This window comes from Coffea arabica, chromosome 7c, assembly GCF_036785885.1.
Source record: "Coffea arabica cultivar ET-39 chromosome 7c, Coffea Arabica ET-39 HiFi, whole genome shotgun sequence".
NCBI classification, from domain to species: domain Eukaryota; kingdom Viridiplantae; phylum Streptophyta; class Magnoliopsida; order Gentianales; family Rubiaceae; genus Coffea; species Coffea arabica.
In genome coordinates this window covers 10,148,744-10,270,639 of record NC_092322.1, presented here as the reverse complement: position 1 = coordinate 10,270,639, position 121,896 = coordinate 10,148,744, and the positions used below count along the sequence as shown (strand labels likewise).

Here is a 121,896-nt window from a genome sequence, read left to right as displayed (position 1 = left end):
CTGAGGAAATACTAAGGGGGTGCTTGTTTCATGTTCTAGAATTGGAATTGGAGATGGAATGATATACAAAAAATCAGTATGGGTTCGAACCCCTCGTATCATTCTACAGACTGGTGCTTGGTATAAACATAGTTGGAATGGCATCAAAATTAATTTTTCATTTTTTAAATTATTGTTCTCTTTCCTGGATTGATAATCATGCCCACCATCAATTCGCAAGTTGAGGGAATTCAATTCGTGAAGAACAAGCCTCAGCTATTCAGCCATCTTCCATGCGTAAGAACAAACTAGCTAAAAGGCCAAAAAAAGGGTCAACAAAAGTTGCTAAGCTAAAGGCTACCCAAAATTCCTACGAGAAGAAAAGTCAAAATCCTAAGCTAAAACTAAAGAAACGGAAAAACTAAGAGGACCAGACAGCCCTCTGCTGTGCGGCGGTTCCCCCAGGGGGAAGAAGACTCTCCACTTCAACCCTGCGTTCCTCCTTTTAATGTTGCCCTCTGCGAATTACCAAAAAGGACTTGTATCTCCTTGTTCAAAAAATGTCCTCGATTGCTTGCTATGTGAACTCTTTCCCGATAACTATCAAATTGGCCTTTATTGTGATATTTTTGTTCTACTCCCTGAAATAAATATAAATTACGAAAAGTGAGTAGAATCTAACAATTAATTCACATCAGGTCAAGTACTAGGGAAATTAATAATAAAATAAATGATAAAATTGCAACCTATCACCCACCATCGGACCACCACTGAATTACTACCAATCCAAATCTTTTTTTGGTTCTTTGTTTAACAATTACCAACAAAAACTCATGACTAATCAATAAAAGATCTGGATGTTTGTCATTTTTTTCCCTTTTCTCAAAAAATTGCAACCAGAACTTTCAGACATTCGCAAAAAATTTTCCAAACAGAAACGGCAAATTTCGTTCTCTGCTAAAACCTGTTAGAATCACCATACAATGTAATCAAGTTGGAGCCCTTCACAAAGAGAAGAGAACTTAAGAGATCGATTGTGATGGGGAAGACGATTTGATAGCGAGGGAGGAGAGGAAAAGGTCTACTGGGGCGATGGGAAAGTGACGGACATTGGGAAAAAAGGAGGGATTTGTCAGATGCCATGGAAAAGGAGGAAAATTGGAAACAAAGTAGGATGGGGTGTTGTTAGATGTCGAGGAGGAGGGAAAAGTGGTCAGAAACAAAGGAAGAGGGAGGAGTTGTCAGATGCCATGGGAGAGAGAGGAGTGTTGAAGGCAAGTGACGAAGGGGAGGCTTGATGGTGGGAGAGGGAGAAAGGAAGTATTTTATCAAAATATTTTATCTTTTATTTATTCATTATTGGAAATGAATTGAGGATTTTGAGTGATTCCTCCCAATTTAGTCAGGAATCATGAATCCCCAAATTTTTGGATATGATTCCAATATTTCAATTCCTATTACAGTGTACCAAGCACTAAGGTTCCGTTTGATAAAATTAAATCTGAATTTTGAAATCTGAATATTGAAACAATTAATTTGCTGAATTTTAAGCACTGAAAAGAAATATGTGAATGTCTGAATTTTAAAGCTAAACTTGTTTATACTGTTTGATAAATATTTATAACTAAATGTTTAATAAATTTAATTTGACAATTTTGCCCTTATATCTTTTCATTCAAAAAATAAATAGAACCTATGATTTAATTAGTTTAAAATTGTTAAGTGTGAAAATGATAATATTTATTTTTAAATCAAATTAATATAAAATATGAAATATATTATATGAAAAATATGAAAAGATGTGAAAGTCATTAAAAAAGGAGAAAAGAGAAACATAAACCATTAGATAGAGAATATCAGATTGTTTAATTAGATAAGAATTTTGAATCTAATTAACAAACAAGGGTATATTTGGTAGATAAGATAAGGTAGTTGAAGTAATTCTACTGATTCTTATCAGAATTAAGCATTTAGGCTCCGTTTGATAACACTGAATCTGAATTCTGAATACTGAAATAATTAATTTGCTGAATTTTAAGTACTGAAAAGAGATATATGAATGTCTGAATATTAATGCTGAATCTATTTATACTGTTTGATAAATATTCATAACTTAATGCTTAATAAACTAAATTATACAATTTTGCCCTTCTATCTTTTAATCCAAAAAGGAAATAGAATCTATGATTTAATTAACTTAAAATTGTTAGGTATGAAAATGACAATGATTGTGAAGAGCAATGCATACAATGACAATGTTTCTTTGTGTGGGAAAAGAGTATGATTTCATCGTTTTGATAATGAAAAAACGAGCTTTTAATACTCCAAAAGCACGTTCAATTACATTTCTCAATCTTGCATGTACTTGGTTAAAGCGTTTTTCTTTTGATCTTAGACGAGAAGCATTTCGAAAATCAAACAACCAATATCTAATATTTCGATATGGTGTCATAAAGTCACGTGTGTATGGATAAGCTGCATCACATAAATAATATTTATCTGCACAAAAAAAATATCAAAATATAAATGTTTGTGGATGAAAATTACTGCAAAAAAATATTATTGTTAAAAAAATTTTTTGAATAGAGAATATCAGGTTGTTTTGTTTAATTAGATAAGAATTTTGAATAGGGAATATTAGGTTGTTTAATTAAATAAGGATTTTGAATGTAATTAACAAACAGGGATATATTTGGTAGATAAGATAAAGTAGTTGAAGTAAATCTCTTGACTCTTATCAAATTAAGCATTCAGCTACGATTCTTGTGCTGAAAAAATACATACAAATTCAGCACCACTTAATAAGTTCAGCAGGTGAATTTTTATTTATCAAATACCCGCAACATCTGAATGTCTGAATGAATTCAGTTTCAGCATTTTTTTATGTTATCAAACAGGCACTTAGTTAGGATTCTTGTGCTCAAAAAGATAAACACAAATTCAGCACTGCTTAATAAGTTCAGCAGATGGATTTTCATTTATCAAACACTCAAAATATGTGAATGTCTGAAAAGATTTAGTTTCAGCACTTTTGTATGTTATCAAACAGACCCTAAGTATTAGAATTATCGTCATTCCCGTGCCAAAACCCTTAGGGTGGGGCCCAAAAAAATGGGACTAGGAGTCACGCAGTAAGTTTTGACTTCTAAAGGACATTTTTGGTAATAAAATAAGATGTGGTGTGGCAGTATGATTATAGTTGTGGCAATATTAGCCGCCTCAGGGCTCAGACCATGGCACCAAACTCCATCCCCCTGCAGTTGCACGTGGTTTGTGCTAGCCTACATCATCCTCTGCATCCACTCTATAGTCTATTTTTAGACGTCTTTCCTTAAAATTGTTGTTGATCTCATCAAAATCAACGTCAAGTCACAGTGAACGCGTAGCTGTACAGCGGTGAAGGAAAGATAGAACCCACTGATTAGCAATCCAAACGAGTTTTTAATTAATTGCATCGAAAATATATTATTTATCTTTTTCAATCACTTTTTTATCTCACATAAATTATATCATAAAAAATATTACACAATTTTTTCAAAATATTATCTTATTAAAATAATCTCTTATCCAAATACTAGCATTGTCAATGAAATCCGATCAACTCGAGTTCGGCTCGAAAAAGTTCACTGAACCTAAGTTTTAATTCGATCAGACAAATTTCGAACTTAAATATTAGGGCCAAACTAAATTTGGGTTGAGTTTGAATCAAACTAGACTCAAATTCAATTAAAGTCCAATCCATATATGAGTATAATCGCATATGTAAAATATGTATAATAATATCTATAGTTAATAATTATACATACTACGACATAAAATGTTAATGACTTATATATGAATTTATATTAATTCATAATTATAAAATATATATTATATATAATTATGCATTTAATTATGAGTTTGTACCGAATTCGATTTGAGCTTGAAACTCATATAATAGCATGAGCTAAACTTGAGATTTTAATTTGAACTCAGAGCCCGAAAGTTCGAAACACAAAAATTTGTATAATTTATGAACCAAGTTTGGGCTTGCTGAACCTGACCCAAGAAATCTAATTAAAACCCCTGACAAATACTTATAAATCTGGATTTTGTAAAAAATTATTTGAAAAAATAATATATTATCGACTATTTGGAGAACAATAGACACAATCACAAGGATGGATTCTGCCATCTTGTCTTTGTTCTTGCTTTTGACTAAGTGAATGGTGGGAGTGGTTTATGTGGGGGCTAGGGACTTAAACGGTCATTAGAAAAATTGTTTGGATTGATTTTTTTTTCTATTTTACAGGACATAATTTTATTTGTTTAGAATGTAATTCACTTTTAATATATTGTAATCATAGAATAAAATTTTGTGGATGTCACATATGATATTAAAATCGATGTAGAAGATATGATATGAATCTTAACTTTTTTTTTGTCAAATCATGATCATAAACCTTTCTGGACGATTGTACAAGATGTAATGGACATTCTTAGTGAAGGAAATGATGTAATTTTAGTAACAATTAAATTAAAAATACAAAAGAAAATCCACAATGGATACATTTTTTTTAATCAAGCAAAGCAAAATATCTACCAACTAGATAAGAGAACAACTCAAGTTCTTCATTGATGCCAAGTGTCAAGGTGTCATTGTAAGAAGCAATTTTCGTTTCTTTATTTTGGCCATTAAAGAGTGAGAAATGTCTATTTGAGCCTTGGTGTCCAAATTCAAAGGCTTAATAGTTCCTTACTATTTAGGGGCTAATTGGTAAAAATGATTTAATTATTTTCATTTGTTCCTTTTGTTTGGTTTTTAATTGGTGGGAAAGGTCAATTGAATCCTTTTATGAAAACTAGCTCTTTAAATAGTTGTTAACTATTTAGGGTTATTTTTGTACATTTGAAATTATTTCTTTCATAATTTTCTGATCAAATACAAATAGTTGTAGACTATTTGTGGGCCCTTTTATCACATGGGCTGTTTTTGGATTAATTAAGATAATGGAGTCAGTCTTATTAGTATAACTCATGTTAGACCCGTTAGTTAGTGAAGCACCATAATTAACAAGTGGTTAGTTTAACACTTAGCCCTAATGATTCTCTATTAATCATCATTTTTGGTCGTTGTTTAGCTTTCAGAACCAGAATTTCCTTCCCCCGTCTTTCGGTGAGATAGGTACCTGTAAGTCTGCAAAATCTTCACTTTTCTATCAATTCCTCCAACAATTAATTGTACTTCCTTTTGATTGCAACCCAAAAAATCCTCCACATACACGTGAAGATTTCTTTTGCCCCCAAAATCAGTTCAGTGATACTTCTTTTCCCTCAAAATTAGCTCACTTTAGGGATGAATCCGGTACCAATTTATCAATCATTTTGGTACTTGGTTTGAATTTAGCACTGAAACTCTCATCTTTTCCCGGTATTTGATTTGAAGTGATGTTTACTTTCAAAAAAGAATTTTTAATCATGTATGGTACAAGTACAGAAAATATAGGTATGTTTCATTTTCCTCGCGTTAAAACCCTATCTTCGGGCGCTGCAGCCGATCAGCAATCAATCTCTCTATTCTTCTGGATTTCCACTGTATCTCAGAGATGAAGGTGGTCACCGCATATTTGTTGGCCTTGTTGGGAGGAAACACCTATCCCTCTGCCAAGGATATTAAGGCCATCCTTGCTTCCGTTGGAGCTGATGTTGATGATGAAAAAATCGATGTGCTTTTATCTCAAGTGGATGGTAAGGATATCACAAAGCTGATTGTAGCTGGTAGGGAGAAGTTGGCTTCAGTACCTGCTGGTGGTGGTGCTGGTGTTGCAGTTGCTGCCGCTGCAGCTGGAGGTGCTGCCGCTGCACCTGCTGCTGAGGATAAGAAAGAGGAGAAAGTAGAAGAGAAAGAGGAGTCCGATGACGATATGGGCTTCAGTCTTTTTGACTAACGAGTATCAAAGTGCTGGTCTTTTTCATTTAGAAGTTTCGTTATGTTTTTGTTTCTGTTTAGTATTAGTTGGTGTCCCTGATTTTGCTTAGGAAATGAGTGACAGAGATACGACATTCTTGTTCTGAAACAAGCTTTTTTTCCATCATATTGTTGCTTAAAAAAAAAGGTATGTTTCTATCTTCTTTCCTTCTATTCTGAACTGCAATTTTTCAGTTTGAATGTTGTTGCCTTCTATTAATTGCCTTCTGTTAATTAAAGACCGCCATGTGTTTGATGTTATGCATAAAAGAAACACTATGATGGTAATTTTGTGGATTAGCTTATGTTTGCTTTTCCTTTGTTTTTAATTTCAAATGTTGCATGATGATTTTAGTTGTTTGTTATGAATTGGAAGCTAGATTTACATATGTCTTTGCACAAATTAAATGAAGCGTTAATAATTCAGCAGACTCGCTAAATACTCCAAACGAGTCGGTCTTCTCAGGTACGGATAGCTTTATGCTCAAAACATTTGTTTTCAGACCAAATCAAACACGCTACTATTATCGACTATTCACATCACACTAGCACGTAGCGAGTTTTGGTTAACCATTTATCCAATTTTGCCGCTTTTAGTTTCCCGTTTCAAGTTATATGGCACAAACATCTTTTAAGGCTCGTATTGTATTCCGGCATTGGACACAAATGACAAACAAAAAATCTGCTAAGCAAAGGCTGTGATGTTTGAGCAGCTTCCATGTTTTATACTACTCAATTTCATTTTCTACACTAGGGAGGGACAGCCCGTGCGACTCGCGGGAATTTCGTGCTTGTGATTCAAGATAATTAATAATTATTGTTTAATATTTTGTAGTATAAGAACTGAAGTATGATGATTTTATCATGTGATTTTAATAGAAAAATCATAAGTTACATAGTGAGTCAATAAAAATAATGTGCAATAAGACATCTTTATCGTTATACTATATAAGAATTCGTTGTGATCAAAGGTTATGTTTGAATTTCAACTGCAAAGATAAGGGTAGTTTGAAAATGTAAGAATTTTTGAAGTGTAATTGAAAAGTATCCGAAGGTCTCTTCTAAAACTTATCCAAGATGATAAAACATTTTAAAGTATCAATTGGACCCTTCATTTCTCGAATCTATATATGTTCGTGAAAGATCCCTCGAGCAATACTTCTGATTTTTCCCTCGACTTAAGCTCAATCTGAATTATCAAGTCAAGTTTATCCATCAATCATTTTGCGTCCAATCTAATCTAAAATAATTTTATTTTTTACTAACTATTTATATAATTTGGTGGGTATAATACGACTTAATCACATGTTTCTTACAGAGATAATAATGCCCAAAAATGATAGATAGATAAGAAACTTAAGTGGTCTTTTTCAAAATTTTGTAGAAACTATTCAGATTTGGTATTTTTTGCTAGAGGCATTTCTTTATAATCTCATAAATAAATTCAAATCTGCATAATTGTTAAAGATCTGAATTGAAACTATCTTGATTATAAAAAATTGGTGCAAATAATAGTTTCTAAATTTGAAATTATAGAAAATGGTAAGTAAAATCAGAAGAAATTTCTTATATGAATTCGAATTGCAAACTATAGGTAGAAACTACTTAATGATATTTTTCAATGTTTACTTGTATAAGTATCCAATATAACATCTCTACTTAATTGACTTGTTTGAACTATGGATAATAGTTGTTTCAATCAAATCAAGAAACATTATTTATCATTGTACAACATACAATGATGAGTAAATGAATTAATACAATGCAATCAAAATGGTGCTGTAGTTAAAGTATTTAAACTCATCAAGTTCCACTACAAATTCTTTTACATAGCATAAAAAAACAAATTTTTTGTATTTAAAACTATATAAACAGTATAATACAAGAACGAGATCATAACATGGAAAGCAAATAGAGTGCAAATGACATCTTAGTACTATGTAGCATGATTAATTTTATTTTTTAGTTTCAATGAAGTACAAAATTCTAAATTAATAAATTTTACAATCATAAAATTCCCAATTAAAATAAACACAAGCTGAATTCCAAATCATATTACATGAAAAAATAATTACTTGAACCATAACTGCTGGAATGTAGTCAACAGATCCCTGGAGTCAAGAATAATATAAGAAAGTTCATGAGAAATAAGTTTATTTGACTTAAATAAATAGATAATACCTTGGCTCAGGAGGAGAATATGATAAAATTGCTTTTCTGATTATTTTAGAAAGTAACAACATTATCTCAAATTGTACTTTGACCAAAAACAGAATCTTTGGGACTACTAAGAAAAACAATACAATTAGTCAGTTTTTGGAATTAGAAGTATCAAAAGACAAACTATATGGAGTTCTTGAATAAACCAATCATCAGAAAAAAAAAACTACAATCGAAAAAGACAAACTCAAAGAACTCACCTCAATTTAAAGGAAAAGCTATGCATTTCACCAAATATTTAATAGCCATAATAAAATCAAAGAGGTGAAACCGAAAAAGAAGAAAGGGTATCGGCTAAACATGGGAATATAAATATGATAATAATTGTTCAGATAATAATTAAGTTAATTGATTGTAATTAAAATCCAATTATGTAAATATCCAATTAATTCCTTAACGGATGAGAAAGGTTTCAAGAAATTGGAAGGCTTGGATGTTAGTATAATAAATGATTAAAAGGATTTTTATGTAATTCTATCAAAATACAAGCTTTATTCAGTTGTACTTGATACTCAAATTGGCACCAAACATTGTAATATACCAAACCTGCCCCTAACCTTAAATGTCTGAAAGGTTATATAAGTAATTATAGTGAAATTAAAGCTATAATGACTTGTACTCAATGTTCAAATTACTCTTCAAACACTCTCATATTCCCAAAATAGCCTCACCCCTGCGGTTGAAATTTAGTTCTAAACTCGTTCTTATATAGTATAAGGATTCTTTTATAGACTTTTACTTTTTTCCATTTGGACAGCAATTTTCTACATTCTTTTTTAGACTTTTTACTTTTTTTCATGGTTAGTTTATGTAATTTATGGTTGTAATTTGCATATTATTTACCTCTTGAATCTATATATACATTATGACCTTTTAGCAAATTATCCTCGTTGTTACAGCAAATTCAAAAAATAAAAAAAAATCAATAAATAGTAATTTTTTAATCCATAATTAAATTGATCATATCAGTGGTAGGCCAGTACATAGCACGGCCAAACCCATGCTAGTATTAAAAGAAGCAAGAGTACAAACGTCTGGTACAAGTGGCCAGCTCATGTAATACAGATTATTCTAATCTATCAACTTTAATAAGGCTAATTTTCCTAAAGCTAGATGCTAAATAAAGTGTATCAGATAGGATGTATTTGACACTAATGGTGGTCTTGGCAGAATGGGCACAATGAATACTGATTAGTGTATCCACCGTGCAAAAGTTTCCAACACAGTTCTTATTTGGATTCATGTCTTTTATTTTCCAAGTAATCTACACACTTGTGCAGGTAACTGTCATGCAAATCCTGATCTCCAAATATTGCACTAATTTCTTTAGCTTTGTCCTTGAAGATTTTACCTTCGTTTTCCACCATAATCAACCTGACCGAGTTGGCCACCGAGTGGCTCGTATACGATCCATCTACATCATTTCTCGGTATTTCTATCCCCACCTGTTTTTCCTCCATTATCCTGGCAATCAACCCCGTATCTATGATAAAGGGCAGCATAATGAGCGGATGACCAAACATGAGCCCCTCTATACTCGAACTCCACCCGCAGTGAGTCAGGAATCCACCCACTGAGTCATGACTCAGTATGTTAAGCTGAGGTGCCCAATTCTTCCAAACGATACCCGTTCCCTTGACTCTATCGTCGAACCCCTCTGGCAGCCCAGATGGATTCCTTAGTGCCCAGAAAAATGGTACCCCGGATAACTCCAGCCCAAGAGCTAACTCACTGAGTTGGAGTTGATTCAGTGATACCTCACTCCCAAGTGCCACAAAAACCACCGAGCCTTTACCTTGACCATCAAGCCAATCCTTGATTGCAATCCAGGACTCGTTGTTCTCGACGATGCTTTTTTCCATCGGGGGTGGCATTAATCCCAGCGGTATTATATGCCGCTGTAGCAAATCTTCAAGCAACTTCAACCACTGGCCTTCAAACTCGGGGCAATATCTTATCAATGTAACATCAGCACCCTTTATGGCCGATCCGACCCGATACATATCCGATACACCCGATCCATCTAGGTTCTTGCTTCGCACAACAAATCTACTCTCGTGTAACTTGAAAGCCAATTTACTCTTGAATGGGATCCACTTCGGTGGAACCGTAAAATCCTCGAGCTTAGTTCTGGGATCAGTACCCGCGACCATCGCATCAAGAGAGGGTGCAGAGAATACCAGACTGGCAGCGCTGAAAATACAAAAGAATGATTTAGATATGTTGAGCTTAGCTGCGATGTGAGGTATCCAATATGGGGCAAAGTCGTAAATAATCCAGTCCGGAACTGAGGATTCCAAGAAACGAGTCAACTCGGGCTCAAGTCCGTCGTAGGCTTTCTTGAGAACGGCAACATCAAGACCGCCGAGGTCTACGGTGGCCTCCACATTTTCGGGAAGCCCATCGACTGGGGGGAGTGGGATTTTTACAAAGCTAATAGAAGATGCTAAATTTGGTGGGATTTTAGGGAGGCGATCGATGTTTTTAGGGGTGGAAACGAAGCTAACTTTGTGACCTCTCCGAGCTATGAATTTTGAGAGCTCTAGAAAAGGGATGAAATGGCCGAAGGCTAACCAAGGAAGCATGACAACATGTAAGCTGCTGGATTTGTCTGCCATGAAATAGTATTGGAATTTTAGCTCTATGATTTTTCTCCTCGCCTACAGCTTTTCTTGAGGTGTTGATGACATATTCGTTGTTGTTCTTCTGTTGGGTATTCATCCTAGACGCTTCATCCTGGAGCGCTACGTACCACAAATCAATGCACGAGTTGCTATCACGCCGCTGATATTTTTGGAGAAATTTGCAATGATGACTGGGGCCTCTCGGTTTTGTAATCACAGGTTCACTGTCACACTGCATTGAGTTTTTGGCAAAAATGTAACTGTCTGGTTTTTTGGATATGTAGTGAAATTTCACATTACTTCTTGTTGCAGCGGATACAAGAACTGTTTCTAGATAATTAGACGCTGTTTTCCTGTTATAATAAGCAAGTAAACAGGCTTCTTGTCGTGTTCATTTTCTATTCTTCTTACGTGTTAAACAACACTTTTCCTTAATAGAAATTCTATTCGTCAAAAATCAACCAGTTGCTGATTTCATGTTTCAAAAACTAATCGCCAATTCCCCGATCCAATAGCAATACAAAGTGGAAGGGAATTGAGTGTATTAAACTGTCCAACACAATTACGCGCATGCACCCAAGGGAATCGTTTGATCAATGAATGCCCATAGTTGCTCCCAAAAAAATTATAAAAAAAAAAAAAAGGCACAGTTGCTATAACAATAAAATTTTCATACCCCTCAAGTCATCGAACATGATTTGTTAACCATCATTCCCATAGCACAAGGGTCCTAGTGGCAGAATCCATCCATGGGATTGTGTCTATTGTTCTCCAAATAATCTATAAATTTTTGGATGTAACCGTCATGCAATTCTCTGTCTCCAAATATTCCACTCATTTCTTTAGCCTTCTCCCTGAAAATTTTCCCTTCATTTTCAACCATAATAAGCCTAACAGACTCAGCCACTGAGTCTCTCGTGTGCTCAGTCCTGGGTATTTCAATTCCAACCTTCCTATCCTCCATAACCCTGGCGTTCAACCCTTGGTCCACCAAAAATGGGAGCATAACCAGCGGATGACCAAACACAAGTCCCTCTATGCATGAACTCCAACCGCAGTGAGTCAAGAACCCACCCACTGAGTCATGACTCAGTATATTCAACTGTGGGGCCCAGCCTTTCCACACAATCCCTCTCCCCTTGACTCTCTCCTCAAGCCCATCTGGCACCTGAATTGACTCGGTTGATCCAGACGGCTTCCGTAGCGCCCCAGAAAAATGGCACCCCAGATAACTCCAACCCGAGTGCCAACTCAGTGACATCCGTTTGACTGAGTGGCACCTCACTCCCTAATGCGACGTACAAAACTGAGCCCTTGTTTCGAACACCAAGCCATTCCCTGATTGAATCCCAGGAATCATTCCCATCATTGCTAATCTTTTCCACCTGAGGTGGCATTAATCCCAAAGGAATCACTTTTCTTTGATGCAGCTCCTCAAGAAGCTTCAACCACTGCCCTTCAAACTCGTAGGATTGTCTTACGGCAATAACATCAGAACCCTTCATTAACATTCCCGAACGGGAGCTGTCAGACACTCCGGTTACATTCTCCTGACCTGCTCCTAGAATCCAGTTGATCTCGTACGGCTCGTACGCCACTTTTGTCTCAAAAGGAACCCACTTGGGAGGAACTATGAAATCCTCGACCGTCGATCTTGGATCTGCATCATTGATCATTACATCTGACGGTCCTAGAAATGCCAAAAACCATGAGTTGATAAATGAAAAGAATGCTTTAGAAATTCCCCGCTTGGCAGCAATTGTAGGCAACCAGTAAGGAGCAAAGTCGAAGATAATCCAATCCGGAAGCGAGCTCTCGAGAAAGCGAGTCAACTCGGGTTCGAGCCCATCATAGGCCTTCTTGAGATGGGGAATGTCCTCGTTACCGATGTCCATGGTGGCCTCCGCATTTTCCGGAAGTCCTTCAACTCTGGGCAGTGGAATTTTGACGAAGGTTATAGAAGAAGCAAAAATTGGTGGGATTTCTGGGAGGCGATCGATGTTTCTTGGGGTGAAAATGAAGGTGATCTCGTGACCCCTTTGAGCTATGAGTTTTGCGAGCTCCAAAAACGGGATAATGTGCCCAAAGGCCGACCATGGGAACATAACTACGTGTAATGGTCTGGTGCAGCGTCTGAATTATCTTTTTTTTTTTTTTTTTTTTTTTATCGATACAAGGATGTCTGAATTCACATGATTCATTTATGACATGAATCGTACTTCCAATAATTACCTGTGCATGAATGTGTGTGGATAATATTGGACCGATGTCATTTTTTTTGAGTGAGAGGATATATTATTTATTTATTATTTGGAAATAGTTTACTCTCATTCTCTCTAGTTGCTGAATATTTTTCTATCATACTCCTGTTATCGCTTTGCGCTGTAAAGAATTTGACTTGTAAAACTCGTCTGAGGAAGAGCAGAGCAGCTTGTTCGAGCAATATCATTACAATGTGTTGGATATTTTAATAAAAAATATCACATATTTATTTTGAATTCAAATAAAATAAATTACAAATTCTTTAAATAAATTTTCAGTTACAAATTGAAACATTTAAACGTGTAACTTATGGGATTTGTGTCTTGCATTTGTAACTTATGTAATGATTAGGTTTTATGAATCCATTTGGTAATTTTTTACCGTTATACAATGAATCTAGTCTTTTCAATTTGTAACTGAAATATGAGGTGTTAATTCCTATTAATGTTGGTATTTTAATATTCCTAAATTCTTAGCCTATATATAAGGCATCTATCAACCAAACCAAATATATACTTTGCTATCTCTATACTACCTTCTATTTTTCCTCCACTACTATAAGAGTTTATAGGGCAAAGAACAGTATTAGTGTGAGGTTTCTGTCTTGCTCCAATAGTGTAGATTGGAGTAGGGCTGCAAACGAGCCGAGCCGAGTCGAGCTTTGAGCTAATCGAGCCGAGTCTCGACTAAATTTTACCAAGCTCGAGCTCGAGCTCGAGCTCGACGAGCCGGCAAATTTCGAGCTCGAGCTCGAAAAAAAATAAAAAATAAATATTTTATTAAAAAATAAATAAATAAAATAATATTTTTTTCTTAATAAATAATAAAATATTAAGGACATATACGTAATTTTACTATGAAAATAAAAAATAAAAAAATATATATAATATACGTAATTTTATTATTAAATAAAAATAAATATATATATATATATATATATACTCAAGCTCGCGAGCTAACGAGCTTAATATTCTGAGCTCGAGCTCGAGCTCGAGTTTGACTCGAGCCGGCTCGAGCTCGACTCGAGTTCGATTAACATCGAGCTCGACTCGAGCTTGACTCGCGAGCGGCTCGATTCGTTTGCAGCCCTAGATTGGAGTAGACTACAGTGTGCAAAAGGTTAGGCTGTTGTAACCTGGAGGCGGCGTGCTAAGACCTACTACACTGGAAGATACTCCGTAGGGGCGCGAATCGTTTTAAAGAGAGCGACCTAGTCCGCGCCTCAACCCATGCCAAATCAACATTTTTATGGTACAATTTATTTGCATTTTTAATGCAAGATTAAGGTATGAATTTTTGTTAATTTATTTGTTAAATTTTATTAGAAAAATTATTGTGACTTATATGATTTATTTTGGTCTAGAACCAACAATTTTAAGACGATCAGCCTCTTCACATAAGATAAGATTATCATTGCATGTTTTGCTTCTAAATAATCTAATCATAAAACTAACATAATCCTGACGATAAGAATCTTACATGGTGTATAACACAATTCGGACAAACTTTAATAAACAAGATATTTCATGTGAATGGTCACAATTATAGACTGAGACTAGAAAGGATAATATCCATTGGTTTCATATGCTTTAGAGTCTGGTATCAATATTATGTAAGCGCATTAAATAATTCGCAATATATACCTTTGAATCCAAGTTGCCTATTATTAATAGAATATCATGTATTTGTTTGTTCAAGAAAAACATGGTACTTGCATGATGTCTTTGTATATTAGTTGACCAAATACAATAATTTTTTGCCATTTTTGAGTTTATAATATATGTTGTATGAAGCAACTATTTTCGCATGAGCTTGTTATGTTGCATAGTGAACTTTCAATGAGTTTGTTTGGACAAAGATAATTTGATTTGCAAAATTTATTCTCACAAATCCCAATCACCTTTTTATCTTCTCAATCACCCTTTTATCTCACATACATCATATCACAAAAAATGTTACAGTAAATATCTCAAATAAATCATCTAAATAAACTCTTATCCAAACAAACTCAATGTCTCTTATATTAACGGATTTATTCCGATTGAAAATTTTGGCATTGACATATAAATGATTAATTTGATGATAAAGATATGTACTCCATGAAATGCATGTATAACGTGGCCAGTTATTGTCTTAAGAATAGTGGTATCAAGGTGTATCAAAAAAAACTGCAATTATGAGGGTTCAAGTTATATTTAAATAATGGGGGTTTCAAATTCTCTAGTTTTGTCTTGAATTCATATGATCTTAGTCCAGCTTGAGGTTTGCATTTTCACAACCAATAAACGGTATTAATAATAAATGAAGAAACATTACATTGTCACCAAGGAAAAATTATATACATGGATAATAGCTTTAGTGGCTTGAAGTTGTGAAATATAAAGTTATTAGCCATATAATTCTCAACAATTCTATTCTCTTGACTTGTATTTTGTTAAAATTGTGAATATGAACTTTTGAGTTGAAAATGTGATATTGTACATTAAAAAATATGTATTCGAGTCAAAGGCCATCAATTTGCAGGCAACCAACAACTTTTGGATTTGTATTAAATTATTTCATGTTGTTTGTTATGTGGCTATCTTTGCATTTAATGCAAACTGGAATACTTAATTTCCTTGCCAAGCATGACTATAGAAAGACTATGCTTGGATGGAAACGCTTGGATGGAAACACGGACAGTGGATGTTGACTAAGCTGGTAGCTATGAATTTTGAAACTCTTGAGATTTTCATTATGAGGCTTGCATTACTTGCAGGTTGAATTTTGAAATTAAAACATAATAGTGCATTGACTATTATATTTTTTGAATTTTCTTAATCTCTAATTTGAGTTGTGCAGATTAAAAAGTGAGGCATGATTTGGATAGATTTGAATTACTTATGAAGTTTTCTTGCAAAAGAAAATTCATTGAGGACTATGAGAGTGGCGGGTTACTAGATTACTAGTCACTGAGAAGATTACAGAAATGATGGAAATTAATGTGGCTTTGCTTGATGTGAGCAAATATATGCCCATTCTATTTGCTCAATTTGTGAGTATAACATAATTATTGTTTTTTGAATCTATTCTAACTTTATTTTGAGTTGTGCAGACTAGTATTCACTGAAAAGTATGACCTAATGTGAAGGTACTTGAAATATTTTTTAATATTTTTGCAAAAGCAAAAATAACCATGGAGATTTTTTAGAATGGCTTCTAGTGCATCACGAGACTACTGGCCATGAAAAAAAAATTTTAAAATTACATATGAGTAAATATACGCCTACACTATTTGGAAAAAATATATGGATGAGAAATTTTCTCATCGAAGATTGGTTCCATGTATTTGGACCACTAAGAGATTATTTGAAAAAATTCAAGAATATCATATATTTGTTATTTTATTTGTGTTGAAAAAATAAATCTCAAACTTGAATCAAGGATATGATACACATCGAGGGGGATAAGACAAAAGTCTAATATATGTTAAAAATCACCTACAAGGATACAACCACCTAGGGATTGGAGATCCCAAGAACTAGGTCGGAGACAAATGAATCATAGAGTGATTTGGTTGATTAATATGCACTACTTTGATTATATTGTCCATCCTTATGATGTAAATGCATTCGTGATCCTATGACGATAAGCGAGGTTGGGATTTTTATTCCTTTAATGAGTTCTATAGCCCTTATGGGTGGGATGTCTAAGTCATAGGAGCATCTTTGATAGACTCACCTATATGAGTGTGGAAGTAGGGCCGCTTCCTATGAGAATTTGGGCTGGTTCTCTAGAGCACTTATGAAAACCGGGATAAAGCACAAGGCCATAAATGTTCTAGCTTATGAAATCTATTTTAGAACAATGAAAGGTTCATACATGTAATATGATTTCACGTGCCCTCAAGTAGTCATCGTTTAAAGGCTAAGTCCACTTTGACTCTAGCACGGGAATTGTTGAGCACTAAGTGAAGGTTTAAAGGCATTGCCACCTTCATTATGCATGAATTTTTAATCTTTGCCCTATTAAGTGTTAAGTTTTGAATATTATATTTTTTTATTAAAATAAGTGGGGGATTGTTGGATATTTTAATAAAAAATATCACATATTTATTTTGAATTCAAATAAAATAAATTACAAATTCTTTAAATAAATTTTTAGTTACAAATTGAAACATTTAAATGTGTAACTTATGGGATTTATGTCTTGCATTTGTAACTTATGTAATGATTAGGTTTTATGAATTCATTTGGTAATTTTTTACCGTTATACAATGAATCTAGACTTTTCAATTTGTAACTGAAATATGAGGTGTTAATTCCTATTAATGTTGGTATTTTAATATTCCTAATTTCTTAGCCTATATATAAGGCATCTATCAACCAAACCAAATATATACTTTGCTATCTCTATACTACCTTCTATTTTTCCTCTACTACTATAAGAGTTTATAGGGCAAAGAACAGTGTTAGTGTGAGGTTTCTGTCTTGCTCCAATAGTGTAGATTGGAGTAGACTACAGTGTGCAAAAGGCTGGGCTGTTGTATCCTGGAGGCGACGTGTTGAGACCTACTACACTGGAGGATACTCCGTAGGGGCGCGAATCGTCTTAAAGAGAGCGACCTAGTCCGCGCCTTAACGCATGCTAAATCAACATTTTTATGGTACAATTTATTTGCATTTTTAATGCAAGATTAAGGTATGAATTTTTGTTAATTTATTTGTTAAATTTTATTAGAGAAATTATTGTGACTTATATGATTTATTTTGGTCTAGAACCAACACAATGCACCGCGAAATCTATCCATCTGCATATGAGCTTTTAAACTTTTGTCTTAGAAAGAATATATTGTATAACATTTTCTGGATAAAGGTACGCATGCATATGCATTACAAAAAATTTCAGAATTTCTTTGTTTTCATGCAATTCAAACAGAGAGTTGGCCCGTTAATACTGAGGTTTATAAGAAGCTAAAGTTTATCAATGATTTAGTTTGCTGAATTACAGGCTATATAGTCTTCATTCTGGCTGAATTACAGGCTATATAGTCTTCATTCTAATGCTTACCATGCTCCGTTACGGTATTTGAATTAGAGGCGGCAAAATGGGCAGGATGCGCGGGATTTGCTTGGGTTCGAAAGGGAACCGAATCATATGGGTTTGGATCTAACTTTACCTATATGTGTTTTGGGACTAACTTGGGTGAGATCACTTTGGGATAGGTTTAGATTGATCTCGCCTAATACCCAAATTTATTTTCTAAATTTTTCCTTTAATTTAATTCTTTTTTATTTTTTTTATATAACTTTAATATTTTCATTTATTAAATTTCTTTTGATCTTATCGTGAATTTATATTTTCCTGAATTCATTTACACTCTAGAACGATCAACAGTTACTTTAAAAAGACATAACATTTTCGTAAGAATGAACATATCTTCTCCCTGGATTAAACCAAAAATTGGATTAACAAATAAAGGAAAAGATAGATATATAGTCATATTCCAACCTTACTCATAATGTTATCTGACACAATGACTAGAAATAAGATTTTTTAACATCAAATTCATTCTTACTGACATTTTTAAAATTTCCAAAATTTAATACAAAAGAAATTCACATTAAATGCTGAATAAAGCTAGCACAGAAATGAAGAAGTTGATTAAAAATTGATAACAAGGTTGCATATAGAAATCTATGTAGATAGTTCAACAATTAGCATAAAATCAACATAAAAGGTGCCAATAGTTGTTAGTAAAGCATTGATTATTGTAGACACCAAAATTTTACCAATTCATTTTATTTTTATTGTTATATTTATTTTTTTAAAGTTGTTTAAATGAAATCATTTTAAAAAAAATAGAGAATTTTTGGATAAATAAAATTTTTTGGGAAGATATTTGGGCCCAATGGGTACCCAAGTATTTTCCAACATTTCCCATTAAATAATGGGTACAATTGGGATGTATCCCATTTTAAATCCAATATCAAATTACAATACCCATTTTGCCCAAAGTCTTTTTGGGCATGGATAGCCCATTGGGATTTGGGACAAATTGCTATCTCTAATCTGAATTACCACATGATTCAAGTTCTGTTCAATTGCATGTCATTTTCTTTTTAGGGGTAAACGACACGAATCATGCTTCCAATAACTGATGTTGGACCGTCATCATTTCTTATGATAGAGAAGAATTTGCTATTTTTTGGAAATAGCACGAAACTCAAATGTACTTTTCAGTGGCTCAAATTTTGCTACATTTTTTGCCATTATTTTGCCCTTAATGCTTCGGACTCCATAGATTTTGACTTTTGGGAGTCTGTTTAAGGAAAAGTAGAGCATCTTGTTGGAGCACTATCACTATACTGTACCACGAAATCTATCCATTTCCATATGTCTTGTAGAAGTACATTTCAAAGAATAAAAACAACTTTTAGATGAAAGTACACATGCAATAAAATGTTAATTGGCAAATATGTTTTAAAAATTTTAAAGCGTTTCAGAGTGAGTTAAAGCATCTTCCTTAATACTCCATTATATATGGTTATGTGTCTTGTTACTCTAAATGAAGCAAGCGAAAGAAAAGAGTCTTCTTTCTTGTCCGAATTTTGCTAATGGTCCCCTTGAAGGGATGAGAGATTGGACATGACAAGGTCTGTTACAGGTAAGGTTATGCTACTTCATGGACAAAAGTCCAGTATTCCTACTTTTTCTTTTTTATTTTTTTTTTCCTTTTTGGGTTCTCCATGGATGTTTTGGTCTTTACTTTTTTGAGATGTATCAGTTTTTCTAGCTATCAAAATCTTATGTTGAAAAGATTCTAATACAAATACTCCTACAAGACTTTCATTTATTTTAAGCACTTTTAGTGCAATATTGTGGCAAGTAATTTTGACATGGAGGTCAAGATTTGGATATATTGATCAAGTTCATCGGTCTCTTACCCCAAGAACATATGTCATGGCTTACAAACTTCGGATATTTTATTCTCTATCCATAGCTCATTTCCCCTTGAGAATGTGATATGTACCCCACTGGATACATTTTCGCAGGGGAATTGAAGAATTGGCACCATTATTACCAACACGACACTTTAATAACAATGAGAAACAACATACAAAATATATAGCAAAACAAAACACAAAAATTGATCATTATGGTTTCGATCATAATTCACAGTCCAATTTCCAGAGGCCTGTGGTTTTCCAGATACTCAATGAAGCTGTTCATGTACCTACTGTGCATATCTTTATCTCCAAATACATAACTCAGTTCCTTCGCTTTATCCCTGAAAATCTGACCATCTTCACAAACTGTTACTTTCTTAACTGACTCGGCCACAGAATTTCTAGTGAAAGAACCATCATTTTCATCTCTGGGAATTTCTACACCCACCTTTGAATCCACCAGGATCCTTGCATTCAAACCTTGGTCAACAGCTATTGGTAACATTATTAGTGCTCGACCAAACTCAAGTCCCTCAATTATAGAACTCCAGCCACAGTGGGTCAAGAAACTGCCGACCGAGTCATGACTTAGTATCTTGGATTGGGAGCCCAAGTTTCCCATACAATCCCTCGGTCCTTAACTCTCTCCAGAAACCCATTTGGTAGCTCCAACGAATCAGACCTCCTTAAAGCCCAGAAGAAGCTTAAACCTGACAGCTCCAATCCAAGAGCTAACTCAGTGAGTTCATCTTGACTCGGTCCCACCTCACTCCCCAAAGCTACATATACCGCAGACAACTTCTTCTGCACATCAAGCCACTCCTTGATTGAAACCCACGATTCATTTTTGTCAATGATTTCAATTTCTTGATCACCTGGTGGCATGAGACCCAGTGGAATGACTGGCTTGTGATGAAGTTCTTCGAGCAGGTTCAACCATAACGGTTCAAACTCGAAGCAGTGACGAATTATAATCATGTCACACCCCGATATGGCCGAGCCAAGCCGATGCGTATCAGTAACGCTCCCTCCAGGCTTGTTTGACGTCTCCAGAGTCCGTTTCCACTCGTACATCCTATATGCTAAATTCGTAGGAAATGGAATCCATTTCGGGGGGGCAGTGTAATCCTTAAGAGTCAAATCTTTCTTGGGGGAATCGATCATGACCGATGTTGGTCCAAAAAAATCCAAAAACCACGCATTAGTCACAAAGAAATGGGCACGAGAAATTCTAAGCTGAGCAGCAATGGGAGGTAACCAATAAGGAGCAAAATCGTAAATAATCCAATCAGGAGTTGAAGACTCAAGGAACTGAGTCAACTCATCTTCAAGACCATCAAATGCTTTCTTGAGAAAATGGATGTCTTCAGGGGGAACATCCATAGTGGCCTCTGCATTTTCGGGGAGGTTTTCTATCCTTGGTAACGTGAGATTAACGAAATCAAAACACGGGACTAAGTCTGGAGGCAAAGTTGGCAAGCGATTCATGTTCCTAGGGGTGGATAGGAAGGAAATTTTGTGGCCTTTTTGAGCTATGAATTTGGCCACCTCAAAAAATGGAATCAAGTGGCCAAATGCTAGCCATGGGAACACTGCTACGTGTAATTTCCTATTGTCAGCCATTAATCGCTCTATAATCAATCTCTCCCGGGCTAATTGCTACACTGGCTTTCTAATAAATTTTGAGGACAAGGCTATGCAGATGCAGAGAAGAACAATTGTTGCAGTGATATATCCAAACAACAATTGGATTATAAATAACAAAATAGAAAAACTGGAATTAAATAAGATTAAAGTACTTAATTAAGTGGCCGGTGTCGTATAACGTTGGAGTTGATAATTAAATATAAATGAATCTTAGCGTGTTTTGGACGGCATAGTTGTTTGTATAAACGTCCTTGCTGGACATAATTAGATTCTTAATTAATTAGTACCTTGGATTACGGATCTTATACTTATTGCACCAATCTTATTCAATTTGGATTTGGTCAATTCAAACTATTGCTTGTGAAGAGTTTTATTCAGATGAAGATTAGCCTGATACAAGTATTATGATGCTAGAGTTATTAAAAAAAAAAAAACAAAACAAAAAAACAGAACTAACCTTTCAATCTTTGATTTTCATTATTCATTTTTTTTCCAGCGAAAGAAATGACTATGTATACATTTGTGCGCTGTTTTTTTTTTTTTTGGATTTTTTGTAGTTGAAAACGTTAAAATTTATTCTTCATGGAAAATATTTTGAGTTTTTATGAGAATATTCCGTAACACATATTCAGCAATCTTTTTACCTCACATACATCATATGTTAAAAACAATGTTGCAAAAGTGTTTTTTTCTACAAAACTCCTACAAAATTTACAATCCAAATGGATTGCTAATGAATGAATGATTTTCATTTGAATTTATTTTTAAGAATTACACCTGTCTAATGTACAAAAACATTAATCATATCATTACTTTAACATTATTTAGGTCAGTGAAACATTTTATAATTTTGAAAATATTGGAAAAACTATCGTACTAGTTGTCTATACTTTTCTATGTTATTATTCATTATATATATATATATATATATATATATATTGCCTTTAATAATTAATGTATTCTATACTAAAACAGTTGTTCCCTTTAACCTTGACTACTAGCTCCCCCACTATTTCTGCTAATGATCAGCCTCCTATATGATGCCTAAAATCCTTATGAAGATGATCAACCCAGTCCTTCCATCTCCTGTAGATTTTTTTCTTTTAATAGATTCGTGAGATAGGTGGTTTTACTGGCCGGTTGTGCGTATGTCAAACTAATGCGGTAATGCCCCTCCCATGGATTTGAGCAATAGTGGGTGATTTTTGCAAATGTGGAGATTTAAATCCAATGATCCTTTTTATACGTTTGGTCAATTGCAACTTCTTTTCACTTAGGCTAGTCAGAGCCACCCAACCATTTTTGGCTTGCCATGCACAAATAACGTCCAGACAAACTTTGCAGAAGTTCAATGCAGCCTAATCAAACTTTGACACCTAAAGCTAGCATGTTGTCAACTGTCAAGGGCAGCTTTGCCTAGTGCTCTCTCCATTCCTAGCGATGGGTGTCGGATCTCGTACAATAATAAATATCTATTCAAATAAAATATAAATTTTTATATATAGCAGTGAGTAGGATCGAATTCAATGGACTGAAAAAAATTTGTTTATTCTAGAGCTTAGAATATGGGAGATTTTTATAAAAATGGAAATAATTTAAACAACTAAATTAAAATAAATATATAAAAACTAAATGACAATTTATTAAAATTGAAATAATAATAGATAAACTCTAACCAATAAATAATTTCGGAAATGGTTCACTCAATTGATCATTGATACAATGATAATTCCATTTACACACTGATAAACAAGTTATAATTGCTAAAAAATCGATGGTAATCAACTTCTCCTTAATGTATTGGTGATTAAGGTGCGACTATTAACCATTGTCCTAATAAAAAAATAACTCTAACTATGACTGTAGAGTTCAATTTCCTGTTCTAAGTTAATAACACGTTACGATGGTTATTTTAAATCAGCCTATATGTTCCTTAGCAATAAATCTAATCATGTCAGTTACCACTAGATTAAAACAATTAAACAATTATGAATTTAATTACTTTAATTGGTTTAGATTATTAGATTAATTAAAACACCAGGTCCTGGATATTCAAATAATATAATAACCACAAAAAATTAAATCATAGAGCATACGAATACCAGTAAATAAAAAATGGGTTAATAACAAAAATGCCCCATGTGGTATACCTAATACGCAGAAAAGTTTCCCGTGATTTCAAAACATACAAAATGACACCTTTTGTTTTGAAATCAATTGTAAACTAATAGAATTCGTTAAACTTAACGGAATCCGGTAAACTTAACGAAAAACTTAACGAAATTCGGTAAATTTAACGAAATCCGATATTTTTAACGGCCAAAACCGTCATTTTCGTTAAATTTAACGAATTCTGTTAGTTTTAAATTTAGTTTAAAACATGAGGTGTCGTTTTGTATGTTTTGAAATTACGGGGAGGTTTTCTGTGTATTAGGTATACTACAAGGGGCTTTTTTGTTTTTAATCCATAAAAAACAAATATAATCAATTTGATCTTATAATTTTAGTTGAACCAAATCCTCCATTGTCCCTTGACTAGAACGAGAAGTTTAGTTCATTTCTGTTGAAGAAATCACACGCAAAATAGTTGAATGAATTGTCGAAACCATTCTTCAATTATAGGATGAAACGCCAAAAAGAAAAGAAAAAGAAAAAGACGTCGTTCTTATATCCTGAGGAAAAGAAAAGAAGTCCCCGTGATGTCCTGACTTCGTGAGGAAAAAAAAAATAGAAGAAGAAGAAAAGACATACGACAATCCTCGTTTTTCTTGGTCTTCTATTCCGACTAAACTACTCTGTAAAAACAAAGTCCTAATCCTAATAATCCAACGAATAATTTTTTAAAGAGTCCTAAGTAAGAGACTGTTCATTCGGTGAAGAATCTTACTTTCATGACTTCAATTTAAGATCGGAGATCACGTGCTAAATCCCCAAACTTTCTGGACACGTAGGCTTGAGACCTTGACGCACCATGCTGAATCGCACAAAAATCCAGTTAAAAAATCACATCTTCAATTACTTTTTGCTCAGATTCCTGCAACCAACGCCAATTACCAAATGTAAGTAGAATCTACTAATTAATGAAATATTTGACCAAAATCAAGGGGAAACAATCATATAAATTTGATAACAAAAAATGTAACCTATCACCTAGTAAATTAAAGTCGGTTCTGCAAACTGTAAGTACCCGCCCTTGACTCTTTCCCATTTGAAGTAACAAGCAACGGCCTCTCTCACTCACTCTCAACCTTGCTAATTTAAGTATAGAAGATGATGAAACGGGGGACAGGTCCCGCCTCTGCTGCTCCTTGTTTACAAGCAAGATTCTCACCCCGCTGGATTTTGACTGCACAGATTCCATGCATCACGTTCCTACATAGAGAGTCGCGTGTTTTATGTGAATCAAGGCCAATGTCAAGTCAAATACAAATTTGGTAGCGTAAAACTGACAGCGGGGGAAATGAATTTAAGAATGATATCGTCTTGAAACAAAATTTCCGTGGGCCAGTAGTTTGGTTTGGGGCAAAATCATACTACCACAAGTCTAATGCTGTGTGCTGGAACACATAATTGCTTGCATGAAGCAGTTCTTATTAAACCCAAAAAAAAAATTGCTGGAACATATAATTGCGTGAAGCAGTTCTTATTATTAACAAAAGTACATATACTTGTTTGATATCAATTTCCACTTGGGCAAGTAATTCACCTTCTCAAATCTACCCAGTTTTTGAGAAGAAAAATTCCATTTGCCAACGTCTTTCCGCCAGTCCTCCCAGTTGTGACATTTTTTGAGTGGCTGGTAATTCAATGTTTTGGTCTGTACTTTTCAGTTTGGTTGTTTTGACAAGTAGTCCAAGGAAGAAACAAATGCTTGTCTGTCTCAAAAGTTAGGCAAAGTTGGAAAAGTAGTAATCAAATCTACATTTTTTTTTTTTAACGAAATCGAGAAAGCTGACTATATTAAACACACCAATCACAAATTCACGATAACCATTGATATGGTTTTTGGTCAAGTACGAAACATATACTCCTAAACTAATTTATGGGCAATAATACTCGCACGCACATCTCTATTTGAAATTCACGCACTCTCATCACCATAACATGCATTGCATCTTAACCGATTCAAGTTTAAGGCAGTGAGAATGTGTGAATATCAAATAGAGGTGCGTCAGTTTTATTCCCTTTCAAAAATCTTTTGCAAGTAGTCTAATATGAACAGCAATCTAGTTTGCAGGAAAAAAAGAAAAAAAAAAAAACTTCTGCTATCATTATTATAAATAGAATATACAAGTTCAAATTGGCTTGCAGGCATCGAACAAAGCAACATCTGAAAACGAACAGATACTCCCATTGGCTATCCTGCAATACTTTGCATAGCTCATCCCGGCCGACGTTAATCCATAATTTTAACTTCAAGAACCAAACAGAAGCCGTTAGCTCCACAACCATGGTTTCTGATTCTTGGAACCCCATGGCCAAAGCTCGAGGAGCTAAGCTACACATAGCTATGTTCCCATGGCTGGCCTTTGGTCACATAATTCCATTTTTAGAATATGCCAAATTCTTAGTCCAAAAGGGTCACAGAATTTCCTTCATTTCCACCCCGAAAAACATCGACCGCCTCCCGAAAATCCCACCAGAGCTAGCTACTTCTATCACCTTAGTTAAAATTCCACTACCCAAAGTTAAAGGGCTCCCTGAAAATGCGGAGGCCACCATGGATGTTCGAACCGAAGATGTTGAGCATCTCAAGAAAGCCTATGACGGGCTCCAACCCGAGTTGACTCGCTTCTTGGAGGACTCAGTTCCTGACATGATTATTTACGACTTCGCCCCTTATTGGCTGCCTGAAGCCGCTGCTAAGCTTGGGATTTCTCGTGTCTATTTTTGTATCTTCAACGCTTGGTTTTTTGCATTCTTTGGGCCGACCGACATGATGGTGGACGGGTCAGATCCCAGGAAAAAGGCGGAGGATTTCTTGGTCCCACCCAAGTGGGTCCCGTTTAAGGATAAAGTGGCTTACAAGCCGTTTGAGGTGAACTGGATGTTGAGCTCGGCTGAAAGGAATGCCTCCGGCGTTTCCGATATTCACCGCGCCGGCAAAGTCGTGGCCGGCTCTGACGCTATTCTAATAAGGCACTGCCACGAGTTCGAAGGCGCGTGGTTAAATTTGCTTGAAGAGCTTCATCAAAAGCCGTTTATTCCACTCGGCTTAATGCCGCCGCCGACTCACGTCAACGGCTCAGACGAGAAAAATGAAACATGGGATTTCATTAGCTCATGGCTTGAAGTTCAAGAAAGAGGCTCAGTAATTTACGTTGCATTGGGGAGCGAGGTGACACTGAATCAATCCCATGTGACTCAGTTGGCACTCGGATTGGAGTCATCGGGGTTGCCATTCTTTTGGGCTTCAAGGAAACCAGCCGGGTCAAACGAGCCCTTTGAGTTGCCAGACGGGTATGAAGAGCGAGTCAAGGGAAGGGGGCTCGTGTGGAAAGGATGGGCACCGCAGATGAGGATACTGAGTCATGAATCGGTGGGAGGGTTCTTGACTCACTGTGGTTGGAGTTCCTGCGTGGAGGGGATTCTGCTTGGGCTTCCTCTTGTTATGCTGCCCTTCTTGGTGGATCAAGGGCTTAATGCTAGGGTTCTAGAAGATAACGGAGTTGGGATTGAAGTTCCAAGAGATGAGGAAAACGGGTTGTACACGAGTGACTCTGTGGCCGAGTCAGTGAGGTTGATCATGGTTGAAAATGATGGGAAGAGACGCAGAGAAAAGGCAAAGGAATTAAGTTTGATTTTTGGGGACAGAGAATTACATAATTCATACTTGGAAAATTCTATTGTTTGAGTTTTTATGTCAGTACGAAAGCTAGAAAAAAAAAAAGAAAAAGAAAAAGAAAGCCATGCAACTACTTACATAGGAGTTGAAGCCTAGTTCAGAACAAATAAATGGAACTTTTCTTTTCCTTTTTTAGAAATAAATGGGATTTTGTTGGAGGATATGTGCTTATTGCCTTCTTTCGATATTGCTTGGCTCCTAGTTATTGATCTTCTTAGGAATGCTCTCCAAAGTCCAAATCATCTTCTGCATCCACTCTGTTGCCCATTTTTTAGATGCCTTTCCTTCGGAAAATTGTTTTGAGCTCGTCAAAATAAACGTCAAGTCACAGTGAACATGTAGCCGTACAGTGTTGAAGGAAAGATAGAACCCACTGATTATCAATCCAAACGAGTTTTTAATTAATTGCATCAAAAATATATCTTTTAATTATCTTTTTATCTCTTCAATCACTTTTTTATCTCATAGAAATTATATTATAAAAAGTATTACAATATTTTTTCAAAATATTATCTTATTAAAATAATCTCTTATCCAATACTAGCATTGTCAATGAAATCCGATCAGCTCAAGTTCGGCTCGAAAAAGTTCACTGAACCTAAGTTTTAATTCGGTCAGACAAATTTCGAACTTAAATATTAGGGCCAAACTAAATTTGGATTGAGTGTGAATCAAACTAGACTCAAATTCAATTAAAGTCCAATCCATATATGAGTATAATCGCATATGTAAAATATGTATAATAATATCTATAGTTTATAATTATACATACTACGACATAAAATGTTAATGACTTATATATGAATTTGTATTAATTCATAATTATAAAATATATATTATATATAATTATGCATTTAATTATGAGTTTGTACCGAATTCGATTTGAGCCTGAAACTCATATAATAGCATGAGCTAAACTTGAGATTTTAATTTGAACTCAGAGCCCGAAAGTTCGAAACCCAAAAACTTGTATAATTTATGAACCAAGTTTGGACTTGCTAAAATCCGACTCAAAAAACCTAATTAACACCCCTAACAAATACACATAAATCTGGATTTTATTGAAGAAATTTATATATATATATATATATATATATATTATCGACTATTTCGAGAACAATAGACACAATCATATGGATGGATTCTGCCATCTTGTCTTTGTTCTTGCTTTTGACTAAGCGAATGGTGGGGTGGTTTAAGTGGGGGTGGGGACTTAAACGGTCATCAGAAAAATTGTTTGGATTGATTTTTGTTCTATTTCACGGGACATAATTTTATTTGTTTAGAATGTAATTCACTTTCAATATATTGTAACTCTAGAAGAAAATTTTGTGAATTTCACGTATGATATTAAAATCGATGTAGAAGATATGATCTGAACCTTACATTTTTTTTGCCAAATTATGATGATGAACCTTTCTGGACGGTTTGTACAAGATGTAATGGGCATTCTCAGCCCAAGGAAATGATGTAATTTCAGTAACAACTCAATTAAAAATACAAAAGAAAATCCACAAAGGATACATTTTTTTAATCAAGCAAAGCAAAATATATTAAAAGAAGCAAGATTACAAACGTCTGGTACAAGTGGCCAGCTCATGTAACACAGATTATTCTAATCTATCAACTTTAATAAGGCTAATTTTCCTAAAGCTAGATGCTAAATAAAGTGTATCAGATAGGATGTACTTGACACTAATGGTGGCCTTGGCAGAATGGGCACAATGAATACTGATTAGTGTATCCACCGTGCAAAAGTTTCCAAGACAGTTCTTATTTGGATTCATGTCTTTTATTTTCCAAGTAATCTACACACTTGTGTAGGTAACTGTCATGCAAATCCTGATCTCCAAATATTGCACTAATTTCTTTAGCTTTGTCCTTGAAGATTTTACCTTCGTTTTCCACCATAATCAACCTTACCGAGTTGGCCACCGAGTGGCTCGTGTACGATCCATCTACATCATTTCTCGGTATTTCTATCCCCACCTGTTTTTCCTCCAGCACCCTAGCAATCAACCCCGTATCTGCGACAAACGGCAGCATAATGAGCGGATGACCAAACATGAGCCCCTCTATACTCGAACTCCACCCGCAGTGAGTCAGGAATCCACCCACTGAGTCATGACTCAGCACGTTAAGCTGAGGTGCCCAATTCCTCCAAACGATACCCGTTCCCTTGACTCTATCCTCGAACCCCTCTGGCAGCCCAGATGGATTCCTTAGTGCCCAGAAAAATGGTACCCCGGATAACTCCAGCCCAAGAGCTAACTCACTGAGTTGGAGTTGATTGAGTGATACCTCACTCCCAAGTGCCACATAAACCACCGAGCCTTTACCTTGACCATCAAGCCAATCCTTGATTGCAATCCAGGACTCGTTGTTCTCGACGATGCTTTTTTCCACCGGGGGTGGCATTAATCCCAGCGGTATTATATGCCGCTGTAGCAAATCTTCAAGCAACTTCAACCACTTGCCTTCAAACTCGGAGCAATATCTTATCAATGTAACATCTGCACCCTTTATAGCCGATCCGACCCGATACGAATCCGATACACCCGATCCATCTAGGTTCTGACCTTGCACAACCCATCTACTCTCGTATAACTTGAAAGCCAATTTACTCTCGAATGGGATCCACTTCGGTGGAACCGTAAAATCATCGACCTTAGTTCTGGGACCGGTTCCCGCGATCATCGCATCAAGAGAGGGTGCACCGAATGCCATACTGGCAGCGCTAAAAATACAAAAGAATGATTTAGATATGTTGAGCTTAGCTGCGATGGGAGGTATCCAATATGGGGCAAAGTCGTAAATAATCCAGTCCGGAGCTGAGTATTCCAAGAAACGAGTCAACTCGGGCTCAAGTCCGTCGTAGGCTTTCTTGAGAACGGCAACATCAAGACCGCCGAGGTCTACTGTGGCCTCCACATTTTCGGGAAGCCCATCGACTGGGGGGAGTGGGATTTTGACAAAGGTAATAGAAGAAGCAAACTCTGGAGGGATTCTAGGGAGGCGATCGATGTTTTTAGGGGTGGAAATGAAGCTAACTTTGTGACCCCTCTGAGCTATGAATTTGGAGAGCTCTAGAAAGGGGATGAAATGGCCGAAGGCTAACCATGGGAACATGACAACATGTAAGCTGCCGGATTTGTTTGCCATGAAATATTGTTGGAACTTTGTAACCCTATTATGGTTTTTTCCGCCTCGCCTGCAGAGTGCACAACGTGCTGATATACAGAAGCTGGGTGGTACGAATTGATTCGATTTACTGCCTTTCCAGCATCAAATGTTGTTGGCAGATCACGTGAAATGTGAGTTCATAGTACCGGGAAAATGATTGATGTGCTAGTCACTGTGTCAAAATTTAATAAGACAATTTTTATCTTTAATACGACAAATTCATCGGTATTGGAGCAAAAGGAGGAATTCTCCCGAGGAGGGGCTCACGCCTCGTTAGCCGAGGTATTCAAATATATCAGAATAAAATAGAGGTATTGATTAATTAATTATTACTAGTACCAATGACAAATAAAAAATAACCCTCTAGCTAGTGATTAGCACCGCTATATAGCTATATGTTCCCCATGATGTCCGTTGGTTTTGATGAGATCAACAAAAACCCCGCATGAAAGGGCTATAATAATATATTACACCAATCAATTCTATGTATGTGGTGCAATGTTTGCCAGATCTTCGTGTTAGTGTTCGACAAGCTTTGTAATGGTGATGACCCCTTTTGGCTTTGATTGGATAGACATTAGTTGAAACGATGATTTTCTATTCTTTTAGAATAAAAATAGTCATTATTATTAATATCCAACTAAAATCACCCTTTATTTTGGAAACTTACTTCCAAAAATAGGCTCGAGGTGAACTCAATTTCTGTCCTTGAACTATTTCTTTGATTTCTAACATTTCAAGCCGCTCTAGATTTGTTATTATAACTCAACTACATATGGCTGAAAAAGAAAGGGACAAAAAAAAATTACATATGCCTGACCAAAAAAAAAAAAAAAAAAGAGTAGAGAAAAAAAAGTACGTATGCTGAAGTGGTTAGATCTAACCGTTGTTATGTTATTCTCTAAAATTATATCTTGTGTTTCTAGTGTCAAAATAGATGGAATTTTTTTTTTTTTTTTTTTTGTTAACGAGAGAGAGAGAGAGCATGTTTCTAAAAATTTTTGTTATTATAACTCAACTACATATGGCTGAAAAAGAAAGGGACAAAAAAAATTACATATGGCTTAAATTTTAAAAATTACACCCACTGCCCTTGTTTTCACTATTTATGCTTCAAAATAGACCTAATAGCCTACATTTTCCTTCATATATCCTAAACTACCCTTCTTGCAAAAAAAAAAAAAAAAGGAAAAAGATTTTTGCTAATTGTCTTCACTAATTGCTGTCTTTGTTGATTGTCTTCTTCCAAAGCAAGACTATCAAAAGCCAAGAAATCCTCTCTACCAAAACTTTTTAAAAAATAAAATAAAATAAAAAGAATTTTGATGATTGCCTTTTCTTGGCAACACCATCAGAAAAGCCAAGTAAACATCCCAAGCTGGATCAAAAGCAATTCCAACAATTGTAGGCACGCAAAACATCGCAATCCAATTTACTTTCGGTAGCCTAGGCTAATTCTTACACTCTATCCAGCCCCAACACTTTCTCTACAAGGTAAATACGCCCGCGCTCTTATTATTAAATTCATAAAACTCAACCAATACTCCATCAAAGTTTACCAGAAATAAAAACCTCAAATTTTTATCCATAACCAACACTCCATCAACAACCAATCTCACATGTGAAATCCCCTTACTCTTCCTCCCATTGCAGCCTTTTGTTTTCTTTCAACAACCCATTTTGTGAAACCCAAGATCCATCTCTCAAACTCTTCATCTTTGACATCACCAAGTTTTATCACCCATAACCAACCAAAATTGGATAAAGAACATAGATACAAAAAAATCAAACCCACTACACCCTAAATAGGGAAAAAAAAAAAAAAAAAAGGGAGGAAGGGATGAATCTAATCAAATCAAGTTTGTAAAGAGAAGGGAATTGATGTAGGAAAAGTCAAAAAAGGAGAAGCCAAGAAGAGGGGACAAGCACGGGCAAGAGTTGATGGACAATAATTAGTGTCCTGAAGTAGAGCGAGCAGGAAAGTTGGGTAGACGAGAGTTAGAGAGGGGCACTGGGAAGTTGGGCAAAGGAGGAAGTGGGAAAAAAAGCAAGGTAAGGGACACCCAAGACAGAGAATCAATTGTTGTTGTTTTTGTTTTTGGTTTGGATTTTCGAATTTTTTCCAAAAAAATGTCTTTAAGTATTCTATGAGGGGTAGTAGAGTACTTTTGTACTGATATGAGAGGTATGTGTAATTTTAAAATATTGAGGGAAGCTTTCTAAAATTGTCAAAAACCTCAAGGATGGTTTCTGAAATTATCCCTAAAATTTACATAGTGTAAGAAGTCTAAGGATCTAGTTATTTTCGTCATTTACGTTTTTACTAAAGAGGCTGTAATCGCTAGAATGTGAAGAAATCGCCCTACAACGATATTATCAGTCTAACAATCCTTTATTTTTGTTGGATATTTTAATAAAAAATATCACATATTTATTTTGAATTCAAATGCAATGAGTTACAAATTTTGAAATGAATTTTCAGTTACAAGATCACTATTAAAAATGTAACTTATGAGATTTATATCTTGCATTTGTAACTTATGAAATGATTAGATTTTATGAATTCATTTAGTGATTTTTTTTTACCGTTATACAATGAATGTAGACTCTTCAATTTGTAACTGAAATATGAGGTGTTAATTCCTATTAATGTTGGTATTTTAATATTCCTAATTTCTTAGCCTATATATAAGGCATCTATCAACCAAACCAAAGATATACTTTGCTATATCTATACTACCTTCTATTTTTCCTCCACTACTACAAGAGTTTATAGGGCAAAGAACAGTGTTAGTGTGAGGTTTCTGTCTTGCTCCAATAGTGTAGATTGGAGTAGACTACAGTGTGCAAAAGGCTGGGTTGTTGTATCCTGGAGGCGACGTGCTGAGACCTACTACACCGGAAGATACTCCGTAGGGGCGCGAATCATCTTAAAGAGAGCGACCTAGTCCACGCCTCAACCCATGCCAAATCAACATTTTTATGGTACAATTTATTTGCATTTTTAATGCAAGATTAAGGTATGAATTTTTGTTAATTTATTTGTTAAATTTTATTAGGGAAATTATTGTGACTTATATGATTTATTTTGGTCTAGAACCAACAATTTTAAGACGAATCAGCCTCTGCACATAAGATAAGGTTATCATTGCATGTTTTGCTTCTAAATAAGCTAATCATAAAACTAACATAATTCCGACGATAAGAATCTTACATGGTGTATAACATAATCCGGACAAACTTTAATAAACATGATATTTCATGTGAATAGTCATAATTATGGACCAAGGTAAGAAAGGATAATCCATTGATTTCATGTGCTTTAGAGTCCGGTATTAATATTGTGTAATTGCATATAAATAATTTGGATCCAAGTTGTCTGTTATTAATAGAATATCACGTATTTGTTTGTTCAAGGTAAACATGATGACAACAAAAAAGTTACTTGCATGACATCTTTGAACATTAGTAGATCGCGTATAGAAACATTTTATCATCTTTGTGCTTCTAATATATGTTGCATAGAGCAACTATTTTCTCCTAAGCTTGTCATGTTATATAGTGAATTTTCAATGTCTCTTATACTAATGAATTATATCAGTTGAAAAATTGGCATTGACATAAATGATTAACTTGGTGGCAAAGATATATGTCAACATATATCATCAGTCACATTTAATTTGGAATGAAAATGTACTTCCAAGTTGTTAACCAAAATATATATCTAGGGATTTCAAGTTTTTGTGGATATACTAGTTTTGGCTATTTACGTACAAATACATTAGTAGGATGCTCATCAAATTTTAATTGCTATGCAATGATACTAGATTGTGAAATATAGTGGCAGCTGATGTTTATGAAAAAAATTAGTCTACACTTTTAGTAAACAAACTATCTTCTGACTTATTGTATGTAGATGTTAATACTGTGCGATACTAAACTTTTAACTAACTGGATACATTTCCTGTTTAGTTGTCTTCTATGAGAATTAAGTGGGGGCATATGCATTGACTAATAATACTTCATGACTTTGAAGGATAATTATTGATTTCTCTTATTTGAAATACCGTGCATAAAAAAAATAAATAAATAATATAAAGGAGGTTTTGCTAAGCTATTTCTCAAGATGATCTTTTTAAAATTATTTTTGAGTGGAAGAACTCTTGCTTTGGCATTGAATATGCTACAAGTTATATGTTTTGATTTGTTGAAAAATATGTTTCCATGTACTTATATTAGCTTTGGGAGATTGTCAATATTTTTTTTGTATTTGGTTATGACATTTAGATCCTAAATAACCAAGTTACTTATTACAGACTGCTAGTCATCTAAAATAAATGCCTTCCATACCATGATCCACTCAGTGTGAAATTTGCACTATATTCTATAAAAAATATGATAAATAGTGGGGGCCTATAATTTCTAAGGCTAACATAGAATTTGATTTACGTGATAGTATGCATCACTACATCTCTGTCTTGGAAGGAGAAGGATTTTAATGTATTTTAAAATTTGCTATCATTTTGGTGTCTCATGTGCAACTCTTGATAAATGTGTTTGAAATAAAACACAATGGTAGCAGAAGCGGTGAAAAATAGAGTGATATCATTCTATTTGCTCAATTTGTGAGTATAACACAATTATTGTTTTTGAATCTATTCTAACTTTATTTTGAGTAGTGTAGACGAGCATTCACTGAAAAATATGACATGAGGTGAAGGTACTTGAAATATTTTTTGATATTTTTGCAAAAGCAAAAATAATCGTGGAGTTTTTTGAGAATGGCTTCTAGTGCATCACTAGACTACTGGCCATAGAAAAGAATTAAAAAATTACTTATGAGTAAATATATGCCTACACTATTTGGCAAAAATATATGGATGAGAAATTTTCTCATCGAAGATTGGTTCCATGTATGTGGACCACTAAGAGATTATTTGATTCGAGAATATCATATCTTTGTTATTTTATTTGTGTTGAAAAAATAAATCTCAAACTTGATATATGTTAAAAATCACCTATGAGAATACAACCACCTAGGGACTGGAGATCCCAAGAACTAGGTTGGAGACAAACGAATCATAGAGTGATTTTGTTGATTAATATGCACTACTTTGATTATATTGTCTATCCCTATGATGTAAGTGCATTTGTGATCCTATGACGATAAGCGAGGTTGGGATTTTTATTCCCTTAATGAGTTCTATAGCCCTTATGGGTGGGATGTCTAAGTCATAGGAGCATCCTTGATAGACTCACCTATATGAGTGTGGAAGTAGGGCCGCTTCCTATGAGAATTTGGGCTGGTTCTCTAGAGCACTCATGAAATCCGGGATAAAGCATAATGCCATAAATGTGCTGGCTTATGAAACCTATTTGAGAACACTGAAAGGTTCATGTGTGTAATATGAATTCACGTGCCCTCAAGTAGTCATCGTTTAAAGGCTAAGTCCACTTTGACTCTAGCACAGGAATTGTTGAGTACTAAGTGAAGGTTTAAAGGCATTGCCACCTTCATTATGCATGAATTTTTAATCTTTGCCCTATTAAGTGTTAAGTTTTGAATATTATATTTTTTTATTAAAATAAGTGGGGGATTGTTCGATATTTTAATAAAAAATATCACATATTTATTTTGAATTCAAATGCAATGAGTTACAAATTTTGAAATGAATTTTCAATTACAAGATCACTATTAAAAATGTAACTTATGAGATTTATATTTTGCATTTGTAACTTATGAAATGATTAGGTTTTATGAATTCATTTAGTGATTTTTTTTACCGTTATACAATGAATGTAAACTCTTCAATTTGTAACTGAAATATGAGGTGTTAATTCCTATTAATGTTGGTATTTTAATATTCCTAATTTCTTAGCCTATATATAAGGCATCTATCAACCAAACCAAAGATATACTTTGCTATATCTATACTACCTTTTATTTTTCCTCCACTACTATAAGAGTTTATAGGGCAAAGAACAGTGTTAGTGTGAGGTTTCTGTCTTGCTCCAATAGTGTAGATTAGAGTAGACTACAGTGTGCAAAAGGCTGGGCTGTTGTATCCTGGAGGTGACGTGCTGAGACCTACTACACCGGAAGATACTCCGTAGGGGCGCGAATCATCTTAAAAAGAGCGACCTAGTTCACGCCTCAACCCATGCCAAATCAACATATTTATGGTACAAAGTATTTGCATTTTTAATGCAAGATTAAGGTATGAATTTTTGTTAATTTATTTGTTAAATTTTATTAGGGAAATTATTGTGACTTATATGATTTATTTTGGTCTAGAACCAACAATTTTGCCAATTAGTATGTCTAATATGAAGAAATTCTATGGTCATATATCACAATCTTTCCTTTTGGTAGACAGGGTGCAAGTCTTATTGCTACGCAAGTTAATTGTGTCATATTTCCAATGCTGTTAATAATTCAAAAAATGCCTTAGTATTTCCCAAATTTTTTGGAAGTACATTGTCAATAATTTGGAGATGTTTCAGTGAATTTACAGGTAGTCGTGCTACTACCAACATAATTCGATCAAATTTTCCCAAATAGATTGCATAAGATCTTTGCTGCAAATAAGAATAAAATGCATACAATCTTGTAATGGGATTGTTGCTTCGAAAACTCAAATAGTACATCAATCAATTGACAATTATTCATTAAAGAAAGGCCAACTTGTACAAATCTATGCAAATCATTACATTAAATAATTGTTGCATCGATCTAAATCTGATCTCTAATCTTTTCGAGATGCTCATCAACCAGGTAATTATTATTATTATTATTTTTTGGCAAGCCGTAATTTAATAAATCAATTTCATTTCCTTAGCCTTGTCCCTATGATTCTGTCCCTTTAGTTTTGATCTGTCATAATTATCAACCTGAGTGACCCAGCTACCCAGTCCCTACTCAGTGAGCCGTCATCTTCAAATCCCACCATTTCCTCTTCCAAGGTTCCAAGATTCTAGCATTCAACCTTTGATCTAAATGGAAAGGCAGCTTCACAATTGGTCAAATCAAGCTGATTCGAGCTAATACGTAAATCAGATGCGAAGACTCGATCAGGCAAATGCATGAAGCTTCTCTATTTCAGCAGCCAATTGGTTTTAGATTGGAGTGGTCGATGTAGTTGACTGAAGATAGTTTAACTATTTCTAATATGTGTTATGTGTAACAACATTAAATCCTCCTAGGTATGTGTAACATTAGAGCCGGCCAATGTCTTAAAAAGTCCATAATTAGAATGCCTATCTCTTTCTCAATGCCTCTAACTAGCATATACTACAATGTTCATTAATTTATCCTAATAGTCACAAAGTCGGACTTCAATTTATTGATTTCTAAGAAACCAATACAGTAATGAAAATCATAAAAGTCACAAGTAAAGTTGGACTGCGTTTTATTGCCTTTTATATCGATCGTAGGGCACTTGAAGCTGCTAAAAATGTAGAAGAGAAACTACAACGAAGCTGCCTTTTAATTGTTCATGCACTATTTGAAAAGCCATGCAGTAATAGCAATTAAAATTCATTCCCAGGCAATAGCATTCTAGCAAAATGGAAAGGGGACGTGATTGGATATTAAACTTTCTGAAAATTATGGGAAGATAAACTGCGTGTAGATTTGCCTTCATGATAAATTTGAATATTGTTCTTCATCATCCACTCTATGAGGGTTGGAAAATGCAAGAAAGGGCCGAATGTTGAACAACTACTTTCGTAGAGCAGTTGTTCATAATTTTCATAGAGTTCCATATTCATTCATGCCCCCTTTCCATCAGGTACTCATGCATGGTAGATGCAACATTCCTGAGCAAAATGAATTCAGCATATAGTTGTGTTTTTTCATGACGACCAACGAGACTATTTCATTTTTAAGGGTCGACGCAGATTGGAATCTAGTGATTCCAAGGACGCAGAGTTTTCAGCTATATATGTGTTGTGGGGTTGAATTTGCTCTGGAAAAAATTGTTGAAAATCATCAAAGGTTGACAGGCAATAGGTTGGCTATAGTTGGAGATTGCGAAGGCATTATAAACGCTAGGAGTGAAAAAATGCAAAGTAGGTGGTCATGATTTGGTTTGAAATGCTTAAACCCTTGAGAACTCTTGCAAGTTTTCGATTTATTACAATCTTTAGAGTAGCAAAAGTTTGGGCGCACAAGATTGCTACGCTGGTTTTAAAAGTGAGCATAACATCTGAGCAAGAAGGAATAAAAAGTTTACTCGAGGATATTAAATCTGCTGTCATGGCAAAAGGACAACTCATGGTTCAGGACAACTGGCTGTGTTACTGCAATTAACAAGTTGTCAAATGAATGGTTGCAGCAGAAACGATAAAACAAAACAAAACAAAACAAGCCGATCTATTAGAAAATTCAGAACCAGCGTGGCCAAAGGAGGGAAAAAGAATAAAATGCAAATGATTCCAAAGGCTGCATCTCAGACAGGTCAACAATCAACAAAATGCAAACCAAAGCATAATCCAGATATGCCATATATTAACAGTGCAAGACTGGAGGACCGCTGAGCAAATACGAGACTATGGCTGGTGCCCTGCAAACGAAGTTACCCCTTGTGGCTTAAACGCGCGAGTAAAACTACCATATAACTAACATAGCCTTGCACCTGCAACTTAAAGGTAGTAAAATCTACAAAATTGTAGAACTTCAAGAAACCAATAAGACTGATAAACTCGTTCATAAAAATCAATTTAGCAAAATATTGAATATTCTCAGAAACTCAGAATTAAAAGGAATGAGACACCAACAAATTAACACACTTGCAAGAAAAAGCAGAAACGAAACAGCACAAAGAGCAATTCAGTTGAAATTTTTAGTTGTATAGAAGAAGCAAGCTAGTGTGCTATCCTTCCATCTCAGAACATCTGTATATGCCGATACATCATAGCCAGGCCACCACTTAAGTGTGACGATACCTCATTAACAGACTAAATTGAGCTGAAAAGAAAGGAATGGCTGAAGGGAATGAAGAAGTTGTGTTAGGATGATAGGCAAATGTCACCTCATGAAAATCACTAGTAAGTTACATTTGAATGGCGTCAATTTTTCCAATTTCCAATAGCCCCCCTATTCAATGGTTTTATTTACCATTCATGTCTTTTGAGTGGTTGCTGTAAATTATTGCTGCAACCGTTGTTATCTACATGGTGTTCGTGAGAGAATCTTGCTGGGACAAAGGATGCTTAATTTGGTAATTATATTGGGCAAGTAATTAAAGGTGCAATCGACTCAAATTATCAAGAGTATGCATTTTTTTTTTTTTATCGTAAGGGAGTATACTAATCTGATAATAAAAGTAGATCAAATGCCAAAAACTTGCATTAATGGTAATAATTTAGAAGCTCCCTATAAAATTTACTCTTTTCGATTTTCTGCATCTCACATTTGTGGCAAAAAATCTTTACAGGGGAAAATTTGAAGTGTAATTTTCCTTTTTAGTTGATTGTCCTATTTGCAATGCCGGCATTATTAATCTAATAATCTCCAAATTATTTTGGCAAGTAAATCAACTTTCCGCCCCATAAAATGCATATAATTTTGTGATCAAGCCGTTCTTATTCTAGTCAATCAGAAAAACCAAACTAAGTACGAATTATTTGACAATCATTAACCAAAGAGATGCCAGGCAGCTCGTACCAAATCTCTGCAAATTATATTACATTATGCAATCGCTAAATCAGACCTCTAATCTTTTCCAGATACTCAATCAGGTTGTCTTCGTATTTTTCTTGCAAGTCCTTATCACCGAAAATCAATTTCATTTCCTTAGCCTTGTCTCTGTAAACCTGCCCCTTTTGATCTGCCATTACCAACCTGAGTGACTCAGCTACCGAGTCTCTACTCAGTGAGCCGTCGTCTTCATCTCTTGGCACTTCAATTCCCACCATTTTCTCTTCTAAGGCTCTAGCATTCAACCCTTGGTCCAGTTGGAAGGGCAGCATCACTAGTGGCCTCCCATTTTGAAGTCCCTCTATAACTGAACTCCATCCACAATGAGTTAAAAAGCCTCCCACTGAGTCATGGGCTAAGACCCTGAGTTGAGGTGTCCAACTCGTCCACACAATTCCTCTTTCTTTAACTCGTTCCTCGAACCCATCCGGCAACTCAAGCGATTCAAACTCACTTAGACCCTCCTTTTTCCTCAGAGCCCAGAAGAAGGGCAATCCGGAAAGCTCTAGCCCAGTAGCTAACTCGGTTAGTTCTTCTTGACTCGGTGCCACCTCGGTCCCCAGTGCTACGTAGATTACAGATTCTTTTCCATGCCGGTTTAGCCACCCACTAATCGTATGCCACGTGTCATCCCCGTCATCTTCTCTATCTCGTGCCGACGGCGGCATCAAGCCCACGGTTATCACAGGCTTTTCATGCATCTTTTCCGTTAGATCCAGCCAATCACTTTCGAGTTCTCGACAACTCCTGACCAGAATCGCGTCGCAACCGATCAGAGCCTCCGCCACACGGTCCCAGTCCGATACGCCGGAGGCGTTCTCTACGTTGCCAGCATCCATCCGCATTAACTCATGACGACGAAACGCCACCTTTGACGGGAATGGGACCCACTTGGGTGGGACCAAGAAATCTTCGGGCTTAGTTCGAGTGTGAAAGGTTTTTGCTGATCCAAAGAAAGCGGCGGACCATGCATTCATGGAAGAGAAGAAGGCAAGTGAAATACCAAGTTTACCAACCATCGATGGCAGCGAATGAGAGGCAAAATCGTAAATCAACCAATCAGGTAGAGTGGTCTCAAGAAATTGAGCTACCTCAATTTGGAGACCATCATAGGCTTTCTTAAGGCAATGGACCTTGGTTATAGGCAAATCAGTCGTAGCCTCGGCATTTTCAGGCAGATTTGCAATTTGAGGTAGAGGAAGTTTGAGGTAATTGAGTTGGGAGATTAAGGTTGATGGGATTTCTGGGAGGCGATCGACGTTTCGTGGGGTGGATACAAAGGTGACTCTATGCCCCTTTTGAGCAATTGATTTGGCTAGCTCAAGAAATGGAATCATGTGACCAAAGGCCAGCCATGGGAACACTACTACGTGAAGCTTCTTTGCTTCAGCAGCCATGTCGCCTGGTTTAGACGATAATGGCCGGAGGTACTATATATTGAGCTCCTCTTTGGCACTTTCTTTCTTCTTTATTTCTTTGTACTAGCACCATATATTGATATGTAGTACATCTCATTCATTTGTCTTTAACGTTATTTTCTCTTGATTCATCTGTTTAGCAACTTATCGTCTACTTAAAAAAGAGCATACCTCGCTCTCTCTAACCTACTGAAACAAATAAAAATTTGACTAGACTAATGAAGTGACAGAAAGACGAATAAGAAGATGGTAGAGACATCCGTTGGCTGCTGTTGTCTTGTCTGTCTGAAGTAGGTAACCATTGAAGGTCCGCTTGGTTAAGAGGGCTGGAATAACTGCCATACTTAGTTGCTTGGTAAGTAGGTATAAATATTGAAAAGTTGGAATGAATTTTAAAACGCAAACCAATTTGGTTATCAATGACAAAAGAAAAATGGGAGACAAGGCACATGAATTAGCCTTCCATTAATATCTTTGGTAGATATTATAGCAAGCATGGCATATATATTAACACACCCCGAAAAAAATTTGCTATTCGACAAGCATCTTTGCTCTGTCTTATTGATTGGAATTTAATTGATAAATGATAACACATACGAATTTGATGCATCTTCTGACTTGCCTTAGACTGTGTGATGACTTCCCCAAAAACCAAAATTAACTGGTTCCATATTTGAAACACCATCCATAATCACTCGTACTAGCGAGAAGCATAAAGAGCCCAAAGTAGTCTATAATGTAGTATCTAAAAGGATAATTTTACAAACCTCCCCTGAGGTTTATAACAATTTCAGGTTGTACCCTCCAAGTTTAAAAAATTGCACGTACCTCCCTTCATTGTCTAAAATGACAAAATTGGCCTTCATCCAATGTTGAATTTAAAGCCTCCATGAATAGAACTAATGTATTGTAAATTAAATTTAGTAAATCCTTTGGAAAAAAGTTTTTTTTTTTTAAAAAAAAAAACAAGAACAAGAACAAGAATGATAAATTTCCATCTTGTCATAGACACACACAAAACCTAAACCCAATCTTTCTCCATACAGTAGTGATTTTAGGGTAAATAAAAAATTTAATTTCCTCAATACTTTCATCAATTGTATGCCATTCTAAGACGTACGAGAATGCTCCTATTAGGCTGCTCTGTGGCTATGGGGCTCGAATTCCCTCTCCCAATTTGTACCATCTAAGAGCAACGGAATGTCAATTTCAAGTGAAAAAAAATGATGAAATATCTGTATGTCCCTTTTAATATGCACACACACCTAACCTTAACTTTTGTGGCACCCTAGGTCTATTTAAGATATCGAATGTGTGTGGATATTATTTCTATTTAAAGAACGAGAATATATTGTGAGAAGTAGCTGAGACTTAAATTTATTAAGCCAGATTATGTGCAGGAATGGCTTGTTATAATGTCTGCAAATTAAACACTACAAGCAGAGAAAACCACTCCTATGCAATGTTTTGAAAACCGGACCGGACCGGCCGGTTCGACCGGTTGAACCGCGAACCGGCCATGGCACCGGTCCGGTTTGGCATTGTTGACTTTGCTAGAAAACCGGTCAAAGACCGGTTGAACCGTGAAAACCGCCGAACCGGATTGAACCGGCGGTTTTCCGGTTTTCAGCTTTCCCTCTTTTTTTTTTTTTTTTTTTTTTAAGTTTTGCAAAATGCAGCAATCAAGATTCGAACCCAAGACCTTTGTAATAAAAGACCAATGTATTAACCATTGCACCATTACATCTTATTAGTTTTTTTTTGATAACTTATTTATATAAAGCAAACACTCATATTTCTTTTTTCCATTTTTCTTACAAAATCTCATCCCCTCATGGCTCTTTCTTTTTAATTTTCAACTCTCTCTCTCTCTATCCTCTTTTCTTTTGTCACTCTCTTTTTAATCAAAACTCTTTATTTTTAAATTATTGATGTTTTCTTCCATCTTTTAATTTTGTTTTTGTCCATTAAATTGAAAAAAGTTAAAAAAGAATTTTTTTTAACCCAAATTATTTAATGCCACAACCACTCACTTTTATCTTATTTTTTTTGTTTCTTATCAAGTTTACATTTCTATTTTCGATTTTCTTGATTTCCTTCGAACTCCAAATTTTCTTTTTTAAATTGCAATCTCTAAATCCCAAAACGTAAATTAAAATTTAAATTCATAATATCTAAATTCTCAGAGACATGAATTTTGTATAATTTCAAAATATTGTGATATTTTGGGATTGGATTTAGATGTAATTGAAATTGAGATGAAATTTATTTGTTTTAACTTATAATTTAAAAAATTTATTTTTAAAAATCCAAGTTATTAAAAAATAGTAAACTTTTCATCATATAAAATATTAAATTAGTCCATTACATGTCTTATTTTGTACATATATATATTTATATAAATTATTTTTTAAAAAATTCATTAAACCGAGGTTGAACCGGTCCGACCGGTTGAACCTCGACCCTTTCACTTCACCGGTTCAATTAACGGTCCGGTACCGGTTGAACCTCGACCCTTTCACTTCACCGGTTCAATTAACGGTCCGGTACCGGTTGAGCCGGTTTTTAAAACATTGCTCCTATGGAGGGAAAAACTACTCCCACCATGGAGGAAAACTTCATGATTAAGGTCATGACCAGTCAAATTTTCCAAGCATACACAAAAGCACGCCCAGTGGGACTCGAACCCACAATCGCCTGATTAGAAGTCAGACGCCTTATCCATTAGGCCATGGGCGCTTCCTTGTTTCGTGGCGGGAAAACAAAGAATTACACTACTATGATTAGATGTTGACAAATGCCAATTATTCACTTGCCCAGCCCAATCGACACTCCTACAATAAATTGGCCTATCATCCATAATTCCAAGATATTCCATATTTTGTACAGACTGCTAATTTCAATGCAGGTTTAGACTATAAAAACACCACCAGAAATCAAAGACATTTCAGCCACGAATCAGAGTTGAGACAACTTGACATCCATGGCTGAAGACGGCAAATTACACATAGTAATGTTTCCTTGGCTGGCCTTCGGCCACATGATCCCATACTTAGAGCTCTCCAAGCTCATAGCTAAAAAGGGTCACAAGGTTTCCTTCCTTTCCACCCCAAGAAACATCGATCGCCTCCCAAAACCACCTCCAAATCTAACCCGTCATCTGAAATTTGTCAAAATTCCCTTACCCCATATCGAAAATCTCCCTGAAAATGCAGAGGCCACTACTGATCTACCCTACAACAAAGTCAAGTACCTCAAACTAGCCTGTGACGGCCTTCAACAACCCATATCTGAATTTCTTCGACAAACTTGTCCTGATTGGGTCCTCTTCGATTTCGCTCCTTATTGGATACCATCTGTTGCATCTAAGCTGAACATCCGTACAGCTTTTTTCAGTATCTTTACTGCGCCATTTTTGGGCTTTTGCGGCCCCGTAGAAGTGATGAAGGGCAATGGAGAAGACAGGAAAACGCCCCAGGATTTCACTGTGAAACCCAAATGGGTTCCTTTTGAGACAAACGTTGCTTTTAAGCTGTTTGAGATTTTGCGACTCGTTGACAGTTTGATCGGGGATGAAGAGCCCATCTCCGACATATTCCGGGGCGGATCTTCCATTGAAAACTGCGATTTCTTGGCTGTAAGGAGCTGTTCTGAGTTTGAACCCGAATGGTTACAGCTTATGGAGGAGATTTATCAGAAGCCGGTGATTCCGGTCGGTCAACTGCCGACCACCGGGAACAATGATGCAGATGGGGGCAAAGATGAAGCATGGAGACCTATAAAAGAGTGGCTTGACAAACAAGAAAGAGGGTCAGTTGTTTATGTAGCATTCGGGAGCGAGGCGAAACCGAGTCAAGCTGAACTCAATGAAATTTCTCTAGGTTTGGAGCTGTCTGGTTTGCCATTTTTCTGGGTTTTGCGGACGAAACGGGGTGGTGAAGATACTGAGGTGATTGAGCTGCCTGAAGGATTTGAGGACCGGACCAAGGATCGTGGGGTGGTTTGTGCCAGTTGGGCGCCACAGTTGAAGATACTGAGTCACGACTCAGTGGGTGGGTTCTTGACTCACTCGGGTTGGAGTTCGGTTGTGGAGGCTATTCAGTTTGAGAAGGCTCTTATTTTGCTGACAATGTTGGCTGACCAAGGAATAAATGCGAGGGTGTTGGGGGAGAAAAAGATGGGGTATCCGATTCCTAGAGATGACTCGGACGGGTCATTTACGAGGGACTCGGTGGCCGAGTCACTCAGGCTGGTGATGATTGAGGATGAGGGAAAGATATACAGGGACAAAAGTAAGGAGATGAGGAGACTATTTTGTGATGAGAGGCGGCAAGATGGCTACGTTGAGAATTTGTTGAACTTTCTTCAAAGCTACAAAAGTGCAAAAGAAGAGAAATAAATTTGGTCTGTCTGTAAAATTTCTTTGCAGTACTATGATTGGAAGGGGAAAGAGTTGAATGAATTCTTGCAATTGTCCTATATCAAAGTGAATTTTAATTTCCAAAATGAAATGTTCACATTCTCATGTTTATTGGTATCCTTTTAGAATGGCTAATCATGTTAAAAATAAGAACGGTCCAATTTTAACTCAATTGCAACGCGAAATGAAATTGAATTATACAATTTGCTATAAAAGAGTACTACGAATAAATTTGATAGTGGTAAACTGTTAATGTCAATTCCTGGCTCTTTTTTTTTTTTTTTTTTTTTGGGGAGTGTTTATTCAATATGTGATGATCAGAATTACCATTCACATACGTTCATGTAAGTTTTCCAAAAGAAGACATGAGCTAACATGATGTCGATCATTGAGCAAAAGCAAAACAACTTAATTTGCTAGAACAATGTTGCCTTTTGTTTTTCGTGTTAAAAATTGCAATTTGATTGACCTTTGCAATAGTTGTGGAGATTCTCTTTTTTGGTCATAAGGAGGCCTAACGGCCATTACATATTTAATTGAACGATGATGATAGGATGCTCACATCAATTTTGCAACTAAAACAGATTTAACTGGATGAGGAGGATCAAGAAATAACGTAATCGTCGATTTTAAGTTTTTTTTTAAAGGAACTCTTTATTTTAAGAAATAATTGGTTGTGGAACTCTCTAATTTTTTCAAATACAAGTTGGTTGGTTCAGTTGATAAAGGCGGATCACTTTCTTTTTTTAAAAAAAAAAAAATCACGTGTTCGGATCTCACTAGTAATATGCAAGCTGTGTTGGTAGACGATGATCCGTAAAAATTTGACTTATGATTTTGAAAGCATGTCTTAATCCATGAATCCAACCCATCCAAACTTTTCAATTGCCAAAAAAAAAATCTCTAATCTTCCGTATATGTTGAAAAGCTTGTGTCTTCCATACAAAGTCGAACAGCTTGTGACAGGAAGAAGGCCCATCTTTCATCAGTGCAAGGAGTTCTGAATAGTATTTAGATAATCAGGCAGCCCGACCCAGTTACACAGCCCACACTAGGCCCACATGCAATAATAGCTGACCATGGCATGTACCTGAAACGATTGTGCATTTAAGGATTTTATGCACAGTAAAATTAGGACAAAAAGGTAAAAATGAAATTTCATGTCCATTGTACTGGGTGCCAAATTACCAAAAAATGCACTTAAAAAATACTACTATCAATGAATATACGTGCCTTAGAAGTATTCTTTAACCAATAGAATTTGTCTCGTGAATTATGGGTAAACCTTGAATCTATCTCAAATTGCGTTTTATCCTGTATCAAAGAACCAAAGTACAAAAACTACAATTCCGGAAGCTTTGTTTGGATAGAGTATTATTTCAAATAATTATTTGGAATAATTACTGTAGCACTTTTTGTGATGTAATATATGTGAGATAAAACATGGTTGGAAATATAAAAGATAAATTGAGAAATGTGTTTATGATGCAAGCAAAATTTTTTTTTTGGCTGTCCAAAATTTTTTCGTACTTTGGCTATATGTTAGGGAATAAGACAACTAGATGTCATGCATGGGATAAACTACTAGAAGTAATACCGCATTTGCATGGAAATCCCATTATTTAGTGACTGATTTGCAGTATTTCTAGACACATTTACTGGTGGACTATGTTCACGCTGAAGAAGCTACAAAGTTTGTTTGAACATATGGTCCGTTTATATTGCAGATTATCTGAAGAATTTTCTACTATTTACATTTTTCGATTTTTGCAGTATGATATATATGAGATAAAAAATATTAATTAAAAAACCTGTTTATAGTAGGAGTATAATTGATTCGAGTTGAGTTTTTGTCAAACTTTTAAAAGCTAAGTTTAAATTTGAGCTCCACTTTATTTTACCTAACTCAAATTCGAAAGCTCAATCGAGTTTAATCAAACTCAATCGAGTTCATGCAATGTAAATTAATATTTTATATAATTCTATAGAAGGGGTATACTCACCAAGGCTCATCCAACATCTAGTATCACTTATACTTCATGCTCGAATTCGGTTGGAATTACCCATTAATTAAGTAGTTCGAACGAACGCAACTCGGATTTGAATCTCTTGTTTACGTTCTCTTTTTCTGCATCATTCACCCATCTCTCCTTCACAAATTCGAACCTAAATTAAAATGTTGCTCTGGAAGCTCGTGTCTCGTGGCGCACTGGGCTTGCACCCCGAGTTTGGGGAATAACAAAACAAAATTATTCTGATTAATCAAATTTCCAAACGGAGGTGATCGTTGCCTTGTCAAATTGATCGCGTTTTTGTTTTATTCTCTGGCACCTCGAGTTTGAAAATTTGTCATTTCACTTATACTGGAAGCCTTGACAATGACATCAAAGAATGTAAATGATCTATGACCGCAAAATGAATTTTATTTCTGATAGAAAAAAAAAAAAAAAAGGTCCAATCTAACTTCTTACCAAATCAACCATTTATTTCCCCCACAAAACTCAATTGGATACAACAATTTTCTTTTCTAACTCCAAGGCATCCAATCATGGCTGGAGTGTTGATTCTGCAAAAGTTCAATGAAGTCGAATTTCCAAATGGCAAATACAAGAGCAAATCATCCACTCTTCTCACTTCGAACATTCCTTATTTGTCATCTTTTACACTTCTATTGCTTTGAAGAAAGGTCAACAAATTCTCCACATGCCTATCTTGTCTACCCTCATCACAAAACATGCCCTTCATTTCCTTAATTTTGTCTCTATAAACTTTCCCCCCTTCCTCAAACATCACCAACCTTAGTGACTCGGCTACCGAGTCTATCGTAAACGAGTCATCTCTAGGAATGGGATACCCCCATCTTCTTCTCCTCCAAAACCCTCGCATTTATCCCTTGATCAGCAAGAAATGTCAGCAAAATGAGGGGCTTCTCAAACTGTATAGCCTCCACAACAGGACTCCAACCTGAGTGAGTCAAGAACCCGCCCGCCGTCTCGTGACTCTATATCTTCAGCTGAGGTGCCCAACTTGTGCAAACCACCCCACGATCCTTAGTCCGATTCTCAAACCCTTCAGGCTGCAAAATCACTTCAGTATCTTCACCTCCACGTTTCTTCCTTGAAACCCAAGAATCCCAAAAACGCAGCCGTAAAGATACTGGAATATGCTGTATGGATACTCAGCATATATGCAATAGAGGGTATCCAATAAGGAGGAAAATCGTAGAGAATCCAATCAGGACAAGTTCGTTGAAGAAATTCGGTTATGGGCCGTTGGAGGGCGTCACAGGCTAGTTTGAGGTACTTGACTTTGTTGTAGGGTAGATCAATTGTGGCTTCTGCATTTTCAGGGAGACTTAGGTGATATATGTTTCTTTTATGATTGAAAGCAGAGATGTAGACATTGACCAGCATAAATGCATCAAGTCATGATATCATCGTACCAATCCTTTTCACAACGATAACAATGACATGTTGTGCAGCCAATAACAATAACAATAACACTACTATCTTGTACCAATCCGTTGCTCCACTGATTTTCTCCATAAAATTTATTATACTTTCTTGCGTGTGTCTTTGGTTTTGTGGCACGATAAATCCAATCTCATTAGGTGCTCATGCACTACATTCGCCACACGATAGTGTCACGATCTACGATTTATTGCCACAGCAAAGTTTGTTGAAATGATGGAACTATCTCTTTCTAAGCATAAATTGTACTTGAACTCGAGAAAGGCAAAATTAGTATTTTGTATAAAAATGTCTTTGAAATTTTTTTTAAAAAAAAAAACTTAAGAACAATAAATAAATAATAAATAAGTGCTAACTCAGTAGATAATATAGCTTTTCTTTAATGCTCGAGGTAAATACTTGTGTGTTTAACGAGTAGGATGCCCCTCGAATGTATATATGGCCTGCTATTTCACCAGGCATCGGTCAACGAAGTCTTCTTCTTCATTGTTTTTTTTTTTTTTTTTTTTTTTGGGTTTCAATTGAGCTCCACTGTTGGTTTTTCTTAAAGGAACGACTCATGCCGCAGATTTCTATTTGCCACTTTTTGATTGTGCAAATGATCAAATTATGGAACTGAAATATGAGGGGTTACATAAACCAAATTCTCCAATTAATGGAATGCATTTGATGACTGTACATTTAGAGTGTGTTTTGATTGTAATTTTTCAAAAAAAAAATTATTACGTTTTTTCGTATACATATTTTTTAATCACCTTTTTTACCTTATAACTATCAAATCGTTACAGTAATTTTTACACAAAAAATCTAGAAAAATGTAATGCAAACAAAGCCTCAGCGATTGCTACAAGCACTTGTGAATAATAAGATTAGGCAAGTCTCTTGTAAATGGCCTCAATATGAATATGATTTTTTTTAAAAAAAAAAAAAAAATCTTTTGCTAAACGTCTAGCAAACTTTTCCATCAAGTCGCATCATTTGATTGCCATAAACCAACTGAAACAGCTCCCAATGCTTCTATTGACAGTGCATAAAGAAGCTGCCAGTAGCAATTAGAATTTGAAGCACCCTAGTAATCTATGCAAGATTAGTCTGGATCTAACACTAAGAACTTTTTACTTTCCAACTAAAAAGACTTGTCCCTTATTCTATTGTACTCCCTCTGTCCCGTTCTATTAGTTTTGGTTTTTTTTTTTCACACAGATTAAAAATATATAATTAATTTGGTTGGAAACATAAATTTAGATTAATAATTTCCTAAAATACTCTTATGCTAATCACGAAGAGTGCCAATTAATATCAGTTACAGCTAATTGGTTAGTATTGGAAAAATTCAATGTATTCAATGTAGTGGGTTAGTATTTAATAACAATGTATTAATAATACGATATTTAATAAGGGTATTTTAGATAATTTGAAAGATTACTATATTTTTTAATAGAAAAATGGATTATAATTTGGGATAGACGAAAAAAGAAAATAAAATTATCAAATTGGACGGAGGGAATAGTATATTCTGTGATAAGATGTTTGTCTTGTGCACAAGAAATGTATACACGTTTAGGTCTGATCTTATTTATATGCACGCAGATTGATGGAGTCAGTATTCAAGGTTATTTAATGCCTTCTTCCACTTGTCACTTTTTCTCCCAAGTACCCACGACTCCAGAATCTAAAGAGCTTATAGAAAATTTCCCGTTTCAAATGCACTTGTTTTCGTGGACACAGAAATCTGCCACAGATTTTCTGCCCTGTTCGGCACGCTTCAGCACTCCCACAGGTCCATTCTGGAGTAGGCAGTTAAGATAACGAGTACAGATATACAACAGAGGTAGCCAGTAAAGAAGCAAATTCACACAGTATTCAATTGGATGTAGACCTTTTAAGAAAGACCATCATAGGCTAACTTGAGGTACATTCTTTTCTTATAAGAAGGCATGAAATTTTGCCTCTGCATTTTCAAGCTGATAATCAAGATTGGGCGAAAAAAGTTTCACAAAGTTCAAAAAAGAATCAGCCAGAGTTGGATGTGGTATAGGGAGGCATTTACTAGCTATTTCTAGCAGTGAAACAAGGAAAACTCTATGAACCTTCTTAGGGATGTGCTTTCGGCAAGCTCTAGAAAAGGGGATCATCATATGGCCCAATGCTAGCTATGGACACATTACTATATGTAAGTTACCTCTGGTATGGGAGTAAAAGTTGGTGGATAAATATCTAGAGCCCCTTGCTGTGTATATTAGTCAGTAGGGAGACTGAAAAATGAAAATCAACGGTATCAAAACCAGAAAATTCACTCCCATGAGAAATATTAGCCTTCTCCTTTTTGACTATTGCTATGCAGGCATTCAGACCATGCAACTTAAGAATCCGGATGACCAGAAGTCGTGCTCTAATGATATGAATGAAAACAAGCAACTAAATTTGAAGGGGTAAATGAAATGCAGTTATTTTGAGTGCATCCCCAGTACAAATATCAACGAAAAATCAAGAATAGCAAGAACATCGATAGCTCCTGTTCTGACTGCAGTTTACACTAGTGTAGGCAAACCCTTCTATAAGTCACCTCACCTTTAGCCTTCACAACTTTAGGCCATTGATTAGGTCTTGCTAACGAACCACTGGGCTTTGGCTCAGTGGCCACCACCTACTTGGTGGGGCCATAAAAAATGCCACATTTCAGTGGCTTATCTTAAAAAAATTCAGGCGGGTGTGCTGTGGCACCCGTCTGATCCGGTAGTGGTTCAGTCCCCTCTGGTTTATCCTTGGGCCTCCTTACGTCCGCCCCCTTCCCCTTAGTATAGAATAGATTAGGTTTATCGTCTTCGGCAAAAAAAAAAAAAAAGATTGGGTCTTGCTAACGTGCCTATACTTTTTTACTAGGAATTTCTGATTTCACCCGGCGTAAACATTCTGAGAAATAAATGGAAGGTAATTCTTCACTTTTGGGCCTTACAAAACAAATCTTCATTTTGTTGTTTAATAGATAAACCAACACATAGATAACTAAATATATGACACAACTTTCAAGTTTATTGCAAAGGGACCTTAATTTTCCACAATTAACTTTCAATATCAACATCAAATATTCGATGCTGTCTATTAATCGCCCTTGAAAAGAACCTAGCTCTGTACACTGATTTCATTTTGCACACAATGCATGAGTACATAATCATATACTAAGTGCGTCACTGTGAAACAACAGAAACTCATGAGGTCTTCCCTTCTCATATGCATGCAAAGCTTCACAAGCTCAAGATCCTATGATCTACCATCGGCAGATTCTATAAGCTAGCAGTTTTAGTTTGTCTTTCCATTCAGATGATGCAAAGCTCGGCAAACAAAAGGGTAAGAAACTTTTCCCATTGTACCTTCTTTCATGCAATTCGCTCGATGTATAATGAGTTAAGACAGCAGCACGCTCAGATGAAAGCCTTCTCGAAACTGTTCTGCTGGAAGAACACTCTGACAAACTATCAAAGAAAGATTAAATGCGTTTGTTTAAAACATGAATAACAAAATCATCAAGAATAAAGCGAAATGCAGCAATCAGACTTAATAAGCAGAAATAATTAGTGCTGAGATAAAATGTCCGGGCAACAAAATCAAGAACATAGTATTACATAGAAAGGAATAGATTTCAACATTGGAAACTTTTCAAGATATTTTCCAGTCTAAGAAGTTTACCAAATAAAAATTGCAGACAAAGAACTATCAGTCTCATTCAGCAAGTAATGTATACTGAAGGCAAGAGGTCATGTAGAAATTAATGTGCTCCATAAGTATTTTTCAAAAGTAGATCTCCAAAATCGGTTGCTTCTTTTCCGTGTTTCTGTATGGTAATTTTCAGAATGAAGCACTCTTATCTTTTCGAAATCCTGAGGGCCCTGCCTTTCAGTCTTTGAATAGTTCTTGGATTCATGGAGGCATGCGCATACAAAGCTTCCACAATGTGATAATCCATTTCTCACTCTCATCAAGCCTCGTTAAGAATGTATACCTAGTTAGTCACCCAAGCAAAAAGGATTGTGGAAAGCTCAATACACTGTATATCATACTATCAATTAATTGGAGGAATATAAAGCTGAAAATGGTTGTTGCCAACTAACTGAAATATACATCATTCATTCACCACATGATGGTTAATTTATACATTCATCTAGACAAATTTTACATAAACAGACGCTTATTGACAGAAAGATATAGCTTGTACCTTTTAAAATTTGCATTGAGTTGATACTTTAAAAGCAAGTCTTTGGATTCTGAAGCAAAATAAGCTCTTGTATCCCTGTTGACCTCTTTGCATATCATTACGAGGCATCCCTTCTGAGATTACCAATATAGTCTACTGTAACAATAAAAACCAACAGTCAGATGAGAGTGATAGCTTCAAATAATTCCCTAAATAATAGTTAGTTTCTAGCCCAGGCTGCTACTTTGAAGTCCTAGTCAATTCTTTACCTACTATTGATGCAAATTAGATCCACTTTCAGAACTTGCAAAATTTGCATTGAATCTCAAACAAATCTTCCAAATATATGTTTTAGATTCCTCTAGATACTAGAGACGTTACGTAGATAATACCGTATTTACTTCATCAATCACGACACATTTCCCATTGGTGCCAAACGATGATACTCAGATATATAAGATACAACGACATGCGCCCTGCTTGACTCTTAATAATCATGTTACCCCAAACTCAGATAATCATGGTTGACTAAATTGAGAATCTTTGTTTGCTCTTTTTCTATGACAAGTATTAAGTAGCCAAGATAATACAAATTTAGATGGTTGTGAGATTAAATGGCTCTAACACAGATCAATAAATAGTAAACTCACATTTGGCGAACCATTGCCAGAGCTCAAACACCAAAGCAACTATAACTTAATCCATAATTACACAAAGTAGGAATTCAGAACACGTTTGTTTGGTTACCATAATTTGCAAATAAAATTTTCAAATTTTATTCTATTTGTATCATAAACACAATTTTCAATCAATTTTTTATCTCGTGTACGTCATATTACAAAAAGTGTCACAGTGTTCTTCCAAATAAATTTTTTCCAAACAATCCCCTATCCTAGTCTTAAAAATTAGATTCTTCCTAGTCTTATCAAAGAGGAAGAACTACTACATTTTTCTTATTTCCTTCATTATCTCAGGAGGATGTATAGCTGACGACAGACCAAACAACTGAATTTTCAAAATACTATGCCGTGCAATATAAACGTCATAACTAATACAAAAATTAGCTGCAGGAATAAAGTTAGAAACGCTCTGGAAATTGTGAAGAGCATGTTGTCTTGTCAGATTTCCGTAGGAGTAGATAATATTGCAATTTCAAAGTGAGAAAGCAAATCAAAAAGAAGGACAAGCAGAAAGGAAATTTTGTAACGTCATTATGGTTTCTCCAACATCAAGAAGTTACCTTCTCAAACCAGACGCATAAGCTTGTAAGCTAGCATTTCTATATAAGTCATGTTTTACGGAATCTACCAAGGGAAGAAGCTTGTTTCTCATCCTAAACAAGAGGCGTCTGACAACACAGGTTGATAGAAAATTACTGCAGCAAAACTGAGGGAACAACAGAGCACATGCAAAATAAGACAACTAATACTAACTAAGAACAGAAGGCGATAAAGACATCAGGACAACAATGTTATGGTAAAACAATAAGTTTAGTTATCAAATAAACCTAATAGAAAAAGTACTTAACGTATTAATTTTCAATATTTAATGAGGTTATCAAACAGCCCCTAGAAATGTTGTAGCCTCGCAGTGAATTTAAATCAAATTACTTATATGAGAGTATACCTGTCAAGCAATAGACAGTTACGTATGATATTTAAGATGGATTGGCCGCTTCTAACATATATAAATAATTCCACTGTTGATCAACTTAATACTATATTAAGATGAATCAATTATAATTCCACTGATATTCCACTGTTGATCACATACATAAATAATTTAAGATGGATTGTTAAACTTAAAACTAGACATAAGAATAAAGCTTCTTGAATGGAGAACTAATAATTTGAAGGAGTAATTGGCCTAATTTTAAATGAAATTAAAATTGCCAAAGGCGTGAGTTGAATTATAATTGGAATATCAGTGGAGCAATGCGAAACTCTTTAACAAAGGGAAATGAATCAAGTCTAACTTGCAAACCAGCATATTCTTGAACCGTAAGGGAAAATAATACATTTATTTCCAAAAAAAAATTATCTATAATCTCCCATCCAAGTGATTTTTTGTTTTTTTTTTTTGGAAATCCTATCCAAATGATGTATCAGGCAGAACATCAGAAACTTAAAGGCTCATGTTTCTGTTATCTTTTGTTTCTTTTTCTTTGGGTGGGAATAACTGGACACAACTTTAGTCTTTCATGAATGGGCTGTATTCCGCATGAAATTAGTATACTATTCTATCTGTTCAATTTCTTTTTAATTTTATTTTGGCTAGAAAATGAAAAGGCAAGTAGGTTGTTCTACATTTTACAGAAAAAATCAGCATATTGCATACTATGACATTGTTATAAGAAAATTCTCAATTAATATAAGAGTTTCTGTTAGAAAAGTCGCTTACTTTCTTTTAGTCAGGTTCTTATTTTGTATGGAAATAATTAGTTTTCCTTTTATTTTAGTTACTTAAAATAGTAGCCAAGAAATTTCTTATTTGTATGAGTTTAGAAATTAGAAATTATTTCTATTCTGTATAAGATTAGAAATTAGGAATTAATTCTTGTTATTATTTCGGTGTGAATAAGTGATATTTATAAATAGGTGGGGATTTACAAACTACAAAGTGATAGACAAGAGGAGCCATATAATCTTTATATGAGGTGAGAGAGACTTCTTGACAGATGAGAGCAATAGTATATAAGGGTTGAAATTGGGTTCAAATTGAAATTTTGTACAGTTTTCCTCTCATAATAAAAAATGAGTTTCTCTCTGTAGATGTAGGCACAATAATGAAATCGAATCACATTAAATGTTGTGTGTTGTTTATTTTTCATTCTTGTGACATATTTTTCATTAAATTATTGTATTCTTGATGTTTCAATAATTGTTTGTTCCATAATTGGATCAAGTAAGATTCCTAACTTACATATTAGGAGGCTTTGGTAAATTCTTTCAAAGGTGTTTCTCCCTAACAAATGGTATTAGAGCTTTTGATCACATGTCTGAGTTATTCATTGGCAAGTGGATTATTCTCAAAGTAAGACCAATGAAAATTCTCTTTTTGGTGATAGATTAAAGTGCTAAGGGATTTGGTTGGTATTGGACAAGTGTGCCAAAAATTTGATAGGAGGTCCAATTGGTGTTAAACCAAATAGTCAAGGGTTGATAGGGGTTCAAGATCCAATTTAGATGTTGAAGAATAGTGCATTCATGAGTTGAGAAAAGATGATTTTGGATGTTAAGATAGACTTGTATTTAGTATTAAAAAATTTATTCGAAATAGAACCTGTAAACTTTGATTCAATGTGAGGAGTTACTCGTAAAGAGAGTGATTAAACAAAGTGTTTGTTCCCAATAGTTTCTACTAGAATGAGTATGATAATATATATGGGCATCGTTATGACAAACTTTAAATCCTCGACCTTATACAAGAGCATTTGGTACCACTTAAACGTTAGTAAGACAACATGCCTCTCGAATCCCTTTTTTTATTCTTTAAATCTTTTGTGCCTCTCCAATACAGTAATGTACAAGGAAAATCAGCTTTCCACAGTTAATGTTATTATGTTATTTTCCTGTAATTAAAAATGTATTTGATCATCTTTAGACAGAATATTTGTCCTCTAAATCAAAGAATAATTTGAAAATCAGAGGTGTATGGCGCAATTTGCAAGTAACGAGCTGCCGGCTTTACTCTTTTGACTTAGCGAAGAAAAGAATCACTTGTATAATAACATTTTGCCCCCCCGAAAGTGGGGTAATAACACTTTGCTCCCGTCAATGAAAACAATAGGTAGTTACCCATTTAAGAATATTTTATTTGGTATTTGTGACAAGTATATCATTTAAAAATGTAGAAAAATGGCTGCTTAAATATGTTAACAATTGTACCCTTATGTTATTGATAAATAATGTACTCTTAAACTATTTATAAATAATGGTAATTTATAACGGACATTTATTGCAGAATAGAAGCCGTATTTAGCACTAGAGGTTTTATTTGGAAGTAACACACATTTAAGGGTGTTCAAATTTGAAAAAAAATTGAAAAAGAGAAAGAAGTAATCTAAGTATAGATCAAATATTGGATGTCGGTCAAAAGGAAATTAATGAAATGGACTGACATCCAAACTTTAAAGTTTGGCAAAATAGTTTGGAAATAGACATTCAAATTCGACTACTAAATTCAAGATTAAAATTTGATAAAATAGTTTGAGAATGGATATTAAAATTCGATTATCGAATTCCTAATTACAAGTCAAATTATCCAATTGTATATGTTGATATAGATATTATGTATATAATTACCTACTAATACATTTATATATCATGGATTAAACTATTGTATAAATGGTGTTATAAGTTATAACCTATGCTTCCATAGAATAAATTTGACTAAAGATAAAATTACAAGATAATGGTAGAATTGTCAACATATTTAAACAATCCATTTTTCTACATTTTCCAATGAAATACTTGCCTCAGATACCAAATAAATGTTTTCAAATGGGTAAAGTGGCTATTGTTTTCATTGAGGAGGAGGCACGGGCGGAAGTGTTATTACCCCCACTTTTAGGGGGGCAAAGCCTCATTAACCCTTATTCTTATTGGTGGACAATGGCAAATGAATTCATTATTCCTTGGAGCTCACATGCTTCTTTTCTAGGCATTGGCATGCTTTAACCCTCCATGCTATAGGCTAGTATCAAGAACTCATACAAATGGATTCACCATAGAGTTATCACATTTTAATCCTCTAAAAATGTTAATCTGAAATGCTTATTTTCTTTTTTAGTTTCCCCAATATATCATTTTGCTTTATCATATGGTAGGAGTGAAAGATCTGCATATATTTCAGCCTAAAATTGGACATTTGGTGCATGTAATTTCGGATAACGCACAAGAAACCCCCAAACAACATTGTCAAAATCTACCAAATAATTCTGGGTGCTGCCCATGGAGCCTGCTGCCGACGTCTATAGATCATACGGTGACCCAGAAAAAGTGCTCAATTCATCGTACTTAGAATCAATTACACAATATATATATATGACAAATAGGAGATGAGATATTCTATACCATACATAACTCAACAAAAACAAAGTAAAAGACTACACAACTCTATGCCATAAAAAAAAAAAATGTAGACATTTGGTAGCTAAACTCGTAATTTTCCCATTACATAACCATCTCGTGCTTTCTCAAATATTTGTTCTTTTGATAGCTAAACTATTTGACCATATACACTTTCAACGCTTGTTTTGTACTATTTATTTTCTTATAAATCAATAATGATATCAGTAATTTTTTTTTTTTGGACCAGATACACTTCGAATGCTTGTTTTGTACTATTATATTTTCTAATAAATCAATAATGACATCAATATTAAGATTTTATGCCTTTGTACCATTTTAATCTTTAAAAACATATTCATGAAAAACTAGAATTTTGCCCGTGCCTTAACACAGTCTTTTTTTTTTATTTATTGTGAATTTATACAAATATGAATAATTTAAATATGAAAATTAACAACAATTCTACATGTCCATTCATATTAATTTTAAAAAATTAATGTATCCTAATTGTTCAATTATTTACTAATTTTTAAAAATTTGTTTACATACTTTCACTATAATATGATAATATACATCAAATAATTAAATGTATCCCATATCAAAAAATTGGTAGATATTCTTTTTTATAAATATTCTTTTAGATAATTTAAATTTTTATAATGACCATAAATCTAAAACTATATATTCACATTTAACTAAGTAGAAAAGATTCAGCAATCCATTTTTTTTCATCAATAAATATTTAGTTTTCAACAATATTAGTAATTCTGTCGGTGTAACAATTAATTCTCTTTGTTACACTAAGTTATTTCAAAATTAAGGAAAGAGATGCTGAACAATTTGAATACTAACTAGCGACATGGTGATAAAATAAAATAATTTATAAAATATGTAAGATTTTAATAATTATAATTTGAAATAGGCTTTGATATAGTTCTATGTACTAATTCGGTAGAAAGTAGATATCATTAAAATAGTATTAGTTATTTTTTAAAAGTTATTTTAGATATAATTAAGTTCAGTTTAGTTATTTTTTAAATTTATTTTAAAAATAGAAATAATTTTTAAATATATAATATAATATTTAATATGAATAAAATTCAAATAATTTATAATCTGTTAATTCTTCTCAATTAAGCATGCTACGTATGAATGTGAAACATTCTAATTAAAATAAATTAAAATAGTTAATTATATATATGTGTGTGTGTGTGTGTGTGTATGTATGGATTAGAAACATATTCACTATGTCACTAAAGTCAAGTCCTATCCTAAGTTCTAACAAGAAAAGACAAAGATCCCTAACACTCCGCAGTCAAATCCCTATACCTCGTTATTGTCCGAAGCAGCCTTTCCACCGCGTTACCATTACTATTTACTTATCTATCTCTGTCCGTCCCTTGTGGTTTAGATAGAAGTTAGAGCCTCCACTATCCGCCGGCCGCCGCCGCCTTGCCCACTGCTCAAATGATGTGACAGATAACTTATCCAACGGTCAGATTTCACATGGCGGAACCTCAACCTAGCAGACCCACAGCTCCAGAAACCAACAACCACCACCAGCACCAGCACCAGCGGCAGCGCCACCAGAACTACAATCGCAGCGGCACCATTCGCGGCGGAGATGGAAAGGTTACGCTGGAGCCGGGCTCAGTAGTATTCCGCATGCTCTGCCACGTGAATACAGCTGGAGGGGTTATAGGAAACTCCGGCAGCCTCGTCAAACAGCTCGAAAACCAGACGGGTTGCAAAATCCGGTTCGAGGAGTCGCTGCCCAAGTGCCACGAGCGCGTGATTAACATTACTGGGGAGGCAGCTATTGATAAGAAAATCACGCTGAAATTTGAAGAATTGGGGTCCGAAGAGGAGTTGGATTATGAGGTTGAGGTTTCTGCAGCGCAGGAAGGTTTAATGAGGGTTTTCGAGAGGGTTTTGGAAGTTGAAGGGAATGGAAATGGGGTGGTTGGGTGCAGATTGCTGGCTGCTAATGGCCAAATTGGAGGGGTTATGGGCAGAGGAGGCAGTATTGTTGATGGGATTCGGAGGAATTCCGGGGCCAGGATTCGGGTCTTGAAGAGGGAGCAGATTCCAGCTTGTGCCACACCTGAGGAGGAGTTGATTCAGGTCACTTTTTGGAATATATTTGTTCTGGTTTTTTTTTTCCCTTGAAATGAAGTAATTTTCTTGTTCGTCTAATTCTAGATTAATAGTCTGTTAAAAAGTTGAAGCTTTGTTCTAAAGTGAGGATCACAGACCCTTAACTATTAGGCGATACATTTAAGTAGCTAATTACTTTATTGTATGATGATGATGATGATATTTCTGCTGGAAGGCTAATGTCGGCAGTTAATTCATGTGATTTTGTTGACAAACTTCTGTATATACTTAAATAGGAGAAAAATGGAGATGCAAGTTAGACCTGATTTTACATGAACAATATAATAAATTTGTTCCAGGTTTCTTTTGGTTGTCTATGACCCATTTTGTCCTACCTTCTTCCCCTTCCCTGCCTCAAGAATATGGGATGCTAGTGGTTTGGAATTAATTTTTATCTGTAATGAGTATTATTTACTTTTGCTTTGTAATAGAAGGTGTCGTTGCTTCATTAATTTAAGTTGAACTTTAAGGATTGTGGACAGTTAATGGTGAGTAAGGTTGGAGCTGCTAAAAAAAAAAAATTGTTTGCTAATTAATGTAAGGTAGAGAACTGAGCCTGTGCACTGTTTCTTCGTTCAGCAAAAGATTCCAAAAACTGCTATACACATTAGGAACCACAGCCCCAACGCAACTGAAATGAGAATTGAGCATGGAGTGGAATCAAAACAGAAGCGGTTGTTCCACTGGTGTGCCATAGTCCCATAGCTGGGTTGTAAGTGGACTGATTTGCTTGCAGGCGCTGCCAACAATACTGTACATGTCCTACATATCATACTGAAACTCAAATGAGGCATTTGATTCGTTTGTGTGTGAACGGAAACCTAACAATGTCATATAAACAAGAGATGAAGTTAAACTCTTATTTATGTTTTTCTCTTTTGCTTTTTCTTTTTAGTTTTTGTGGATAAGTTGGAGATAAAAAAACCAAGAAATTCTTTTAGAATGAATTAGTCTTCATATGTCTTAGATTCCTTAAGGCAAAAAATCCATTTGTTATGCATCGTATAAAATGATTGTCTCTAGTTAAACTATCTTTATTAGTTACTTTATATTTAAGGATGTAATAATATCATGGCAGATAATGGGTGATGTTATGGCAGTAAAGAAAGCACTAGTTGCTGTTTCCCATTGTCTTCAAGCTTGCATAACTGGGGAAAGATCAAATTCATCTCCTCAAGGGGCATTACAAGATGCACATTCAGATATTCCTCCAAAAGATAATCATACTCCTCCATCTTTTCCTGGAAGTGATAATAATTCAGTTGGCCTTTCCTTGTCTGAGGACATTGACAAAATTATGAACCTTCATGAAGAAAATGCTGAAAGACGAGTGGTGTTTAGATTGCTTTGCTCTCATGGTTCTGCTGGGGGTATCATTGGGAAAGGTGCAATTATTGTGAAAGCATTGGAGAAAGAAACTGGTGCTTCCATCAAATTTTCATCTCCAGTAGCTGGATCAAGGGAGCGAGTTGTCACCATTTCTTCGTTTGAGGTTTGTTATGCTATACTTGAAATTCTTCCACTTTCTTATTGCTGCTTCAGTACCCGTCTTGCTCCTCTTTTTGACAAAGATGTGCTTGCCGATCCATTCTCTCATTTTCTTCGTGGTTGATGTTATGAATTTTCACAGAGCCAAAATCCTTTGTACTCATCTGCCCAACTTGCCATCGCTCGGGTTTTTGCTAGATCAGTGGAGGTTGGTGTTGACCAGGGTTTCATAGCTGGTTGGGGTGAGGGCCAAACTGTAACTGCCAAAATTCTAGTTGCTCCAGATCAAATGAATTGCCTGATTGACAGTGAAGGAAGAATTGCTTCAGATATAAGTGCCACATCCGGTGTTGAAATACAGCTATTGGGTACAAACTGTGTTCCAAATAGCGGTGCAGAAAACGATGAAGTAGTCCAGGTGTGACCATCACCGGTACTCATTTATGACTGAGTGTGTTGAACAAAAACTCACCAAATCATTGCAATCATTAGTGGTGCCGCTGTTCTTAATATCAATATTGTCTTTGCTTGGTGTGCCAATACGCTTTTTACATCATCTGACAAGCTATCATTTAGTTTTTGCTTCTGAAGCTTTTAGTAACAAAAACTCACCAAATCATTGCAATCATTAGTGCTGCTGCTGTTCTTAAGATCAATATTGTCTTTGCTTGGTGTGCTGATATGCTTTTTACGTCATCTGACAAGCTATCATTTAGTTTTTGCTTCTGAAGCTTCTAGTAACCATTTAACCAAAATTCCATAGTAGATGATGAGTCCCATTTATAAAAGGTGTAGAAAATTGGATGACAGAAAGCGGGTTTATGCATATTAGCTATTCTGTTGAAAATGTTTGATAGACTTTCTTCATATGAGCAAATTTTACTTTTGCACTTGTCTATATTTTAGACTTGATTGAAGCTCCTGTTTGTCAAGGTGCAGAATTTGCGGAACTTCATTTGCTAGAAATGTTTAAAGAATATGTTTTTCACTTTAATTCAATTTGGAACCAGAGTAGGCATAATTGTGTCACTTTTGGTCTGCAGCGCTAACTATCAAGCCTTAGACTTCTTTATGTGTGAAGAAACTAAAATCTTGCAACTTTCAGCTACTGTTGTCACTGCAGCAAAAGAATGACAGCAATGGTGGTGACATAAGAATAAGAATTGCAGTAACTTGTCAGTCTATTAGCTGTTATATACTGAAAACAAGAAGTTGCTGTTCACAGGTTGCTGGTGAGTATGAAAATGTGGAGAGAGCCCTCTTTCAAATTACTGGTAGACTGAGGGACCACTTCTTTTTTAGTACTACACCTGAAGAAGCAGACCCAAGAAATTCTTCAAACCCGTATTCTGCTGATGAATTTAATCGCCCTGGGTTTAGGCGTAAGGTCGGCGGTCCTCATAAACCTAGCTTGCAAGGCAAGCAGGTAATGCTTGTTCCATCTTTGTTTCTGCCCTCTGTTTTGTTCTTTCCTTTCATTTGTAGTAACTTTTTTTAAAATGTGTAATTTTGACACCATAGACTTGTGATATAAGTTTACATGTTGAATGCAGTTTAAGGACATGAGAAAAACAAGAACTCTGGGGGATAGTGAATGGGGTTTGTCTGGTGGGGCACCTGGACAGCAAAGGTTAGTTTTGACCCATGAACTGATTTTTGTCTTTGTTTTTGAAGGGTCTGAACATGTTAATAAGCTAAGATTGTTCAGTAGGAAAGCAGAACTATTTATGGTTTACTCGTTTGTTCTTGATCCAAGTTTTTCTTAAGTCCTTGCATTAGGCTGTTGGCTGTTGGTTTCCTTATGCACATTCTCTTAGATATGTGGTTGACAAAGGGTCCAAACTTTGCAAAAAGCGATTTCACTAGTAGACAGAAACCTCTTCCGTAGATGATAATCAGGCTTTCACATGATGTGAAATGAAGCATATGGATTTTTTTGCATGGAATGTTTTTTTTTAATTCTCGCATGTGGAAAAGTATGTGGTTTTTCAGTTTCTTCTATTTGTGTTGGATTTTGAGAGTATGAGATTATTGATTCCTTCCTTCTTCTTTGTACTTCAAATCTGTTTACATTATCTATTCCTTTTTTTTTGTGGATAAGGGTTATATTTCTTGTGATTGTTAACTCTAGTTAATTGTACTTAAGAAGTTTGTTCCTCCTAGGTTAAACAGAATGCTATAACTTGCTGATTCCAAATTTTGTGCCATTGGTTCTTCAAAATGATAATTGATCTCTTGGTATCTTGTGGTGATACTGGTATTCTGGGTGTGAGCATACTGCGTGTTAAGCAATTCAGTTGTATAGATATGCTTGTGGAGACATAAACTGACATAATATATTACATTGAGGGGGAGAGTTTCATACACTTAAAGTTTGGAGTTAAATGTAAAATTTTCTCAAAGTTCTTGTAGGGGTAAAAGTTTTGAGCTTATAGAGAGGGTTTTTGAAAACTTTCAATTTCTGGTGTCTCCTCCCCACCTCACCCCTAGTTCCTTCCTTGGGTGGAGATAAATGGAAAGCAGTAGAGATAAAAAATAGGGAACAAACTATCTTGGAAGTCCCAAGTTGCTCTCTTTCTCTCCCTCTAGCTCCAGATTCTACTGTCCCTGTGAGCAGAAGGGTAAATGACACAGACCTGATCTTGGTTTTTGTCATCGCCAAGGACCTTCTCTCAGTTTTCCAAGACTATGATGTTCAGAGATTTGGTTGTATCTGATGTGGTTTTAACTTCATACTGCTATACAATTCTAAAATTAACCTTGCGAGGACCATAGAGAGGACAGACTATTGTGATCAAAAGAAGGTGATGATTTTGTTAGAATTTTATCATAAAAGAAAATATAATTGTGTGAGATTAATGTAATTTCAAGGATCTTATTTATAGCTATGGAAAAACTCTTGAATGGTTTTTATCGTTCACATTCAAACAAAACTAAGAACTGCCAAAATTTACAAGTAATTGAAATTATGGTGTTGAATGTCTAATAAGCTAAAAATTATTTTTCCCAATCTTTTGCTCCATTCTGTGGGTAAACCTCGAGTCCTTCAAAGGTGTATTATTGTCATGTATGTTGAGAATCAGTTTACTTGCCTTGAGCTTTTAGACTATTTTCATGCAGTTTGGATGCGGAAGCTGTTACTTATAAGACTATTGAAGTTTTAGTTCCAGAAAAAGATTTTGGATCGGTCTATGGTGAGAATGGCAGCAACCTGGCTCGCCTCAAAGAGGTAAAAGCCCTGCTCTGATGCAGCTCACTTTGTTCCCCAGTTTATCCTCCCCTAGCAAACATAAAGAACTGAAGATCCAAAAATTGTTTAAGGAAAGAGTTAAAAGGACAGTAAGAGAATCACAAAATCATTCACTTCTTTTGCAACTGATGTCAATAAGATAAAAATGGAGAAATGCACGATCTGAGTTATTTAAATAGCGTAATCATATGCCACAATGTTAATGAACTTTTATAACTTAATTGTACTAATTTGATGAATTCAAATGCCCTAATTTGAGAGTTTCGGGAAGAAAAGAGTAAAAGATAATGGAAGAGAGAACTTGATTATAGTTCTCATTTGTCTGGCAGTTTAGCAAGAAATGAGCGAAGAATTGATCTGTTTTATTTTTAAACTGTTTATGGAGAAGAATTTCATATGCCTCCACATTTGGGAATGAGAACTTTTTTGTCTAATCAATCATCTAATTCATGGAACGAATTCTGTTTACCCATGACTACCCAAAAATATTAAAGCTCCCAATAGTATTTTGTTCTCTCCCAATCTCCCAATAGTATTTTCTATGCATGGTTTCTGTTCACATCATTCATTGCTTCATGGTGTGGATCAGATATCAGGTGCAACCATTTTACTGGAAGATCCTTCTCCTGGAAAATGTGATGGAAAGGTGATTATATCTGGCACACCTGAGCGAATTCAGATAGCACAAAGTTTACTTCAAGCATTTATGCTAGCTTGAGCATATTCTTTTGATCAGCATTTCCAGCTGTCAAAAGTGTCAAACTATTGAGATGGTAGCTCCTCCCGGGTATCAGTCAATCCAGTTCTTCAGCCCTATATGCCACTGTATATGCTCCTGTAGTCTTATTCAACTGAGCAGCCTCCAATTAGTCAAACATCTTTCCTTGATAACTCCCAATTTGTTGAAGATGAGCCAGTACACATCAACATGCATTTTCATTAGGCCTGCAGAAATTACCAATTTTGTAACTAATACCTGTTCTTCTTTCTCTTTTATTTTATTTACACTGACAATGTAGGATGATGAATGAATAAAAACATGTACAACTTTCTACTGTACATTTGGCGTGTAATCATTTATCACTTTGGCATTTTCAGTTTTAGAGAGTTAAATGTTGCAAACTGCTTTCTCAAGTCATCTATTTTTCCCAAATTATGATTTGGAGGACACAGCAGAGCTCTCTACTATGTTCTCAACTGAATATGACTCTTTTAAGTTTATCCTTAATACGCATCAGCATTAGCATTTGGAAAGTGGTGTTCGTTGGGAAAGATTTTGTCCTAAAGAAATTGTGTTGACATTATGGCCCAATTGCCTCAGAAATGAGGAAGACATTAGGGTCCGAATGAAATGAGATTCATATTATGGAGGTGATTAGTGTAACAAGATTTTGATAGGAAACCATAAAAATTGACAGACTTATAGATTTGTGTGTCTGAATAATTTTTGTATGTAAGATAAATTTTTTATTAAACTAAACGTATATACACTTTCATCATTGCAAACATAGAGACGACGAAAGGAGATTAAATCTGTGATTGTCTATTGGTATCCAGATGTCAGTCAGTCGTCCTGAAGGAGCAATCAAAACCCCGTTTGAGCTTTGGATTCCTTTCAAGTACTGACAATGAGGTAAAAGAACATTTAAATCAGTCACCTTAGCTGTTTACTTTCTTCTAACGAGAAAGAAACAACTGAGGATATTGCCGCACTTCCCAACAAAGAAAAGGTAAGATTCATCTCTGTCCAACTCTTTTGGAATTCGGCACTAAGAATATGTATAATAATGTGCATGATGATAATGTAATGAAAGGTATGATTTCTTTTGCAAGTTAGTTAATTTTGTGGTTCATGAGGCGGCAAGCATTCTCTATCAACATAAAGGACAAAACGCATCAACCAAAATGGAGAAGATGGAACCATAATTGATTAAAAAGGCATCATCTTAGGGTAGGAACAGGTGTCTTAAAAATGAGGAATGACAAGCTTAGTTATGGCTATTTTTTTCAAAAAAAAAAAAAAAAACAAAGTGGCCATTTATGGTGGTTTGCTAGGTATAGAATTATTCTTTAACCGAACCAGGAATGCCACAAATTTTTATTTTTTGTATTTTTCTTTCCCTGTTTGGGGAGTTTGTGTTTTTGGGAACGTGGGGATTTGTAGGGGCAGTATAACTGTTGATTATTTGCATTCTTTTCCCTAGTGTAGAAAAACCTGTGGAAAACACCCTTTTGCCTTTAGAGGAAGCAAATAGGAAAAGAAGTGAAAAAAACAATTGCATTATTTTTATATTCACAAAAGTTGAGGTCAGAATAGATTTCCAAACAAGGTAATGAATACATGCTCTAAACAACAAAGAAATTGTTATCCCTTTCATATTTGCATCAATACCCAAAAGCTCACGTGAGATCCTCAGTATTACTTCTTCGGTGAAAATTCAGTGTAACTTCTATGTTTACGCCAAATGTTTTATTTATTTAATCTGTCATGTATTGTTTATTTAATTTTTTTCTACCCTCACGTAATAAATGGAATTGACACTGAATTTGATCCATATGAGATCCTGAGTATCACTTTTTCAGGAACAACTCAATGCCAATTCTATATTTATATCACGTGTTCTATTTATTTAACTTGTGATGTGCTATTTATTTAAATTTTTTCTACCCTCACATAATAAATGAAATTGACACTGAACTTGACATCGAATAATGGCGCGGAGGATCCCAACTACCCAGAAGCCACCACCTCTCCTTGACCCAGCCACCGTCCAGAATTTGACTTTTACCATTGGTAGGCATAAAGTCCTCCCAACCCAAACAAATTTAAGTATTTGGTTACTGTGATGCTTCATTGGAGTTGAAGAGCTTCTTGAGGCCTCCCTAGTAGTGATAAAACTGTGCCACAAATATGCTTTGCAGAAAGACCAGCTTCTTCAAGTTGATCCTTTGGTGATCCATGGTCAATGTATCTGTCAGGCAGCACCATCGACCTCAACTGCAATTAATCAGTTCCCAAAATCGTCAGAATCAGTTCACAATTACTTGCAAAAGGAAGCTAAAAAAGCATTTAATAAATAAAGATGTTTAAAAAAAGGCAAAAATCATACTAGTAAAACTGTAAAAGATTTTGTTGGTGATGAATGAAGTTAACTACCTTGATGGGTCCGTCCAATATACCAGTTAAGCTTAGGAAATGAGCTACATGGGATCCAAAACCTCCGATTGAACCCTCCTCTACAGTGACCAAGATTTCATGCTCTTTTGCCAACCTTTTTATAAGATCACCATCCAATGGTTTACAGAATCTAGCATCAGCCACTGTTGGTAATATGTTATGGGATTTCAGAATTTCTGCTGCTCCCAGACATTCTTGGACTATAGAACCATATCCTAAAATTGCCACTCTATCGCCTTCTTTTAGAATCCTTCCCTTCCCAAGCTGCATATAATCACAGAATAAAAGGAATGAGCTCCCTTGTTTTTGTTATTTGATGGGACACTTTTACTGTATAACGATTTACAAAGATTTAAGGCTAACCTCAATGGGAGTTCCTTTATTGTTGGGAGGAAGAATTGCACCAACTCCGTTGCCCCTTGGAAACCTCAAGCAGGATGGTCTATCATCTATTGCTGCTGCTGTTGCAACCATATGCATTAGCTCTGCTTCATCAGAAGGAGCCATGACCACCATGTTAGGCAAGCAAGCCATGTATGCAACATCAAATGCACCACAGTGTGTAGGTCCATCTGCACCAACAAGGCCTGCTCGATCCATTGCAAATCTCACCGGCAACTTCTGAAGATCTACATCATGCACAACCTATACGTCCATTGCAAATCAACCAGAATCAGAAATCAAGATCATGACTTTCAATGGTTTAATAATTCAGATGCCAGTAAATCTGATTTAATGTAGCCAACCTGGTCATATCCTCTTTGCAGGAATGACGAATAAATAGCACAGAATGGCTTGAGGCCTTCAGTGGCTAAACCAGCTGCAAATGTAACGGCATGCTGCTCAGCAATGCCAACATCAAAACAGCGATCCGGAAATATCTTCTGGAAATAGTTAAGACCAGTTCCACCACCCATTGCCGCATGGATAGCTACAATCTTCTTGTCTAATTCAGCTTCCTTTATCAGGGATTCAGCGAAGTACTGTGTATATGTAAGAGTAGGGGATTTTGACTTAAACTGCTTCCCAGTTTCTGGATCAAACTTCACTACGCCTGAAAGAAATGGAATCATAAATACGAAAATTTAACTTTTAGCAGAATCTTCGATGAATAATTTCATTATTGCGTTTATGAGTTTCTGACTCACCATGCATTTTATCTGCTGCTGCCTCTGCTGGGGGATAGCCTTTTCCTTTTTCCGTCACAAGATGGATTAAAACTGGCCCAGGTGCTGGCATACGTTTCACTTTTTGGAAAATGGTGACTAAATCTTCAACGTTATGCCCATCCACTGGTCCAATATAGTACAATCCAAGCTCCTCGAAGAGGGTTGATCCAGGAGCATTTACCATACCTCTAGCATATTCATCCATTTTAGCAGCAACTTCATGTGCTTGTGGTCCAATTTGTTTTGTTATACTCTATTAAACAGATGAACTTTTCTTTAGTTCTCTTATAAATTGAAAAGACAGAATGAAAAGTCATTCAAGCAAGGACTAGCCATTTACTTTTGCTGCTTCTCGTAGTTGTCTGAATTTGGGGCTGGCTTGGAGCTTGCTTAAACAACTGCTAAGTGCTCCAACAGGTGTTGCAGGACCATCAAGTGTAGCAGTGGGTAGAGAAACTTGCTTATTATCGTTCAATATCACAATCAGGTTAGAATCAAGAAATCCTGCATTATTCAACGCCTCATATGCTTGTCCTGCCGTCATAGCACCATCTCCAATGACGGATATGACATTGTTGTTCTTTCCTAGAAGATCTCTTCCTACCGCCATACCTGTCAATGTTTTCGATACAATAAATTTATAGGCTTTGAAAAGTATCATTGTCTCTTCGAACGTGAAATGGACGTTCCAACAATGAGAAGAGGTACATAAAGTTATCACGTAAATCCAAGCATACCTAGACCAGCAGAAATGCTTGTTGAACTATGCCCTGCCCCAAAAGCATCATAGACACTCTCATCTCTTTTCGGAAAGCCTGCAAGTCCAGAAGTTTGCCTAATGGTATGCATTTTAGACCTTCTTCCTGTCAGAATCTTATGGGGGTACGCCTGAAATTTAGATGCTCTAATCAGAAAACATGGTCCTAAACAGATTCTAAAACAATAGTAAGTAAATGTTCTCCTGACGTCAATTGATAGAACCATTTGTAATTTCTCACCTGATGGCCTACATCCCATATGATTCTGTCCTCAGGAGTATTGAAAACATGATGCAGGGCCACAGTTAACTCTACAACTCCTAAGCTTGCACTCAGATGTCCTCCTATCTTGGCTACAGTATGCACAATCTCTGCTCTAAGTTCTGCAGCTAATTGTTCAAGATCCTGAAGAGAAAAGCGCGATCAAACTCCATCAATCATCTTCAGTGCAAGAGAAATATGTGAAAAGAGAAACACAACAGCTCTTTGAATGTCATTGCATAGAAATTCAGGATGATATACATGTATCGAGAGGTTTTTCATGTGGGCTGGATAGTTGACTGTGTCCAGCACTGGAGTAGCGGGCTTTTCTCCAGAGAAATCAATCTTCCAACCATCTTTGCCCTTCTTTATCGTCATCTTCCCATCCTCAGTACCATCTGATGTACCACTACTTGCAGATGCTTTCAAGAAGAACTGGAGGACAAACAACATCAAAAGAACAGGCATCAGAAAAAAAATGGGCTAATGTTGGTTACTACAACAAATGCAGTAGGGGATTGAAATTTGGCTTGCAGTTACCTGTTTTCTTCCACAGGGATGAAGTCTTGGAGCAGCCAAATATGGCGACATATGTTTGTTCAGTCCAATGGCAGCACCTGAAATCGCCATTTCTGATGATCAAATTTGTTCAGTCAAGAGAGAAGGCTAAGAAGTTTGGTTACAAAGGAGGAGGAGGAGGCTGTAGAAAGTGGCAACGAGGACAAAGATTTATACAACGCCTTGGTTTGAGCCGCTCGCCTCATCAAATTATTATATAGAAATCAATTTCCAATTGGAGCATGAGTGTATACTCAGTACACGACAAAATTTTCTTGCCACTTCATATCTGTTATTAACAATTTATGGGATATGTTATTTGCATTCTTATTTTTTTTTTTTTAGGGTCACTCTCATTTTTATTAACCACACTTCTATTATCACTTTAATTATATATAATTTTCATGTTGTAGACTCTATAATAAAACAAATAATGAATATATAAATAACACAAAATTAAGCTCAAATAACATTTTTGTAAATTTATATGTTGGATATTATTCATTTCCACTACCACGAACCAAAAAATATTAATCTGTTTGTTTGGATAGGGTATTATTTGAAATATTATTTGGAATAATTACTGTAGCATTTTTTGTGATGTGATGTATGTGAGATAAAAAGGTGATTGAAAATATAAAAAGATGAGTTGAAAAATGTATTTATGATGCAAGCAAAATATTATTTAGGATAAGTTTTGTATCCAAACACTCCCAATTATTCGTATGGCAAGTCAAAAATAAATAAGCACGTGACACTCCATCTATGGCTAATCATTGTGGTCTCCTTTTGGAAAATATATCTTTGGTCCCGTTTGGAAGGCATAGACCTCTTGCCATCATCAGACCACAAGATTGCCATATTAATTATATTAATTAATGCACTTTTGTCACTTCGGTGCAGGAATCAGACCAATAGTTACATTTCTTGTAGATTCTCTGTATCCAACCTTTGTGACCCGAGGAAAATTTACAGAAAAGGGGAACCGTTTCTACTGCTAATCATCCCTATTTACACTAAACTGCACCTGATTTACCTTAAACTGGATTTGATTTACACCGAAATCTTGCTAGTTTACACCCGAGCATGATGTCGACTTATACGAAATTGTACGAAACACAAATTGTGAGGGTCCGGGTCCAATAGCCAGTTGGCCCAAGTCATAATAAGTTGGCTGTACCAATCAAAGATACTTTTATTGCTGGGTTTCTATTTATTATTAAAAATATCTTTCAGGAGAATTGGTAAATATGGCAACCAAATCCAATTTGACAAGTCTAATTAGTGTACGTGGGCAGCAGCAGCATTAATCTTCCAATTTGACTAAGAGAATAAGGCAAGACTAATCATAGTTGAGATGGAATTTTCCAAGCAGGAAGATATTTTTTCAAATGTAACAAAACCGCCTGGAAAGGAATCATTTTATCTGGCAGAAGAAGTTGGAGAATTTTGATTCCCTTTTGTTCAAATTTCATAGGCCCCAAAATAATGCATGATTGGTTCGTAAATAAATAACACACCCATATAAGCTACAAGCATATCACCAATTTCTTTGAAATTAACTGATTCGACAGCATAGCCATCACATTATCATCTATTTGATGATTTCCCACCATATGAAAAGCTATATCTGAAGTCAAAAATAATTAAAACAAAAGGAAGAATGAATTCATAAATTAAAAAAAAAATGAGAATGAGAATTTTTTTTTTTTTTTTTTAAAAGAGAGCTGACAAAATCAGTGCTGAGCCTTCTACTATAGATCAAATTCCTTGCTCGCAGAAAAAAAAAAAAAAAATTTGTTCTCTTGTGAGAGATTAGAGATCAAAAGGAAAAAAGAGAAGATGAAGACAGATTAATATAAGATACATACGATTCTAATCGCGCAACTAAGCATCTATTTTCTAATTCGCAATTATAAACTACAATTAACTTGCGGATCAAAGAAAGTTCTTTGTTACATAGGCTGATGTTATGGAATACATTAAAACTGAAAATATTACTACTAATTTCCATCGCATTCTCATAGTGCAAAGCATCCAAAGAAGTTAAGGTAGAGGAAAGAGTCAGAAGTATTTTCTATTTCTGTAGGTGACACTCTTTCTTTCTTTCTTTTTTTTTTTTTTTTCCTTAATGCCAGAAGCACATGAATTCAGAAAAAATTGCAGTCTAAAAGTCAGAAACTAGTGGTTAGATATTAATGTTTTATGGTCATTGTCGTGATGCGTACATATACATATGTTTTGAAAATTCTCAAGCTTTGGATCTGGACAGAGACATTTCTAAATTATAGTTTTGATAGTCCAAGAATATACTCCATGTAGTTCGAATCATGGACTTATTAAGATGGGGAAAAAAATACTTTCAGTCGAGTAAAACACATGTTAACAAAGTAACACTAATCGTTTAAAACTTTAGAACTAGTTTTAATTTCTCCTTTTCAAACCGTAGGGCAGAACTCTTATGGTGACCATTTAGGTAAAATATATTTTATCCCTTTATGATTTAGTGATTTTTCATATAACCCCTCCCTGTAGTTTTAAAAATTATACATAATTTTCTTATAATTTGAACTAAAGTATCAAAGTCACTGGATTCGCATTCCACGACAGAGTCAACTAAAATGTCAAAAGTACTCCTTGATAAAGTTGAAAATTATTAGTCAATCATAGGGGAGTTATGTATATATTTTAGAAATCATAAAGGGTTATGTGATAAAATACTAAATTATAAGCGATTTATTTATATAGTAAAAAATAAAATTACAAGGGATTAAAGTATCATGCATATTAAAGTATAATATCGTGTATGGTTGTTGATTTTTTTTTTCTTTTTTTGCTTTTGTCACTTAATGTGTAAACTGCGAGGCCTTTTGTGTGTGTGCGCGCGCGCGCGCGTGTATTGTTTACATTTGCGTTGTCTTTATAAGAGAGGACAAATATAGAAGTGCATAAACCTTTTAAATAAAGAGAAACAAAAGCCGTCATCGTTGATTGGCACAAAATACTGAAATATATTAAACATCCCGAAGTTGCACTCATCAATTGGAAAATATCACCAATGGATGAGACTATTCTGAGCATGTGACAAACTTTCCGAGGACTTGAGCAACATCTTTATGAGTCTCACTCTAATGTGAAGAAAGAACTCAATTGGACTATATAATGGCATAAAGAAAGACAATTCATGCAGATTACACAAATTCTTTTAATTATATTTACACGTTGAAATACTGTTTACATTTAAAAGAATAAAGAATTCTGAATCTCCCATTCTGGCCAACTCGCTCACTACTAACTTTTTTTTTTTTGGTTGCCTGCCACGGTATCCAGGGCTTTGCCCTGACTAATCCGTTGGTCGACCCGGGTCGCACACCTGGCTGTGGTGGGTGAGTCTCCCAACAAGGGTAGTTGCATACGCCAGGTTTCGAACCCGAGACCTTGCTTAAGCGGAACCAAGCTGCTTACCACTTGGCCCAACCCCAGTTGGTGCTCACTACTAACTTTGAATCCCCAACATCGATGCACTGCACCATTGTATGGGACAAAAATTTCAATGATCTGTCCGGACACTGGATAAGAACTCATTTATGGACGGACACCTATGAAAGGCAAGAAAAAAGGTAAAACCATAGGAATTCACACGTCAGCAGGCTCAATATGGCGACTTGATATGGTACTTAATAAAACCAATGGTGGTGTCTTCGTCTGTTTTAGAAAATAGTACTAGTATAACATTCAATCTTCTCCCTCTAAATTAAAGCTGATGCTTGCGCTGTCTTAATACTTTGGAAAAATTAATGCATGGATTTTTCTCTGGTTGGACAGTCAAATTTATTGTGCCTAAGAAATTGAAGTATAATATTTATTTCTATCACACGGGGGTTAATTTTATAATGCTAAATTCTCTACTTTTTGTAAAAAGTGCTCTCTACATAGCCTCTCCCTTGATTCTCCCTCAACCTCCGTGAACCTATATGTTTGACTGGCATTAAGTACTAATTATTCCATTACCAAACGCCCATATTCAATTTAGTTGTCCTAACCGACCTTAAATCTTTTCTTTTCGCATTTTGTTTAGGGTAAAAAATAAAAAAGTCCCCTGTGATAAACCTAATACACAGAAAAGCCCCCCATGGTTTCAAAATATACAACACGACCCCTCATGCTTTGAACTAAATTGTAAAGGTGACGGAATCCGTTAAATTTAACGGAAATGAACAAAATGACCAAAATGCCCTGATATAATAAAGCAAAAGACAACTCAAAAAAATCATTTGTTTTATTCTCTAAATAGAGAGAATTGAGGGTTAAGGGGTAGAATAGGTATATTTGATAAAAATTAGGTATAAACATTTTTTTTAAGGTTCCAATAAGTCATTTCCGTTAAATTTAACGGATTCCGTCATTTTTACAATTTAGTTCAAAGTATGAGGTGTCGTGTTGTATATTTTGAAACCATAAGGGGCTTTTCTGTGTATTAGACTTACCACAAAGGGTTTTTTTGTTTTTTACCCTTTTTTTTAATAACCTTTCCCAATTTCAAACCCAAAACTCCTCTCCCTACTTCTTTTTTGTTATTTTTTTTCCACTCAAAAGAATCTTACCACATATTAATTACAAAGTGTGACATTAACAATACACGGTTCAAGTCAATTTAATTTTGATAAAAACAAAGAGTTTCCACTGCTCTTTTTTTTTTGTCAGCAACGATACATTTGTATAACATATTCTATCCTAATCTAAGGGGAGGGGGAGCCTAAGGAAGCTGTTATAGGGGCTAATGGGTATACAGACCCAATTAGACTAAGAAAATACTATGGCATAACTCTTAAATTTTTTTCACTGCTGGTGAGATTTGAACCCTCACCAACAGCCCAAGGAGATAAGTCAGCCCAAAGAGGTAAGTCCCTTCCTGGTGGCCACTGAGTGGTTGAGTTTCCACTGCTCGAAGAGGATGGTTTTCGTTTGTTAGATGATTATCAAACATTTGAATTCAATCATGTCATCCTAACAACACTTCTTCCTAAGCTAGCAAATCTTACCATATCGCAGCCGTAGTTTCCGTCAGGAAGGATAATGGTGATGCTGCTGGCTACATATTTTTATACATTATTGTGTGTCATGAAATTCATACATTTCTCTTACTTCATGGCACGGAGAAGTTGAAAACAGCATCCCCTGCCAAATGCTAATCGATGCGTTGGAAGACGAAATGGAACCTGACAACGAGAGACATTAAAATAGACACTACTGTTACACGAAACGAAACTAGTAGAGTATTATATATATTATTAGTTGATCAGATGAACGTGTCGCCAAGCAGAGCAGCATCAAAGTGCCGGCATCCGCCTATTCGATACCGATTACTTCCTGACAATACAAGTGTGTGAATTTGGTCCCTCATTGACACCTTTACTGTGTCAGTGTGGATTCTTTCATCATTTCGCCCGTATTTCACCGCTGCTCACATTTCTTGGTGAATTTTTTATGCCCTTGGATCTCGCTTTTACCCTTGAAGAAGTAATTGGTCAGGTCAGCAGAAGTAGGCTTGGCTTGGTAGGGGGTCTTTTGGTTCCATCCGAGATTTTCAGACACCTACTGTAGTATCACATGGCTGATGGCTCCGGTTCCGATTTAAACACTTAGCGGTGCGGTGGGCGGTTCGGTGGAGTCTTGTTCTTTCCCCATGCGTGTGGTGACGAATTGGAGCGGATCAGGAAACAGTCAGGTCAATGAGTGGAAAGTACATTCATGCTCAATGAGCCATGTTGTACTACCTAACGACATCCCTTTTGTTTTTTGAGGCCAAATGAGACTCGTAACTTTTGATAGCCTTCCAATGCGACTTAACGAAGGCCACATGTAAAGATCCTTGATGAATCAATGTAAATATTTATTATACAAGAACAGACTCGAAATATTGAATCTGGGCACCCTCGCGCTTCGCGCGAGACGGAAGCAAAATAGTAGTATCTCCAAAGTTCCAAGAATTGTCTTCTTCTGCATGGCCCCGTAAGTCCACTCATCATTTCACATGCAGTCAAACTTGGCCAGCAAACACCAAGTACATCTACCACCAACTCCAAGTCTAATTATTGATCGATATATTTCAATGGCAGCTCTTAACCGCTTCAGCCTCCTGCGACATTTAATTATTGCGGACAGATTGGAATCTTATGTTGAGTCCCACGAGGAAAAAAAAGTAATGAAAATCGTGCCATTCTAGGATTTTCACCAGATGTAGCTACAGGTGCCATCCAAGGATATGAGGATTTAATATTTGTTTTTCTTTTTTATGAAAGAAAATGCAATATTTTCACCCAAAGTAGCCGTGGGAATACTTTTGTCCATGTAGAAAATCGTGCCATCGAAGAATATGAGGATTTAATTTTGTTTTATTGAAGAAAGTGCAGCATCCTCATCCAAAGTAGTTGAGGAATAATTTTCTACGTGTAGAAAGTAGTGCCGTCAAAGACATTGTCCTACATTTTCAATGTGAGATGTTTTGGGTTTCTTCTTTTTTCTTTTTTGCCCTTTTTGGAGAATTTAGGTAGAGACTTTTCTTCAAGTTGAGGCATAGGTAGTCAACTTTTTTGTATTAGTTTTTTTTTTTTTTTTTTTTAACTTTGGTCAGTTTATGGAGTGCTAGCTTTTTACTCTATTAAGATTGAGTTGAATGAGCGGACCAGTAGGCAACTGCCCGAGTAGGCTAGCCGCCATTTTTGTATTTCATCTAGTTTGTATTGATTCTTGCTCAATATCAGTTCCTTTGACTAGAAGACGTTGGGGGTCAACTTCAATTTTTTTTCCAGCTCTTATCTTAAAGGAGATTTGAGGGCTCTTTGCTATATATGCACCTTCGAAGTATGCACTGTCATCCTGCAATTGTGAAATTAACATAATCTAAATCTTAACAAAAATTGTAAGCTCTGCCCAAAAAATATTTGTTTCAATGTTTGGAAAATACATACAAGATGGTTCGTAATTCTGAGAGGAATCACGGATTAATCATTACCGTCCAAAGTATTTTGAGCAAAATGAGTACCTGACGAACTAGTTAAATTTTCATTTTCATTTTCGATCCAAAGTAACTCAACTTTCTTTTACACCGGTCCTTGCTACTTCTACACCAATACTTTCTTTTACAATTCTCGGTATGCCTTTCCACCAATGCCACCACAAGTCCACAACCCAGCTGGATGTTCCATTAACTCCGTAGTCCAGGATCATGATTGTAATTTGGTGGTCTCAGGTTGATTTTTTTTTTTTCCATCTTTATTTTTGAAGGAACCAAATTGATAATCACACATGAACCCACAAGAACAATGTCAAGAATTTGATATATGAGGTAAAGGAAATTTTCTTCTACTATTGATTAAAGAGGCTGCCGCCTTTGTTTCGGTACAAATGACTTGCAAAACAAAACAACCCCAATGACGCAGAGGCTGCCAATTCACACTTCTTCTTTTTTTTTATCCAACGGACTTGCCCCAACTTATTAGCACTACGAATATGGGATTTTATCCGGCGTGATCACATCTACGATCTAACAATGAAATCAACATTACTAACAAATAAACTGACCACACGTGGCTAAATAAACTAACCAATTAATATTTGCTTGGTTTAATTTTCTACATTACCTCCCTTAAACCAAACTCCTCTAATCTAAACATGCCCAACATCTTTTTGAACTTGACAAGAGTCTCAGTTTTCAATACCTTGATAAAAATGCCAGTCACTTTCTCTTTAGTTCTGCAATAATCAACCTCAATCTCTTTTTCTCAAGCCATCTCTATTGTATGAATTTCTTTTTCCATTACTTTCATCCGACGATCATCACTGGCTGCTTCCTCATACACAACTAGATCACAATTTGCAAACAAAACAAAATTAATAATATCTTCGTCAGAAGGAACATCATCTAATATAATAACATAATCCTACAAACGAACTGGCATCTGTCGTTGACAGTGGGGACGTCTAGTTAACTCAATTTGTAGACCCTGAGCAATTGGTGATAATTGAATATCATAATTATCCTCCTCTTGTTGATAATTAAAAGTCACCTCTGCTGTTTCAAGATCTCCAATAAACCAATCTCAAACACATCTTTCGTCAAAAATCATATCTCTACTCACTATCAACATTTTTGTCATAAGATTATACAACCTATAAGCTCGAGAGATTTCACTGTAATCAATAAATACACACTTCTTCTCCTTATCATCAAGTTTCTTTCTTAATTGATTAGAAACATGGGAATAGATAACATAGCCAAAAACTCTGAGATGACCAACAAATAGTCTTCTATCACTCCAAATTTCTTTAGGATTTTTTGTTAAAACACTTTTGGTAGAATACCGGTTTAACAGGGAAATTCCACAAGAAACTGCTTCTGCCCAATGATTTTGACATATTTTTCACCTTCAATATACATTTCACCATACCTATAACTGTCATATTCTTCCTCTCTATCACTCCATTTCGTTGGGGAGTGTATCTGATTGTCAACTGATATTGTATTCTATTTTTTGCAAAAAAAATCATCACACGCTAAATATTTCTGACCTCTATCTGTTCTCAAAATTTTAATCTAATACCCACTTTGTCTCTCAATAAAAGTCTTAAAAATTTTAAAAGTGTCACGAGCATCAAATTTTTGTTTCAAACAATACACCCAAATTTTTCTACTAAAATCATCAATAAAGGTAATAAAATACCTACAACCATCATTAGAAGGAACCTCCACAGTGCATAAATCTGAATGAATAATTTCTAATGATCTTCTGGCTTTCCATGATTTGCCAGTCTGAAAAGCATCCCTATGTTGCTTTTCCAAAACACACATATCACAAAATCTACTAGAATTTTAATATTAAGCAGTCCACCAACCATTCTTTTACTGGTCAAAAATTTCAAACTATCAAAATTTAAGTGACCAAATCACATATGTCATAACCAATTATTGTCATTTATCACCGTACTCAACTATAAAAAATTGGCAAAACTGATTTGCAATTTTACTATTTATTTTATTATTAATTTTCCCTATTACCCGACTTGATGTGAATTAATTGCTGGAGTCTACTCACTTTTCATAATTTGCATTTATTTCAGGGAGTAGATCAAAACACCACAATCAATGCCACTTTGACAGTCAACGGGAAAGAAATTAAATAGAAGGCTTGCAAGGGCATTTTTGGAAAAAAGGGACACAAGCCCTTTTCGGTCATTTTGGCTAAAGTGTTCTTTTCCCTGGAGCCGCCGCACGGAGCATGAGGATATAGAGGAAAATTGCGTAGAAGAGGGGAGAGCTTCAAGATAGCATTAGACTTTTCCTTGTAGACTTTTGATAAGGATTTCTTTTTGGCTTCTCTTACGCATGGCAGAGGAGCACTAGCTTAGCTTTGGATTGTTGACTTTTCCATTAGAATGCTTTTTGCTTCCTTGTGACTCATAGCAGGCATTAGCAATTCTTAGCTTTTGACTTTTCTTCACGTTAAACGCTCAGAGCTTTTCTTTTCTTTCCTCGTATGTCGTCCGCAGTGAGACAGAGGATTACTTCGCGTGACTTTGCTATCGCCTCTTGATTGGAACGGATTAAATTCTCAAAAATCAATGACAATGGCCGCAGCTTTCTCCTCAATTTTATATGGGCTTGGTTCATCGAATATGAACTAATTTTACCACTCTAGTCAAGGAGCAACGAAGGCCCTGGTTCGCCTAAAAATTGTGAAATTGATTTAATTTAATCTTTTCCTTTTATTTATTGGTATTCGCATATTCCTTGATTGCTATACTTATGGTTATTTAATTAATTGATTGTCTTGGATCCGGATAATTAATTGATTTGGTAACCTATTATTAATTAAGGCATTAAATCCGTAATTGTTTAATTGTCCTGATATAGTGACAACTGGCACGATTAGATTCATGTCAGGGGGATACGCGGGCTAATATGAAATAACTCTGGTAGTGCGTTATTTGGTTAGAATAGGGCTCCTCTAATACGTAAGGCAGTTGGGAAATTAAATCTCACGGACGTACCTAGGATTATTTCCTAATTAGAGCCGTGATTAACGGGCGTACCTTAATCACCGACACAGTAAGGAGGGGTTGACTGCCATCGCCTGTTTGGTAGTTATAACCTATTTATTGATGAACAATTGGAATTGCCCTTGCTTCAATGATCAATTAGGTGAACCATTGCTGAAGTTATTCCTTGGCTAGATCTTTAATTAATATTACCTTGATTTTAGTAAATTGCCATTTGACTTTTAGTTGCCTACTTTATTTTATTTTCAATTGTTTTCTTGTTTTAATTGATTTAGGCCTTTACTTATTGTTACTCTAAGTTCAGTGAATTGTTGTTTAATTTCTAGTTAGTTATTTATTTTTATTTTCTTATTTGAATTTATTTGATTGTCGTCGTTCCTACAAAATCACCCCCTGTATTATTTGGATTTCTTAAGAAACAAATATACCCAATCCCTGAGGATACGACCCTACTTGCCCTGTTTACAAATTCATAATTATTTGTGAAAAAAATAACCATCTCATTCGGGTATATCGGATCAAGCAAACTCTTCGGGAACAGGGTGAATCAAATAACCCATTGCACACCTAGAGTCCCTGCTCTAGTACTTGGAATTGGGTTTTGATCATTTTAACTGGCAATTAGGTTTATTATTGTGCAGGTTTCGACAACCTGTCAAGAACTCAAATTCAGTGAAAATAAGCGATTTGAAATCATTGATACACTAGCAATCATTCTAATATTTTTATCAAAAATAGTACAAGTACCATTTCTGATATGAATATCATGTTTTTTTCTCAAACAACTGGCCCATATTCAACAAATTTTGATGCAACCCAGAAACATAGAAAACATCATGAATAAAATTAGTAGACCCATTTTTCAAACTAATAGAAATTTTTTCGGTATCAATCATTGGTAAAACAATCCTATTCTCAAATTTAACTTCACCACAGACAGATTCATCAAACTCAACAAATAATTCTTTCTTGCCAGACATATGGTTACTATAACCCATATCCAAGTACAATTTATTTTTATCAACCATATCAAAAGCATTACAAGCTAATAATAAAGTTTCAAATTTTTTATTATTATCCTGCACCTGATTGTCAGCAATATTGTCTGAAAATTTCTGTCTATATTTTCTCCAAATATATATTCAAATTGTCTATGACCCAATTTTTCACAATTATAACATTGAACTCATTGTCCAAAATCATTCTGAAAATTATTTTGATTAAAATTATTTTTTCTGCCAAAATTATCATTTCTGCCTCTACCAGGACCACATCTAAAATTAAAACTATTATCTCTACCACGTCCAGAATTTGATGTACCTTCTCTGCCTCTATTATTGTTGTCACGATTACTTCTGTTATTGTAACCACATATGTTCCTCTGACTGAATTCACCTTATTTCCTGACATCATTATTGTCTCTCAAATTTAACTGCATCTGCAGTGTCTTTTTTACTGTATCTTGCCTTTTCTATTGTATCCTTTTTTGGGATATCCTCTAACTTCCCATTAATTCTTTGTTCATACAGAATTAATGATACACGTAAATCTTCAATACTCAAATCCTCCAAATCTTTCGTTTCCTGGATTACAGCTACCACATGATCAAATTTCATGGGTAAGGTATTGAGAACTTGCTTAACAAATGTTCTATCAGGAAGGTTATACTGATTGAGTTTCATTTCATTTTTAATATCTGACAAACGAAAAAAATATGACTCAATAAATTCCGACTTCTCCATCGTCACAAGTTCAAATTTTCTCTTCAAAATCATCAAATTATTTTGTTGCACCATGTCAATTCCTTTGTATGTTTTCTTCAATATATCCCAAACCTCCTTTGCCATATCAGCCGTGACAATTTTTCCAAAAACTGAAATTGTTAATTACCTAATGAATCTGTGACAAAACTAAGTTATATTTTGCCTTATCATCATCACTAACATTTTGAGTAAGTGCAGATTCAATATATCTATGTAATTTACATGAGTTATCATCTGTTTCTGCCAAAAATTAAATTTTACATTTGTTTTGAATTTTTGGACAGAATAAATAATATTGAGATTAGGATTTGTCATACTTCAGTTTACCGTAACTCCGATACCACTTTGAATTACCCAAATTGATAATCACATATGAACCCACAGGAACAACGTTAAGAATTTGATACATGAGGCAAAAGAAATTTTCTCCTACTATTGATTAAAGAGACAGCCGGCTTGGTTTTCATACACATGACTTGCAAAACAAAAAAAAAAAAAAAAAACCCCAATGACGCATAGACTACCAATCCACATTTTTTTTTGTAACCCTACGGACTTGTCCCAACTTATTGGTACTACCAATATGAGATTTTATCCCAGGTGATCACATCTACGTCCTAACAATGAAACCAACATTACTAACAAAAAAACTATATAACCACACGTGGCTAACCAGGGACGGAGCCAGAAATTTATTTTTGGGGGGGCTGAAGTGTATTAAAATTTTTTTTTTGTGACGAAATAAATATATTTAATAAGTAAAATTTAGAATCAATAATTATAAAAATAATAAAAACATATAATTATACATACCCAAAAATTTGTTATTGATTAACACTTGAAGTATTGGTAGTTGATTTGGTCTTAACGCACCCGCACTAACTCTGTTGGATTTTGCTTCTTAGCTAGAACATAATTTGTTTCTCAATAGAAAAAGCTATTAGGCTTCTAATTATTTTGTAATTCAGATTCTGATATTGTTGAGCATTGAGCCTTTTCAACTTTGGTGGTGGCGCCATCAGTGAGTACCCCACATTATATTCTTTGCTTGTCTTAATACCTGTGGTGGATCAACTTTGGCAAAGAATAACTTGTTCGGCAATAGAGGCCTAAACAATTATTCAGCCTAAATGATTTAGAAAATTTATCTAAAAAAATCAACCACAGTGCGATGGTGATTTATAGATGGGTAAATTATATTTTACCCCCCTGTGGTTTACCCTTTTTTTACATAACCCCCCTATGGTTTCAAAAGCTATACATAACCCCCTCATGGTTTGGATTAAAGTGTCAAAGTAACGGAAATAGTCCCTCGTAACGGAACTTCTAAAAATGTCGAAATTACCCTTATAAATACATGACACATTAACCCCCTATGATTTTTATATTTTACCATATAACCCCCTTATGGTTTAATACTTTACCATATAACCCCCTTATGATTTTCAAAATATACACATAACCCCCCTTGGTTAATACATAAATTTCAGCCTTACATAAGGGTATTTTTGACATTTTAGATGACGCCGTTACGAGTGACTATTTTCGTTACTTTGACACTTTAATCCAAACCATAAGGGGGTTATGTATAGCTTTTGAAACCATAGAGGGGTTATGTGAAAAAACGCTAAACCACAGGGGGGTAAAGTGGAATTTGCCCTTTATAGATTGATTATCACATAAACAAACCAACTCATGCTTGTAATGCATATAAATGGTATTTAACCAAAACATTTGAATTGAAGATAAATAAATAAAAAATTTTGAACTTCATTAGAATCGGGAGGTAACATTTATGTTCTGCTCCATCTTATACTTATTTTCAAGTGACTTAATAAATTTTAACTTTTATTTGAAAAAAAAATTTAAGGAGTACAATTACCTTAATCAGTGAGAAATTTCAAGTAGTGGCATAGCATAGGTGTTAAAAACTCCATGTTCCACCTCAACTTCTGGTTGCCAGTAATAAGCATGTGATTGAAATGACCCAGAACACAACATCATTGATGTAAAAACTCCATGTTCTGACTATCTCTTTCAATATAAAGTAACCTGTAGGATTAAAAAAAAAATTTCGTGGGGGGGGGGGGGGGGCTTAAGCCCCCACCAGCCCCCCCTTAAATCCGTGGCTGTGGCTAACTAAACAAACCAATTAATATTTGCTTGGTTTAATTTTCTACAATTTTTCTTTAGGAAATTAATAATTTTTTTGACTATATCTGGACAACATAAAGAAAGGACGACGAAAGAAGAAGAAGAGAACAATAGGATGATGATTGTGAATTTTTGTTGACATGCATTAAGCTTGAGTGGGTAGGAGTGGTCTGATTATTTTTTGAAGTTGGGGTTTCACTGTTGGTAGATTCACAAGACCGAGTGAGTTTTCTTATGAACCCATTTTTTTTTAAAAAAAAAAAATACTTTTAAGCAACTCAATTACGAATTTCTGTTGTTCCTGCATGATTGAATGGAGAAATAGAGATTGCAGGATTGGAGAAAAAGAGGAAAGAGGGTTTAGGAAGAAGTAGGGGGTAATAGTTGCCTATGAGATTTGGATCACTTTATATTATTATATATGAAACTGCGATATACTTTTTCCAATATTTAAGCAGCAGTAGTACAGGCGGGCATGAGTTTTCAAACTCATCACGGTGTCTGTAATCTAAGCGGGACTCTTCCATGTTTAGTGTTCTAATTCCACCTTCCGTAATTTTTTTCTCATATGGAATCGGACAAGCAATGAGCACTCTCTTTCAGCTGTCTTTTTGGCCGTACTCGGGTTCGTCAAATCAACAAAATTCACCACTTTTAGTTGCTTAGGAAAAGATTAGGAATTAAGACTCCTTTCCATAAGGAAAACAAAAATACTTAGAAAAAAGAAACAAAAATTCATGTAATTGAAAGTTTTAGGGGTTAAAACTAGGAGAAATTAATGGTCAAATTCAACCCTGAACATTTTTTCTAAACCCGATTTAGTCCCTAAATTTTAATTTTGAACAATGTGGTCCTTAGACTTCATTTTCAGGTCTAATTAAATCCCTTCACGATAGCATCACCACCTGCACTCCTGAACTATTAAGAGAGCATTTTAGAAACATCGAGTGATCCGTACGAATCGGGGTATTATTTTAAAATTTATCCCCACCACCACATGACCGATGACACCCGCCATCCTCTTACTCCCCACTTCTTCTCCCCATCCGCCGCTCCTTCCCCTCTCTTCCCGTATTGATGAACACCAAGAAAACATGAGCACTCGGAGTGAAAGATCGACCAACTTTTGTACCAAAAATGTATTCCTGTTTATCCTATATATGATACCAATTGGCAGAGTGAAATTAAAAAATTAGTACTATTACGATGGATCCATTAAAAATTCAAGCGTATTCAAGAATTCTCTGGACCAACAAGAACGATCGAGTCCAAGCATGGGGAAAAAAAAATGGTCCTAGAGCTAAAACTCACAAATTTGAACTCATTGGAAATGATGTCGGAGACTAATAAAATCTGTTCACCTTGAAGATTGTTTGCTCATACGTTAAAAATGGAAACCCCAAGTCAAACTAGCGAATTTTGCATATCACCAGCTAAAATTTCAACTGATTAACTTCAATAAGCCGTGACAGCACATAACTTCCACTTTTTCATGTGAAATTTTCCTAAAGATGTCACCCTTTCCCTTATCCTTCAAAGACGAACCCACAGCCAACAACAATTCCACTCCAAGAACAATATATAATTCCTTCAATAAAGAGAGATTGGTGCTGATCCCATTATCCTAAATTTTTCAAAAATCGAAAAATTTGATAACGGAATGGCATGTTCAGAGGGTTATACGAGAGTTTCAAACAAAAACATAAACCCAGTTTGTTTAAATTTGACTGCACTCTTTGGCAAACTAATGCAAGAGAATGCCAAATTTTTTTGAACGTCACAAAATCTATGCCAAGGAGAGGTGGTGGTGGTGGTTGGTGGGGAAGAAGAAGGGAGAAGGGAGAGGACAGTGGCCCAGTGGTGTGAAAGGGACTAAGGAGGGTGGTAGGTTTTGTGTGCGGATGGGGACAGCAATATGGTTTTTTTTTTTTTTTTTTTGTCAGTAACATTTGTATAACCTACTCTATCTTAATCTAAGGGGAAGGGAAGCCTAAGAAGGCTGTGATAGGGGTTAGTTGGTATACAGACCCGACTAGTTCAAGAGAGTGATAGGCACTGAGCTATTGGCCCAGTGATTCAGTAATATGGTACTTTTTTTTTTTTTGTCGACTGGGGGTATCCAGTCATTTCTGACCAGACTAATCCCCCAGGCTGGAAGAGCCCGCCCCAAGGATTCCAGCACGTTACGGGGGAGAGTCGAACACTGGACCTTGCTCCTAAAGAGGAGACGACGGGACCGGCCGAGCTAACCCCCGGAGGCCAGCAATATGGTACTTGGGACTGAAGAATTTAGAAGAGGACAGCAGGTGCTGGAGATGGGACACGGGAGGAGGGTTCGTAGGGAGGATTCATTTATGGGAAGAGCCAAAACCAATTTAAAAAGTCTCGACAGTATGCCAACATTTTTAAGAAATATCCAATTCATATGGACCCGCTCAGAGATTTCCAAATTGGGAGTGCAGTCAATTTTAGGTGGCAGCGCTGTCATGGAGGGACTTAAACAGACCCAAAAAGTCAAGTTTAAGGACCACATTAGCCAAAATTAAAGTTTAGAGACTAAATCGAATTTCATAAAAAATGTTTAGACACAAATTTGTATTTGGCCATTTTCCCTTAAAATTATTATCATCCTCGCAACCTTTCCAAAACCTATAAATTTGAAAACCAACATGTTACATATACTATGAAGAGCGAGTATTGCACTGTTGACCTAGGCCAAGTGAAAAGTTTGCTAGCACTCCAGTAGTTTTATATGTATGTAGACTTTCTGTTAACATAATAATAGAAAAAAAAAATTCAATTTAGACTCTCAACAATTATGCTATCATATGTTATATTGATAGCACCTACAACTTTTTTTTCTTCCTTCTTCTTTTTCCTTCCTGTTTATTGGGTTTTGTCCTAAACAGTGGATTTGTTTCGTTGTACCTTTTTGCCATTTTTATACAGTAAGCGTGCTTCACGTGCGATCAAGAATGCGAAGCAAAATGAAAGCCATTATTGTTTCTGGTCGAAAATTTTCCGCATGCAGAACTTAGGCCACCCAATTTCTAAGGTACAGAAGCATAGTTGCATGCGTGGACATATGATTTTATATTGCATGCCACCCCCCTAAGGCTGCATATGAGACGAGCAACTCGCGAGCAATTTGTATCAAAACTATATTCCATCTTGGTGAACATCGATCTTGAGTTGGCCTAGTCAAGTTCAAACTTGACTTTAATGATACTCAATTCGTTCATTCATGAGTCGGTTCCATTATATATATATATATATATATATATATATATATATATATATAGTAAAATTAAATATATATTCAAAATATTTATTATTTGTTAAGAAAAATTATTATTTTATTTATATTTTAAAAAATAAAATAATTATTTTTTATTAATAAATCTCGAATTTAAGCTTGACTTAACTCGAATTTGAAATCAAACTCGAGTTTGAGTTTGAATTTTACATTAAGAGTTCGCCGAATTCGAATTCGAATTCAAATTTAATAAAATTAAAGTGAAACTCAATTTAATTAGATTAAAATTTAATTTGACTCGACTCTTTTACAGCTTTGACCCCCACGAGGTCACGGCACCCACTGATTAAAGAGTGAGTGAAACCAAGTTACTGCCGAAGAAATAAAAGACCGTAACTGAAACATTGGGGTGCTTATGTCTTTATCTGCAAAATTTTCGTAAATGGTGACTCAAATTCTTGCATGGTACTGTTACCGTTCAAAATGATGATTGGTGCTCCATGTGATCAACTGAATAACTTTGAAACCCAATTTTCTATTTTTTTTATTATAAAACTTTAATGTATTAATCTTTTGCTTTTTTTTTTTGGTCAAAATAATGAATTAATCTTTTGTAGGGTCGGTCGATATACGCTTCAATTCTGTGTCCCAAATTTCTCCACTGTCCCGACCGTCCCATTTATATCAATCTATCACGTGTATGATGTATCGACAATTAGTAATACATCTCTCCACTCAGCATTGTTAACAGTACGAGAAGTCACCATCATTTTCATCGGTATATGCTTCATGAAAATTTTACTTCTTCCGTTCCACTTTGATAATCTTACTTTGATAATTCTGTATTTCTTTTTCATCTGTCTTAAATTGTAGTCCACTTTTCAATTGAAAAATGTAGTTATATTTTAATTTTTCTAAAATACCCTTATTCAATGTAAGTAGTTGTTACTATAAACCTATCCCATTTAATGAGAGTTGATTCTTTTTTTTACCATCAATTCAAATTCCCATAAAGTTGTACCATATTTAATGTGAGGGTATTTTAGAAAAATAGCAATCTAAATTTACTTTTCCAACAAAATTAACTATTTTTTCTTAAACTGTATAAAAAAAAAACAGAACTATCAAAGTGGGACGAAGGAAGTAGTTAACTACTCGCAATGCGATAATGGAGTTGTGGGTTCCGTACCCGACCGACTCAGATCTTTTTCACTCCCTCTACTCATCATCTTCCTTTATTCAATTGCCAGTTCAATTGATCTGACATTAACTCCTCCGTCTTGGAGAAGGGGGTAGGGAATCGTCCCTGTCAGTTAATGGCCAAGATTTGGCCAACAAAATTTGTAAGGTCCAAATTTTAACATGTGTGGGACCCATAAAATGTTGTTCTAATGTTATTCGCTGTTGTTTTAGTGTTACATCGTGTACAAATGATGTTACACCATATACAAAATGCACACAAACTTCCGGAACGATTGCACTGACAATCGTTCCAGCCCCGGGTCCCTCCGTCTTTCCCAACAATCTTCACCACCTACACTAGAAGGCTCAAATTTTACATTGAAAAAGAGATTTAATTAAACAAATATAATTATAGACCGCAAAGTTTTCTAAACAAAAACCAAAACTTATTTGGAGAAGATTTGAGATTTCTTAAATCAATATGGAAACTAAACAAACAAAACATCAAACTAAGAAACTAAAAGGATTAGGATATTAGACTCCGTTTGGCAAATGAATTTTTTGAATGTTTGTTTAAAATTTTATTGTAACTTACTGTAGAAATTGTAAACAAAAAAAAATTTAATGAAAAACTTTTTTTTTCCTTTTCTTTCTTTCTTTCCTTCTTTTTTCCTCTCTTCTTCTTCTCCCCTCCCTCTCCCTTGCCCGACCTCAAGCAGCAACAACATTTCTTTTTCTTTTTTTTTTTTGCCTTTTTCCCTTCCCCCTCTCCATCTCCCTCTCTTCCTCCCCTGCCACCCTCAACCTTCCCCTCAATCGACTTCAAATATCCAATCTTCTACCCTATAAAATACGAAACCAACGTCCATAACTCACAGAGACTAAACATAACACACGTTTCACGATCTCTACTTCTGCGCTCGAACCTCACTCATTGAGTCCAATAACCAAGTTTCTGCCTTCAGCAGATTCCAAAAGTTCATCCCCTGTCCCAAAAATGCAGACATTCTCCGAGATGCAATATACGGCAACGAGCTTTTTCTCGTCCTACGCATTCCTTGGCAAGGACCATTATGCTCTTTTGATCACCGATTGATAACATTATTCCAACTTCCCTCCGATTCTATACCTAGTCATTTTTACCTTATCTTTTCACCTCTCCATTCACCCAAATCACCATCATCATAGATGAGCAAAACGGTATGACTCGGAACCAAGTTTATGACTTGGTCGAGATACATCTCAGCACCAAAATCTTCTACCAAAGGTGGTGGGGGAGAGGGGAGGAGAAGGAGGAGAAGGAGAGGGAGAGGGAGAAAAGAAAGGAAAAAAAAAAAAAAAGAGGTGGCAGACACCGGCGCCTGCCGATCTTGTTCGGTGGTGGAGGTGGTGGTGGGTTTAAGGTAGGAGAGGAAGTAGAAGAAAGGAAGAAGAGAAATTTTTTTTCTATGTATTGGGTATTTTAAATTGTGTACTTTAAAATTTTTGAAAAGTTTTTTTATGTTATTGTAGTTGAAGTTGTTAAAAAAAACTTATAAGAGAAAAACTTGACCAAAAACTCCTTTACCAAGCAGGCCCATAGTTTGGTTTAATTTCCTTCATTGCATCCCTTAAATCAAACTCTTGATATTGTCATTTTCAATGTCATTACAAGTTTGAATGTCCATGAAAAACTTGGTCGCAATATAAACGATGTAAAACACCAACTTACAATGGATCTTTAATTTCATCTTCACGGGCGATAGAGGACAAAACTTGTATTTCTTGAACAATTTTTTTGATTGATCACTCTTGTAAAAAAATTCAAACATATCCACCCATTCTTCATCCAATGCTTCATAATTCAATTCATCCATGTCAATAATAAATTCTTCCAAAATTAGAAAATTATAATTTCCACCACTAAGATTTTTAACATCGCCATGTTTTTCATTTAATTTTTTCACAATAACAACTGCACCAACTTTAGCAGTATCACAACTTTCAATTAATTGTCCACTCCATAATTGATTTCAACTAATTCCATTACTTGATTTTTCTCTTCAAAAAATTCACCAACTTTGATAAATTCAACAATTTCTGCATCATTACGATTTTCAATCACATCTTTACTTTGACCAATGATTTCACTTTCTTTCTCAACCACATATGGAATTTATTCTTGAGTCACAAATTCTTTTTCTTCAAGTGTACCTGCAATTTCTTCTTTCTTTGCCTCATTAAAAATTTTTGTTTCTTCTTTTTCGTCACAAATTTTTCTCCACCAAGACCATAAGAATTCATTAAAATTCAAATCTCCGTTGCCATCTTTGCATGTATGAATTTATTCGTTACATGTAACTGGACATGGATGCTGAGATAGTAAAATGCCTTGCAATGCAACTATCTATTTCTCTTTGATTCTTTAACTCCATCGCTTGATAATTTTGTGCCTATTATGGGTTCTGTGAATCCTTTTTAAACAATATTCCAAACTCCAATATCTTTAAAAAAAAATTCTTCATCATTATATGTCAAGTCTCAAATTTATTTTTACTATCAAAGATAAAAATAGGACAATGTTGTAAATAATGCGGATCTATATTTCAATTATTTAATCTCTACTCAATTAGGACCGATTATGCATCCAATTTGTCAAAAACAAATCTTCTAATCTTGTACCCCAATTTTGCAAACAAGTCTTAAACCCTAGGATCAAAATCTAGAGTTTTGATACCACTTGTTAGCATACAAAAAATTGCGCAAACAGTGAAAGTAATTTTAATGCATATAAAAATATGTGGGAAGAGGAGGAAAACAAACACACAACAAATACTCAATAATTTTATTTAACTCAAAACTCAATAATAACAATATCAAGTCATAACTTTTCGCTCATGACAACTCACAACTCTCAATTATGAAGTTTTTTTTTTTTTTATCAAATTCAATCTCAGGACTCAACTCAATTCTCTTTTCGAGACTTGACTCAACTTTTCAAATATCAACTTACTAGACTAGTAATATTTATAAATTGCATAGTTTTTTTAAACAAATACAATTATAAATCAAAACTTATTTGAAATAGATTTGGGATTTCGTAAACCAATATGGAAACTAAACAAATAGGACACCAAAATAAGAAACTAAATATTAATATAGTTTGGTTAAATTTCCTTCAAAGTTTAATCTGAAAAAGTAATTTAGTAGTTTTAAAAGATAACGACTCCAATATTGCCAAAGGACTTATCATAGGATTTTTTTTGACTTGTCACTATGTTAATTGCGCAGTGTGGAGAGGAATTTTAATTAGAGAGAATTATGTAAGTAAAATTTTAGTCCTCTAGAATGAAAACGAACAATTTTATCTCTTAACATATAAAATGTGCTCGTTTTTTGGGTGTCTGGCAATTTTTCAAGTCAATTTTGGCGGAACAAGCCACTCCATATTTAAACAGTAAATATGACAAATCACTTATTACATGAACCAGATCAATTTATTAAGTCACAACACATGAAAAATTATTCTCCTCCCAAGTCCAAAATGAAACCCTAGTAATTCAGTAAATGCAACACAAAAGAAGTGAAAAAAAATTTATGCTTCGACTTTGCCCGGTCTATTTTATACATATTTTGGAAAATCTCTGTTGAAATTTTTATCATTTGTTGGTGAAAATCAAGTAGGTTTTTGTAATTTTTATATTTTTTTGATTTTAGGATGTGGTTTTGTAATCTTTGTGGTTCCTCAATGCTTATCAATAAGTATTACTACTACTCCTTTTATATAGGATTAAGATTTTGGAAAAAAAAAAAGATGATGAAGATGTTATTCTAGTTGGTGCTATGGTGGTACCAATGATCTAAGTGCCTTTGGTTTTTTTTTTTTTTTTTTTTTTGGTGAACAAGTTTCAAATATTTTGTTATCTACTGCTATATCCTCTACGTAAGAGTAAGGTTTACTGTACTTGTATATGCTTTGTTTAGATGTTTTTGTTAAATTCATGAGTAAAGGATTATGTCCCACATTAATTTGAGAGATGGAGAAAGAGTAGTGAATATGTAAGTAAAGGTTCGAGATCTAATAGTTTAAACTTTTGGGTCATAGTTGAGTTCCTGACTTATATATTGGTCTCTTTGGTAAACTCTTTCTTGAGATGTTCCTCCTTATCAAATTGGTATCAGAGTTTCAAGTTGCGAAACTGAACTACTCATGGGCAAGTGGATTCTTTTAGAAGTTGGACCGGTGAAAGTTTTCTTCTTCACGATAGACCAAAGTGCCAAAATGTTAAGAAGTTTGGTTAGTATTGGGCCAGATGCACCATAGGTTTGGCAGGAAGGGTCCGGTTGGTGATGGACCAATGAGTCAAAGGTTGGTTGGAATCCAGAATGCAGTTTAGATGTTAAAGAAGAGTGGGTCCATGTTTGGGAGAAAATGTGACCTTACGTGATAAGGTGGATTTGCGTTAAGTATTAAAAATGTGTTCGAAAAAAGGTTTGTAAATTTGGGTTTAATACGAGGGATTACTTATAAAGGGAGAAATTTGTTAGATTCATGAGTAAAGAATTATATCCCATATTGGTTTGAGAGATAGAGAAAGAGTGGTTAATATATAAGTAAGGGTTCGAATCCTAATAGTTTAAGCGTTTGAATCAGAATTGGGTTCCTAACTTACATATTAGTTTCTTGGTAGACCCTCTCTTGAGGTGTTTCTCTCTATCAATCTTGTAGAGGAGAATTAAAACATTGTTTTCACAATTTTTTTTTGTGAGTTTTGGATCTCTCGTATTATTGCTGCAAGGATGCATATAGGCCTGTCAACGGGTCGGGTCTAGACCCGGATCCGTGAAATTATTGCGGGTATGGGTAGGGATTTAATTCCGTTTTCCGGATCCGGATCCGTTTTGTCAAACAAAAAAACGGGTCGGATACGGAATATAGTATTCCGGCCCGTATTAGACCCGGATCCGGATATAAATGAATTAATAATTTTAAATATATATTTATCAATATAATTTGATTAGAGTGATGTATTTTAATAAAGTTAATTTGATTTCTTTTCTTATTTGGTTTTTTCTTTGCATTAGTTAAAAATTAGTTTACAAATATATTTTTTTTCATTTTTATTAGAAATTATAAATTTTGCTAAATTTGTTCGGGTAGACCCGGATCCGGATCCGGATCCGGAACATAGAATAAAAGACCCGTCGGGTAAACGGGTCGGGTCCGGGTCCGGAATAATGAATTCCGGCCCGGACCCGACCCGTTGACAGCCCTAGATGCATACTTGGCAAATAATTACTAGTATTTTGGATATATGTTGAATTGAAGACATGTACATACAAGGCTGGTAGGCTTTTATGTTAGTTATTAATGTAGGACTAGTTCTGAGAAGCTCTGCATATTTTGGCTATTTGAATTTATTGCTTCTATCACTGTACTTTCTCAACACTTGTGTCATTTACCTCAAATGAATGTGTTTCTCCAATTCCATGTACTGGAGTAATTTCGGTTAGGGATGCGCGTGGTCACCCGCCCCGCGAGGGGCTAATGGGAAGGGGTAGGGCGGGGGTGGGGCGAATTTTTCCCCCCCACTTAGAAATTGGGCGGGGGGCGGGAGAGTGTACCCCCGCCCCATCCACCGCCCCGCCACCCGCTTTAAAAAAATAAATATATAAAATATATATGTATATAATTATATATATAATATATAATTTAATTAGTTACAAACTTATGATAATGATATTATTAGTTATATGTATTATATGATATCTATTAGTATGTATAATATAATTGATATTATTAATTATACTAATAATTATATATGTGTACTAATACAAATTATTAATTGGTTATACTAAATTTCTAATTACACTTAATATAATAACACTTTTTTCTTAAAAAAAAACACAAACACAATAATGAATTAGTGATTGTATTTATTTCATCATTGTGTTACCACCAGATGGCTGTGAAATTGCGCTTCCAATTTTCTATCTCCAAGTTAGTTTCTGCCTCTTTTGTCCCCTATTTGTATAGTTGTCACGTTGCCTCTAATTTTTTGATATCTCAAACTCAAACAAATTGATAATAATCAATTGACAAGTTTACTCAAAACAAATTAAAACAGATAACTCTGAACTTTTTTTTTTCTTTTTTAACAAAAACAAATTTTGTTGGTCGTAAACATAAAAATCAACTAAAACTCTTTGTTATTTTTTACCCTAATTCATCTTTTTCTTAAACCATAACAAGGATTTTGATTCACTTATTATATCCTTAATCTTGTAACAAAAATAACGGGCCCTCACGGTTCTCGTGAGCAATTGCGGATGTAAACGATATAATCCAACATGGTAGATAAAGTTAAAGACAACGATATCATAGGGATTTGGTGAGCAATTGAATTAAAAGAATAAGTAGTTCGAGAATCAATTGATTGACATAATGTTGCAGACTTGCAGTCTTCTTTCTTCATGTAAATTAGAGTTGAAGGAATTCTAATTAGGGAACCACCGCTTGATTTATCCAAAGAAAAAAATAGTTTTGAATTATTGGATGAATTGGTTTTAAATAAATTTATCAATCGATTATTATCGATTTGTTTGAATTTGAGTTATTAAAAAAATTAAAGGGGCCCAGGATCTGCAGTGCAGTTATTGTATACATTATCAATGTGCGAAAATTTTACACTAGTTTTGGTGGGATTTGGGTGCATCTATTTTATGTTTTAATCTATGATGCGATTTGCAAATAATTTTGTTTCTATTTTATTTTTAAAAAAAGAAAAAGGAATAGATATGCTTTTCTCCCTTGACGAAATGACACTTTTGCCGCACGAAAAAGGAATAGATATTTGTTTCTATTAGATAACACTTTTTGCCGCACAAATGTTTCGAAAAAAATTATATGTACCACATTCCAAAACAATTAGAGATGCATGCATTCTTTGCACGTTCAAAATAAAAATCGTCCGTCCAAGTTGGCACGCAGTACCAAAAGCTTGAGCATATCTTTTCTTCTTGTGAAAAATGTGGTCGAAATTGAGATCTCATGTGAGACCACGACGACATATTTTGTCGCAATATACCAAATGCAGTATTTCAATTCCTGGGTCAATGCAAGTAACTGACTATTTTCTTTTCTTTACCAAACGCACTTGACCGTTTTATTTAGGTTGCCGTGAGATATTTTTAGCATTGTTCTTTGAACCAACTGGCAGTTTTTGAGCTGCAATCAATCAATCAATGTCCCTGAAGTTCAAGGATCAGCTACCGCTAGATCCCGTTACTGGTGGTGACGTGAATTCGATTTCAAGGCTTGATTATTGACTTTAGAAAATTTAAATCAGAAAATGGAAGACCTTTCTTTCTTCTGTTTTGACTGGGCCGGCATGTCTGAATTTCCAACGCATATTAGATCGATCACAAGTTTTAAATTTCGTCTTTGAATAGGATTTTTCTATAGTACTGTCTTCAATCTTGACTGCTCCTTCTCAAATTCCATCAGCTTCACCAAATTCTAGTCAAATCAATCCTTTTTTTTTTTTTTTGGTTCTTTTCATCTTCTTTGGCTCGTGCCTCATTCTCTCTTTCCTTTGCAAATTCTAAATTCCAACGGGCTTGTGGTCAAGTCTATGATGGCATCAGCGAAAAACCCGCACGCAACATGGGTTGTATCAAGGACAAGAACACCATAATGTAGTTTCGAGTTCATTGCATTTCTGTATCTTCAAAGAATTATAGTCTGTAGAAGACAACTAAATTTCAACTTCGACAAATTTGAAGCAGAGTATCTGTCTTCATATAGGCGTAGTGGTTGGGGGTGGTGGTGTGCGAAGAGAATGACAAAACAAGTGCATAGGATTCCAAACATCAAAATGGCGTTCCTCAAACCATCAATTAGAAGATTTTTTTTAAAAAAAGGCAGATCCATAGACTCTGGAATATGGTTTTTACGTAAATGTAAAGGATGGGTTTGCAATACGAGACAAGAGATGGCCCAAATTTCGTTGGCAGTCAGCACTACATGTAATCCGGTGCTAGATCTTGCTCCTCCAATTTGCGTTTTGCTGTGACGAGACCTTTCTCAATTATTTTTCTTTTTTTTTTTTTTAGAAGACAAGCTGAGTACTCTAGTAAGGTAAGTGATACACAAACGAGTTTTCAAATACAATGTTACAATAATACATAAATAAAAACAATTCAAAAAAATCTTATTCATACACTATATCAAATATTTTAAAAAATATTTATAATAAAAATTTTTAATATACACTGCTATAGTAAAATATTAAAAAAAATTCAAAAAGTAATTAATCCAAATGGAGCGGGACGTGATAAAGACTTTTCAAAGCGCATCCGATGCGTGTGCAATGATGGAAGATTATTAGTGAAGATTAAACAAGTAAAAAGCAAAATGGAGTTAACAAAAACTTGTGATTTTATAAAATAATGACAACTAATAAAGAAATAGTTCAGGTGGGGATTGTATAAGCACATTACCTAACCAGTAGCCTGTCGGGCTGTTAGCGAGGGAGCACCCTTTGTCAGGTTGGGAGTGCAACTTCTGGTATGGCAGGTTTGGGGTAGGGGTTTAGGGCAGGGGAAACTGGGGAAGGATTAAAAAAAAAAAAACTAATAAAAAAAGTATAAGCATATTACCTTCCAATTATTTGAGATTTGCCAACTTCTGAAGTTGAAGATACGAATTCCCAAGAAAAAAATAACTAACAAAACTCACTATCATTAAATGTGGAGTGCATAGCAATTGTTTGTGAATAGTGGTAGATTAAGTGCTGGAATTCCGATTAAACATGGAAAACTAATGGTTTTCCTTTAAGTTTTTTAGTATTCAATTTCAATGTTCTAGTGTCATATTGTAAAATATCAAGTGACACTTTTGTTTTACACCAAGAAAAATCTAATAGCTCTTTTATATATAACTAGTGGGAAGAGTTGTGTGCAAATCTAAAATAAGAATATCTTTAAAGAAAAAGTTATTAAGTTGGGGGTTTTTTTTTTATAGACATACGAATGGAAATAGTGTGTGTGTGTGTGTGTGTTTTTTTTTTTAAAAAATTTTGGAATAAGAAATTGTTGGCGATTATTATTATCTTATTGGAAGTTTTATTAGACTTAAAAAATAGAACGTGTGTGTGTATGCAATAGTGTGTATTTCTTTTTAAGAGAAGGCGTACACTGACAGTGTATACATTATCACGATTGGATACGTGACACATATGTAATATTTGAGTTTTAAATTCAAATTCAGATTATGTGTTATGCATCCAATGATAAAACTATATACACTGTCAGTATATAGAAGATTAATCCTTATTTAAAAAGTAAATATAAATTATAAAAAATGACAGAAAAAGTTTACACTGGCTCCCTCATTTTTATATATTGTGTAGATTGTATAGATAATAACAATTCAGATCTTCCAGCAAATTTATTGTAGTTAATCAATTATAAAAGTTTGTTGTGTAACCTCCATGTATCTACATATTGGACAAGATGAATTCGGAAGAAATAAAAAATGGTATAACATCTTAGTCTTTACTCCCACCTTTATATACAGTCCATGGATTTGTGGATGGACACATTTCAGTAAAAGAGACGCTTCTTTAGTCCGAGCCCAATTAACATCGATGGCGTGATTTCCTGATACAGGCCTACAGGGTGGACTACGGAGAGACTATGCCAATTTGTACTGGGCCTTTTTCAGAATGAATAGTCGGATCAGGAACTGGGTTAATAATTGTCAACAAGGTTCTCTTTTTTCTTTTTCCTTTTTTTTTTTTGAGGAATTCAGTATTTATTGAAGACGATCAAGATAGCATTCATAATTGACAGGTGAAAATATCTAAAGATAATTCATTTTATCTTAGGGATGTTTTTCCATGAAGATAGATAACATAAACTTTTTCAATCTTTTATCTCTTTTCCTTGATATTTTTCTTTGGTCGCCTGTGGTAACAAATTTTTATTGTCAGCAAACAATTGGTAAAAAACGTGGCATGAGATATGGCTTTTGGGATTCCAACAAATACTGTTGGAATTTACCATGCAACATCAATTTTATGATAGCTATCTGAACCCTAATAATTTATTTTGCACCGTATCTGATAGGATCACAAACTTACACTATCTTGATTTTACGTTATCTAATTCGTAAGGGATTCAACTCTATGATTCGTCACGTCAAATAACAAAGTGTATGTCCCAGTAATCTATAAAATCCGAGAAAGGAAAAAAAAATAATTCTAGAACTTGTAATTTGCAGGAATTGTATCCAATAAACTACTAGAATTGGCTCAGTGAACAGGATGACTCTATAGTTAGTATATTGAATAAAGAAATTCTAGCGTTAAAGTAGGAGTAGGAGAAGATATAGACGGTGACAATAGATAAAAAAAAAGAAGAAATTTTAGTGTTTTCGTAGTTGCTATTTGAAAGTTATATTTTGTACTAATACTAATATAAGCAAACTAAGAATTGAATCACTACAAGACAACTTTATAAAGAAAATTCAAAGAGAAAAAGTCATACTAGATAGTAGATTAAACATTTAAAGTTATATTTTATTCTAATACTAATATAAGGAAATCAAGAATTGAATTTCACGCTACAAGACAACTTCATAAAGAAAAATCAAAGGGAAAAAGTCATACTAAATAGTAGATTTAACATTTGCTAATAGTATAATAACAAGCACACTAACAAAAAGTTATTCAAAATTATGATATGTCTAAACAATAAATACAAATATGACAAATTCCTAAAATCAAAATGGCGTGTCATCATTTAGTTTATGTATATCATATAAGTCATGACATTTAGAATGGGATCTTTCGTCTACTAATATAAAGAAACATAGAGTTGGATTATTATAGGACACTTCGATAAAGAGAAATTAAAAGGGATTAAAAAAACTCAAAATTAAAGTATTGAGAGGGACGAAGTAATAAATTTTGATGTAAGACTAATACTCCATATAGCGAAGGGAGGGGGGATGTCAGGTCTAATTATGGAAATTGTGGATCTAATTCTACTAACAATCATTTTCATAGACAAGAAACTAAACAAACCAAATTAATTATGGAGAATGTGTGACATCCTGTGTCCTACATAAAAAAAAAATTCTCAAAGTATTGATTGATGGATAATATATTGGATGGTGGGCTATCAAATACTAGGGCTAAGCATTTTGTATCCATTGACAGTATGCTAGCTAAAGAATGTTCATGTAATACATAAAAGGAAATAGAACTGGAAATTGGAAAAATCTTGTTTAAAACACAAATCACAAATTGTGCCATGCGAAAGTGGGTTCGTTTGGGTTTTAAAATAGCCGTGACTGCAGCGTTGTGGAGAAATTATTTGATATGCTGGCTGTCCTATACTTGTAAGTCTAATCTATCCATAAGAGGAATTAATGATAACTGACTGATGTTGATCAAACATGTAAATTATTTTGCATCTTGCTTATCCAAACAACAGACAATTATGCATTGCCACCAAGGCAAGTGCGTGGAGCCTTGGACTAAGAGCCTTGCTCAGAATGGGACAAGAAATCAATCCCAAAGGCCACTGTGGTCACCACCAAGACTTTTAGACCCTCGCCCCCACCAAATAATTACCACAATATGTGACGACCTTAATTGATCATCTTCCAATTCTACCGTTGCAACAAAAAAAAAAATGAATCCCAAAGGAGCAGGATGTCCCATATTTGGTTGTCACAGTAGTGATAGAGGACTTTAATGTGGTTTTGTGTTTTCAGTTTGCAAGAGGACTTTAATGTAGGGGTGAGCAAATTTGGTACATACCGAATTTATAATCGAATTCAAATTCAATTTAGTAATTTAAAATCGGGTATTTGGTAATTTGGTACAAATTCGGTACGTACCGAATTCACCGAATTCTAATATGGTATGAAATAGGTAATAAGATTATGAATTTGGTAATAACCGATTTCGCATTCAAATTCGGTAAAATGAATTATGGTACCACATTACCGCATTCGAATACCAAAATAGTTTATAAAATTATATAATATATAGATAAATGCCATTTAGTATTAGTATATACTACTAATATATTATTATATTATATAGGTAAATGCTATTAATAATAGTTAGTATATGGTATTATCATGTACTTATAATAATAATAATATAATAATAATGTACAATATATTATTTTAGTATTTGTTAATTGTTATATGACTATAATAATACAAATATATAGTAATACATAACAATATGACATAAGTATAATACTTATTATTTTATACATGAGTAACATTACTAGAATTAGATAATAATTAATACATATGTGTCTAATGCTAAATATTAAATAATAAACATAATTAGTAATTAGAATTTAGATATTGGTAATTTGATACATTATTCATGTTTGAATTATTGTATATTTGAATGCGTAACTTGTAACTTACAAGTATTAGCGTGCTCTAAATTTACATTACATATTAACATAAAAATTCATATTCTCTATTTACTAATATTAAGACTTTAAGTATAGACAAGACAACTAAGCAGTGTAAGTGAATGCATATGAATTGCAAATCAATGTATTAGTGTATTGACTTTCACAATAACATATGTAAGTAAATAAGTTTTATCTTGATTTGAAATAAAGTATAAGTTTGTAACTAATATAACTTATCTCTAATCATTGTAATTTATAAGTTTGTAACTAGTATTACTTATTATTAATTATTGTAATTATAAATTCATAAATTATCACTAATTATGTACAGTCTAAGGTTTATTCTAGTTTAAATTAATCACTTTTTATGTGTTTCTTAAATCATAGACTAAGGATTCTAGGTATAAGTGATCAAATAAATGCCAATTGAATCACAAAATGATTAGAACATAAGTAATGTGTTAAATTATGAATAAATTTGGGGATCAAATCAGTAATAATTTTCAAATCATTAAGGAGCATAATGAATGTATTATAATTTAGGAGCCCTAATTTGTAAATTAAAAATTACACAATTTCCTTCAGTTGAGGTGAATTTGGGAAAAGTCGGGTTATGAGGTTATCACTTATCATTTAGGAGCCCCAATTTTTTTTGTTTTATAAATGAATTCAGTTAAACTGAATTCATTACCATTTCCGAATTCGAAATCGGTTACGAACTGAATTTGATTATAGCTAATTCGAAATTGAAAGTGGTTTAAATTTCTATAAGTCAAATAAACGAATTACCGAATTTGTACCATTTGCTCACCCCTACTTTAATGTGGTTTTTGAATGTTATAGATTCATTTAGATTTTTTTTTTGTTGTTGGTTTTGTGGGTTTTGTTTTTTTTGTGTGGGGTGTTGTGGGGTGGGGTGGGGGGTTTAATGAATTATAGGACACGCAAGGTTTGATATTGACTGCTCTTGAACTTGGGTACTTGGATACCCGGAAAAATATAATCGAACTTAGATTTTTTTTTCGGGTTTAAATGAATTAAAAGATACAACAAGCTGATTTTAAAAAAATGTCGGCATTTCCCTATTGCTTTTTGATATGATCCTCGTAGTAGTTGTTCCCTATTTTTTTCTTAATAATTATTTATCATTTTTAATGTTTATATGATAAGTATTGCTGCCTTTGCAGTGCACCTTAGATTCAGATATTAAATAAATAAAATACTGCAAGCAATTCAGTAACATTTTCTTCGCATGTGCAAAATTTGAATGAGGAATTCTAGGCAATGCAAAAGGAGATAAATATAAGAAAGACAAGCAAGGCTATATATACAGTAACAAGTAGCATGTTCCTTAAATATTGAGAAGGAAAAATCGTTTAAAACGTTACTTACATTTTAATTAATGAATTTTTTGTTATTCATTTTTAAAGTATTAATTTTACGTCCCTTACAAATTCAAGTTAATAAAATTTGGCCCCAACCTAAGATTTCGATTACTTTTAGCCTGAATTACTATGTGACTTACATGAAATCATTTTTTTTTATATATACAAAAAGGTCAGATTCCACTTTTTTAGTGGCAAAAATGAATATAAATAAGGTTAGATCTCAATTTTTTAGCGAAAAAGATGAATATAGTTTAGGTCAAATCTTATTTTTAGTGTCAAAAATGACTATAGATCGAGTCATTTGTTTAATTATAAATAGGATCTAACTATTTTGTCTATAAAAAAATTGACCATATCTGAGTTACGTGATGAATTTAGGGTAAAAGTTATTGAAAACCTAGGATGGACTAAATTTTATTAACTTGATTTTGTAAGAAATGTAAAATTACTATTTTAAAAGTATAGAATCAAAAAATTCATTTGACGAAATATGAAAGATGTTTTAAACAATTTTTCCTATCAAAAAAACATATTAATGTCAATCACCAAATTGTACAGGATCTAGTTTCTTCGAACTTTTCCAAAAGGTATAGTAGTTGCAAGCCAGACAAATAAATTCATAAACGCGAACTATCAAATTTTGGAGAGTAATGGCATATAGCTAAGACCTTTGAGAAGCTGTAATAGATTTGGATTGAAATCGATGGAAACGGACATAAATGAGCTTTCTTGAGAAAGACAGATTCCTGTTCTCTCAAAAAAAGAAAGATATATAAATTTGTTTGGATAGAGTATTATTTCATATAATTATTTAGAATAATTATTGTAATATTTTTTTGTTATGTGATATATATGAGATAAAAATGTAATTGAAAATATAAAAAAATATATATTTATGATATAAATGAATTTTTTTAAAAAAATTTGCTATTCAAACATAGATGGATTTCCTTCTAAACCTAAAGAACCGAGCAATTTTTTTTTTTCTATTATCATTAGTGTCATCATTATTGTTTTTGTTACTGTTGTTGTTGTTATCATTTTGCTGGGGGAGGACCAGAGAAAATAAATTTCAGTGGTGATTGGAAAAATTCTTTCTCTTTGTTTTACTGTTTCTGATACTTGATACTTCAGAGAGTCATGGCGGCTGTGGTCCTGTATACTTGTCAAGTTAGCATTGATCCATGTGCAAAACTCAGCAAAAGTCATGTTATGTCTTCTCAACATCGACGTCAAAGTGAATACGGTGGTTGAACACTACTGTATTATGATGAAAACTCTTACTGTATTATGATGCACAAAATTATTAAGATTTTCTTGTACCATTTTCCTGTATAGTTCAAGATGGATGAGGGGTAGGAGGGAGACTGCTCCTAAGCTGTTTACGGTCAGATTTTGATAAAAAAAATATATATATACGATTCAGATCACTTTTTATATATCAATTTTTATAATATGTGTGAGGTTCATAAAATTTTACACTAAAGTTACGCCGTATGCAAACAAAATCACGTGGTGTACAAAATGCACAAAATCGTCACCTGCAACTGTTCCTGTCCCTTGTCCGTTCAAGATTAACTTTTAATCATCTGCCAGAAATAATGGAAGGATTTTAGCTACAGGGAAGGGTGGCGAAAGAGTGTAGTGTTGAAGACGTAACAAAGAATATGAAGATGGTTCTCTAGTCCAAAATAGAAATTGCAGGATTGAGTAGAAATTTGGGCATGGGAGAATCCTTCAGTCTCTTTTGTTATGTTGGGTATCGAAGGACATTCCTTTGAAACTTCTTCAAATTGAATCCATTCAATTAACATATTGAAAAGATAAGCTAGGTACTTTTTATGGTTATGAATATAAACTAGCCAATTCAACTATGCAAGTAAAACATGTGATATCAATTACATACAATGCCTTAAAAAACAAATAAAAATTGACTATTTTGATGCTATACGAAATAAGAAAATGAACTAGCTTAAACTTGGAGGGAAAGGTCCCACTTTGGACAAATTTCACTTCGCATTTTTAAGCTTGCTGTTAATCCCCAATTTGTATTCAAATCTTTTATTTTGGACGCTTTAATTGTAAAGTAAGTGAAAAATTTACTTGTTGTTCCTTACGGGATCCGACTAATCCCCTGCGGCTAGGACCCGGTGCTCCAACCCGGCCCGAATACGTTAAGTGCGCGGAGGAATCTAGCGAACCGGAGATTCGAACTTGTGACCTCAAGGTTCACTGGTGAGAGGCGCTGCCGCTGGATCATTCACGCGGGGGCGTATACTGGGATATATCCACTTGATATCTTTTGCTAACACAAGCACATTGGGTTCCAAGTACATGAAAATGAGGGGTGTATACCTAATTTTCGAAATTAAAGGGAGCTAGGTAAAATTATCAGAAACCTTGGGGAAGGTTTCTGAGATTTCTGAAATTATCCCATGATTTTGATGCAACAACACTCTGGCCCCAATGGTCGAGCTTCTGATTGGTCAAGTGGCCTAAATTTCTTAGAACTTGTACCTTGTTCAGGTCTATAAATTGATGGTAGGCAGACACACTCAAGAGCTCTACCACTGTGCTTTACATTCAGCCATAGACCAAAATGGCAGCATTAGTTCAAATCAAGGAGACATCATCTCCATGGAAGAAGCTCCTAGGCTATATAGGTCCTGGGATTTTAGTTTCTGTGGCATATCTTGATCCTGGGAATTGTGAGTAACCCCCCGCTAACTAACCTTATTGTGTGACACTACTCTTTTTCTAGTCCTTTTTTTTTTTTAATAAAAAAAACTTGGCTAAATGATGAGTTGCATATATATATATATATGCAGTGGAGACAGATTTGCAAGCTGGTGCTGACCACAAATACGAGGTAATTCTATACTGCTTTCTAGCTCATATCTAACTTTTTCCCCCCTCCACTACTAGTGTCTCCATGCCTTCAAGACCTCGAGCATACTTAATTTGAAAATCTGTACAGTTGCTATGGATTGTCTTTGCTGGGCTTTTATTCGCGCTTTTGATTCAATCTCGATCAGCAAATCTAGGGGTGGCCACAGGTCAATTTTTCTACAATTTATTTGGCCATGAATTTCTCTCAATAATGCATGAGGTATACTGGTCACAAATGGTAATACATGTAGTAATGTTTGTGCTACTTTTATTTATGTGCATAACGCATTATGAAAGGAGCTACAGCTCCCCACGCCCAATATGAAGGAAAGAGGGGCCTCAAGGATTCAACGCAACTGTTCTTGATCTAGCACCGATGGCCTTAGTTTAGTGATTAAAGTTGAGACTTAATACAGTTCTAAGTTTCGATCCCATTCTTCCTCTCCGTTCCTTAAACTTTTTTTTTTTTTTTTTTGGCCTAAAAGATTTTTTTTTTTTAATACACTAGATTTCCTTAGAAGTTTAATACACTATTGAGTAAAATTGCTTTGTTACCAATCAACCGACACCATTAGCCAGCCCATCTGGGTCCTGCTGAAATAAAGGCCTTGATCGTTTTATTTAAGCGCCAGACTGTCGGGCTAGTTTCATTTAGTGAGGTATGGACCTAGCAACTAAATGTCAAACAGATGTCTTCTCTCAACAGCTGGGCCCAGTTTTGACTGGAAATCGGATGGACGTGTTCTTTTAAGAGCTAGGCCCAGTTTCAATGCGGAATTTAATGTTGAAGTTAAAGTTAAAATTTTTTTTTTAAATTTTTTTTTTTTTTTGGCCATAAAGCACGATAAGAAAACCTGCAAAATATGAGTTGTTCAAGTTGGACTAGCTGGTGGAAGCGTTTTATTGTATTACTGGTACTTATAATGTGGAATGATAAACAGGAAAACATTTATCTGAACACTGCAAGAAAGAATATCCAAAATCAGTGAACATTTGTCTCTGGATGCTTGCTGAGATTGCCGTGATAGCTGCTGATATCCCAGAAGGTTCGGATACTATATTCTCTACTCAGTAAGAACGTGGAAAATTATCAGAACAGATATTCTCAGGGCTTGTATAGATTGAGAAAATTTGCATCATAAATTTTTATGGTCTTTCATGCAGTAATTGGCACAGCTTTTGCACTCAACATTCTCTTCCGGATACCAATATGGTCAGGGGTGTTGCTAGCAGGTCTAAACACTCTTGTTTTGCTTGGTTTGCAGCGCTATGGCGTGAGTAATTATAGAGCAAGAAATCAGTTTTGGAACTTTCATTTATGCGCTAGGTCCATTTTAGAGATAGCGTTTAGGCTTCTTTTCCAATAATTTTCCATTGCTCTTGCAGATAAGGTTGCTTGAAGGCGTAATCAGCATACTATTGTTGGTCTTGGGTGGTTGCTTCTTCTCTGTGATGGTGCATGCTAGGCCTAGTGTTAAGGAGATTGCTATGGGGTTGGTTATTCCCAGATTGAGCGGTGGAAGTGCCACAAGAGATGCTGTTGCTCTTTTAGGAGCCTTGATCATGCCGTAATTTCGCAAGATTCTCCAGCCTTGATTTAAGTTGAATTGTTGATTTAGACTTATTCGTGAATCACCACTTCTGATGCAGGCACAATCTTTTTCTTCATTCGGCTTTAGTCATCTCCAGAAAGATAACCCGTTCCCCAGATGGTATCAGGGTGAGTGAAGTTACCAGCCATCCATCAATTAATCAATTCTTTAAAGGAATATTTCAATGCTGCCTATATCTATCATAAACAGATTTTAAGGCTATTTCTGACTTGCATTTCCTCTATTGTGAGTCTTTGACAGAGCGCAAGCAGATGCTTCTTGCTCGAAAGCAGTTTAGCTCTCTTATTTGCATTCCTGATAAATGTTGCAGTTATAGCTGTTAGTGGTAGCGTTTGCTCATATCCAAATATCTCCTCAGAGAGCAAGAAACAATGCAAAAATATCACTCTTGACTCCGCTGCTTTTCTGCTTAAGGTCTACCTGCTAGCTAGACTAATCCTACATTGAATTCATTGTTGACAACAGTATTGATCAATGGAATCATCAAAGAATGTTTGTTCATTCTTAACCTATCATGTCGAAACAGGACGCTTTAGGCAAGTGGAGCTCAAAGCTCTATGCTATCTCTTTGCTTGCTTCGGGTCAGAGTTCAACTGTTACAGGAACCTATGCAGGCCAGTATATTATGCAGGTAAAATTTGCAGAAAGAAACATATATCAGGGCAGAGAACAACACTAACCATAAAACTAGTGAAACGTTATTTTGCAGGGTTTTTTAGATTTGAGAATGAAGCTGTGGCTGCGAAATTTGCTAACAAGATGCATTGCCATAGCTCCAAGCTTGGTGGTCTGCAGTGTAGGCGGATCTGCAGGAGCTGGCAGGCTAATCATCATTGCTTCTGTAACGTCAAAACTTTTTAACTTAATATTGGTAATTAACCATGTGAGCGAAACAATGTCTAACAAAGGATCTATGCTTGGGAGGAGCACAGATGATCTTGTCCTTTGAGCTCCCATTTGCACTAATTCCCCTGCTCAAGTTCACAGGCAGTGCGGCAAAAATGGGGCTCCATAAGAATTCTATTGTGGTAAAGTTATAACCTAGTGTTCTATACCTGCGAGGCTGAATTATGGGTGGTGGGGAGGATACTTTGGTCACTCTCCTGCAAATCAATCAGCGAGTTAATTTCTACAGGTATCTCTGTGCACTTGGCTCTTGGGACTTTGCTCAATTGCGATCAACATATATTTCTTGAGTACAAGTCTGCTGGGATGGATTACAAACAAGAAGATGCCCAAGGCTGCAAGCATTCTTTCAGGACTTCTAATCTTTCCGCTAATTACACTATACATTGCACTGTTGGCATACTTGATATTGAAGCCAGAAACCGCTTCCCAAGGCTCCTCGGATTTTGATGCAGATTCAAACCACCACGATGAAGCAGAATCTGAGCCAAGAGCAGAATTCAACCATACCCAGAGAACTGGCGAGATTGAAATCGATAGCATTACTTGCAGTTAGAAGCAGTCGCATCTTTAGCTCGATTGTGTGGTGGAGAATATTGAAGAATCACTGTTAAGTCCTTTAGTGTTGAAATGTGTCGGCATCAGAACACATTACTCTTTGAGTCACATAAAGAACCATCATCAAACAAATCTGTGTTTGATTTGTTTGGACAGTGTATTATTTGAAATATTATTTAGAATAATTACTGTAGCGCTTTTTGTAATGTGATATATGTAAAATCAAAAAATGGTTGAAAATATAAAAGATGAGTTGAAAAATGTGTCTATAATGCAAGCGAAATATTATTTGAGATAATTGGAATATCCAAACAAACTTGCATTTCTTTGGGATTGACCCTACAAATGAAATATCTAAATAAAGCAATCAAGAGCTGTAAACTTTGTCCAATTTCAATGAGGTTATCAATGAGTTCATTGATATATACAAAAAAGAACTGATTAAGATCCTTAAATGAATAAAAGAAACAAAAAACAGTAATAAACGCCCAGTCATGCCTTCATAATCTGTACCGTCTGCGAGTTAAAAACTAGAATACAACTTCCTTTCCTCTTCTTTGTCAAAGTTTTTGTTGATAACTGGATACAACACAACAAACTGTTAACAAGCAATTTACAATACAAGAGTTGCTCCGTAGCCATCTCCCAACAAGTTCAGAGGCAACATATGGCGACGAACTTGTAATTTAGTACTTGATCAAATAGTGGCGCAACCAGAGTTCATACATGACCATATGAAAAGCATCGTATTTGACAGGAGGTGTATTCCACTGAAAATGCTTCTGAATCTGCATGAAAACAAAGCGATCATCAGTGCCACCATGCAATTAACCAAGAAAACATTCTTTTGTTTAATATGTATAAACCAGCCTCTTTGTATGTACAATGCATCTAACCCCTTAGTTTAGAATATCTATAAAGGAAGTTGCTGTAGCCAAAAAGACTTCAGTAGAACAGAAATACCTGAAAATTCCCCTCCCCCTTTCCACCCCAAAGAAATCCCATTCCAGCAGAGAGTGGCCAGCCTTACCTTGACTAGATTATTGTGCAAAGAAACAAATTCTGTTTGAGTTATGCTTTTGAGGATTTGCTTCAGCTGATAAACATCTTTCTGCTTGAGAATGACTGAAAATTTCTTCCAGTCAAGGATGTCATTGAATGGCAAGTCATAATAGTCAGAAAGTATCACTGCACAAAATACGCCCATCCAATTAGAGAAATAATCAGATACTTCAACAAAGAATCCAGAAACAAATGAGCCAAGTCATACAAAAAAGGCACATAATTCACAAATAGGACATACAATAGTAAACAAAGTCCTAATGTCCCACAATATGATAGTAAACAGGAAAATAATCAATTTTCGGATATCACTTCTCCCTTAGCTGGGTAACGTGTAAGAACACAGGCCACATGTCGCCATAACTACAAAGCTCCATCTGGGGTATCATGTTCAAGGTGGAGCACCAGTCAGTAACACAGACTCCAACTGAAGACAAATTTAACCCTTGACTCCCCAAATCAGGTGACCAGCCAACAGAATAAAACTGCAGACTGTATTTTCACTTGATTACTCAGTAACTCTGGAACCCATCTTGTGCTAAGGCTGTTCTCTCTGTTCTTCAATCTAGCATGGAATTGGATTAGGAAAGATTCTGTATCAAAGAAACAAGAGACCCGTGCAATTTTTCTGATTGCTTAATTGCTAAAGTAGATAAAGTTAAGAACCCACCAATTCTCCTACTAGGAGTAGGTAAAAGACAAGGTGCAACCCCCATTGCTTTCAAAAAGTGTTACTCTACTGTCACAAGAATACTGAAATGCCAGGTTGCTGCCTGCATTTAGCTCTAAAGTCAAAGCTAGCCATGCATATTATTCCATAACGTATTTCCAAATTTATCATGCATCACAAGCAATTAGAGAAAGTTGTTAAAGGATACTACATATTAAAGAATTATGTTGTTACCAGGAATACACCCATAATGTATGGAATCTGCTATGCGAGCACTATTGACCTGGGAGCCACCAGGGCAGATGCAGAATTTAGACCTGTAAAATTTCTTTTGATACACCAGTTCTCCAGTAGCCCTGCTTATTCTGCTGTCTTTGACATAAAGTTCTGTGTCATTCATCCATTCACGTGCCAAAATAACCCTGATTTTAGAGTTCCTACTACCAGCCCAGTAACCAAGTATGGTCCTGCAAACACCTATATTGTTAGCTACACATAATTAATCATTTAATTATAAGGTAATACCTTTAAAAGGTGTCTACTTCATATAGTTCCCTGAACCATACAGAAGCTGTACTGTTGTTGAACTTGATCAGACAATGATGTGATAAACCAAGTAAGCATACATAAAATCTAATAGCAGAATAAGGGTTGCTTTCCTGTATCAGATTAAAACTAGCCCAAGGTACTTTTCAAGTTGCATTCTGAGTTAATGTACTTACTGTGGGATCGCAGTGTGAGTATAACCCAAAAAAATAAATAAGCAAGCAACCCAGTCAAGTCCAGGTAAATGACAAACAAGAAAATATGCCTGACCACTAAAATTTGCACTTCTGAGATGAAAGCAGAAGCTTTTACCCGAAATAATAATAATAATAATAATAAGTGAGGTATACGAAAAACCCAGTATACTTTCAAACAATAAATCTCATCTAACCAGGAAGCATAAAATCAATACATATATTACACAACCAAGTTGAAACCAAGACACTGCTACCTGTTTTCAACATCATTTCCTCCCCGTGGAAGGGCAAAAGGCTGCAGCACTTGGGGAAGAGCAACATCTTTGTGTGGAATAAACCCAACATCATAGCTTGGGGAGCATGCAACCCGTATTGAGTTCTTCACAAGAAAAGGAAGTCCTTCTGTTGCCCTGACTCCAACATCTTGACAAACTACAAAGAAGTGATCTGCACCCAGGGTCCTATTCCAATAAGGGTACTTGGCTATTAAACTCTCAACATACTCCTTCACAATCACGGTCATGTTTTCATATGATGTAGCCTGAAATGTCATCATGAAATCATCAAGCTATGTCACAAAATCCAAGGACATCTTGGGAAAGAATATTGATTTGATTTACTGGAACAATCGTTTAGACATCTACCCTATCATACTGGAAGGAGTTTGAAATCATAACAGCATTTGCAGAAAGTAGATATATTATGTACAAGCATCTCATATATCAAGGCTTACATGATAATTCTAATTACCTTAGAAGTGGCTGGCAACAAAATTGCAGCATTAATACAATACTGTCCAATAAAAAACAAAAAAGAAACTTCCGGTTGAGTTTAATATGAACCAGTAGGCAAAGGAAGCCACAAGCTACATGGACTTGCTTATGCAATCCAACTTTTAATCTCCTTACTTTAGGTTTAAGATATACAGAAGGACCAGACAGATAGCTGAATGTCAAAGTAATTGCTTTGTATTGTAAACGGGTACACCTTTTAAGATTCAGATTATGCAAGCTTAAATGTCCCCAATACATTACGCACTACGGGGCAAGATAGAGTATCATGTAAGATCATGAACTTGAAGACTAGTTCAGGTACAAACAAATGCTACTACTAAATCCAACTGCTAAATAGTCTATATCAACAAGACTTTTTCAATTCCAACTCAGGGTGTCTGTGTATGCAAAGACCCTTTCACCTTAAGAAATCAAGTAAATGTACCCAAAATAATACTATCAAAAAAGTCATTTATATTTCATTCTTTCCAGGGCCATTTTCCTGCCAAGTGCCCCCTGTCAGTAGAAAACCTTACATGGCAACACACTTTTGCAAATCAAAACCAGTCCTTGGATATTATCACTCAACTACATCATCTTCTCTTCATTCACCGAAAAAGTTAAAATCAACTGAACCAAGAAAGCAAAAAACATCAGCATCCATATCAATGCACATCAACTAATCAAACTTAAGCACACTATACCAGTCCTCTCATCTTATGACAAGAGATTGGGATGAAAAACAAGTCAGCCTTATCCGGATCATCGGTAATGAATCTACTCTCCCTAATATTCTGAAAAAAGTAGCCCTCACTTGCATACTTCCCGGTCAGCTTCCTCGGCGTCTGATAATAAGTTTTGGGATCACCATCCCGGTAAATGTACACCTTAAACTTCCTTTCCATTTCCGCATAATTCAACCGAAATACCTCTGGCGAATGAAATACATCGGACGACACTTCATCTTCCCCCTCTACCCTCTCGGCTTGATTGATTCCATCTTTATCTACAACACGCACCTGCGGAATCATCAAAAGATTAGAATTTGTGAAAAGGGTATTCGATTCAGAGGATTTTTATCAACGGGATGGGAAGAGTGAGTAGAAATATGTACCTGAGGGGCGAAAAGAGTGGTGGAAGGTGGTGTAGATGATGAGATAGAAGGGGAATTAAGGGATTTGAGAGAGAGACAAGTGAATGAGAGAAGAGTGACAATGGCTAGAGTTAGGAGGGACCCCTGAAGAGTGCAGATGGCAGCTGTTGGCGGGGTTTGTGTGGGTTTCGCCGCCGACATCGGCGGAGCTGGAGGTGTTTGTCAGTGGTTTTTTTCCCTGGGGTGGTGATATTTTATTACTAAAGCACTGCTTTCGCAGGAAATTGGAAGAATGTGTATATGCGAGTGAAGTGTGTGAATGTGTCTGTTCTATGAAGCCTTGAGCTTTTACGGCGGTGGCGGTGGCGGTGGCGGTGGCGGTGGTAAAGGTGGTGGCGGGATGGTTGCCGTGGCTGTTCGATTTGGGCAGACGTGTAAATAAGGCCAAAGACAGCTAGTAATGTACTCACATATTTGGGCTGTTCGATTTGGGAGTATTATTTTTATGACTATTTTAAAAGCTTTCATCAATTTCAATTTACACCCCAAAATGCTGGACTTTGAGGATTTTTTTCTTTTTTAAAAAAATTTCCTTGGCTTGAATATAGATAGATGGTTTTTTTCTTTGCACAAAACTAAAATGCATTCAACTGACTCGTGCTTGAATTTGATTATCTACATCAAATAACTCGAATTTGACTCCAAATATATCCAAACGATATACATATAAAGGAAAAGCACCATAATAATCATTTTTTAAATTTTCAGTTGTACCTGTAATTGGAAAAGTAAAGTGGTTCCAATTTGTTGAAAAAAAAAATCTCATGCTAAGTTTGATATTTGAATACACTAATCCCACTGCCATAAATTTATCCAAACTTTTTTGTTGGGTATAAATAAAGTTTGAATTGATTCAGCTCAATTATCACTCAAACTTCTCTAATTTTTTTTTTCATTTTAATCTAAACTTCTCTACCATCCTTTACCATTCTTGTACAATTTCTTTGTCCATTAAATGCCAAAAAATTAATTCTAAATAACCAACCAGCCACAAAAAAAGGTATTTAATCAGATTGTCTGTATATTTATTACAAAAATGTAAGATCAATTTTGATAAAATAGAAATTATACAAATGCGATATTTTTGTTTGGTGCACCAACACACCATTGAGTCACAATCCGATCAATAATAACAGCATTGGTGATTTGCAACCCAATAACATAAGGTCCAATTATTGAACGTATATTGCATTTGAAAGAATTATTATTGACTCCCTTTTTTTGGTGATAAAAATTACTGACGCCTTTAATTGGTGGTTTATTTTGAAAAGCACAATAAATTCAGAATAGTGGATAGCAAGAGGCATGACAACAACCTTAGCAATTATAATAATGGATGATTGTTGGAAATTGCTCCTTGGCATCAAAACGTAGAGGTAGACTGTCAAGACCACGCCTTCATTCATTAGGAAGGGGGAAAGAGAGGGAGAATCAGCAAGAAGGCGTTATCGATATTGACTGAGGAGATCTCCTTCAGAATTTTTGAATTTCAAGAGATTTGAAGCTGCTTAAAACTCGTTTCAATCCAATTTTGACTAAAGCAACTCCAGAAGATAAGCCTGTGAAAATCATTAACACACTAAAAAAAAGCTAGCTATTCACTATTATATGTGGGCTGCGTCTTCTATTTGATAAAATGCATACCTTAAACTGTGGACCTGTTTGGAACCTGGGTTTTTTGGGAGTTTGTTTAAAATTTTACTGTAGTGCACTGTAGAAGTTTTTGAAAAAATTTTGTAGAAGTTTTTGTAAGGTGAAAAACTTTTTTGTAGAAGTTTTTGAAATGTTACTGTAGACGTTTTTTGGATTATTTTTAGAGGTATTTTTAAAACATATTTTTGAGTATTTTATAATTTATAATTTTTATATTTTTACATTTTTAAACATTTATGCATTTATAATACATTTATAAATATTTAGAAATAAATATATTTATATAAAAATATATAAATGTATTATATTATATATAATACGTAATATACATATATTTATAAATGTATAACTGTATAATTAATATAAATGTATAAATTATAAATGAATATTATATAAATGTATAATTTATAATTTATAATTTATAAATTTATATGATGATTATGTATAAATGTATTAATATAATTAATATAAATGTATAAATGTATTAATATTATGTATAAATGTATAATTAATATTGTTTATAATTTATAATTTTTATTGTTCAAATATTTATATATATATTTATGCATTTATAATACATTTATAAATAAATATATTTATATATTTATATAAAAATATATAAATGTATTATATTATATATAATACATAATATACATATATTTATAAATGTATAAATGTATAATTAATATTGTTTATAATTTATAATTTTTATTGTTTAAATATTTATATGCATTTATGCATTTATAATACATTTATAAATATTTATAAATAAATATATTTATATAGTTATATAAAAATATATAAATGTATTATATTATATATAATACATAATATACATATATTTATAAATGTATAAATGTATAATTAATATAAATGTATATATTATAAATGAATATTATATAAATGTATAAATTATAATTTATAAACATATATGATGATTATGTATAACTGTATTAATATAATTAATATAAATGTATAAATGTATTAATATTATGTATAAATGTATAATTAATATTGTTTATAATTTATAATTTTTATTGTTTAAATATTTATATATATATTTATGCATTTATAATACATTTATAAATAAATATATTTATATAGTTATATAAAAATATATAAATGTATTATATTATATATAATACATAATATAAATATATTTACAAATGTAATAATTGTATATTATTATAAATGAATATTATATAAATATATAAATTAATATATTATAAATATGTAAATATATAATATTATGTATAAATGTATTAATATAATTAATATAAATGTATAAATGTATTAGTATTATGTATAAATGTATAATTAATATTGTGTGTTAATATTATGTATAAATGTATTATGTTATACATAATATAATTATATATAAATATACATAAATATATATACATAAATGTGTAATATATATAATATGTCTTATATATATTAAATATATAATATTTATATAAATGTATAATTACATGTTTATATTAATATTAATTTATATGGTATATATTATTTATATAAATATATAAAAATATATTTTAAATAAAATAAAATATTTATAATATGTTTAAATAAATATATAAATATATAATAAATTTTTGAGGGTGAGGGACTCAAAAATTCAAAAAAAAATTTTGAGGTTACCGGCTGCGCCGGGAGAGGTGGTGGAGGCGGTGTCTGGTGTGGTGGGTTGGGTGAGGGAGGAAGAAAAGTTTTTGAGAAATTGTTTGTGTATAGATTTTTGAAATGTGTAGGTAAAAAATTTTGAAAAGTTTTTTGGGGTTCCTGTAGCAAAAGTTGTTAAAAAACTAGTAGGTAAAAAACTTGGTAAAAAACTAGGATGCCAAACAGGCCCATACTTTGTTATGTAGCAACTAGCATCTTGTGTTTGATTTCCTTAGTGATGTAGTAGGTTGGCTTCTTCTCGTGTAATTTTTTTTTTTTGGGGGACTGGTAGGGTAGCATTATACCCTTTTGTATGCTTATGATGAGATTTAATGCAAAGCTAATTTTCATTTTTAAAAAAAGTCCAAAAATATAGGACCAGTGATACATACACGAACTCCGTAAACTGTACACACAAATATAGATAACTACAAATGCAAACGTGAAACGAAATTAAAGAAAAATAACCATGTTCTAGTGTCCCAACATCATAGAAGTCCATGATTTTTTTTTTCCTTTTCCAGAAATACGTACGTACCATGGCACATATACGTCCATATGTTATAAGGCTCTAAAACAATCATGAGAAACTTTAAAAGCCTTCCCAATTATCACTAGATATACAGTATTAATTTAATTGAGATATATATATGTATGTATATATACACGCGCGCGCGCACACACAAAAGTAGGTCTAAAGATTAAGAAGAACAATTAAGAAAACAACGAAAAAGAAGAGAGAACGGCAATGGGCAAAAGAGGTGGTTAAAAAACATGTACCACTAGCTTGATCGGCCATCAGCTATGCTGTTTTCCTCCATGTTGAAGGAACAGAAGAAACCACAGGGATGGTAAAAGCAAGGAAGCAAGAAGATGAATGTAATATTACTTTGTTTAAGAACCAAAACGAAATATGGGAAAATTGCCAAATTGGTCCCTAACATTTAAAAAAAAAACTTTTTTAGTTCCTAATATTTAAAATCAGCCAGAATAATTTCTAACATATAAATTATGAGCTAGTTTGGTTTTAATGCTCGTATTTGCTCATTTTTTCGACTATAAATAGCACACATCTCTCACGTGAACTTAATTTTAAGGGCAAAATCGGAGAACCTTCGTTAATCCATGGTTTTAGACTCTGAAGGAACGAAAGTATTCTCTTCAAAACTCAAGCTCTCAATGACTACTCTTCCAAAACTTCACCCACTCCTCCTAGAGTCAATCTTGAATCATTTTCCCTACACCTACTCCATCAGATGTATTCCACCATCACCACTAACCGAAAGCCTGATGATCTCAAGAGAACTAGAAAACTTGAAGTTTCATTGAATGTTGAAAACCAAGAAAAACAAATCATTCACAACATTTTGCAGTCCTTCACAAAATCCCAGCTTGTTGAAATCCTTCAGAAGCTGCCATTGTCCATCCCAGCATTCTCCATACCGTTCTTTCCATCGTTGATGACATCCCATCCTGCCATAAAATCTTTATCAAAAGTCTATGGTTTTGTTACTTTCAAGAATGTTGAGTCTTCCATGCTTGCCCTAGAAAACCCTTGCAATAAAATTGATGGGTTTGTCAGCAATAAAATTGGTGGAGAATGTGCTAACCAAATGAGATGAGTTCTGAGACTTTGTTGAGTTCTTTTGAGAGGTTTGGTGAAATTGAAGAAGGGCCTTGGGGGTTTGATATAGGGATAGGGAAATCAGGAGGGTTTGCTTATCTTTTGTATAAGAATGAGGAAAGTGCAAAAGCTGCTTTGGCTGAGAAAGTGAAATTTGTTGATGGTTTCCAACTAGTTTGTAAAATGGTGTCGAGGGAAAGGGAGAAAAGTTATAGGAACCCAATGGAGGTTTTGCCAGTAAAACCATGAATTAACGAATGTTTTCCGATTTTGTCCTTGAAATTATGCCCATGTGAGATAGGTGTGTCGTTTTTAGTCAGAAAAATAAGCAAATACGAGCATTATGACCAAATTGGCTCATAATTTATATGTTAGAAACTATTTTGGTTGATTTTAAATGTTAGGGACTAAAAAATTTTTTAAAAAAAAAAAATGATAGGAACCAATTTGACAAATTTCCCAAGAAATATTACTTATTTAAAGATTTTCGGAACCGACAAGTTAGCAGTTTACTTTACATACGAGTTGGTTTCTACGTACTTTTGGAACAGATCAGATCAGAGCTTACCATGATACCATCTTTAGTCAACTGATGGTCAATTGGTCACAGTGTGCAAATCGATTTCAAGCCCTACGTTTCAAGCAGAGATTTTGCAAGTATATACGTTAGAAACACACATATGATAAGCAATTTTGAACTAAAAAATGGCATATCAGTGGTAAAAAAAAAAAAAAAAAAAAGGTTCAGATAGAGAAACAATTAGATCATACATGGTGCCTCCCATTGCATCAAATCTAGTACTAGTAACATAAAAAAAAGTCTATGTTCGTCAAATCTCCTTAATGTTGATATTTGTCTAGAGACCTTCTAACAAATCTTTCAACATTCCGGACGAATAGTCTAGTTTTTTTTTTTTTTTTTTTTAACCAATCTTAAAAGGCTATAAGTCATGTTGACTGGTCCAGTTTGAGACCCCCAAAAAAAATCCATAAATTGACTTATCAATAATTAGTGTAATAAACCTTGAATCATCTGTTGTACACATTTATGTTGTTTTTGTAAACCCTGAAGTACGTGCATGATAAGGGGTGCCTACCCCCTAATTTACCACTGATATGCAATCTGCATTGAGAATAAATTAAGCAAGAAAAGCAGACTCCATTGGCAGCAGATGGTTGTGCACTCGCCTATTTATGGCTTCTAGCTTTATCAATTTAAGCTTTATTATCTAGGCTTTCTAGCTAGATATAACTTAATTATATGACCCTTCGTGGCTTAAATGTACACTAGTAACTAGTTTGTTTACACATTATTATGTGCCGTTTTAAAAGCAAAATACCAATGCAGTTTCGTGAACTAGCTAGGACATCCAATTTCATCTGGTAACAAGAAATATTTGACAAAACCATTAAACTTTTAAAAAATAATAATAAGAGAATAATGTAAGACAACGAACGATATCAAGAAACTACGTACTTACACCATGATATGACCATAATATTAGACGAAATGGGATCGGCATCACTGAATCTTCTTCTGGAGGAGTTATAATAATCTCATTCTCCTCGTTTAGTCAGCAGTCTGCCACTTTGAAGTCAGCTTTTCCTAAAGATATGATATAGCAACATTTTTTTTAGTCAACTACCGATTCAAGAACCAAATAGACATGCAAACATTCTAACAACCACCTTGATGAGTCTTGAGTTTGAGGGTTTCTTTAATCTCCCTAAAAAATGATATAATTTTTTTTAAAATGATATATATAGTTATCATAGAATTAATATTCCCTCATTGGCACTTAATTTTTATCACGAAAGAAATGTCAAATGCAGAAATCTAACTATGAATTGAGATAAATTTTTCTTCCATTAATTGCGTCAAGCTAATATATAGCAGTAGCACAATTGTGGAGATAGAATTGTGTTTTGAGCACTATTTTAGATGTATCGTAAGGGGCTTTATGCCAATATGGTGTCAACAAAATAAGTTTGAGTACTTAATTGGAAACAATAAAATCTTTAGTGTACGTAAAGCCTCTACCACCTTTTAGCTATTTGAATAGAGCGTCACTTAATGTTTTATCAATCTTATTCCTATTTCACCAGGTACAATACCACTTGAAAACTACCCAAAATGAAGTCCCAAAAAAGGCTTTAAGTTTTTTGACTGTCTATGCACGATAAAAACAATCAATATTGAGTTAAAATTATGAAAAGAAAAGAAAAACCCACAAAGTTAAAAAAAAAAAAAAAAATCTTTCATGTAAATTAATTTTCATTCATTCTTTTCATAAACGAATCATAAGTTTAGTAATTGCATACACACCGAGTGTATCAGAAGTACAAGGAATTTTTAACTTTTAAAATTCTTATGAACGTTTGGTAGTGAGTGTCACAGCAGGATTACAAAAACCACAAAACCTTAAACGTATAGCTCCTGGCAACTAAGAGATGGAGTGCTTAACTTGACAGGGAAAAATAGACATGCTTTCTAGCACTGGATAACCCTTTCTCGTCTACAGTCAAGTGTGAAAGTATTAATCGAAATCAAGCATTAACTGTATTATTAGACAAGAGGAAAATCAGAGAGAGATTGCTTACCTAACACAGTGCAATACTTCTCAATAGG

At 34.7% G+C, this 121,896-nt stretch overlaps 11 protein-coding genes, 1 long non-coding RNA gene, 1 other non-coding gene and 2 pseudogenes across 17 annotated transcripts; 5 read left to right on the top strand and 10 right to left on the bottom strand.

Annotated features, from left to right (window-relative positions):
* Positions 1-234: 234 nt before the first annotated feature.
* LOC140010722 (uncharacterized) lies at positions 235-1,327 on the bottom strand. The gene is made up of 2 exons (XR_011817823.1): positions 962-1,327; positions 235-620 (listed from the first exon to the last, which is right to left on the bottom strand). It is a non-coding gene; the product is annotated as an uncharacterized lncRNA (long non-coding RNA).
* Positions 1,328-5,150: 3,823 nt separating this feature from the next.
* On the top strand, positions 5,151-6,051 carry LOC140010373 (large ribosomal subunit protein P2B-like). Its single transcript, XM_072057112.1, has one exon. The coding sequence runs from the start codon at positions 5,565-5,567 to the stop codon at positions 5,904-5,906; it is 342 nt and encodes a 113-aa protein (XP_071913213.1). The 5' UTR covers positions 5,151-5,564; the 3' UTR covers positions 5,907-6,051.
* A 3,021-nt stretch (positions 6,052-9,072) lies between these two features.
* LOC113700072 (putative UDP-rhamnose:rhamnosyltransferase 1) lies at positions 9,073-10,764 on the bottom strand. Its single transcript, XM_027220513.2, has one exon. The coding sequence runs from the start codon at positions 10,762-10,764 to the stop codon at positions 9,376-9,378; it is 1,389 nt and encodes a 462-aa protein (XP_027076314.1). The 3' UTR covers positions 9,073-9,375.
* On the bottom strand, positions 10,678-13,010 carry LOC113700073 (UDP-glycosyltransferase 91D1-like; annotated as a pseudogene).
* Positions 13,011-19,903: 6,893 nt separating this feature from the next.
* On the bottom strand, positions 19,904-21,762 carry LOC113698036 (putative UDP-rhamnose:rhamnosyltransferase 1; annotated as a pseudogene).
* Positions 21,763-25,689: 3,927 nt separating this feature from the next.
* On the top strand, positions 25,690-27,616 carry LOC113698754 (putative UDP-rhamnose:rhamnosyltransferase 1). The gene has a single exon (XM_027218686.2). It carries the CDS (start codon positions 26,059-26,061, stop codon positions 27,460-27,462), a length of 1,404 nt encoding a protein of 467 aa, XP_027074487.1. The 5' UTR covers positions 25,690-26,058; the 3' UTR covers positions 27,463-27,616.
* A 1,335-nt stretch (positions 27,617-28,951) lies between these two features.
* Positions 28,952-30,809, bottom strand: LOC113698463 (putative UDP-rhamnose:rhamnosyltransferase 1). The gene has a single exon (XM_027218288.2). It carries the CDS (start codon positions 30,613-30,615, stop codon positions 29,227-29,229), a length of 1,389 nt encoding a protein of 462 aa, XP_027074089.1. The 5' UTR covers positions 30,616-30,809; the 3' UTR covers positions 28,952-29,226.
* Positions 30,810-40,239: 9,430 nt separating this feature from the next.
* On the bottom strand, positions 40,240-41,810 carry LOC113698189 (putative UDP-rhamnose:rhamnosyltransferase 1). The gene has a single exon (XM_027217904.2). It carries the CDS (start codon positions 41,731-41,733, stop codon positions 40,339-40,341), a length of 1,395 nt encoding a protein of 464 aa, XP_027073705.1. The 5' UTR covers positions 41,734-41,810; the 3' UTR covers positions 40,240-40,338.
* A 2,610-nt stretch (positions 41,811-44,420) lies between these two features.
* TRNAR-UCU (transfer RNA arginine (anticodon UCU)) lies at positions 44,421-44,493 on the bottom strand. The gene has a single exon. It is a non-coding gene; the product is annotated as a tRNA-Arg (tRNA).
* A 129-nt stretch (positions 44,494-44,622) lies between these two features.
* On the top strand, positions 44,623-46,285 carry LOC113700136 (UDP-glycosyltransferase 91A1-like). The gene has a single exon (XM_027220639.2). The coding sequence runs from the start codon at positions 44,738-44,740 to the stop codon at positions 46,151-46,153; it is 1,416 nt and encodes a 471-aa protein (XP_027076440.1). The 5' UTR covers positions 44,623-44,737; the 3' UTR covers positions 46,154-46,285.
* Positions 46,286-60,268: 13,983 nt separating this feature from the next.
* Positions 60,269-67,656, top strand: LOC113699962 (KH domain-containing protein HEN4). 2 transcript variants are annotated; one of them, XM_072057734.1, is made up of 7 exons: positions 60,269-61,032; positions 62,144-62,557; positions 62,696-62,971; positions 63,779-63,979; positions 64,107-64,183; positions 65,674-65,782; positions 67,361-67,656. In XM_072057734.1, exons 1-7 carry the CDS (start codon positions 60,415-60,417, stop codon positions 67,427-67,429), a joined length of 1,764 nt encoding a protein of 587 aa, XP_071913835.1. In that variant the 5' UTR covers positions 60,269-60,414; the 3' UTR covers positions 67,430-67,656. The 2 variants fall into 2 exon arrangements, with proteins under 2 accessions (XP_071913835.1, XP_027076125.1); XM_027220324.2 differs by lacking the exon at positions 67,361-67,656 and adding an exon at positions 66,393-66,862.
* A 722-nt stretch (positions 67,657-68,378) lies between these two features.
* Positions 68,379-71,906, bottom strand: LOC113699961 (1-deoxy-D-xylulose-5-phosphate synthase 2, chloroplastic-like). The gene is made up of 10 exons (XM_027220323.2): positions 71,710-71,906; positions 71,431-71,604; positions 71,149-71,313; positions 70,888-71,038; positions 70,491-70,762; positions 70,130-70,403; positions 69,728-70,035; positions 69,345-69,626; positions 68,961-69,245; positions 68,379-68,801 (listed from the first exon to the last, which is right to left on the bottom strand). Exons 1-10 carry the CDS (start codon positions 71,797-71,799, stop codon positions 68,655-68,657), a joined length of 2,148 nt encoding a protein of 715 aa, XP_027076124.1. The 5' UTR covers positions 71,800-71,906; the 3' UTR covers positions 68,379-68,654.
* Positions 71,907-83,198: 11,292 nt separating this feature from the next.
* Positions 83,199-83,633, bottom strand: LOC140010526 (uncharacterized). The gene has a single exon (XM_072057808.1). The coding sequence runs from the start codon at positions 83,631-83,633 to the stop codon at positions 83,199-83,201; it is 435 nt and encodes a 144-aa protein (XP_071913909.1).
* Positions 83,634-106,526: 22,893 nt separating this feature from the next.
* LOC113700005 (metal transporter Nramp7.2-like) lies at positions 106,527-110,174 on the top strand. 2 transcript variants are annotated; one of them, XM_027220394.2, is made up of 12 exons: positions 106,527-106,669; positions 106,790-106,830; positions 106,939-107,017; positions 107,792-107,896; positions 108,015-108,124; positions 108,237-108,418; positions 108,501-108,570; positions 108,704-108,877; positions 108,990-109,094; positions 109,173-109,304; positions 109,396-109,491; positions 109,599-110,174. In XM_027220394.2, exons 1-12 carry the CDS (start codon positions 106,561-106,563, stop codon positions 109,923-109,925), a joined length of 1,530 nt encoding a protein of 509 aa, XP_027076195.1. In that variant the 5' UTR covers positions 106,527-106,560; the 3' UTR covers positions 109,926-110,174. The 2 variants fall into 2 exon arrangements, with proteins under 2 accessions (XP_027076195.1, XP_027076197.1); XM_027220396.2 differs by lacking the exon at positions 106,939-107,017 and having other exon boundaries at positions 106,573-106,669.
* Positions 110,175-110,404: 230 nt separating this feature from the next.
* On the bottom strand, positions 110,405-114,773 carry LOC113700006 (probable glycosyltransferase At5g03795). Of its 3 annotated transcripts, none has more exons than XM_027220397.2 (6): positions 114,290-114,768; positions 113,880-114,194; positions 112,657-112,943; positions 111,894-112,126; positions 110,958-111,115; positions 110,405-110,715 (listed from the first exon to the last, which is right to left on the bottom strand). In XM_027220397.2, the coding sequence occupies exons 1-6, from the start codon at positions 114,467-114,469 to the stop codon at positions 110,614-110,616; spliced, it is 1,275 nt and encodes a 424-aa protein (XP_027076198.1). In that variant the 5' UTR covers positions 114,470-114,768; the 3' UTR covers positions 110,405-110,613. The 3 variants fall into 3 exon arrangements, with proteins under 3 accessions (XP_027076198.1, XP_027076200.1, XP_027076199.1); XM_027220399.2 differs by lacking the exon at positions 110,405-110,715 and adding an exon at positions 111,660-111,762 and having other exon boundaries at positions 111,036-111,554; positions 114,290-114,773; XM_027220398.2 differs by lacking the exon at positions 110,405-110,715 and having other exon boundaries at positions 111,036-111,762; positions 114,290-114,773.
* Positions 114,774-121,896: the final 7,123 nt, after the last annotated feature.

Excerpts from the sequence above, each read along its gene's own strand:
- LOC140010373 (XM_072057112.1), top strand. The coding sequence starts at position 5,565 with ATGAAGGTGGTCACCGCATATTTGTTGGCCTTGTTGGGAGGAAACACC.
- LOC113700072 (XM_027220513.2), bottom strand. The coding sequence starts at position 10,764 with ATGGCAGACAAATCCAGCAGCTTACATGTTGTCATGCTTCCTTGGTTA.
- LOC113698754 (XM_027218686.2), top strand. The coding sequence starts at position 26,059 with ATGGTTTCTGATTCTTGGAACCCCATGGCCAAAGCTCGAGGAGCTAAG.
- LOC113698463 (XM_027218288.2), bottom strand. The coding sequence starts at position 30,615 with ATGGCAAACAAATCCGGCAGCTTACATGTTGTCATGTTCCCATGGTTA.
- LOC113698189 (XM_027217904.2), bottom strand. The coding sequence starts at position 41,733 with ATGGCTGCTGAAGCAAAGAAGCTTCACGTAGTAGTGTTCCCATGGCTG.
- LOC113700136 (XM_027220639.2), top strand. The coding sequence starts at position 44,738 with ATGGCTGAAGACGGCAAATTACACATAGTAATGTTTCCTTGGCTGGCC.
- LOC113699962 (XM_027220324.2), top strand. The coding sequence starts at position 60,415 with ATGGCGGAACCTCAACCTAGCAGACCCACAGCTCCAGAAACCAACAAC. Across the intron at positions 61,033-62,143 it reads CTGAGGAGGAGTTGATTCAG|ATAATGGGTGATGTTATGGC; the intron begins GTCACTTTTTGG and ends ATATCATGGCAG. Across the intron at positions 62,972-63,778 it reads AAAACGATGAAGTAGTCCAG|GTTGCTGGTGAGTATGAAAA; the intron begins GTGTGACCATCA and ends TGCTGTTCACAG.
- LOC113699961 (XM_027220323.2), bottom strand. The coding sequence starts at position 71,799 with ATGGCGATTTCAGGTGCTGCCATTGGACTGAACAAACATATGTCGCCA. Across the intron at positions 71,039-71,148 it reads TATGGGATGTAGGCCATCAG|GCGTACCCCCATAAGATTCT; the intron begins GTGAGAAATTAC and ends TCTAAATTTCAG. Across the intron at positions 70,404-70,490 it reads AACTACGAGAAGCAGCAAAA|AGTATAACAAAACAAATTGG; the intron begins GTAAATGGCTAG and ends TCTGTTTAATAG.
- LOC140010526 (XM_072057808.1), bottom strand. The coding sequence starts at position 83,633 with ATGGCAAAGGAGGTTTGGGATATATTGAAGAAAACATACAAAGGAATT.
- LOC113700005 (XM_027220394.2), top strand. The coding sequence starts at position 106,561 with ATGGCAGCATTAGTTCAAATCAAGGAGACATCATCTCCATGGAAGAAG. Across the intron at positions 107,897-108,014 it reads AGCTGCTGATATCCCAGAAG|TAATTGGCACAGCTTTTGCA; the intron begins GTTCGGATACTA and ends TCTTTCATGCAG. Across the intron at positions 108,571-108,703 it reads GTTCCCCAGATGGTATCAGG|AGCGCAAGCAGATGCTTCTT; the intron begins GTGAGTGAAGTT and ends AGTCTTTGACAG.
- LOC113700006 (XM_027220397.2), bottom strand. The coding sequence starts at position 114,469 with ATGTCGGCGGCGAAACCCACACAAACCCCGCCAACAGCTGCCATCTGC. Across the intron at positions 112,944-113,879 it reads GTCATAAGATGAGAGGACTG|GCTACATCATATGAAAACAT; the intron begins GTATAGTGTGCT and ends ATGACATTTCAG. Across the intron at positions 112,127-112,656 it reads GGAAATGATGTTGAAAACAG|GACCATACTTGGTTACTGGG; the intron begins GTAGCAGTGTCT and ends AGGTGTTTGCAG.